The sequence below is a fragment of the Canis aureus genome, chromosome 26, assembly GCF_053574225.1.
Source record: "Canis aureus isolate CA01 chromosome 26, VMU_Caureus_v.1.0, whole genome shotgun sequence".
Lineage (NCBI taxonomy): Eukaryota > Metazoa > Chordata > Mammalia > Carnivora > Canidae > Canis > Canis aureus.
In genome coordinates this window covers 24352914-24475487 of record NC_135636.1, presented here as the reverse complement: position 1 = coordinate 24475487, position 122574 = coordinate 24352914, and the positions used below count along the sequence as shown (strand labels likewise).

The window sequence follows — 122574 nt, the reverse complement described above, 5'->3', positions numbered from 1 at the left end:
CATAGTTAAGAAGTCAGAAACTGGGGAGTTCTCATAGGATCTGGGAAGTAATGAGTTCTTTCTCAGTAGCTGCATTTAAGCAGAGCCTTCAGAGATGTTGTATAAGAGATTCAAGTATTGGATAAGTAATTAGATCAAGTGACCTTCAAGGACCCTTAGAGTTCTGTTCTTTACTTGTAATTTTATATCCGTTACTAAAAAAAAAAAAAATAAGTATCTCATTGCCTCAATTTCCTCATTTGCAGAAGAGGGTATAAAGTAATGATTATTTCAGAGAATCCTTCTACTTTGGTTAACTACAACTATTTTGTCAACAGTCTCCTTGTTGGAAGATCCAAAGGGCCCTTCTCAGTCCTTATCTTGACTGATCCCCCGTAAGTATTTTACATTGCTAATTCCTCTCTATTTCTTGACTCACTCTTTTTCTGGGGCTTCTAAGACAAAGAGCCCTTCCTTTGTCTCTCTGAGTGCTCCTCTCATGCTTTCTCATGGTCTCCTTTTCCTCTACCTATCCCTTAAATGGGTCTCCCTCTTCACTAACACTTGACCCACTCTTATTCCACACTCTCATTCACCACCATGCTTCCACACTCACTAGATGCTTATATATCAGTCAGAACTCTTTACTCAAAAAGAATAGAAAGCCCAATCACACATAATTTAAGAAATATGGCTCACATGATTGATAAGTCCAGAGATTGAGCACAGATTGACCAGAGGCTCAAATAGTATCCCCTGGACCCACTCATTCCCAGCATCCCTCAGCTCTGCTCCCTCTTTTGCTCATGTATTTGCAGATGATTCTTCCTTCAGGGAAGAAAGATGGCAGCAGTATCTTCAGATCTTACTTCCTATCAGAGTAATTTCAACTAGAAACAAAGTGTGTCTCCCTGAGACAATGGGACAGAAATATTGGACCTTATTCTCATTGGTCAAATTTGGTTACAGATCTAACTAGCCCTAAGCCAATCCCCTCCTGTGGCCAGGAGGAATGGGATATGATAATTAGTTGAGTCCACTCAACTCCCACTTCTAGAGTTAAGAGTGGGTTAGTCCCTTTCATGTGGCCAAGAGTTGCAGATGGGATACTAAAGGCCAATAGATGTTAAGTGTCAAGAACAACAGATGCCAACTGCAAATGAGGACTTCCAAATCTCTCCTTCAGCTCAGGACCTTTCTCCTAACTTCAAATCCATGTGATAAATTGCCTTCTGATGGGACACCTGGGTGGCTCAGTCGGGTAAGCATGTGACTCTTGATTTCAGCTCAGGTCATGATCTCAGAGTCCTGGGATAGAGCCCTGCATCAGGCTCCGTGCTCAGTTGGGAGTCAGCCTGGGAATTCTCTCTCTCTCTCTCCTTCTCTCTCTCTCTCTGCTCCTTCCTTCACTCATGTCCTCTCTCTCTAAAATAAATAAATAAGATCTTTTTAAAAAATTGCCTTCTGACATCTCCACTCAATTGATCCACAAGCATCCCAAACTCTGTATGTTCCAAACAAAACTCATTTTCCTGAGATCTGCTCCTCCATTTAAATTTACCTTGGTAGTGGATGACATTACTTTATACTCAGTTCCTGATCCAGAAACTTCAGTGTCATATTTAATCCTTTATTTTTTCCTGTCCTCATATTAAATTAATTACCACATCCTCTTGATTCTAGTAAACTATTAAAAGTCAAGTATATATATTGTATTCCCTACATCAAGCATATATATTATAATACAGCAACCACTAAAAACTGCATACAAAGATATATAGTAAATAAAAAGAGAAAAATGGAATACTAAAAAAATTTTCAAAAAATCCAAAAGAAGTCAGAAAAGGAAAACAAAGCAAAGAAAAAACAGAAGTCAAAAATGAAAAAAGTAAAATAAAATAGGAGACCTAAATTCAAACTTCTCAATAATTACACCAAATGAAAATGGTATAAACATACAATTAAAAGACAGAGATGATCAGATTTGAAGTTAAAAAAGACTCAATTATAAGCTGCATGCAAGAATTCCATCTTAAATTCATGATGTAGGTAGGTTAGAAGTAAAAGTATGAAAAAGAATGTATCATGCAAATACTAAGAAAAAGAAAACTGGGGTGGCTCTATTATTATCAAAGTATGCCTCATAGAAGAGAGAAGTACCACTAAATAATGATACAAGGGTCATTTCACAAAAAAGGTACAACCTTCCTTTTTTGAGAGAGAGGGGGAGAGCCTGCATGTGTGGGGGAGGGGTAGAGAGAGAGAGAGATTGAGAGAGAGAGAGAGAATTGTAATCAGGCTCCACCCTCAGCGAGGAGTCCATTGTGGGGCTCAATCTCACGACCCTGAGAAATCATGACCTGAACCAAAATCAAGAGTTGGACACTTAACTAGCTGAGTCACCCAGGCACCCCAAGACATAATATTCTTTTTTTTTTTTTAAGATTTTATTTATTCATTCATGAGAGACACAGAAGAGAGAAGCAGATATGTAGGCAGAGGGAGAAGCAGGCTCCAGGCAGGAAGCCTGATGTGGGACTCGATCCTGAGACCGCAGGATGACACCCTGAGCTGAAGGCAGGTGCTCAACCGCTGAGCCACCCAGGTGTCCCATATTCTTAGTGCCTGTATCTAACAACAGAGTTTCAAAATTAGTAAAAACTACTGAGCTGGAAAGGAGAAATGAACACATCCATAATTATATTTGGAGATGTGACTATTACTCTGTCAGTAACTGACAGGACAAGCACAGAGAGAGTCAGCAGGATAGAGAAGAACCAACAACAGTTGGTTCCTCATCAAGGAACTGAATTGATTCTACATTTGCAGAATACTTCATTTAAGAACAGCAGAATACATATTCTTTTCAAATGTCCAAAGAACAGTCACCAAAATAGACCATCTTCTGGGTCACGAAATAAGCCTTCACAAGATTGAAAATTTGAAAACATCCAAAAAATACCCCTGAAGATAACAGACTTAAATCAGAAATTCACAAGAAAAAGTGACCTAGAAGGGCAGCCCCGGTGGCGCAGCAGTTTGGCGCCGCCTGCAGCCTGGGGTGTGATCCTGGAGTCCTGGGATCGAGTCCCACATCAGGCTCCCTGCATGGAGCCTGCTTCTCCCTCTGCCTCTCTCTCTGTCTCTATGAATAAATAAATAAAATATTTTTTAAAAAGTGACCTAGAAAAGCCCCCCAATACTTAGAAAATTAAAAAACAAGCAAACAAAAAACCACTTTTAAATAATCCATGCATCAAACAAGAAGTATCAAGGGAAATTAGAACAGTTTGAAATAATGGAAAATGAAAATACCTCTCCACATGTGTAGGATATAGCTAAAGCAGTGTGTAGGGGGAAATGTAGATCATTAAATGCATGTATGTGGGCAGGTGTCATATAGGTATAAAATCCACCATCTAAGATTCCACCTTATGAAATGAGGAAAAGAAGGAACAAAATACACCAGAAACAATCAGAAGGAAGGAAATAAAAAAGATAGATACAATGATAAAGATCAGAAATCGATGATATGGGGATCCCTGAGTGGCGCAGCGGTTTAGCGCCTGCCTTTGGCTCAGGGCACGATCCTGGAGACCCGGGATCGAATCCCACGTCGGGCTCCCGGTGCATGGAGCCTGCTTCTCCCTCTGCCTTTGTCTCTGCCTCTCTCTCTCTCTGTGTGACTATCATAAATAAATAAAAATTTAAAAAAAAATTAAAAAAAAAAAAAGAAATCGATGATATGAAAACAAGTAATAATAGAGAAAATTGATCAAACCAAAACTGCTACTGTGAAACTGTCAATAAAATAGATAAATCTCTAGCCAGACTAACAAAAAGAGAGAAGATGTGAATTATCAGTATCCAGAATGAAATAGAGACTATCACTATAGACTCCATAGACGTAAGTGGATAATAAAGAAAAAAAAACTATGAACAACTCTACCCACTTAAATTTGACAACTTAGTTGAAATGGACTGATTTCTTGAAAGCAGCAAACTACCAAATCTCACCCAAGAAGAAATAGATGACCTTAATATTCCCATGTCTAAGAAATCAAATAAGTAGTTTAAAATATTCTGAACAATATAACTCCAGGCCCCTATGGTTTCAACAAAATATTAGCAAACTACACACGCACATACACACACACACACACACACACGTGTATATATACACACAAGTACATGGTTTCAAAAAGTATTAGCAAAGTATACACACATATATGTACACATACATGCAATGTGTGTGTGTCTGGTATAACGTATGTACATACACATGTACACATAATATATCTTTACCAAGTGAGGGTTATCTGGGGAGTGCAGTCTGGGTCAATGTTTGAATATCAATGTAACCCATCACATTAACACGGTAAAGAAGAAAACCACATGATCATATTATCTAATTCAGAAAAAGCACTTAAACTGCACCCAATATCCATTTGTGATTTTTTTTTTTAGATTTTATTTATTTATTCATGAGAGACACACAGAGAGAGAGGCAGAGACACAGGCAGAGGGAGAAGCAGGCTCCATGCACGGGGAGCCCGACGCGGGACCCGATTCCGGGTCTCCAGGATCACGCCCTGGGCCAAAGGCAGGCGCTAAACTGCTGCGCCACCCAGGGATCCCCCCATTTGTGATTTTTTTAAGGCTCTGAGCACACTAAGATTAGAGGGAATTCTCCCTAACCTGATCAAGGGCCTCTACAAAATACTGACAGTTAACATCACACATAATGGTGAAAGGTTAAATGCTTTCCCTAAGACTGGGAACAAGGCAAGGATGCTCACTCTCACTACTGACTCAACATTGTACTATAAGTCCTGGCCACTGCAGAAAGGCAAGTAAAAAAAATAAAAGCCATGCAGATTGAAAAAAAAAGAACTGTATTCATAAATACTATGATTGTCTATACAGAAAATTCCAAACAATCAACAAAAAGAAAAAACTTCCAGAACTAACAAGGGTGTTTAGCAAGTTCATAAAATAGAAGGTCAGAGTGTAAATTGTTTTTTGTAAATACGATTATTAATTGTATCTATATATACTATCAGTGAACAATTAGGAACTGAAGTTTTAAAAACAGTACCATCTATAATAAGTCCTCAAAAAGTAAAATATGTAAGTATAAATTTAACAAAACATGTATGGGATCTGTATGCTGAAAATTCCCAAATGCTGATGAAAATACTGAAGTTAAATGAAAAGACACACCATGCTCACTGATTGAGAGGCAACAGTTAAGATACCCATTATCCCTAAACTAACTGAAGCAGGAACTTTTCGGTAGATATAATTCTAAATATAGAATTTAGAATATAATTCTAAAATTTATATGGGGATGCAAAAGAACTAGAACAGCCAAAACGACTTTGATGAAAAGAACAATGTTGGAGGGCTCACACTAACCAATTTTAACATCTATTGTAAAGCCACAGTAACAAAGACATTGAGGTGAGGTATTAAACAAAGGACAGACACATAGATCAATGGAACAAAATAGAGAGTACAGACACGGACCCACATAAACACAGTCCATTGTTTTTCAACAAAGTTGTGAAAGCAATTCAATAGAAGAAAGACAGTCTTTTTGACAAATGATGGTGGAACAATTAGACATTCATGTGCAAAAAAAATGAACCTCAACTTATATTCTCACACCTTATACAAAAATTAACACAACAATATCACAGATAAAACATAAAACACTTAAAAGAAAAGATCGAAGCACTCTCCATGACCTTTAGTTAGACAGAGTTCACAGATATGACACCAAAAACATAGTCCATTAAAATTATTGATAAATTGGACTTCATGAAAATTGAAAACTTTTTTCTGCTAAGAGAATGAAAAAACAAGCTATATATGGAGAGAAAATATTTCCAAATCACATAGTCTGTAAGGGACTTTTATTCAGAATATATAAAGAATGCTCCAAATTCAGCAGTAATAAGACCAAAAATGGGTCAAGTATTTCAATAGCCATGTTACCAGAGAAGATATATGAGAGGTACATAAACCACAAATAGATACTCAACCATCATTTGTTTATGTAAATGCAAATTAAAGCATCATCATTATACACCAAATAGGATGGCTACAACTAAGGGGGGAGGGAACCATCTAACTATATTAAGTGCTGATAAAGATTCAGAGCAACTAGAACTCTCATCCACTGTTGGGGGAAGGAGAATGGTATAGCCACTCTGTCCTTCAACAAGGGATAAATGAAGTGTGTACCATCAGCATAATGTAATACTAAATACATTGTAAGAAATAATAAAAACAAAGTATTGATGCATATAACAATATGGATGCAACTCCGAAGCATTAAGCTGAATGAAAGAAGTCAGCATCAAAAGATCACATATTGTGGGGCACCTGGATGGTTCAGTCGATTGAGCTTCCAACTCTTGATTTCAGCTCAGGTCTTCAGCTTCAGACCTTAGGGTCCTGGGATCAAGTCCCTCCCATGCTCAGCGTGGAGTCTGCTTGAGGATTCTCTCCCTCTCCCTCTGTTCCTCCCTCCTTCACGCTCACTCTCTCTCAAATAAATAAATAAATAAATAAATAAATTTTTTAAAAGGTTACATATTACATAATGCCACTATATGACATCTATAGGCCAAAATGATAAGGACAAAGAATAGATCTCTGGTTGTCAGAAGTCAGTGGATGGGGCAAGAGTTGTCAAAAAGGGGCAGCATAAGGAAATTTTGAAGGATAACAGAACTGTTTTGCATTCTGATTCCGGTTGTGGTTATATCAACATTACACGCATTAAACTTCATAAAACAGCATATACCGAAAAGTCAACAGCACTGTATATAAATTGCTTTAAACACCAATGACAGAAAAACAGTAGAGCAATGTCTACAAGTTCCAAACCAAAATCCCATAATTTTATACCCAGTCAAGTTTTCATTTGTATAAATGAAATGGCAGCACATACACATTTTCAAGTACACGTGAACCTAGGAGCAAAGACACATTGTGTGGGGTTTTTCTTCAAATTTTTATTTAAATTCTCAGTAGTTCATGTACAGTGCAATATTGGTTTCAGAAATATTCAGTGACTCATCACATACCACACCCAGTACTCATCACAATTGCCCTCCTTACTACCCCTCCCCCATTTACCCCATCCCTCCCCCCCTCACTCCATCAACCCTCAGTTCTCTATCTTTAAGAGTCAGAGACATTTTTTTTAAAGTATTCATTTATGAAATCCAATAAAGAAATAAACCAAAGTAAAGAATTCAGGAAACAGAGTGGTGAGTGCAGAATTAGTTAAATACATAATTAGGATTAAACAGCTCCAGTAGCAATGAGGAAGCCCACAAACAAGTCAATGATCTAAAATCTTGACAACATAAAAATAATTAACAAAAATTTGGAAGTTTAGGAAGAGAAAATGAAAGGAATTCTAGAAGTGCTCATGCCATCACATTTCACACCAGGGAGTGCTCCATATTCTCTTGAATCAGAACATAATTAGAAACTACTCATCTGGTATGTCAATTGTAATTCAATAAAAAACTTACTCTACTCTTTTGTGTTTTATAAATTTTTTCCTTAAAGTGGTTTTTTAAAAAAACTTTTTATTTTGAAGTAATTTTAGAATTACGGAGAATTTGAAAAAATAATGCAGAGGACTCAATATGCCCTTCACCGGTTTCCCCTAATGTTAACCTTTTATGTGCCCTATACAGTCATTGAAACCATGAAATCAACACTGATATAATACTATCAACAGAACTACAGATCTTATTAAAATATTGCCAGTTTTCCCAATCATGTCCTTTTCCTGGTCCAGAATCCGATCCAATCCCACATTGTACTCAGTTTTCATGTCTCCTTAATAATTTCCTTAGAGAGATCTATTAAGATATAATAACCCTTGTGTGAAGAAAAACTATTTGAAAATCATCAAGCACTTCAATTTTACTTCCGTTTCTTCTTTTTCTTTAAAGTCAGGTAAAGTTAAATTTAATACTCTATTTGAAATGCTATTGCAATAACAGCAGTGTCATATGAGTTGAGTGAGAGATTAATATCTCAATATTCATCAGAAAAAACTCATCAAGGTGCTGAGATGCTTGAAAACCCTTATTTAGCCAGAAAATAACACCATGCCCAGGGACTATTGTAGATGATGAGAAACCTTTGCAAAGTTTTCAGCACCGAAGGGAACTGACTTGTATGCCTCAAAACATACCTGTGGCTGCTACGCAGGGAATGAATTGGGGGGCTCGCCCCAGGGGAGGCAAGCTGGCAAGTTGGGAAGCTGATAACACAACATGCAGACCATGTAGGAATCCATTTATACCCAATAACAGAAACCCCAAATGACAGCGGCTTACACAAAGGAGGGGTTTCCTCTTCTTTCCACACAAAATTTAGAGGTCAGCAGTTAGCTATTTTACCAAAGATCCAGGATCTTTTTGTTGTTGGTGGTGATGGTGGGGTCCTTCCGTTCCAGCTTATTACTTCACAGCTCCAAGATAGCTGCCACAGCTCCAGACATCACATGCATGTTTAAAGAAAGAAAAATTCAGAACAGGTATAAGACAAGGCTCCATGCCGTATCCTTTTTACCTCCACGAGATTTTTCTTTCCCTCTTCTTTGTCACAACTGTCACTCCTAAATGCAAGAGAGGCTGGGAATGTGAGTAACCTGAGATACACAGATATTACAGACACAAACAATGATGTTTTCAGTGTAGAAGAAGACGACGAGAATGTACATTTCAGGTAAGTAATTAATTAACAATGTCTGTCAGACAAGTGTGACATTAAGAGCCCCAAGCTATGTCAATGAAGGGGGCTGGAGATGAGTGGGTACATATGAGATATTTAGAAAACAGGAAGAGCAGAACTTGGTGACGACTGGCTGTCAGGTATGAGGAGGAGAGAGGAATGCAAGATGCCTCTCCGGTTTCTGAATTGGTAGAACAGGTGAGTGGGGGTGCTAGGACTGCAGGGGAATATGCCACCGGCTACCTCCATGGGGGGGGTGGGGTGGCAGTATACTGAGCCATATTAGGAATGTGTTCCTTGATTGACTTTTTAAAATACTAGTTAAAACAGCCACCATCTAATAGTCATAGGCAACGGGCCAGGCATGGTATCTAATGTTTCATTTGCATTATCTCATTTAATCTTTATAACAACACAGTGCTTTAGTCTGTTTTGGTCATTGGAATATTACCAGTGTCCATAAAAGCACCTGGGACATAAGAGGGGCTCTTTAAATATTAAACAAAGGAAGAAAGACCAGCAGAATTATTATTATTATTTATAGGTGTAAAATCGGAGGCTCAGAGAAATTCTTATTTATTTATTTTAGAGGCAGTGGAAGAGAAGAAGGAGAGAGAAAGAGAGAGAGAGAATCCCAAGCAGGCTCCACAGTGAGTGCAGAGCCCTACTTAGGGCTCAATCTCATGACCCTGAGGTCATGACCTGAGCCAAAATTAAGAGTCAGACGTTCAACCGACTGAGCCACCCAGGTGCCCCTGAGGTTCTGAGCTGAGGTTCAGGTTAAAGAGCTTGCCTCACAAGGTCCTACACCTGTAGAACCGTAGAGCCAATTGCTCAGGTTAGCTCTGTGCTTTTCCACCATGGTTTCCTACCTTCCTGTTAAACAAAGCTGTGAAACTCCCACTTCTTCAGAGAAAATGGAACCACAGGGAAACTGGAACGTTTTCAGTCACCAAATCCTTCCAGAGCCTCCAGATCAAGCCTCCCAACACCTCCCCCACCAGTCGTTTGTCATTGTAACGTCCTTAATGCACTCCATTGCCTTTCCTCCATGCTCACTCAGAAGTCCTCTCCGCCCTGAAAGTTCCATTCAGCTCTCAGATAGATGGATGGCTCTTTCTCACCCATCAATTCTCAGAAGCCTTCTCTGACCCCAAGACTAAGTCAACGTCTGTCCACGGGATTGGATCCCTAAATACCACCTACCCCTTTTCTACATTTACTTCCTGGAGCCCATAACTAAAAAAACACAGGCATGATTATCTGCTTATTTTCTGAACTTGTGCTAGAACATAAGCTCGGTGAGGGCAAAATATCTGACTTGTTTACTATATTCCCAGTGTTCAGCACTGTGTCTGGCACATAGCAGATGCTGCACACACATTCGAAGCTTGGAGGGATAGGCTCTGATGGATGGGAGAATATGATGCATGGATGGATTTGTTAATGAATGAATTAACCAATGGCTGGAGGGACACATTTGGATGGATGCTCTAGGTAAATAACAGACAGGACAGCTGTACGAACAGGACAGCTGGCTGGCCTGGCTAGATGAGAAGCTTTTCCTAGACCACCTATCCCAGAGGGGTCTCCATCTCACCTTCCAGGTTCCTGGCAGGATGTCTCAGGCTGTGGCTTTTGATTGCTTCTTCTACCTTTGCCAACAATGACTGCCTGGTTGGATCTCACCTGGGCCCACACTGCTGGGAAAGTAGCCAAGGACTCCAGCAGAAGAATCTGTGTGGGCTGGTGTGGAAATATCCTCTCCCTGGGGAGAAGGTGGGCCCATGGCAATTATGCAGCAGAAAGGGTTCTCAGAGTAAATCTGTCTTGCACAACAGGTTAGAGTTAAATTTGACCTGAGCCATGAATCATGCTGTCAGTCTCCCATTCAACCACATCACTGAGCCAGCAACCTTTGTGAGTGCTACTATTTATATAGATACAAACACACATATTTATACAGACAGAGGTATGTACGCAACTGAAGCATTCTGATTAATTGTATCCTTGGGGACCAAGATTTTTTTTTTTCGTCACTCTTCCTCTTGTGTTCCAGTAGAGGCTGCTGGTTCAAGGATGTAGAGATGGAAGGCTGCGAGGTGTGGGAGATCATCAATTCACTCAGCAAACACTTCCTGGCGCCCACTCTGGGACGAGCCCTTGGGTGTGGAGTAGAGTGGTGGAGGGTATGAAAATAATAGGATATGCTTTTCACCCCCATTGAAGTCTGGGGGTGCTGCTGACTGACAGGAGAAAGGATGGTGGGTGGTTGAAGGTTTAGACTCTTGTAATCAAACAGATGGAGATTCAAATCCCAGCCTGACCTTATACTTGCTGTGTGACCTTGGCAAGGTGTGTCAAGTCTCTGAGCCCAAGCTCTCACCTCTCTGGAAAAAGACAGATATAAATCCTGCCTTCTGGAGTCTGTGTGGGTCTGGAATAAGACAATGAAGGTAAAGGCAGGCACAGAGTAAACACTCAAGAACCCCCATCACCGTTTCCATCATCGTCGTAGCTTTTAAAAGCTTTTTCAGCGTTTAGCATGTGCCGGGTACATGTGCTAGCTCAAGTGTTTCTTACAAAGCGCCCCTAGAGGAGATACTGTTACATTCCCTCCAGTTTTCAGATGAGGAAAGTGGGATACAGAGACATTAAGTGACTTGCTCAAGGTCACACTTCTATTAACCGGCAGGGCCAAGTCTCAAACTCAGAATACAAATGCAGATCCGGGGGGGCACAGACCCACCCCAGGATTTCTTCAGCCCCCTTCGCACACCCTTTTCTTAACTGTGCTGATCCTCCCACTCAACACTGCATGGCAGAGGGGACATTGCTTCTCTGATCACTAATCATTGCTAAGCGCCAGGTGTTTCCTAGGAGCAGTGTTATGTGGTGTTTGTGGTTCGGGTCTGTGCTCTCCTCGCATATTAGAGAAAAGATTCATAACAATAGTGGGGAGATGAACAGTCTAACTGGAAAGGCACTGTACAGGGAGAGGCTTTAACTCAGATCGGGCTCTGACACACCTTACCTGCCATTCGGCTTTGGGCCCCTCCTGTGCCCTTTCAGCTACTTTACTAGCAAACACTTCTCTGGTCACTGTTTTGTTTTTTGGTTTGGTTTTGTGAGTACAGCTGACACACAATGTCCCATTAGTTTCGGGTGTACAACATAGTGACTCAACAAGTTTATATATGACGCGATGCTCATCACAACTACAGCGACCCCCTGTCCCAGTGGATATGTCGCTATTTCAGTAGCATCCGCTATATTCCTTATGCTGTGTCTTTCATTTCCGGGACTTATTCATTCTATAACGGATCATTGTTTTAATATTATAATAATATTAATCTTCCTAACAATCCTCGGAAGGACGAATGATCGTATCTCCATTCTGTGGATGGGAAAACTGAAACAGAGAGAGGTCAGGAGACTTTCCAAGGTCAGACAGCTGGTAACGACACAGCCAGGATTTAAAGCAGGTAATCTGGCTCCCTGGTCGTCAGTCCTCTTAAGCATGGTGCTCTCTGGCTTTATTCGCCTTATTACATTGTATGTATCCTCCCGACAACCCAAAGCAGGTAAACATTTTCATCTCTGCTTTATAGATGAGGACACTGATGCTCAGAGAGGTGAAACCACTTCCTCACTTGTGAGCGGCAAAGCTCCAAGACAGAGGCCAGGTCTGCCACGGGTGGGGTGTTCTCCACACAGCAGCGCTGGGATCTCCTGGGGGGCAGATCTGATCATGAGACTCTCCGATCAGATATAGGCATTGGCTCCTTCTTGCCCTGAGGATGAAGTCCAAGTACTCTAATAGGCTTACCTGACGACCGGTACCCTCTCCTGTCCTGTCACTCACGTCTCTCTCTGGCACCAGACAGTCAAATGAATGACATGCAGCTCCCAAAGATGCCAGACCCTCTATCCCAGCTCAACTGGTATCCTACCCCACTGCTTCCTCAAAGAGCTTGGAACCTTCCACTCCACAGCCCATGGAACCAGAAGTACACCCCCCCCCCCCCCAGTTCCTGTGACTTCCATGGGGCTGTGCCCTCGGTTGATTTTATTGGGAGCCACTGTCTCTGATATCTCGGCAAACCCCACATGCATCCTCCCACCCTGTCACCCTGTGGACTCCACAAGCTGTCCAACCACAGAAAGTGTTCAACAAATCCAGAGGCACGTCCACAGGAAGGTGTCTGGAAGGGCTTTGTGCTGGCTGGGAACAGCCTGACCCTGCTAGGTACTCTGTAAGGAGAGAAGAAGGGAGGGAGGGAGAAAGGAGGGAGAGAAGAAGGGAGAGAGGAAGGGAGAAGGGAGGAGGGGGGAGGGGGGAGAGGGAATGAGAAGGGAGAGAGGGAAGGAACAGGGAGGGAAAGAAGCAGGAGAGGGGGGAACACTTGAATAGCACCCTACGCCATCACCATTCCTAATTTATTTCAGAACCAGAATAGATGCCTCTCCTTGCCTCAGTTCCCACATTAGAGCAATCACCTCTCCATAGTTAAGCAATGGTCTTGAGATCTCATATCCTATCCACCCCATACAGTTTATCCAGCTGTTTATTTTAAACACTGACAGGACTCCCCTAAGGCAAACTATGCCGAGGCCCTACCCCAGACTAACAGAAAACAAATCTTTTGGGGGTAGGACCTAGGCATTGGTAGTTTTCAAATGTTTCCCCTCTTTCCCCCCCACCGTCCCTACATCATTTCCACTCCCTTGTGTGGCAACTCTCACTGGTCCTTTAGGTCTTTCTTCCTGCAGGAAGCCCTCCTATCATCATTCTCAAAACCCAAGTTGGGTGTGTTTCCTCTGGGTTTCCACAGCGTTGTGCATCTACTGTATTCATACTTACTGCCTTAGTAAAACCGCACATTTACTTTATTTTCCCCTCTGAACCTTGAGTGTCACATCCAGATTGTGTCTTATTACTTGCATGTGTCCCCAGAGTCTAGTACAAATGTCTACCCCATTGTAAAAGACCTTAATAACTGAAATAAATGGGTGAATTGGACATTGAGGATGCTTCTAGAATTTTACTCTTGTAAATAACAGTGAGCATCTCCATAAATAAGCCTTTTCTAGTATTTTAGAACATTTCCCCAGAAGTAGGGCTACTGGGACAAGGACATAAAGATTAATGTGCCTCTTGCTACAGAGACATGTGTCTCACTCCATACTTTTCCTTTCCCCTTTCTTCATTAGAACTGGAATATGCCACCCATAGAGTTTAGGTAGGACTGATCAACCCTTAATCCCTTGAGTAAATTTTCGTTTAATCCAATCAGGATGTTCTATCACTCCCCACACCCACCCACCACCACACACGGCGATGGATTTAAGGATAAGTACATGATCAAAGCTAGACCCGTGGGACCAACTAGACTCAGATTCAACACTTCTTTTTTCCACCAACAGGAAAATGCATAGCTATGACCAGAGCCAGAAAGCATATAGCTCCTATGCTGCTAACATCAATTTTGTGGCCGTAAGGGGAGGTCCCATCGCTTAATAAGAATTAGCACACCACCACCGCCCCCTCCTGCGAGGCAGCAAAGGAGAGAAATACACAAAAAGAAATTGACCTGGGTCACATTGCTGCTGGAATAAGCCTCCCCTGAAATTTGTCTATCCCTCAGCTTTTTATTTTTTTTAAGATTTTATTTATTCGTTCATTCATGAGAGACACAGAGAGAGAGAGAGAGAGAGAGAGAGAGAGAGGCAGAAACATAGGCAGAGGGAGAAGCCTGCAGAGAGGGGAGCCTGACGCAAGACTTGATCCCAGGACACCGGGATCACGGCCTGAGCCAAAGGCAGATGCTCAACCACTGAACCACCCAGGTATCCCACCCCCTCAGCTTTTTAGTTACTCAATAAATTCTGTCTCTCTCTGCCTCTCTGTCTCTCTCTGTCTCTGTCTCTCTGTCTCTCTGTCTCTCTCTCTCTCTCTCTCATTTAAACCACATTAAGTTCCTTGTTTGTTTGTTTGTTTTAAAGTAATATCTGCCCCAAAGGTGGGGCTTGAATTCACAACCCCCAGATCAAGAGTCACATGCTCTACTGACTGAGTCAGCCAGGTGCCCCTGAGTTACATTTTATCTTTACTTTCAAACATAAGCATCCTAATGCATATGCTACATGCTGTTAGATTATTTTTCGAGGATTTGTCGACATTTGCAATTAGGCTGAAATTGCTTTAACCTTTTTGATAAGACAGCTGCTTCTAAGAATTCAAATTTAGGATATCAGGGGTCACAAAGACTCTAGGACATTAACTCATTCATGCTGCCCCCACCCCCTCATCCAGCAAGCAGTAGACTATAAAGACAAATGATATCTGTCACCTTGACCTAGAGAAACAGGCAGGTGGGAGACCAACTTTCTCTTTCTTTCTTTCTTTCTTTGAGGGGGGAGACCAATTTCTGTTCCTAGATGGTGCTGTGTTTTTTTGTTTGTTTTTATGTATGCAACTTTTAAGAGTAACATTTCCTATTAGTTTTTCTTTTTAAATTCTTAAATATTAAACAAGTCTTGTTTGTTGCAGAATAATCAGAAAATATCTATGTTTCAACTATCTATTTTTGTGTAACAAACCATTCCAGAATTTAGCAGCTTAAAATAACTTTATTATGCTCCCACATTCTGTGGGTCAACAATTTGGAAAGGACACAGTAGCCATGGCATATTTGCACCAGCATGGACCATCAACTGGGAAGACCAAAGTCTGGGACTGACTTTATTGGTGGGGGGAGAAATGGTCTAGAAGTATCTGAATTTAAATGTTTGGTCATAGATGCTGGGTATTTGCTGGGACTTCAGCTGGGGCTGTCAGCAAGAACACATACACAGGGACTGTCCATATGGCCTGGGCTTCCTCCTAGCAAGGCTGCCTCAGACTTCTTATGTGGAAGCTCCAGGCTCCAAGGCTTGTGTACCAGAAAAACTGGACCAAAGCTTCATGGCATTTTATGACTTAGCATTGTAAGTCACAGAGCATAATTTCCACCACACTCTAGAGGGCATTCAGTCACTCAGGTCCTCCAGATTCAGTGGGAGAGAACAGAGACCCCATCTTCTGTTGGCAGAGGTATCAAAGAATTTGTGGACATATTTGGGCTTGGAGGAGGTTTTTTTGGGGGGAGGGCATGTTTTAAATTTACTACATATTCAAACAAAAAGAAAATAATAAGCAACAACATAGCCTTGGGTACTCAAAGAAAATCACAATAACATCTTGGTGTCTACCTTTATGAATACTTCTTTTTTATGGAGTACTTTCTTGTTACTGATTTTCAAAAAACAGGGCTTATTTTAGCCAAGACTCTTTAAATGGAAAGAAATCCAATTCAAACCAATGTAAGCAATAAAAGAGATGCATTGACTCATAGAGTTGAAAATCCCAGGGGTCTGACTTCAGGAGCAAGTGGATCCAGGAGCTCAATGAATGTCATCTGAATCTGTCTTCCCACATCTCCTTGTTCTACTTTCTGTTGTTTGATTTCATCTCAGGCAGATTCTCCCACATGATGGCAAAAGGGGATACCACAACTCTTGGCAGGCCTTAGGCCTATAGAAGGATAGTTGTTTCTCTTCTGAGGGTTTTAGCATCATCCTAGGGATGGCCTTCAGTGGCTCAGCTTGACTCAGGAGTCCAGGGCAGCCTGTCATGACATGGCCTGCCCTGAACATTCTGGGGAGATGAAAAGCTCACATCCATTCCAGGGATCATACAACACCTGCAGTTTTTTCCCTGGTTTCCTCCAATTAACTTTATATTCACACCAATGACCACACTTCTAAAAACATCATTTAGAATGGCTGCTTAGCCCTATGAGCAGATGCACCTTTATTTAAGAATCTGGTGCTGAACATTATTTTACATTTTGCACTGCAACCATCAGTCTAGCATACCTTTTAATTAAATCTTTGCAAGTATCCACTAAATATTGTATCTGGACGTGGAATTGCTATGTCAAAGGACATGCATGTTTTTAATGCTCTTGATGCCTTTTTTTTTTTTTTTTGGGTCATATTGACTTCATGAAAAGTAGTAGCAATGTCTACTCCCACCTACATGATTTAAGACTGTTGATTTCTCCCCACTCAGACCCATGCTGGATACTAAAACCTTAAAAACAAAATCTTTGCCAAATAGACAAAATATTGTTTTGTGGTTTTCATTTGTATTTTTTGTTCCCATATTGCTAAGGAGGCTCAATGAATTTCACTTCCTTCTATTAATTGCATTTCCCAGGAAGGATACAAAACACCTGTGAGGGTAGCCTAGCTCAAGACCCACAGCTTCCAATCTCTTGAGGGGCAGCAGAGAATGACAAGAGGGCTTTTTGTGGTGATAATTTAAATAATAGTAGCTACAGTTTTAAAGCCTCTGCAATGAGCAAGCCTTGTCCCAACACCGTCCATGTCCATTCATTACAGTGTCTGACCTCCTGGGACATCATACGTAGCCCCATCCATTGGGGTCCCCGCTTGTAGACCAAGAGCTTTGCTCAGACCTCAGTTTCGTAGTTAGGAAGTCCTCCCTCGGGATTTCTGCCAACAGGTTCCTTTACTGTGCCCTCTGCGGGAAAGCCTCCGTGTCATGCCCTCCCTACTCAGCCTTTTCACTTACAGACCTAACAGCAGCAGCAAGACATAAGCAAGTGGCTTACAGCACACATGGTCTGGCCAACTTCACTGCTCCACAGGCTTATTGAGGTATTTATTTCCATACACGGAACAGGAAAAAAGTGGAAAATAACGTGCTCTAGCTTTCAACATCTGTAAGGTAAGGGGCTGATGCTGCCCCGTTTTCTATATAAGAAAACTGAGGCTAAAAGAAATACAATCATTTGTCTGAGGTCCCACACTTACATCTGCTAAGAAACTCTCAGGGATGCACCCCCCACCCCGCCACAAGAAGCACCTACTCATTCTAAACTTATAGCACATCTTCTTGCCTCCTGCGGTTTCTAGTGTTTCTCACTGAGTGTAACACCTCCCGTTATCCCAGTATCTGCTGTGCCAATAGGCTACATCCCTGTCCTGCGGCCGGCAAAACAGAGCTCAGCCCCTAACTGCTGGAGAGATCAGTCACGGACACATGTCCTCATCAGCATGAAAAGTGAGCCAGTTGTGTCCTTGAGACCTTTCTGGCCAGCACCCCACCCCCACCCCTACTCCAGTGCTCAGCCTGAAGAATGAGGAAACCCCGAGCAACTCTTGAGTGGCCCATGGCTCCTCAAGGCAGGTAGATCAGCCTGTACCAGGGCTGGCAACTGACTCATTCACCAGATCCCTTCCCATTTTCTCAGCTCAGGCAGCTCCTGATGCAAAGCTGAGCGTCCTCCTCTGCCTCATTGTGTGCGTGTTCTTGGGGGCGGGGGCTTTGGGTAGATTTCTGAAAAGCAATTATGCTTATTACTGGTTAGGATTTCAGAAACCTTCTCTGTTTGCTGAGTGCCTTAATTGCCAACCCTTTCCATCACTCAGGCTTCCTGACAGCCCCATTTTGCAGGTGGAAAAATGTGCCAATGCAGAGCAGTGGAGAAAGGCTGTAACAGAAAACCAAAGATGGAAAGAGAAAAAGTCCTGACGATGTTTTTGGTGTCCGTGGGGTTCCCATGCCCTCACCCTGGACATCTCAGTTATGTGAACCAGTAAATCATCTCCTTATTTAAACCGGTTTGAGGTGAATTTCTCTCATTTGCAATCAGCAGGCTCCTGACTATTAATGCCTCTTGTATGTGGTGTCTTTAAAATACACATGTATATATTTTTTAAGATTTTATTTATTTATTCATTAGAGACACACAGAGAGAGGCAGAGACACAGGCAGAGGAAGAAGCAGGCTCCCTGTGGGGAGCCTGATGAGGGACTCAATCCCAGGACCCAGGGATCATGACCTTAGCCAAAGGCAGACACTCAACCACTGAGCCACTCAGGTGCCCCTAAAATACACATATATTTTTAAAAGAAAATAAAAAATATATTTTTTATATGTAATATACATTATATAAAAATATATGTGAATTACATATAATTAAACTGAATGATATATATATATATATATATATATATATATATATATTAGTTTATTTTACAAACTAAGGGCTCATGTTAAAAATTGAAACCATACAAACCTAAGAATGGTATGGACTTGGGGTTAAGCATAACCGATGAAGCACGTAGGCATGGCCCCTTGCAAATTCCCATTACAGTGAAAGGAAAGAGATAAAAAAAGTGAGCCACAAAGATGAAGCAAAAGAGAGGACAACAGCAATCAAACACAGAAGTTCTGTAGCAAATGGACAAATGGTGACCGACATAGCAAAGCTAAAAAAGCTGAAACCTGTACAAAGCAGCAGAGAGCGGGCAAGCCATCTAATTTGTGCCTGGATTCCCCAAAAGGCTCAGGAGTGGGAGGTGTCATGTGCCTCCTAAAATAGGGTACAGACAGGGCAGGAAATGGCTGGTGTGTTAGAAGTCCATAAAAAAGAAGCTGTTAGAGGCCTCTGCGTGAGGACCCCTAGCCCTCAGGCAAAAGATTAAAGGGTGTCTTTCTGGGTTGAGGCAAGAGACTCTGGCCTTGGAAGTCTCAATCCAGAAGCCAGGAAAGAGCTGAGTTAAGTAAGAGGTATAATCTGAAGGCTGAGGCCCCATCCTCCTCCCTACTCTGAGAGTCAGGCTTTGTCCTCCTAGACCAACTGGAAGATTCCATCGTGGAAAAATGAGCAGCAAATGAGAAAAGGTGCACAGGTACTCACAGTTTCCCTTATATAAATGGCCCAGCCAGACCAATCTTTTTCCAGGCAACACCCCCCTCCAATGCATTTACTCACAGGTGTAATCACTTACAAAGAAAGGAAGGCTGTAATTACCCACACAATTCTGCTTTTTAAATTTAATAATGTTCCGTGGACACATCCCGTGTCTGTATGTACAAGTCTCTGTGCAGTAGGCTGATTTGTATGAAGAGCAAGGTGTTCATGCAGTCTCAAGTATCACCCCACGGCGTACTTATTTACAGAGTGAGGAGGGTTCTCTTCCAGTGAGAAATCTGATGACCACTGCTTTCATCAAAAGATCAAATTTGGCCTCATTGGTGAGGGATGCACTAGTACCACACGCTTCTTATGTGATGTACTAGCAAGCGCACAATTACTTGCAAGACATTCCCGCCAAAAATGCACATCCTGAATCTAGCTGGGAAGAAACAAACAAATAGAGAATGTGACATAGTCTCCTAGACTCTTCAAAAATGTCAATGTTATGAGAGGGAAAAAGAAAAAAAGCAGAGCGCCTGGGTGACTCGGTTAAGCATCTGCCTTTAGCTCAGGTCATGATCCCAGGGTTCTGGGAACCCACATTGGGCTCCCTACCTGTTGGGGAGTCTGCTTCTCTCCCTGCCATGCCCCTTGCTTGTTCTCTCTCTCTCTCTCTCAATCTCTCTCTCTCTTTCTCTTTCTGTAAAATAAATAATATCTTAAAAAAAAAAGTTGACAACTGTTCTAGATTGAAGGCAACTACCAAATGTAGTGGGATCCGAGATTGGAAAGAAATTAGCTATAAAGGACAGTTGGGGGCCAACTGGAGAAATCTGAATATAGGACATAAATCTGAATACAGAAGGGATAGAATGCACTTGTCAAAGTATTATTATTGTAATTCCTGAGTATGGCACAAATATGGCAAGTCGTTGGCAGTTGGTAAAACCACATAAAGGATATATGGGTGTTCATTGCACGAGGCTTGCAAGTTTTCTGTAAGTTTGAAAATTTTCACAATAAAAAGCTGGAGGATAAGGGACTGTCCTCCAGAGACTGAGCCATGCGATCCATTTGGGAAGGCGACTCAACTTTTCCAAGTGCCTCCTCTGTCAAGAGTGATAATAATAGAACCTGCCTCATGAGCCTGTTAGATTAAATGAGATAATGCCTGCAAAGTGCCTATCAGAGTTCCTGACATAGCAAATGTTAACTGTCACGATCCTCTGCCTCATTCTCTTTAATGGATGCATAATTCCATTGTCTTGAGTTTCTCTGGATTTGGCAGGAAAGTCATCGCCCAGCTAACGAGCTCTGCTATTTTCTTGCTGATGACAGATAAGAGTAGCTACAGTTTGTGCTGTCTGCAAGGGATTGGAGCAGAAAGAGGTCTTGCCCCAACTGATGAATTTGGATGCCTGACCAGTGGACACCTGTCCCTTTCCCCACCTGCTTTGGGTTAAGAACCCCCTTTTCAGAAGAAACCCATCAGTGGTATGATTTGGGTTAATTTTGCTTCTTCTACCGCCCGTGGGGCAGCCACCCACCCAGTCCTGGGTAAAGCCCTTTCCCCCCTTTACCCCTAGATGGGTAAAGCTATACTGGTTACTCATCTCAGATAGTGTCCTTCCTCCCTAGGAGTCATTTGCCAGCACGATATGGAATACCTACAATGAACCAGAAGGACAGAAACAGATATAGCCCAGCCCTGGACAGAGGTGATCCTCAGGTCTAGAAGGGGAGACAGATAACACAAAGATCCAGTTCCCTAGCACCCAAATCCCAAAAAAGATAATTACTTTTCACTTCTCTGTCATTCCTTCAAATGAGGCACCAAAACTGAACTTCTCAGAAACCTACTTTATCTGCAAGGCAGAGATTGAAGGTTGCCTCAAAAAGACCTGCAAGAAGCAATTTCCTCCCAATTACCACTAGTTTCTCAACGCCTTTCCCTTGGGAGGCTTTATTGAGGGGAGACGGTGCCAGATGATAATGTCAGGGGATCTGCACTATGAAATAAGTACTGGAAATCCCCCAGGCTTAATGACAATGCTTTTCCTTTGAACCAACTCCTTTTTTTTTTTTTTTCATTTTTAAAGCATTCTTCAGCTATTTCATTTTATTGTGTTCAGACCATCCTTTGACGCAAGTGGGACAAATATAGTCATATCTATCCCTCCGATAGCAGAGGAGGTGGTGTAGTGTCATGGAGAAGAACACGGGCTCTGGCGTCAGACTGCTGCATTCACTCTTGGCTCTGCCAATTAGCAGCTTTGTAATCCTGGGCCAGTGACTCGGCTTTGTGGCATGGTGGTAAAGCTCAAAGGAAATAACGAATGCAGGGGCAAAATCTGGCACATAGTAAGTGCTCAGTAAGTATTAGCTATTACTATTGTTGTTAATATTGTTGTTGTTATTGTAGGGGGTCCAGGGATGACAAAGCAATCAAGGACAGCCTCCAGGGAGAAGCATGATATCAGACATGGAGGCAGATGCAAGGACTAAGAAAATTGTCCCTGGTCTCAAGGACCTCTCAACTAGGTGGGGAAAGGGGGACAAAATTAGGAGCAAGCAAAAATAATAATGCCAACAATTAGAAATGAGTCTCTTATAAAAGATGTTACAAGGTGGCGTCAACACACAGGTGCACAGTACAGGTGCTGATATGAGCTTCACAGGATAAGATGGGAACTCATCTCTAGCTGGGAATCCGCAGAGAATCAAGCCCCAGGAAAGGCTCAGGTGAACATACACACACATATACATGTTCAAATGTTCAGAACGAGGACATTTACTCTGGTTAGATGCAGTTTGAGAAATGTCCTGCCAAATGCTCACAGGGAAGAAATGTCATGAAGTTAGCCTGGCTTAGAATTCAGGTCTGTCTGATGCCAAAGCTCCTGATCTTTCTGTGATGTCCCACTGCCTTCACTTATTTCTGCCTACATCTCCATGGTTCTGAAGCATACATAGTGGGTGGAGAGGATGGAAGGATGGGTAGATGGCATATGGTGGGTGGATCGAGGAGAGAGGGTAGATGGTGTGTGAATGGGAGATGAAGGATAGAGAGAAGGATGGTGGATAGAAGGGGTAGCTGGTGGCCAGATAGATGTACAGTGGATGGATGGGTGGAAGAATGGTAGGGGGGTGGATGGATGGGGTGGCAAGGGTGGGGGGTGTAGGAATGGAGGGATAGCAGATAGATGGACAAAGACACAGACCTGTTTTATACGAAAAACCCCAAGAGATGTAACCTACAGATTAGGCACTAGCCCAGGGTGAAGCCAGAATGAAAAAGCAACCAAGTATAGCCAGGTACTTAAAGTTACTCCTTGTTAAAATAAAAACTACTTCATGGCACTTAATAAGTACTATAATTGAGTACTTGCTATGTGCCAGAGCCTGTGCTAAGCCCTTTAGAGGGGTCATCTTACAGAAACCCTGAGGTCATTGCTGTCATCCCCCTACAGAAACTGGAGCTTAGGAGGCACATATCCTGTTGCACAGAGAGTAGTTGGCAGGATCAGGACTCAGACTCAGGCTGCTGAAAACTCCAAGCTCCTGTTCTTAACCTCTCTGATTGACCTTCTTCTTCACAGAAGAAGCTTCAGAGCACCAGCTAGGAGTCAAGAAATACGTCCCAGGCAAGGAGACACCATAGCTGAGTCTTCAAAGCTAGGAGAAGAAAGGGCTGTCAAGGCAGAAAGAACAGAGAGCCTGATGCTGAGGAGCCATGACAAATCCTTCCCACCTACATGTGAGAGCGAAGCAGGAAAAGAGATGAGGCTGGAGACGGAGGCTGGGACCAAGTCAAGGAGGGCCTCGAATGTCGTATCTAGAATAATTAATAGTAATCTTAATAGCACTGATTACTATGAGTCGAACTTTCTGCTGGGCACCTTTACTTGTATTAATGCCTCTGAGCCTCTCAAATATATGAGCTTGGTTGATACTATTTGCCCACTTTGCAGCTGAACATCTGAAAGACTGAGTCACTTCCTGAAGATCACACAGCTAATGAGTGGCAGAGCCAAGACTTGAACCCACATCTCTCTGAAACTGTGGTCCATGTCTCCACCACCATGCTGTACTGCCCTGTGTGAGCTTGTACAACTTTGTCCATTCCACAAGGGTTTGGGCTTCTTCCTGTCCAATGGGAAGCCACTGGAAGTTTTTGAAGAGGGGAATGACCTGATAAAATGTGTGTATTCTAAATGTCCCCGGGGCACCTGGGTAGCTCAATTGTTGAGCATCTGCCTTTGGCTCAGGTCGTGATCCCAGGGTCCTGGGATACAGTCCCACATCGGGCTCCCCACAGGGAGCCTGCTTCTCCCTCTGCCTATGTATCTGGCTCTCTCTCTCTGTGTCTCTCATGAATAAATAAATAAAAATCTTACAAAAAAAAAAAAAAAACTCAGAAAGAAATGTCCCCAACTATGCAAGTTGGGCAGAGTATGCTAAAACCAGTCTCTCCTGCAAGCCCACCTTTGATTGGCTTCTTCTGTGTGCATCCCTCTGCCTAGACAACCTGCAGCTCACCTTGCGGCCCCCTGAGCCCACTCACTGCCTCAGAGGCCAAAACAACTGCTTCTCTGTAGGACTCTAAGCAGGACCTGACCCTTGCGGGGTCTCAAATTCCTGATGGGAAGGGAGTGGCTCCTACATCTTTTAGAATCTCTCCAGCTCTGACACTATACTTCCCTCCGATGTTCTCTGGAACTATGCAGCTAAATGTGTCGCTTTTAGCCACTCATAACAGCCTCGGGAAAGTTGACATCTGCATTTTTTTTCCTCCACCGCCATGAAGTTCCGATGGCTTTTCCTCCCAACATAAAGGAGTTATTTTTGGCCGCTGTTCAGTATAAAGCTTTGTTCTCCAAGCCCTCGTGTGTCATCACTAGCTTGTCGCTACAGAATCCCCTTCAAGACACCTTTGCCTTCCGGAGCCACTACCTCCAAGGGGGAAGCTATTTATAAGCCTCTGACAGTGCGTAATTGCTGATTGCGTCTAGCTGAGGAGTTGTCAACAAGTAGCGTTATGCTGGCTACTGGCTTTCTTAATGCCAGCAGATGTGTCAACTGTCACTTTGTTGAGACTCTGGGGAAGGTCTGCATTCCATTTAAATGTAGTCCAAGAACTAAATGGGGTGAGGGGGGGGCGTGGATTGAAAACCAAATGGTGAATATGGCCTCTGGCCTGTGCCCTGAAGTGCATTTGGGTAGGCCTGGCCCCCTTCATCCTTGATGCAAGGGCAGGTACTGATGAGCGGAGAGTACTATAGTGTGGTATTCATAGGTGTGGGCTTGGAACCAGACTGCCTGGGTTCAAAGCTCAGCTCTGGTTCTTATAGGTGCTAAAACCTTGAGCAAGTTACCTAACACCTCTGTGCCTCACTTCCCCCACATGGAAAATGGGGATAGTGTGGGTTTGAGTGAGTTATTGTGTGTGAAGTCATAACAGTATCAAGCACGTAGTAGCAGCTCAACAAAATGTGGGATATTATCATTGTTATTATTATTAGGACCCTAGGGTTAGTGAGAACCCCCACTGGCCTAAAGAAATAAGCAGACCAGAAGGCAAAGGTTGCCCCCTCCCAACCCCCCGACCCCCTCCCCCAGCTTTACCAGAGAACTTGTTAGAAATGCAAATTATCAGACCCTACCCAGACCCATGGAATCAGGCTCTCTGAGGGTGGAGCCATAAATCTGAGTTTTAATAAGCCCTCTGGGTGACATTGATACATAATGACATCTGGATGGGATCCCTTCATTTCTCCTGAAACATTCCTGACTGGTCATCCCCTAAGATGAACGGAAATGGCAGCATTCACTGTGTGACTTAGGGCAGGCCTCTGCCTCTGTCTTCGCCTTTGCCTGGGCCCTTCTCTCCACTGTGAAATGGGTGAAAATACAGGGCTGGTGTGGGGAGCAATGATATGAGGAATATGAGAAACCTGAATAACCCCTCTTGCCTCCATTTTATCTTCCCAGGTGACCTTAGGAAAATGAGACAAAGGGCAAGCCCAGCTGATTCCACAGTTTGGTTCACTGGCTTTGGAAGCATGCAGACCTTTACAGTGAAGAGAAAACCAACAGATATATGAGTGTCTGGGTGACTCTCAGCAGGTGGCTTCCTCCTCCCTGGGATGTAGGGCCTCCCAGCCATCTATAAACATGAGATCAGAGGGCCTTCAGACCAGATGACCTGGGGAAGAGGAATGGCTTCAGAATGACCAAGACTCACTCAAACTTGGTTCCAGCTGAGTGACATGGGCAATTTGCTGCACCTCTCTGAGCCTTTCTGTAAAACAAAAATAATCATCCCTCCGTTTAGGTGGCTGACACAATGAAATGAGATCTCTTACCAAGAGACCCTTCTTTTTTTTTTTTTTTTTTTAATTTATTCAGAGGCAGAGAGAGAGGCAGGCAGAGAGGCAGAGACACAGGCAGAGGGAGAAGCAGGCTCCATGCAGGGAGCCCAATGTGGGACTTGATCCCGGGTCTCCAGGATCACACCCCAGGCTACAGGCAGCGCTAAACCACTGAGCCACCGGGGCTGCCCCCAAGAGGCCCTTCTTAAGCACATACTGTGTGCGGGCTCTGCAGATACAGCAGTGACAAGACGGATGTGCTCCTGCCCTCAGGGAGCAGATGTTCTAATGAGGGGCAGAGATATTCAGCATCCAGTTACACAGCTAATTATCTGCTACAGTTGCGATCAATACATGGTGGTATAAGAGGGCCTCATGCTGATGTGACAGCATCAGGAAATAGTAACAGTTGGTCTCAGAGCAGGCACTCAGCAGGCAAAATTTCAGAATCTTGAAGGCCACTTTGAGAACTTTGAGCAATAAGAAGCAATAAAGGACTTTCAGCCGGAGCCTGAAGCGATCAAATATGATTTTTTAAAAGATCCCTCTTATTGGAAAAAAAAAAAAAAAGGACCATACCAAGTGCTGGTAAGGATGTAGAGGAGTTAGAACTCTCCTATATTGCTGGTGGGGACGTAAAATGGTACCATGACTTTGGAAAACAGTTTGGCAGGTTCATGTAAAGTTAAAAATACCTTTATTACCATCTAATCCAGTAATCCCATTTTAGGTATTTAGCCAGGTAGACTATGTTCACACACACGCACACATTGGAAGCCAATGTCCGTAGCAGCTTTGTACGAAATCACCAAAACCTGGAAACAATCCAGATGCCCACTGACTGGCCAAGAGATAAACAGAATGCCCACTACTAAACAGCAAAAAGAAACAAATCACTACCTGTAGCGACTAAATCTCCTAAGAATTCTGCTGTGTGAAAGAAGACTCAAGAGAGTACCTACTGTTTCATTCTGTGTGTATGCTATTTTAGAAAAGCCGAAACTACAAATAGAAAACAGATCAATCATTGCCGAGGGATGGGGGAGGGAGGGCTTGACTGTAATAGGGCACAGGGAAACTTTTGGGGGTCACAGAACTGTTCTATATATCTTGATTAAGGTGATGGTTCCCTGACTGTGTGTGTGTGTCTATCAAAACTCACAACACTGCACACGAAAAAGAAGGAATTTTACAGTGTGTAAACTATGCTTTTTTTTTTTTTTTTAAAGGCATGTTTGTTGCAGAAAAGAGAATGCATAGTTAGGGCTGGGGGACCATTAGAAGGCTTTTATATGTTAGAGATGAGAGATGACAAGTCTGTGCTGGGGTGGGGCGGTACGGATAGAGAAGCAGGCAGATTTAAGAACTTGTCCAGAGGTGCGTATACACCCAAAATGCCCCACAGCATAAGGCTGGCATCTCACAGCCTCTTCCTGTGTCATTTATATGAGCCATACATATACACAGACAGCTTTCACATATACATCCATAACTCCTGCTAATCACAGCATGCTATGGCCTTGCATAAGGGACAGTGGTCAGGTGAGGGGACAGAGGCATCACTGGGGACAGAGTGGAACAGAGATTCACAGGAGGGCAGCAGGGCAGGTTGGAGTCAAAACACATCAAAGGTGTAAACAGGGTCCTGAGTGATGGTGGCAGAAGCACAACCAGTCCTGTCGATGAATAGAGAGACCAATGTAAGGTCTGTAATACTGACAGGTCTGTCCTGGGCTCCCACGACCCCTCCCTGCACCTGCTTATATATTCCTTCTCTTCTGAGCCTTTGAGCCTCAAAGGAGAGCCATGAATCATAGTTCAAATCTCAGGTCTAATTATTTCCTTGGACGACATTACCCTGTCTCTCAAATCTTGGACATAGAACAAGTCTTGTGTGGTAAGACCTGGGATGGGAGTCATGAGACCTGAATCATCATCCTGGTTCTGACTCTGACTTTGGGTGACTTGCTTTCACTCTCTGGGCTTTGACTTCTACATTTGGAAAATGAACTGGTTGATCTCTAAGGACTGACCCAGCTTTTAAAATAAGTGAGTTCTACTCAAAAAGTTTTTATTTTGCCCATCCTAATTCCAAAATGCATGTTAAAATTAGTTACCGAAATGAATAGAGCAAGATAAAATGAATTGATTAGGAAATTGAGATGAAGGAGGCCAAGGGCAGGATTATAGGCTTGCACTCTGCTAGAGATTAATTTTATCCTTGACCTTGAGATTGAATTTATCTCCAAGATTTCTAGCAGCCAAAGCAAAGAGGCAATCAAGATTCATTAGATCAGGGGCACCTGGGTGGCTCAGTTGGTTAAGCGTCAGACTCTTGGTTTCGGCTCAGGTCATGATCTCAAGGTCCTGAGATGAAGCCTCACATCAGGTTCTGCACTCAGCATGGAGTCTGCTTGTCCCTCTCCCTCTTCTCCTCCCCCTGCTCTCTCCCTCTTGAATAAATCAATCAAATCTTTAAAACGAAAGATACATTAGATCAGAACTGTTTGACAGAAGTTTCTGTGATGATGTCTGTGATAAAATATTCTATATCTGCACTGTTCTAACGTAGTATCCCTTAGCCACACGTGGCTACTGAGAACTTAAAATGTGGCCAGTGTGACAGAGGATTAGAGTTTTAAACCTTTACTTAATTTTAATTATTATAAATAGTAGCCTCTAGCCACATGTGACATGCAGCTATTGTATTGGACAGTGCAGCATTAGATAATTCACAATGTTTTCTCAGTGCACCAATTATAAATTTGCCACCTCTGTTCTACCCCTCATTGCCTGGTCTGCAATACTGAAGGTGTGCCCTGTCATTATTTCTCCTTTGTCAGCTGGTACAATGTCAAGTTTTGTCACTCGCGGCAAGGGACAGATCCTGAAGAAGGAAGGCGTTTCTCTTCTTGTTTCCAGCCCACTCTTCTGGGTAGGCTTCCATGGCGCAGCCTGGTCTATGCAGCACCAGGCTCTGGCAGCACTTGTGGCTTCTGCTGGGCCCAGCTCCTGTAACACACATGGCTTCTCCTGCAGTGTCTATGGCCTCTCCACTGCCTGGCTCCAGCAGCTTGAGTGGCTTCTCCAACACCTGGCCTCTGGAGAGCAGGCGCCAGCAACTACAGTGTACTGCAGCCAGCAGTGCCCAGAGGCAAGCAGCTTTTTCCAGAACCTCTTCAGGTGACTTCAGAGTGGAATGCTACAGACCAAGTACCTCCCGTGAACAGCCTCCCCTAGCACCCCCTTGGGCAATTTTATAGCAAGTACTAAGGCATGGCATCTCTGGGCAGATGGTTCCCTGCTGGGACCCCAGAGGGCAAATGTCCAGCAATTGCTGCAGGTGCAGTACCTCAGAGACTCAATTAGTCCTCCCTAAGGTCTAGATCACAGCTCTAGGGCATTCTCTTGGTCCCAAGGGTAGGACTACCCTCAGAACCTTATAGCCAGTATTCCTGCATTCTTCACAGTTCTTTACTTCTCACTAGCCAATTCTGTTACTCCAATCTTCTCTCATAGTTAATTTTATATTAAACTTTCTCTGTTCAAGTTTCTGTGTAGTTTTTATCTCTTGACTGGACCCTGGCTGCTATAGGAGTTGTCTCCAGAGACAGACCTGTAAAAATGGGATTTGGGTGTTGGTGTGGTCATGCCCTTGGGCTTGAGGGCAATAATGAGCTCCTCACCAATGGGAAATGAGATGCTGGTAATCCATTGCATGCAGTGCTGATTAAATAAGCTATCACTTGTGGTTGGCTGTGATGAAGGGCCAACTGAAACAAGCGCCCAGGGAGCCCACTGAGATGCTTCAGTTGACTCTATGGCCATAATGATGACTCTAATGATTATAGTGTGGGATATATTCCTTGAGCAGACTCGAATGCTTACAGAGAAAAAATGCCAAGTTCAGTTCAAACCATGGTCTGAGAAGTTAAAAGAGGCACTTGGATGGCTCAGTGGGTTGAGCGTCTGACTCTCGATTTCAGCTCAGGTCGTGATCTCAGGGTCTTGGAATTGGGCCCCGCTTGAGATTCTCTCTCTCTCTCCCTCTTCTCTGCCCCTATCCCTCCTTCTAAAAAAAAAAAAAAAAAGGAATAGAAGTTAAAAGAATATTTTATTTCCTAAAGACATAAGGTTGATATGACTGGAAGTACAGAATTTAATTGTGTGAGATGCTGAATTTCAATAACAACTGAATTCACATCTTCATAGAGTTGTTCATGTGAAATTGGGTTGGGAAAGAATGGGATCATAAAATGTGAAAGGAGAACATCTGATTGAATCCAGATTAAACTGACAATCTTGAACCCCTACGTCATTCTGAGCACACATTATTGGTGGCAGTAACTTTCCCTCTGGTGTATTTGGACAATAGCATTTTCTTTCTTTCTTTTCTTTCTTTCTTTCTTTCTTTCTTTCTTTCTTTCTTTCTTTCTTCTTTCTTCTTTCTCTTTCTTTTCTTCTTTTTTGGCATATTTTTTCCCCTGAACCCTGTGATAACTTCATCTAAGGCAATGCCTTAGACCCACCGTAACCACCTCTTGTTGCCACTAAACCCATAACTAAGGTGAAATATTAGTATACTAATTATAAAGTAGGAGGAAGCAGCTTAAATATTCAAGAATTATAAAATTTTGCTAATATATATCAGCACACATCTAGGATCATGTGTAGGTCTGGATTTGAAGACTGTTAGACCAAGGATCTAGTGGGCTAGAACACTACAGTGAGCACATTCATTGATGTAGATGAACCTACTAAAGACTTCAGATTTCATATGTTATCTCATACCCATGGAGGTGTCTCAAACTGCTCACTAAGCAACTGACTGAAACTTGAACTCAACAGTGACCAACAATTAATGAAACTGAGAGTCCGCAAACTGGATTTACATGCCTGGAATTATATGGAAGAAGAAATTCAAAGATAAAGGGACATGAGAAGGTTTGATTGGGTTTATCCTGTACAACTTGCTCACCCACCCACCATGTTCCATGAGAACACCCAGAAGACATTCTCTTGAGAGGCACCTGGGTGGCTCAGTGGTTGAACATCTGCCTTTGACTCAGGTCATCATCCTAGGTTCCTGGGATTGAGTCCTACATCAGGCTCCCTGCAGGGAGCCTGCTTCTCCCTCTGTCTATGTCTCTGCTTCTCTCTTTTTTCTCTCATTAATAAATAAATGGAACCTTTTTTAAAAAAAACATTCTCTTGATTTTAAGGCATTGAGAAATACATTTGAGAGGGGAGTACCTATATTCTTGAAAGCTCTGTGGTTGCTTTTTGAATGATAGGTTCAACTATACGGAATGTCACCATTGATATGGGATACCTGATTTCAATGAAAATCATGGGATCACGAAGTAGCAGAAGACAAATGGCATCACTTAACTGCTAAAGACTAGGTAGGTATATCTATCTTAAATGGCAGCAGGGAAGTACCAGTAACTAGACTGTCCTGGTACACAAAGATCTTTGGTAATGGTTAATTGATCATGGAATCCTAAGGATGAAATAGATGGGCACTCTAGGAGTGAACTGCTTGATTTCTACAACAGGAAAAGATTCAAGGTCTGGTAGCAAAAGCCTGACCAGTGTCCACAGGAAAGAGCCATATCTCTCACCCAATTTCGAAGTCTAGGTCAATTCCCACAATAAGAGCCCTTTGACTGAAGGAGTGGTGGGGTATCCTCGAAGAATGGCTCTGTGCCATTGCCTCAAATATGCACAGTAAAATCTTCCTGAAAGAATTCCCCCAGAAGGACCTGCAGTCATTTGCTAAAGTGACTTTATTAGCAAGAAAAAGAAAATTTTGTAGGTAACTAGACACTGGCTCTGAACTGATGCTTCTTCCTGGAGACCCAAAACACCACCACAGCCCAAAGTGGGGGTTAGTAGTGGTCAGATAATAGAATCTCAGCTCAAGTCAGAGTCACAGCAGAACCAGTTCATCCACAAACCCACCCTGTAGGTCATTTTTTCAGCTTCCAAATTCATCATTTAAATAAACATACTAGACAACTGGCAGAGTCCTCACACAGGCTCTCTGACCAATAGGAGGAGGATCATTATGGTAGGAAAGATTGAGTGGAAACTCTTAGAACTTTCCCCTCTTATTGCAGTGGCAAACCAGAAGTAATACAAAATTGCTGGGGAAATTGCAAAGATTGATGTCACTTCCAAAGATGAGAAAAGTAGGGATAGTGATACCTATCACATACCCCAATTAACTCACCTATGAGTCTGACCTACAAGGAAATCAGACAGATCTTGAAAACTGAGTATGAACTCTTATAAACATAACTAGTGATGCTTCCCACTGCAGTTACTGTTTTGATTTAGTATCTTTACTAGAATACATCAACATGGCCATGAGCACTTAGTATGCAGCTACTGGATTGTCTAATGCTTCACCGCACCCCATATCAATGTGTATGCAAGGTTCATTTGCTTTTACCTAGCAAGGACAACAGTCTACCTTCCCTGTGTTGTGCTCCATAAATACATCAATTCTGTTCTCTGCCACAAATAATACTCCTTAGAGATCTTGATTGTCATGACATTCCAGAAAATATCATACCGGTTCCCAACATTAGTGACATTTTGCTAACTGGATCTCATGAGCTATTTGATTCCTCCCACATTTTTGTTTTATATACAAGTTTTTGAAACTTAATTTTACAATTTGGTCTTCCGATAACAATCTTCAGTGGGACTGGGACAGAACTGGGGGAACCATTAGTATAGCTAGCAGTGGATACAATGTCTGTTGGGATGGTGCTTCTGCTCTTTTGGGAGAGAGGGTGAGAACTTCTTCATGTGTAATAAGGATAACTATATCTTATTAGATGGGAAGTTTAATCCCATGGGAAATTTCTGGGACACAGAGCAGAACCAACACCTCAGGGTTATCCCCTTGAGGGTTAACACAGATAGGCTATTTTTTTTTAATTTTTATTTATTATTTATGATAGTCACAGAGAGAGAGAGAGAGAGAGGCAGAGACATAGGCAGAGGGAGAAGCAGGCTCCATGCACTGGGAGCCCGATGTGGGATTCGATTCCGGGTCTCCAGGATCGCGCCCTGGGCCAAAGGCAGGCGCCAAACCGCTGCGCCACCCAGGGATCCCCAGATAGGCTATTTTTTTAAAAAGATTTTATTTATTTATTCATGAGAGATACACAGAGAGAGGCAGAGAGACATAGGCAGAGGAAGAAGCAGGCTCCCTCTGGGGAGCCTGATGTGGGACTTGATGCAAGACCCACTCCTGGGACCCCAGGATCATGCCCTAAGCCAAAGGTATACGCTCAACCACTGAGCCACTCAGGCGTCTCAACACAGACAGACTATTTATGCACAAACTCCCACCAGTCAGTGGTTGAAAGCTGTTGGTGATTGTTGATGTTCTCGCTTTTCTAGCCTGCCAGGCCAATGGCAACAGGAAATGCCTGCACAAAGAAATGCAGGTGTCCATGGTTGGAATGGGTAGTAAGGGCAGGAGGATGCAAGTGAGGCCCTGAAAGCGTCTGTTCTCCTAAAGTTTCCTTCTCTCTACAGCAGGGAGGACAGGGACACCTGGGTGGTTCAGTCAGTTAAGTGTCTGACTCTTGATTTCGGCTCAAGTCATGATCTCAGGATCACAAGATCGAGCCCCACAATGGGTTCTGCACTTTGCTGGGAGTCTGCTTGAGATTCTCTCTCTCCCTCTCTCTTTCCCTCTGTCCCTCTCCCCCTCTCAAAAAAAAAAAAAAATGTATAACCCAGGGGGGAGAATTCCTAGTTCATAGGGTTGTTTCTGTGCTGCCGACTGCAAGCTCTGGGAGTTACTATTCATGACTTGGAGGCCCTGACCTGCTAGGAGAACTAAGGGAGATGGTGTAGAGAGAGCAGCTGACAAAGAGCCCCTCAATATGAGTCCATTCCCTCTCCCTTTTCATTTTAGTAACTGCTTCACTATATGCAGGACTTACTCTGGACTGGGCTCTATACAGAGTGCTACCCACACCTGCAGTAGAGGTGTGAACCATCCTTTATAGAGGAGGAAACAGAGGCTCAGAGGGTTGAAGTCACTTCCCCTCAGGTCACTGTGTGCATAACCCCGACTGCCTGACTCCAGAGCCCTCTGTGTTGCACGGAACCACCCAGGGCTGATTTCTGACATGCTCTCCAACTATGCTTATTTAGGAGCTCAGGTACCAGATGCCTCAGACAGCATCCACCCTTGCCAGACGCGACCCAGATTAGCTTTGGGAGAAGCTGCTGCCAGGAACTGGCATGTCTTCTGCTTCTCTTCCTTCATAATTGGTGTCCCACCAAGATAGCTCAGGTGGGTGGGAGAAAGTCTTCTTTCCACCTGCCTCAGGCTTTGTCCTCTTCTGCCCACACATGCCCTGGAGCCATCACATAGCCTCACCTTTTTGAGGGCTTTCTTCAGGGAATTAATTTTGAGTCTAGGCCTCCAGGCTCCCATGGCCAGGCCCTTTGTTCTGTCAAGCTGGTTCGTCGGAGCACAGAAGAAATGGATGTTCTGCCTACTTTCTACCTTTCTGCCTTGGAAGGCCCAAGCTGTAGCTGCTACTCTTTTTCTCATTGGGCTCATAGGCTAGCGGAAACAGATGGTGCATGCGCTTAGGGTACCAGCAAAGAAAGTTACTGGAAAGGGATAGTGATCAAGCACAAATGAATGTAGTGAACAGGAAAATGGTTCCTACATTTGGGATGTGTTTCTGACATCAAGGGTTGGCTCGGTCAGCTCCTTACCGCCCTCTGTGCATACTTTACCACATGCTAGAGGCTGGCAAACCCAAGTCTACAGATTGGGTCCTTGAGGAACCCGTCTTCCAAAAATGGCCGTGCTGTTTGGAAGCTAGAAGTGAGGTGGAGAATGTCCTTTCTCTTTCTGCACTAACAACCATGTGTTTTTGGAGCATTATTTTTCCTTGCAGCAGTGACAGTAGAGGTCCATTGACTGGGGCTTCACTTCGTTTTACCGAGAGGAAGGCCATGGGACATCAGTTTTGTTTGCCTTTAATCAAGGCAGAGGCAGTGTGGCCCTGGAACCAAGAGTGGTAGCAGGTTCCTGAGGTATGCATTTCAGCTGATGCAACATGGCCTTTGAGCCAGCAACTGAGCCAGAGACTTCCTGAATCTTCACCTTCCTGCGCATAGAACTCCTTTGGTGGACTAATCCTACTGGCACATTCTGGGAGACATTCTTGGAAGTTCTGCCTACATCTGGGAGGCAGAAATGAGGCAGAAGGCACACTTTGCTCCTCTGCACTCGTGGGCAGACACATGGGCTTCAGCAGATGGCCACAGAGACTTCTGCAGAAGCCTCTAGACATTCTCTTACTATTGTGGGACCTACAGGCAATTGTGGAGCTACAGGTAACAAATCTGATACTGAAAGAGGCTCCAGGAAACACTTACATTACATCATTTGATTTTCACAACAACCCTATGAAGAAGAGGCTATTGGGCAGCCCGGGTGGCTCAGCGGTTTAGCGCTGCCTTCAGCCCAGGGCTGAAGCTCAGGAGACCCGGGATCAAGTCCCACATTGGGCTCCCTGCATGGAGGCTGCTCCTCCCTCTGCCTGTGTCTCTGCTCTCTCTCTCTCTCTCTCTCTCTCTCTCTCTCTGTCTCTCATGAATAAATAAATAAAATCTTTTTTGTTGTTGTTGTTTTTAAAGAAGAGGCTACTTACTCCTAATCCCACTTTACAGACAAGTAGAGATTAAATAATCACCCTAGGCCACAAATCTATGTGACTGCAGAGCTCCTGTTCACTTTCTCCTCTCCCTGACATCCTGCCCTGCTCACTCCCACCCCTCATTTGCAAAGGAGAGGGGGTACAAGGTGCAGGAGAGGGGACAGCTGAGCAGGAAGGACCAAGAGATCCGCCTGGAGCCAGGCAGTGGTCAAAGCACAAAGTATCCTTGGAATGTTAGAAAGTTCTTTTGGAAAGTCTTCCTAAGCCTGAGGCACAATCTTCTAAAGCGCCTTCTTGATCGGAAAAATCCAGTGCTTTGAAGATGGAACTGAACGTGTGGGAACAGCCCAAGGACAGTGGGTACCACAGCTGCAGAGTAAGGAAGCAGATCAAGCTGGAGGACACCGTCAGAGATCAGAGCCAGCCAGGATCACACAGAGACAGACCCAGGGGGCAGTCAACACTGTCAGGACCCTGGCAGTTTCAATGGAGGAACCTGGAGCATGAGCATTCCAAAGGCTTTCAAGAGCTGTGCACCCTCGGGGAAGTCACTCCACCTCTCTGAGACTAAGCCTTCTCATCAGCCCTTGCCTGAGTGGCGGAACAGTGCTTAGGATGGCTGGCTTCCACATCCGACAACTGAGCCCTTGGCTCTGCCACTACGTGCGTGGCTTCTCTGTACCTGTTTCCACATCTGTGAAACAAGGATAAAAGTACATATGAAACAGGGTCATTGGGACAACTAAATGAGTTGGCATAGGAAAAGGATTTTTGAACTGCACTAGGCATATAGCAAGCACTGAATTCATGTTAGCTGTTATTTTTCTTGCCTAAGAGGGAAGTGTGAGGATTAAAGGAGATAGTATGTTTGTAAGGTTTCACATATAAATTTCCTTAGAAGATCAGCTCAGAAAGTGGTGGCACTCTGGTTATCTAATACTGCACAAAAAACCATTCCAAAAACGTAGTGGCTTAAAATAACAATGATCAGTTACTTTGCTCACAAATCTGCAATCTGGGCAGGCCTTGGCAGGGTTGGCTCATCTCTGCTCCATGCAGCATCAGCTGGGGAGATTTGAGGGGGCTGAAGGATTCACCTCCAAGATGGTTCACTCCCATTGGGTAGCCAGTTGGTGCTAGCTGATGGCTAACTGTTCAGCTGGGGCTATACAGACCAATGGCCTATATTATCTCTACGTGGCTTCTCCATGGGGCTGCTTGGGTTTCCTCACAGCATGGCAGCTGGATTGTAAGAGCATGTGTCCCAAGAGATGGCATGTGGAGCTTCTAGTCTCTAAGGGTGTTGGCCTGAATGCAGGCACAACTTCACTTCTACTGTATTCTGTTAGTCAAGCACTCATGGAGCCTGTCCAGTCTCAAGGGGAGAAAGATAGATTCCTCCTCTTGAATGGAAAGAATGTCAAAGAATTTGCAGCCATCTTTAAACTACTACAGGTAATTTGTGTTTTCACTCCAGGTACTGGCCGCAGATCCAAATACACACACATAGGTGGGCAAGCTCTTTGTTCTCAAACCATACCCCAACTGAGAAATAGATGATCAAAGGGGGGAAGAGGGACCCCCTCCAAACTGGAGACATCCTATTTGTTGTTCCAGATTCAGTAGAAGAGAGTCTGTGAGTCTCTTATGGCTCAGGATTCCCAGGCAAGTACATACCCTGCATCCCCAGTATCTCTGCTTCCCTCTCCCAGGAGCTGGTCAGGAAGCCTGTGGTTGTATTCAGGATTGTAAGTCAGAATGGCAAAGCACACAGGTTATGGAGCCTTTGGGTAGCTTCCTAAGCTCCCTCAGCCTTATGTATCTCATTCAACAAATGGGCATGATACACCCTACATCACAAAGTCATTCTGAGGATTAACGGAGTGTCATGAGTAGGTAGGGTGCCAGCAAATTAACAAGTGACCCATCAGGCTCATTTTTTTCTAATGTGGCATAGTTTTCATTTCAAAAACAGATTTCCTCTTTCTCTCTAGCCTCCACTCCCCTGGAGAGTAGGCAGGAGTCAGGAGACCTTAAATAACCAATTAAAAGTAAGCTTTCCTAAGATAGACAACTAGTATAGATATAGACACAAGTACAGATATAGACATATAGTATAGTACATAGAGATAGTATGATCTCAATATGTGAATAGACAGAGACTAGAGGAAATGTGCCAAGATGTTAACAGTTGCTGACCCTGGAAGATGAGACTACAGTTGATTTTTTTTCCTGCTTCTCCTATATAACTTTTTTTGTGTGTGTCCCCACATCTTACCAGTGTATGTGTTACTTTAATAAAAAAGACATATGTATTAAATGAATAAATATATGATAGCAGCCTTCCCACATACTCCCACACATCCTCCTACACAAACTTGTCTTTCTATAGAGCAGGCTTTGTGCAGAATGATGCTATCAGACCGACAAGTCTGGGCCGACAGTCTTCCTGGAGTTGAAGTAGACCATGCATCGCAGGACATTTAGCATCTCTGCCCCTCACCCACGTAACTGGCAGCAGTGCTCCCCACTGTCAGTTAAGAACGCCCCCACATTATGCAGAAAAAAAATGTTCTTGTTTTTCAGAGATGCATTTGGGGTGAAATGTCAGGATATCTGTAATTTAGTTTAAACTGCTTCAAAAAAATAGATAAAACAATTATGTGGAAAAAACAACAAGCAAGAAATCTAGGCAATGAATACATGTGCATTTGTTCAGTTATTCTTCTTACTTTTCTGCTTGAATGTTTTCATAATCAAAAAGTGGGAGGAAATCCCCTGCACCCCATTTTTCAGATGCCAAATGCCCCCCATTGGTGTGGAGGTACTACCCCTTATTGAGAAGCCTATGGCTATGTCTTGTATCGCCTCTTCTTCATAAATGTTATGTCTGGTTATAAGTCAAAAACCCCCTCCAGCACTGCTTTTTTGGTCTTCAGATGTTTCCTCGATGACATTTGGAGGTAGGGGAAATGTCCCTGTGGCAACAGGAAGAAATGGCCCTTGTCTGGTTCTCTAGGGCCTTGCTGGTTCCATGAGGTGCCCTCTGCCCTGTCTGGTCAGTACTGTCCTGATGGCAGGAGCTGAAATTTATGACCTGTTCCCACTGGCATGGATTCAATGCTCCATCTCTTTCCTTGGGCACCTGCATGGTTCAGAGTCTCAACTGTACCCTCCATGCAGCCCTGATTCAGCTTGTCACCTGGCCACTCTCCAGGCTCACGATTTTTCATGCTTCTCCTCCATTCTTCCCTGGGGGCATGCAGGAACCTCTGGGGCTCTCCCATGTCATGCATACCCTGAGATGATTCCTCACACAGGTGACAACGCCAGGACAAAATAAGATGCAGTGACAGGGGAGCCCAACCATCCACCCATACCTTACTTCTACATGGCCTTTTACAGCTTTCACATACACATTCCCTTCAGTCACAAACCTTTTCTGAGCTCTGCACGCCAGGCACGTGCTACGGGTCTGGGTCCCCCTGCCACACACTGTATACACACACCAGGTGTCTATTGATATGTGAAAAGGCAAACGGATCATGCTGCAGCCACACAAGTAAATATCAAGCAGCTGCTACAAAGAAGAAAATGAATTGATATGTACTGATAAGGAAAGATAGCCAAGCAATGGCATTCAAAGGAAAGGCAAGTTTCAATGTAATAGGTGGGGTAGGCCAGGAGCCCTTTTCCATGAAAAAAAAAAAAAAAGTATAATAATGAGAACTGAAAGCAACACTCTTTTTTGTCCCCGCATTAAATAATACTGCGACCAAGTAATACTTTCGTTGCTTGCTCTAGGAAATACCTGCTCTCAGAAGATAAGACAGAACCAACCCAATGCCTCGCTTATAGAAACAAAATTTGCTCATCTAGACTCACTTAAAGTCCTTTGGGCCCACCAGTCTAAAGCTCTCAGGTCCTAAACTTTGCCCAGTCTCATCCAGTTACCTGTGCCCTATGACCCACCTCAAGGAGGCACCATCTTACGTGACCAGCACAGCCTTTAACACCCAGCAGCATTCTTTCTTGATGCTTTCCCTTCCCAGGAGAGAAAATGAGTGGGGAAAATCAGAGAGGGTGACTGAACATGAGAGACTCCTAACTCTGGGAAACGAACAAGGGGTAGTGGAAGGGGAGGTGGGCAGGGGGTTGGGGTGACTGGGTGATGGGCACTGAGGGGGCCACTGACGGGATGAGCACTGGGTGTTATGCTATATGTTGGCAAATCGAACTCCAATAAAAAAATATACATATAAAAATACTTTCCCTTTCCAACACCACTACAACTTTCTCAAGGTGGCCTTCTCCCTTTCTGCAGGAAGCTTAATACCCTTGGCTTTGTTTCATCAGTAAGTTTTCCTAGTAGTCTTTGAGGGAATCAATGATCAAGAATCATAAGAATTACTCTGTGCTGGGAACTGAGTGGATTGTTTCATACACGAACCTCTGTGAGAGGTTTCATGTCGCTGTGCCCATTTTACAGGTGAAGAAAGTAAGAATGGGAATTTGAACAACTCGGCCGAAGTTAGGCAAAGAATAAGTGGCAGAGAAGAACTCAGCCAGTGTGACTCCAGGAGAGCCTGAGAGTTTAACCCCCTGATATGACCTCGGTTCTCGTTATTATGACTACGCGTAACAAGTCACTCAAAATTCCAGTGGCTTAAAACAATTTTATTTTTGCTTATGGATCTTCAATTTGGGCAGGGCTTGGTAAAGATAAGTGCCTCTGCTCCGTGCAGCATCAGCTGAGGTAGCTCAAAATGCTGGAAGCTGGAATCATCTGGAAGCTCATTCTTTCACTTATCTGGCAATTAATGCTGAGTGTCAGCTGGGACCTTAGCTGGGCAATTAGCCACCACACTTACATGAGGTCTCTTCACGTGACTGGGGCTTCTACATAATGTGGTGGCTGGCTTCCCAGAGTGAGCATCCCAGGAAAAAAGAGATTTCCAGGTAAAGCCATCTTGTCTTTCATAATTTGGCCTTAGAAGTCATGCAGCATCACTTCTGCCACATTCTACCTGTCAAGGCAATCACAGAGCCCTCTCCCAATTCCATGGGAGGGGAAATAGACTCGCCTAGTGATGAGGAGTGGCCATGTCTGGAAGAGCAGATGAGACCAGAAATACTGATGTGGTTGTTTTGGGAAACACAATCTTCCACAGACCCACATATTCAGCGTGCCTGCATGTAAAACCTGAAATATTATCTAACAAACAGTTAGCTATGGTTATTCTGGAGCTAATAGAGGCTTTTCGTTTTTATAATTTTCTATGATGTTTGGATTTTTTGTAACAGGTGTATAAAACACTATGGCAACGTATTTTTCAAATACGTGTCCAATCTCAAGAAGCTCATGCTGAAGATGAGTATACTCACCATTAGCTATTTCTTCTCCCAGATCCATTTTCTGCCTCATGCTGCTCTACTTTGAGGCCTGAGAGGATGATCTCTATAGATGGTATCACCCGGACTCCTTCACCCTCTGCCTTCTGGTTGAGTTGATCCTATGGGAGCTGAAGTCAGAGGGTGAGAGGAGAGAGAGGGGTGGGTATTGATTCTCCTCTCCATCCGCCCATGGTTCTCATGATGGCATGTTCCCCTATAGCCCAGAGCATCTGTTGGGCAGCCCCTCTTTCATAGCTACAAGTCTCATTGGGTTCCAGTAATACTTCCTTTATCTCAATTCTTCAGAGATAATGGCTTGCCTCTGTGGCTGGTCCCTGGGACACCTCATCTTCCCTTAGGGGTTTCCTTAATCCTTGCTATTCCTCTATAATTGTCTTTTCATTAAACTCTCTTTAGTTAAGCCCTTTAATTGCACTCTCTGTTCCCTACCAAGTCCCAGTCCCTGACTGATCCAGTAAAGCACTGATGGAGACAAACATGCAAACAATAATATTACATTACATGCTTTTATATGTTTTTAAAGGCATGTATAGGAAAAGAATATCTATTGATTTTTATTTTTATCTTTTTTTAGAGAGAGACAGAGAGCATGAGCAGGGTGGGGGCAGAGAGAGAAAGAGAATCCCAAGCAGGCTCCACACCCAGCAGAGCCTGACATGGATCTTGACCCCCTGACCTCAAGAACATGACCCAAACCAAAATATAGAGTCATATGCTCAACCAACTAAGCCACTCAAGCACCCTGAAAAGAATATCTAGTTTTTTTTCTTTTTTATGAAATATCTAGGTTTTAAATGAAAGAGTCAGAAAAGCCTTCCCAAAGAAAATGATATTGAGACACAAAGGATGAGCCAGTGTTCACTGGTTTGTGAAAAGGAGAAGAACTTTCCAACCTCATGAGGTTTCCATGGATAAGGAAGCAGGCCAAGAGAGGTTAGGTGACTTACTCATGGCTACACAGGATATAGCACAGACTCAAGTCTTCTGCTTAATCCATCACACCACAGGACAAGCTTATGTTAGTTATATTAGTTGAGATGTTTTTGGCTGCAAGTAACCAGGAAAAAAATTACTTAAGCAGTAAGGAAAATATTTATGTAATACATTTATATGATCCTATTATATAATGACAAGAAGACCGAGGTGAGGTAACTCTGGCGCTGATGAAATGAAATCAGATGTTCAACAAGGTCTTCCAGAAGATCTAAATGGAGAAATAGACCATAGATTGGAAGACTGAATATTGTCAAGTCAATCCTCCTTAAATTGACTTATAGATTTAATACAATCACAATGAAATTCCCACACAGTTTATGTGTGGAACTCATCAAGTTAATTCTATAATTTCTATGGAAATACAAAGGAGAAGCCTAGGCTATCTTGAAGAAGAACATACACTACCAGATATCAACACTTAATATCAAGTTACAATAATTAAGGCAGTGCAGTATTGGTACAAGGATAGACAAATAGACGAGTGGAACAGAATTGAGAGTCCAGAAATGGAACCAAATATGTATGTTCATTTTGTTTCCACTGAATTTCAGTGGCACTGGAGAGATGGGATATCCATATAGAAAACAGGCTGTATGGAGGAAAAATGAATCTTTACCTCACACCATATATAAAAATTAATGTGATGTGGATCACAGACCTAAATGTAAAAGTTAAAAAGAATCAAGCCTCTCAAGGAAAATATAGAAAAGTTTCTTCATGAGCTTAGGGATAGGCAAATATCTCTGAAACTGAGCACAAAAAGAAACTCCCTAAAACCCACTATACTGAAAACATTTAGACTTCATTAAATATAAGAACTTAGGTTCACCAAAAGGTATTATTAAGTAAGTGAAGAAGCAATCTACAGACTGGGAGAAGATATTTGCATTCTATATATCTGACCAAGAACTTATATCCAGAATATAAATAACACCTACAAGCCAGTAAGACAAAACGACCCACTTTAGGAAGGGAAAAGGACTTTGACAGACACCTCTTAGAAGAGAAAATGACCAAAATGCACTTGAAAAACTTGTCAGAGGGGTGCCTGGGTGGCTCAGCGGTTGAGTGTCAGCCTTCAGCTCAGGGTGTTATCCTGGGGTCCCCGGATCGAGTCCCATATCATTATCCTGGGGCCTCCGGATCGAGTACCATGTCGGGCTCCCTGCATGGAGCCTGCTTCTCCCTCTGCCTGTGTCTCTGCCTTTCTCTCTCTCTGTAGCTCTCATGAATAAACAAATAAAATCTTAAAAAAAAAAGAAAGAAAAAAGAAAAGAAAAACTAGTCAGAGAAATGCAAATTAAAACTACAAGATATCACAACTCATCACCAGAATGGACAAAACTAAAGACTGGCAATATCAAGTGTTGATAAGTATGTAAAATTGTGGATGCCGAGAAAAATCAAGGCCATTCCACCTCAAGTTTAGCATTAGCACAAGTACAGCCATCTTAGGCCCCTGTGAAGAAGAGCTGAACTTTATAGGAAAAACTGCAGAATGTCCTCGGCAGGTAATCCCATATCAGAAAGACAACAGAGCCGACACCTGTGGTAGAAAGTCCCATATTAAAATGAGAACAGAGCTCAATGCCCTTGAAAGCCCATATCAAAATGTAAACAGAACTTGAGAAATTCCTCCACCCCTTCTGAAAATCCCCTAGACCAGCCTATAAAAAACCCAGCTGTAACACACTTCAGGGGTCCAAGTCCCTGCACCGCTGTGTCGGGTATACTTGGACCCAAGCTCAAGCTTGCTAATAAACCCTCGTGTGCTTGCATCAGTGTCGGCTCCTTGGTGGTTTCTCGGATTCGCAATCTTGGGCACAACAAAACAACAGGAAAAAAAAAAAAAAAACAACTGGAAATCTCACACACTTCTGGCAGGAGTATAGGTTAGTTAAACCACTTTGGAAACTGGCAGTATCAACTAACTAAATAAAGTGTTATCTATCCAATGACTCAGCAATTTCACTCCAAGATGTACATTCAGGAGAAACGAGGACACTCATCCCCCCAAAGATGGATACGTGGAATGTTTATTGCACATTTTTTCGCTCTCAAAATAGCCAAAAACTGGAAATAGCTCAAATGTCCATCAGCAGGAAATGGATAAAACAAAATTGCAGTACCCCTGGAACACAACACAGTGACTTTTAAGATAAATTACTGATGTACATAAAAACATAAAAGAATGTCAAAGAAAACATCCTGAATGAAAGAAGCCAAACACAAAACAGTAAGTATTGTATGAATCCATTTATAGGAAGTTCAGATACAATAATGTATGGAGCTGGGAATCAGAACAGGCTGGATATTGCCTGGGAAGGAGCACAAGAGAACCCTGTGAAGTGCTGGATATGTTCTGCATCTTCATCCGGTAGTGATTACTCGAGTGTATACAGACATAAAAAGTTGCAAAGCTATATACACTTAAGGTTTGCGGACTTTACTGTAATGGAAATTACACTTCCGGTTTAAAAATCTGGGATCCCTGGGTGGCGCAGCGGTTTGGCGCCTGCCTTTGGCCTAGGGTGCGATCCTGGAGACCCGGGATCGAGTCCCACGTGGGGCTCCCGGTGCATGGAGCCTGCTTCTCCCTCTGCCTATGTCTCTGCCTCTCTCTCTCTCTCTCTGTGACTATCATAAATTAAAAAAAAAAAAAAGAAAAAAATCTGCTACCAAGCATTTCCACACTGCCATCCCCACATAATCACAAAACTGTGCCTTCAATATTAAGGCATCACATATACAGAAGAATATGGCTCGGGGAAGAGGAGACCCTCTCTTCCTGTGCCTCTTTGAAAAATAAAGAAACATTCCACAGATGCCTTGTCACATCTTACTGGCCATAATTGCATCATATGTCCTGGTTAACCCAATTGCTGGCAAGGGAAGTGGGTGTTCCTGATCAGAGCTTACCTTCCTCCTGGTCCCTTGGGAAAGAGTGAAACACTTGCTGGATCTGTGATAAATGTTAAGCCTGTAGCAATCAGTTATTGAACAAGGAACTTGGCTCTCCCCACAGAGGTTACCTCCCAGGGATAAAGCAGCATTTCATCCCTCACAACATCTTCTTTTGTCTTTTTTTTTCCCCAAAATGTATGTATCTTCATTGTTTTTCTGTTTAGGTGATTAATGGTCATTGTACAAGTTCAACAAGTAGGTGAAAACCAGCTATAATTAATTCTCCCCTACCCCACACCGTGATAATCATGATTACAAGTTTGATCTATGGTCTTCCAGAATTTTTTCTTGACATATATGTCATTTTATATATTTATATGATGTTTTCACCTAAAGAAACAGGAGCACACCATATTTGTGAAATACTATCATGAGTCCACATAAGGAAGCCTTTCTGTCATTTTCTCAGCTACAACCCTAATTATTCTTCAGGTGTCTGGGGGCCAAGTGCTTCAGGTAAAATGGTCCCTTCAGGGAATGAATTAGGATTAGTGTGAAAGAGTGGTTCTGATTCGTGCTGCCCATCAAAAACACCTAGGGAATTAAAAGATCTAGGTGAAGCCCTAGGTCCCACCCCCCAGAGAGATGCCATACACTGGGTTGCTGTGGCCTCAGGAACCCAGACCTCACAGGTATTGCTGAGAGGCAGTTTAGGCTGAGATCTGCTGGTCAACTCTCGGGGCAGTACCCATTCCCTGTGGGCACTGACTGGTTTAAGAATGAGTCACACAACCCAGTCCTTGCCATGGGCAAAGAGGGGAAATTGATGATTCCTGATGACATCATTGTGCTGCCAAATCTGACTTCTTGAGTGAGATAATATGATTTCATTCACATTTTCACCACTTTGAGTTACATGCAGCCAAAAGCTTCTTAACGAGGGTAACCACTGTTTATAACCTGCTTTTCAACATCTGTTTTTGGGTTTTGACTTTTACTACAGTTGTGCATTTGTTGCTTGCTTGCTCCCAGCCCCCCCAATCTGGTTGCTGAGGAGGATCATCTGTTAGAGGGAAGGACTTGGAACTGGTGAGGCAGTGAGGGGCTCCAGCTTGGAACCTGGAAAGTAGCTACTCTCCCCAGATTGGGGGAACCAGCAAGCTAAAGGGGGAGATGCCAGAATTGGGGAAACCCAGCTCAGGTGCAAGCATGAGGGGTCCAGGGGCTGTGCCAGAGGTGGTCACTCAGGTTCAGGAGCCCTTACAAGGATCAGCAAGGTGGGCAGACCTCAGCCCTGGGGGCTCTGGGGTAGAACTGGAACTGGGGATCAGGGAACCCATGGAGGTAGGAATCAGCCTTAGGGCAGCAGGGTCCCCTCCCAGTCCTGGCATATCCCCTTTCATTTTACTAACTAGGTCCTAAAAAACAGATGTCCTTATAAAAATATCAAAAGGAAACCAATTCCCATTATATTAAGTGGGAAAAATTAAATACAGATTACCTCAAAACCCTCAATAAATTTCCTGAAATTTTACTAAGGTAAAGCTCCGTAAAATGTATGTATGACTTTTCTGTGTGTGTGTATGTATATACATACACACACACACACACACACACGTATAAATGCATATACATATACATACACACACATACACATACATTTATGTTTTTTAAAACTACCATGTTAGGAGCTGGGTCACTTGGTTACTTTTCAACATTTCTCCATGTATTTCTAATCTACCCAATTTTTTTACTAAAGATTTTGTTTATTTATTTATTTTGATACAGAGAGAGAGAGAGCACAAGCAAGGGGAGTGGCACACAGAGGGACAGGGAGAAGCAGGTTCCCCTTTGAGCAGGAAGCCCGATGTGGGGCTCAATCCCAGGACACTGAGATCATGACCTGAGCCAAAGGCAGATGCTTAACCGACTGAACCACGCAGTCGCCCCTCTATCCATTTTTTAATTGGGATATAATGTGAAACTTTTTCTCCCAAATAATTTTGTTAAAATGTTCTAATGAGTTTGGGGGTCTAAATATAAATGGTTTCCTATATAAGCATTTGCCCCAAGAACAGCATTGTTGTTGAGAGACACACCCACACTACCAGTTTGGGTATTATAACTAAGGGTCATTCTAGCGGGAGAACGTGAAGGAGGGAAATACTCTGCAGGATATGCATGAATACCTTGGAGGTTTCTCCTTACTTACAGCTCAAACCCCTCTTTGGCAACAGTCACATAGTAAACACGCCATCGTGGATGCCGTAATTGACATAAACTGTCCTCTATATAGGACATTTAGAATGTTTCCAATTTTTCACAACTGTAAACAAAGCTGCATTAAACATCTTTGTACAAACATCCTTACCCATTTGTCCAATTACCTCTTTGAGATGAATTAAATCCTTGAAATGAAATTGCTGGGCCGAAGGTTCTACAAATTTAAAATTTTGATCCATACTGCCAAATTGCCCTCCAGAAAGGTTGTACCAACTCCGCTACTTCTCCACTGCTGGAACAATGAACATGTATCACTGGGGCACGCTGGCCCACCTGGATGGAGAGGAGAATGGATGGCTTTGTTAACATAGCCTTTGGAAGCAGAGAGCTTCGTAATTCAGGTACCAATTACATTTGGAAATGAGATTAGCACATGGAATCTTCCCATTCATCTCTCTGGGAGTTTCAAGGTTCCGTTCCTGGGCAGATGAAACAATAAAACAAAACTGGTGAAATGAAGTCAATGTGGAGTCAGGACATTTACCCTGATAAATGCTTTCATTTAGGACAGACTTCCAGGGCTTGCTTTGCTCTGACTTGAAGGAACATCCATAGCACACTCAGGCCCCCGGTTGTTCCCCACGGGTGCCCCTTCCTCCCTAAATATACACACTGAGCCCATCGGCCCCCTTCTTAAAGTAAATCATGATGCCCCACCCAAAACATGTTCTTGAGAATGATGCCCGGCCTCCTAACCAAACAATTGCAGTTGTTCACTATGTAATAATAATGATGACATCAACAACAGTATAAAAGTTAGCACTTACATAATGGGAGAGTTACTGTTCAATAAATATGGAGTTTCAGTTTGGGGTGATAAGAAAGTTCTGCAGATGCATGGTGGTGATGGTTGCATAACACCGTGCATGTACTTAATGCCTTGGAACTGCACGCTTAAGGATGGTCCTTAATATAAAATGATAAATTTCATGTTATAGATATTTTACTACAACGTAGAAAAACAAAAACAAAAACCCAACTTACCAGTTTCTGGTCCAGCATGTAAGGAACTCGGAAGTCATCATCACTCTGTCCTAACAAGTGCAGAGCTGAAAGCACTGAAAAATCGACAACTCTTCTTGGATCTGTAAGAGAAATGAGATCCCAGGGCAGACTGCTGCCCCTAAAATTGGACAGACAGGCAGACACAGAGAATCACAACTCACTGAAGCTGAAACCTCCATGGGAACCAGTGTACACATAGGCAGACCTGAGGAGTTGTAGGAGGCTCAGTGTGAATAAGGCTGAGAGATAAAACCTCTAGGGGCCCCCAGTCATGGGGAACCCCCAGAATTTTATGAGTTTTTCCTTCAGGAGCTTGACCAGGTTTTCGCAGTGAATATTGGAATTTCAGTGAAATTGGGAGGAAAATCCCTTTATGCCTCTCTGCCAGGGCAAGAGGAAATATGCCAAAGCACTCTGTCCTTCTTACCAATGCCTACCCTCAGGAGAAACTATTTTACCAGAGTTTAATCTCTTGGGATTTTATCAGAGCCTAACTGACTTAGGGGAAGAAAGTACCCAGCTTCAGCATTCTCCACCCATCTTGTCCTACCTACAGGAGGGAGAAACTGAGAAATGCTTGTGAAGTCCACAGCTCAGACACACAACCTCATGAGAAGACTGAGACCTAATCACAGGACTATAGCATGCTTGTCTCCCTTATTTGCTACCACCATACCACTAAAGGCCCATTTCCCAAAGTTTCTTTGATCCAGCCTGGCTTTCAACAACAATAAAAATCACAAGGCATACTAAAAGGCAAAAACACAGTTTGAAGAGACAGAGAAAACATCAGAACCAGATTTAGAGATAGCAGGATGTTGAAATGATCAGACTGGGAATTTCAAATTAACTATGATTACCATACTAAAGGCGCTCATGGAAAAAAGACCACATGTGAGAACAGACAGGCAATGTGAGCAGAGAGATGGACATTCTTACGAAGATGAAAAAAAATGTTAGAGATTAAAAATCCTGTAACAGAAACAAAGGGTGTCTGCCTTCCATCAAGACATGTAACATGAAGAATTCTTCAGATAGAGCATTGGGGTTCAGGTGCAGGGTGGCTTCCAAATAATAATGTCTGTTCCATATATTGTGGGGGTTAGGGTTGCACCAACTTAGACACTTCACACCCTTCTCCTGGCAGATACTAGCACCTGGTGCTGAATCAGAGCAACACCTTGACCTCACCTTCCCTTTCCCAAGTTCAGGTTCAAGTTCACAGTATCCAGAAGAGCCTCAGTAAACCCAGCCCTGGTAGGTAACCTAAGGATAGAGGCAAAAAGAGTTTTAGTGATTGCCCTGTCTTCCCCTTTTTTTTTTCCAGTCATTTCACTCTGCCTTCCACTAAGCTTTGAAATGTAATTCAGGGGCCTGGGCTTATTTACTCCCAAGCATCTGCCCAGTCCAGCTCTCAGCCCAATTAGCAAGTACTTTATCCTGAGACTGGGCAAGCAGGTGCTGCTGGGAGATTATTACTCAGCTCTCTAACCAGGGCATTGGGAGAAAAGGGGCTTTTGCCTCCAGAGGCAGCAGACGTATCCCTCTTAAGGAGATGAGGGAGGTGTACAGAAGCTTGGGGAAGCACCGAGAGAGTCACCCCACCCCAGACAGGAGGCTGGGGGGGGGGTCAGGGAAGACCCCCCCTAGAAAACCAGTATTTCAAAAGAGTCTGGAAGGAGTGAGAATTCACTCTACTGACAAGGGAAGGATTCTCTAGTCAAAGTACCTGTGTGTACAGAGCTCAAAGGTGTGAGAAGGCAAAAATATACCCAGGAGATAAGCCCAGGGAGAGCTTAGAAATCTAGTCAATGAGTGGCTCATCCTTTAATGCATCTCAGACATTCCCCCTCTCTCTGAGAATCTGATACGTTCATTCTACCCCAGTCATGAGCTCATATGCACACCTACACAGAAACTGGCTCCCACTGTCAAGGACAGCGGGGATCTCAGGTTAAGGATTATTTCCATAAGTCGACTCTTCAGTAGCAGATGTCGAAATATGCCTGGAGAAGGCCAAAGTGGCAATTGCAGCAAAGCATTGCCTTACCCCCTGCATCCTACAAAACCTGGTTCTGCCAATTCTAGAACCTTCCAGGATGCTGGGGTGAATGGGCTGTCCATCAGTATATGCCCCTCCTTAGGCGGGATGGTTGACCCTCCTCCACTCTACCAAACCTTCTGTCATTCCCCAAAACAGATTCTGCCTTTATTTATTGTGTCTCACAGTTAGAGATGTCTCCTGGTCTCAGCAAAGATGGAAAGGGTGTTTGCATGTTCTTATTACTTGAAGTGGATTCAATGACAAGAGAACAAGATAGAAAACCAGGCCAACCTTGAATGTAGTTCATTAACACTACTGAACTGCACACTCACACATGGTAAAGATGGTACACATGTTAGGTGTTTATTTTTTTTTACCACAATTAAAAACAAAAACAAAACCTAGCCATATTATTTTTGTTAAGATTTTATTTATTTATTCATGAGAGACACAGAGAGAGAGGCAGAGACACAGGCAGAGGGAGAAGCAGGCTCCCCACTGGGAGCCTGATGCAAGACTCCATCCCAGAACCCGTGGATCACAACCCAAGCCAAAGACAGATGCTCAACCACTGAGCCGCCCAGACATCCCCAAAACCTAGCTATTCTAAAACCAGAAATCTCCTCATTGAGTTTTTGGGGAATCCCTATGGATGTTGAAAACCATACACGAGAAGCCATTTCCTTGAAAACCTATTTACAGTAGAACATGAATACTTTGATTCCTTCTATACAATTTATTGAGACAATTACTGGGAATACCTATGACAGTGGTTCTCAAAAGTATGTTCTCCAGACCAGCAGCATCAGCATCACCTGGAAGCATGTAAGAAATGCAAATCCTCCCATCTCAATAAAAAGAAATGCAGATCCCCAGGCCTTACCCCAGACCTACTGAATCAGAAGTTCTGTGACGTGTGTTTTAAAGCCCTTCATGCCTAAATATTGAGTATCAGCTTCGTGACAGCTGATACATAAAGTCTGAGAACCACTCATCTAGAGCAATGTGGGGAAAAAAAGAATGAAACCAATATAGGCTGAACATCAAAGGAATGGTCTAACTTCTTAACATAAATAAAACATAAAGGAAATAATGAAACAAGAAGAGAAAGTAATTTATTGGGTGCCTATCCTGTCTCAGGTACCATCCTTGCCAGTTTAGCTACTTATTTAATCCTCACAGTTTCCTTGAAAAGAATTATTCTCTCCATTTTACAGGTAAGAAAACTGAGGCTTAGGAAAAGTAAGTAACTTAGCTAATTAAGAAGGATTTCATTTTTTTTAAGTTTTTATTTATTTATTCATGAGAGACACACAGAGAGAGGCAGAGACACAGGCAGAGGGAGAAGCCAGCTCCTCACAGGGAGCCCGATAGGGACTTCATCCCAGATCCTGGGATCATACCCTGAGCCCAAGGCAGACACTCAACTGCTGAGCCCCTCAGGCATCCCTTAAGAAGCATTTCAACCACGGTCTGCCAAACTCTTTAGGTCCTTTTCTTTGTTGTCTTCATCACTGAGACTATCACTGGCTATGGAAGACAGAGAAAAGAAAAGGTTTCTTCTCTGCTTGGTAAAATCCTATTCATCCTCCAAAGCAGAACTCAAATGTCACCTCCCCTGGAAAGTCTTCAAGAACTGCCTCACTCAAAATTAACCTTTCTACAGCACTTTGCACGTACCTCTCTTGGAGTACCTCATATACCTTACTATAGAAGTTCTCAAATCTTTGGTCCAGGGTCCCTTAGAAATTATTGACATTTAAAGGCAAATGAACCTTGACCTAAACCTCACAGCTTATGCAAAAATTAACTCACAATTTTTCATCAAAAAAAAGATTAGTTGTAAAATGTAATACTACACAATTTTTTTAAAAGATCCATTTATTTGACAGAGAGAGGGGCAGGGGCATGGGGGGTGGGGCTGGAATTCTCAAATAGACTCTCCACTGAGCAGGAGCCTAATGCAGGACTCAATCCCAGGACCCAGAGGTCATGCTCCCAGCCCAAATCAAGAATTGGCTGCTCAACTGACTGACCCAGCCAGGCACCCCAACACTATATAACTTCTGGGGGGAAATTTTTTTAAATCTTTGTGATCTAGGGCTGGGTGAAAAGTTCTTAGTAAAAGCATGATTTATAAAAAAAAATAATAATAAATTGGATAGTGCAAAATGAAAATCTTTTGCTCCAAGAAAGGACCTGTAAAAAGGACAAAACACTGGGAGAAAATATTTGCAAACCACATATCTGACAAAGGACTGGTATCAAGAATACATAAAGAGTGCTCCAAACCCAAAAATGAGAACAAACAATCCAATTAGAAAATGGGCAAAGATCATGAATAGGCATTGCACTGAAAAGGATATAGCAAGTAAGCACATAAAAATATTTTCAACATCATTAGCCATCAGGAAATGTGAATTCAAATCATCATGAGATATTACTACACAACTATCAGAATAGCTAAGATAAAATATAGTGATAACAGCAAATGCTGGTGGAGATGCAGAGAAACTAGATCACTTATAATTTGGAATGTAAAATGATACAGCCACTCAAGAAAAAAAAAGTGATGATTTCTTACAAAATGAAATATGTTTACTGTGCTACCCAGCGATTGTATTTGGGAGCATTTACCCCAGACAAGTAAAAACTTCTGTTCATTCAAAAACCTGTACATGAATGCTCATAGCAACTTTATTTGCAATAGCCAGAAATCAGAAACAGTCCTTCCATAGGGGAACTGTTCAGTAAACTGTGGTACATCTACATCATGGAACACTACTCAGCAATAGCAAGGGGTACATTCTGGATACACACAACACCTTGGATGGATCTCAACGGAATTATGCTGAGTGAGAAAGCCAATCTCAAGAGGTTACATAAGGCATTATTCCATTTATAGAACATTCTTGATAACAAAATTGTAGAGAGGGAGAACAGGGGCCAGAGAGGAGAGAGGGAGGTGGCTGTAGGGACAAGAGGGTAGTAGGAAAGAACCCTGTGATGGAATCGTTAGACATCTTGACTGTGGTGGCGGTCACACAAATCTATGCATGGGATAAAGTGGTGTAAATTAAACACAGACACACATAAAATGGGTAGAATCTGGATAAGGAAGTTGGATTGTATCACTGCCAATCTCCTGGTTGTACTAAAGTTACACTGTACTAAAGTTACACAGGATGTTCACCATCAGGGGAAAGTGGGTTAAGAGTATACAGACTCTGTCATCTTTCTCCCCCCCCGCCCCCCGCCCTTTTGAACCTACAATGATCTCAGAGTGAAAAATTTTTTTAAAAGTATTGAGGGCTGCAGAGAGATTTTGTTTATGTGGGCTATATTCATTGGTATTTTCTATCTCATAAATTAAAATGGAGATTTTTTTTTAGGTATTTGTTATCTTTAAAACCATGATAAGCTCATTTTCGTGTTAATATAGACAAATCATTTTTTATGAAATGAATTTTTTGAAAAATAGTGAGAGGAGTGACACTGTTTCACAAATTTACAAATTCCCTTTAATGTCTGGCTTCACAGACAACCGATTCTCCTGTCTGCTTCTGCATTATAATATGTTGTGATAACAGACATCATGCAGTCTCTGGAAAATTCTACTGTACACACATGAAAAATTAAGAGTGAATAGGGCAAATAATGTCTTAGTGTTATTATGAAATTAGTTTTGGCCTCATGGATCCCCTCAAGGGTCTCAGGGTGCTCTAGATGTCCTGGGACCACACTTTGGAAATTCTTGTATTATTGTGATCATTCTTTCATACATTTGCACCTGCACTTAGTGAGCGAAGACAGGGAGAGCACCTTTTTCATCTTTGTATTCCAAGCACCTTATACAGTGCCTGGCAAAAAGCTGATACCCAATAAATATTTGATGAACCAATGGAATATTAACAACTTGTTAGCCCTTGGAGAGAGCAAGAGAGCACAAGAGAGATCACCAATCTGATTGACAATATATGCTTTAGACTTTTTAGTTCTGAGTCAGAATAAAGGTCAGAGTGTTCTGGCATAGCTTGGTCCGAAAGAACAAACATTGTTCTGAGAAACCAGGAGGCTCCCGGGACATGAAACATAGGTTTGCAATGACTGAGTGGCCTTTTGAAAAAGGTCTCGCTGTGTCACAATTTCTCGCAAGTCTTGACCTTGAGACCTCTCCACACCATTCAGAACAAACATGGGGAGATGGGGGCTTCATGGGTTGTGCAGAAACATAATGAATTCTTTCCCCTGCTCTATTATCTTCCTACACCTAACCCCTGAGGTCATCCCTAAAGCACTTACTGATGGCCAGTCTCAACCTACTTGGTCCACAGTCATTCTGGGAAGGGAAAAACAGTTCTAACCACCGTTCCAGATCACAAATTGGTTCTCATTTCTCATCCAAAGAATTCACCAAAGAACAATTTAGCAGGGAGTACAGAAAAACGCAGAAGCTTAGAGTTGCCACTGAAAAATGTTCATTAGAATCCACTGTACGTCAGACAGTGAGCCAGACCTGTGGAATATTCCACCATGACAAAGCTCATGCCCCCTCTTCACCCCAAGTCAAGGACGGGGTGTGTGTGTGTGTGTGTGTGTGTGTGTGTGTGTGTGACTTGACACTATGCTTGCCAGCAACCAGAGCTCTGAGGTGGAGAGAGAAATCAGGGATCCCTGAGTGGTTTGGCGGTTTAGTGCCTGCCTTCAACCCAGGGCGTGATCCTAGAGTCCCAGGATCGAGTTCCACGTCGGGCTCCCTGCATGGAACCTGCTTCTCCTCTGCCTCTCTCTCTCTCTGTCTCTCATAAATAAATAAAAATTTTAAAAAAGGAAAGAAAGAAAGAGAGAGAAATCATCTCTCCTAGGACCAGGGAAAGGAGGTGCATTTGATTTTGTCCTTAAAAGGAAGGAGAGGGCTGTTGCCAGGCAGATGGAGGATCAGCACACCTGAAGGTAGTGTATTAGGGAAGATAGTTGTTTTACACAGACCTCAAGTGACACTGGGCTAATGGAAGTTTCTTTCTTTTATTACAGTCTAGGCTTAAGTGGTCTAGGGCCCCCCCACCCCTGTGGTAACCCTATAGTGTCAGGGACCCAGGCCCCTTCCCTCCTGATGCTCCACCATACCTGAGGCCTGGCCTTTGTCTATTTGCCTGGTTACAAACCATCATGTCTGTATTCCAGCGTCAGGAGACATGTTCTTTCCTTTTGAGGGCACAAGAGGAAGTTGCATGCTTCACTTCTGCTCAAATCCCATGGGCTAGAACACAGTTGCAAGGGAGGCTACAAAATGGGATTTCAAAAATGGTAGCTTCCATTGCTTTATGGAGGGCAACTAGGGGTTTCTACTCCCCAAGCACAGAGGTGAGAAAGTATAAGGAGGTTTGAGGAGCGAGTAGCTAGGTATGTCTAGAAGTCATGGGAGGGAAAAGTAAAGGTGAGTTAGGAGTATATGATGAAGAGAGGCCACTTCATTCTGTAAGACACTGGTGCCCAAACTGGAGCACCCATCACCATCACTTGGTGGTTGGCTGAAGCCAGAATTCTGAGCCCCACCTCCAGGGAGTCTGATTCAGCCTGTTGATGGTGGGCCCAAAAATGCACATTGCTAATCAGGTCCCAGGTGCTACCGGTGCTGCTGATCTAGGAACTTTGGGAAATGGGGGGGGGGGTGTCATAGAAAGTTTTAAAGAGAAGGATGATATGATGAGGTCTGTATTTCAGAAAACTGATTCTATTCAGCGATCATGAACGAGCTGTACTGAAAGCCTCCCAGAGCACTAGAGCTTCTCACCCTCTTGATCCTTAGTGTTCCTGAGAAATTTCATGCTAGAAAAACAGGGAAGATAAAGAGCCTGCAAAGCAGAATTCGCAGAACTCCATTGCTTAAGGGATGCTCCCTGCTTCCTGGCAGGGCTAAGGGCATCTGTATCAACCTGGACCCACCAGTTCTTTGCATTGTGTGCAGAAGCCTGCATATGGGTGAGGGTAGGCAAGCTCCTTTCCTCCCTGGATCTGGGTTTTTCCACCAATAATAATTATGACAATCATTTACCTATCCAGGTGCCAAGGACTGTCAGATGTCACAGATCAAAAAGTTGGACAACGTCCCGAGGCTATGGGGACTCACTGACCCACTGCGCTGTGGGTTGGAGAGTAAATTGGCACTCCCTGTGAAGAGCAATTGGACAATCAAATCAGAATGTAAGGTGGCCATGGCCTTTCACCCAAGAGCTCCATTTCTAGGAAATAAGCCTAGATATACTCATGTTTATGTGCAAAAGACAAGTTGTTCAATGCCCATTGTTCATACTGGCAAGAGATAGGAAACAACTTAAAAGTCACCCACAGAGGGCTAGTTAAATAAACCATGGGGCATCCACAAATGGAATAATGGGCAGTCCTAAAAAATAACAAGCTAGATCTATATGAGCCTGTTTATCCATCATAGATGGTGAGGATGAGGATAAGGATGAGGATGATGGCTAGAGATAGAGATAGATAGATGTATGTCTGTCTATCTCCCTTTCTCATATAAATATGATACATATATGGCTAGGGGCAAAATCATGTCATACTATGTTGTCATTTAAAAAATATACATGTGTCAAGAAGAAAGATCATATATACACACACACACGCCTCTATACACGGATATATGTTTACATATCTCTGGAAGGATTTGGAGAAATAAGTTGCCTTTCAGAATAGAAATTGGAATCGAGGTCCTGGTTGAGAAGGAAACTTACTTCTCACTCACTGTAGCATTTGTTTGTTTGTTTTCAACTCTTAGTATGCATTATTTATTTAAATAAATATACAAGCAATGCCATGTGCTTTACAAGCTTTATCTCACTACATCTTCAGAATAACCTAGAAGGGAAGTGCTCTTACTATTCCCAAGGCACGGGGAGATTCAATCATTTGGGGGGGGGGGGATGTGGGGTAGGAAGGAGCCTTGATTTGTAAGGTTTGCCAGTTCCTATGGGGTAGCTACTCCCACCGTGGCTAATTTCAAGCTGCCAATGTGATATCACTGAGCAAAGCTGGGAAGAGATGCACATGATCAGCTCTCCTGGGCCCAGAGGAACCAGCTCCAGCACATACCTGTAAAAGACCTTGCACTCCCCAGAAAGGCACTACTGACTTCCCACTTCAAACCTGAAACTGTTGCCTTTCAAGAGCAAAACAAATGCAAGGAAATATATCACTTTAGGACCTAAGAGCAGCAGCTTCCGGGGATCTTTAGACATAGATGCTGGAGCATTTATTTATAACATAAATAACCTGCCTTGTTCTGCAGTGGATTTGAAACAGAAACCCAGAAATTAAAATTAAGCATCTGGGTTTTATATTTGCAAATTGCTCTGCCATTCTCTTTATGAAATACTGCACACAGCTATACAAGCAGAAGGCAATAAAATAATAATAAATTAATCAGTGTTAGCATTCTGTCAACACAGCCCCACAGACCTACCAGGGCCAGCCATCTATATTAGGAAGTTGGTTTAGAAACTTTTCCAGTGCTTTAATGGGAGAGGTGGGGGTGAGAGGACCAGATACACTTGGATTTGAGTTATGTTCTAGCTCTGCCATCTGCTAGGCACTTTGGGTAAGTCACCCTACCTTCTGAGTTTCAATTTACACATGTGTTAAGTGAGGATAGTGGCACCATGTGGATTTGCACAGACAGGTTCACCATGTTTAACAGGTGAGGTTAACAGATGCTATATACCTGGACATAAGACAGAGTGTTTTTCCCTAAAAAAATCACCCCACAGCATAAAGTGAGAGTTGCCTTATATTTAAGTTCTTACAAAAGCTGACAGAATATTACATATTCCCTAGGCTCTCAATTACTTGATTTTAAGCAACAAAGTATTCTTTGAGGAAGACCAGTTTATAGAAGTCACCCCATAGAAGTCGTCTCAGAAAAAAAAAGTAAAAAAATTTTAATATGGACATAGTTATTCTACTGGGGTCTGGCTTCATCCCTGTATAATGAGGCAAGCTTTCTACAGATGACTTTAAAAGCAACAAATTAAATGCTAGGATGTTGTGATCGCAAATATAAACCAATAGGACAAACCAAAAAACAATAGTGTCCTAAGATTAAGTGAATCGGGACTTTGAGGTTAAAATCTTTTAGCGAGAGAATCAATACAGGTTCAAAAAGTGCTGCATCACACACTATTTCAATAGGAGTGAAATTTATGTGATCTAGAAAGTGAGCTGGGTGATTCAGAGACCATCCTCAGTAATAATAACGATCCTGAAATCAAAGACACACGGGAAAAGAAGGAATAAAATTCTTTTGTAAAAATGTGAGAGCAGAAAAAAACCAGTACTTCTCACTGAAGATATTATTCATTAATATATAATACATTTAAATATTATTTAAACAATAGATTAATCTTGAAAGTATATATATGCATACCTAAAATAATAAATATTACACATAGAGACATTTGATTATTTCATCTACAGCCTTAAGAATTTATATATTCGAGTTGGCCCCCCCAAATATTTTCCTTTTTGCAATCTTCTTATTGTGAAAAAAGAGAGGGTCGCCTTATGTTTAGGACTACCAAATAGTGAGATAAGTATGTGCAAGCACTTAAAACTCAACATAGCTCCGTGTGATTTGTGACAGGTACTGTTATGGTTGTTAATATTTTTATTATGATTGTTTCACTGCAGGCTGGGCTCTGGTTGTGCTCCTCAAAGCACTTACCTGGATTGGAAATCCCTGACCTACTTCCTACCTGTGCGATCTTGGGCAAGTTGCCTAACCTCTCTGTGCCTCATCTATAAGATAGAAATAATAGTAGTACCTCTCAATAAATTAGTATACATGAGAAGTGTTTGAACCAGTGCCTAGAAAGTGCTTCTTAAATGTTATTACCATTACATTCACCAACATAGAACTATATTTATAAACATGGCAGTTTTCCTCACAATGCAGTGAGAGTTTATCAGCAGGCAACTTGTCTTGCTCATCCAGATCCCCAACTCACACACAGGGCTAAGTGCCCAATAAATGTTGACTGAACCAATAATGAGTTCTATAGAGTTGTTCTTCCTTTATATATAAAGGAAGCAATGTGTAACGTTCCAGGCCCAGCACAGCACCTGGCTCTCATTAGTTGCAACGCAGAACACTTCGAGATTGATACCTATGGTACAGCCTCATTCCTCACTGGCCAGCTAAAATTGAGAGTAAAATTACAGTACAATAGGGACGCCTGGATGGCTCAGTGGTTGAGCATCTGCCATCGGCTCAGGTTGTGATTCCGGGTTCCTGGGATCAAATCCCACATCAAGCTCCCTACAGGGAGCCTTCTTCTCCTTCTGCCTATGTTTCTGCCTCTCTCATAAATAAACAAACAAACAAACAAACAAAAAATTACAGTGCAACTGACCTGGGCAGAACTGCAGTCTGGAATTGCTGCAACCACTACATAAAACAGTACAAAATTCATCAGTAAATCATCAATAAATTAAATATAGCCTTACCATTGGATACAGCAATTCTACTTCTGTGTAGAAAACTAAAGAAAACTGAAACACCAACTCAAAAAGATATGTGTACCCCCATGTTTATCCACATTATTTACAATGGCCAAGATACAGAAACAACTTAAGTGTCACTGAAATATATATACACACACATATATATGTATATACATATATATACATTGAGATATATATACATATATATGTATATATCTCACACACACATATATATAGGAATATATATATATTTGATAGATAGATAGATAGATAGATAGAAACATTACTCAGCCATAAAAAAGAATGAGATCTTCCCATTTGTGACAACATTGATGAAATTTAAAGGCATTATGCTAAGTGAAATAAGCCAGATAGAGGAAGACAAATGCTGTATGATCTCACTTATATGTGGAGCCTAAATAAGAAGAAAAGCAAAACAAAAACAAAACACCCCAACAACTCAAGCTCACAGATACAGAGAACAAATTAGTGGTTGCCAGAATTAGGGGGTAGGTGAAATGAGTGAAGAGTCAAAGGTACAAATTTTCAGTTATAAAATAAGTAAGTCATGGGGAGGTGATGTATAGCACAGTGACTAGAGTTAATAATACTGTATTATACATTTGAAAGTGGATAAGAGAGTAAATCTTGAAAGTTCTCATCATAAGAAAAATAATTTTGTAACTGTGTGATGACTTATTGTGGAGTTCATTTCATTATACATACAAATACTGACTCCTTATGTTGTACAAGTGAAGCTAATATTAAATGTCAATTATACCTCAATTTTAAAATAAAAGGCTATAGATTGGATATTTCTTTGTGTCTCCCCAATGAGTTCCTTCCTGACGGGAATTGTATGTTACTCATCTCAGTGCCCTATCTGGCAAACTGGAGTTCATCAGTATTTGTTGAGCAAATGAGCAATGAGGTGTAGTCAACATTATTGCACATTATTTTTTAACTGAATTTTATTGTTTTTTCATCTCTATAAAAAGGTACTTAAAAATTAATAACCAAAAGACACATATTAAAAGGTCAAACTATAAAAATATGTTGAAAGTAAAAGAAGCACCTGAAGGGAATTCTTGGCATCTAGAGTATTATTTATCTAAATGTCTCCTTTATATATGCATGAAACAAAAATATAAGTACACAGGTCATGTGATGTGATGGTTTAAGACCATGAGCTTTTAAAAAAATAATAATAAACAATTTTTTTTAAAAAAGACCATGAGCTTTATTTTTTTTAAATATTTTATTTATTTATTCATGAGAGACAGAGAGAGAGAGAGAGAGAGGCAGAGGCAGAAGCAGGCTCCATGCAGGGAGCCCGATGTGGGACTCGATCCCAGGTCTCCAAGATCACACCCTGTGCTGAAGGCGGTGCCAAACCGCTGAGCCACCTGGGCTGTCTGACCCTTAGCTTTCAAATCAGATATGCCCAGGTTTAAAATCAAGCTCCATCTTCTTAGTGACACGGCCTTGAGAAAATCACATAACCTCTCTGTGCCTCAGTTTCTTTCTTTCCTTACTTTTTTCTTTTTCCTTTCTTTCTTTCTTTCTTTTTCTTTCTTTCTTTCTTTCTTTCTTTCTTTCTTTCTTTCTTTCTTTCTTTCTTTCTTTCTTTCTTTCTTTCTCTTTCTTCTTTCTTTCCTTTCAGAGAGAGCAGCAGAGGGAGAGAAGCAGACTCCCCACTGAACAGGGAGCCCCACATGGGACTCAATCCCAGGACCCCCAGGATCATGATCCAAGCCAAAGGCAGATGCTTAACCAACTGAGCCACAAAGGCACCCCTGTGCCTCAGTTTCTATGGAAAAGGGAAATGATGAAGCCTACCCTCTATGCTTTTCGGAATAATAAGTCTAAGTAGAGCACTTAGGACAGCAACAAATACAGAGAAATCACTCAGTGAAGATTAGCAATGATGAATTTATGTATATTGAAACAAAATATGAAGTCACACTAGAGATCCTAGTTTATATTTGCTTTTTTTAATATAATAATATGTTGTGACTAGTTCCATGGTAGTATATACAGAGCTAATTCCTTCTTTTTGATGGCTACTTTATATTCAAATGTTTATGTAACTAATCCTTGTTTCTGCCACCAGAGTATTTCTAATATTTTACTATTTCAAATAACCACAATAAAAATCCTCATTGTACATATATTGCTCCACCCTTGGGTAAGTATTTCTATAGGGGAAGTTGTAGAAATGGAATCTCTAGATCCAGTGTATGAATTTTCAACTATATTAATAAACAATGAGATCTCAAATTGCCTTCCTAAAAGGCTGAATTCTTTACACTTTGATCAGCGAGTGTACTTTGTCGCCTTGTGGCTATATACATTTCAACCAGATTCCCCAACCATTTATTTTGAATGTCCCAGTAGTTAACAGAATCAGGGAGTTTGCTCTGCTAGCTCTGCATTGTATTCCCTTATCTTTCCAAAAATCATAAACAACTCCTAAGAACCTAGCAACCAATTTTCTGCAGCAAATGTTCAGATACATAGACTGACACAGAGAATTTTTATGCAATCCCCAGACAGAAGAGGAAGAAAGATTGGAATTTCAGAGCCTTTCGGTGGCCAATAGGAAGAACATGAAATTAGAACAATCTATTAAGTTTGGGAAACAAGGTACCTGTATCTGCTTCCATCTTTGTTTTCTGTGACTTAAAGAGACAAGAGGCCACCCTTGTTGAGTCTTGCTGGGGACGGGATGTCTCTAGTGCAGTATCCACAGGGTATGATTTGAGAGCTTAACTTGACTTGCAGCTCTTCTGATGCCTTTAGGTGATACAGGACAACAGGTGGGCATCACAGCCAGAAGCTGAACAGCGCCACCAAGCTGACAGGCTGCTTCAGTGGTAGCTAAATCCCATGCCCACTTTTATTTTTAATGTCAATTAAAAATTTCAAAATCATTAAATTGACATTAAAAATGTCAATTTATTTCAATCCAAGTAATAAATACACACAATGTTTAAGAGTTAGTGGGCAATTCAGGCCCAATAAGGAGAGACACTGAAACCCAAGGTCAAGGTCTCATTTAGAAGAGGGCATAAGGAAGTCTGATTAAAGTTTGGTCAATGATATCTATCCATCTATTTGGATGGTTTTACAAGTAAAGTTTTAATATCTGGTAAAACTAATTTCCATGAGGCATTCTTATTTTCATTGATTTCTTAAATATTCTCAGATATTAATTCTTCCATTTGAACTGAAACAATTTCATCTGGTTTCAATAAAATAAAACATTTGAAAAAAAAAAGAGTTAGTTACTATTACAAACTAGATCCTATGGCAAGGCTTATAAGAAATATCCCCTGTGGGACGCCTGGGTGGCTCAGAGGTTGAGCATTGGCCTTCGGCTCAGGGCATGATCCCGCGGTGCCAGGATCGAGTCCCACATTTCGATCTGCTTCTCCCTCTGCCTATGTCTCTGCCTCTCTGTCTCTCATTAATAAATAAATAGAATCTTTAAAAAAAAAAAAAAGAAAGAAAGAAATATCCCCTGTGCCACCCACAAGCCTTGCCCATGAAGCAATAACTCATTCTGTGGTTGTCTCTTCAAACCCAATTATGGTGCCACTTCCAAGATTTTTTAATTGTAGACTTTTCTATTAACTTACAGCTAGGGAGAATAAGAATTTAGTTTTCCTCTCTCTTCTTTCTCTCTACACACACACATACACACACAACACACACTTTCTTGCTCCAATTTTCCCCAAATAATTATAGCATAATTTTTGGTTAAATCAATGCGCTGTTTTTACATTATAATGACAATGTAATATTATTTCCAGCTAAATGTTGTAGTTTATGATGATTACAATGTTTTTCTTATAAATCGTTTTTGTTTTCTTTGCTTTAATAATCACTGTGTGTCTTATTTGCTTAGTTTTCTTTGTAATAGCTCCAATCCATCTCCAAATTCTTTGCCAGAATGCCAATCCTTTATAATGGCTTCAGCTTTGTGCTCAGTCTAGGGACAGCATAGCGTAATGTTGTGGTTCTCAAAGTGTGGTCATTCCCTGGACCAGCAACAGCAAGAGCATCACCCGGGACCTAGCTAGAGCTGCAAATGATCAAGCCCTACCCAAGGCTTCCTGATTAGCAGCCACTCTGGGGCTGGAGTCAACCACCTGGTTTTTTGACCACCCCTCCAGGGGATCCCTGTGTGTACTCAAGCTTGAAAACACCTGTATAAGGGGTCAAGAGCTTGGATATCCAAACCCAAGGCTGCTGGGGCAGACCCCCGCTGTTGCACTTATTTGGTTGGAACAGCTTCCAGGACCCAATCTTCCCACTCACTAAATGAAGACAAACCGTCTCTCCTACATGGTTGTCTGAGCTCCTTGGTGTTGGGGTAGCATAACACACTCCAGTTTTCCTCAGGGATGCCCCTCCTGGCACCCAGTAAAACCAGTTCCCATATGGGAGGGGAATGCAAGATGGCTGCAGAGCCTCCTCTGGGCCTTCCTGAGTCTCCTGCTCAGAATGTACCCTCCTTTGAGGTACCCGCCTGGAGCCTCTCTGTCTTTCAGCACCTCCATAGGCCTCCAAAGTGAAGTCTCATCCTCTACCCCTGTAAGAACCTCACCTCCCTCTGGTACAACCACCATTTCACAGCATTCTCTGCCATGGCGCCCTGCCACCCAGTGCCACCCTCCCACCCCATCCCCCCACTCACTGGCCCTGGTCCACTAGAGCCATCTCACACCCCTCCCAGCTTCCATTCCATCCACACTCCTCTGCTCCACCCAGCCTTCCCCTCCTGGGCTACAGTTCCCCACTTTCCCATAGGAACCACCCCCACAGCTGCCCCTGGGGCGTCCTCTTCCCCCTGAAATCCTGGGATGGGCAGGGAGCATCACCACTCTGCCTTTTCCCTCTGGGCAGTTCTCAGAGTAACAGCGTCTGCAAGCCTCAGCTCTCCTGCTCCTTTGCTTTCTGTGGTGCTCGCTAGATCACAAATGCTGAGTAAATCCCAAGTCCTCATCATGGCCCACAAGTCTCTGCCTCGCCACATCTCTCCCTTGTTTCCTGCTTCTCCTCCCCCATTCGCGGCACTCGGCCACACTGGCCTCTTTTGTACCTGCTCTTCCCTCTAACACAAATGCTCTTCCAGTAGATCGGCATTTGGCTGATTCTTTTACTTCTATTAGGTCTCTCTGCAAATGGTCACCTCCTTATAAAGGTTTTCCCAAAGCACTCTTCTAAAACGGCACCTGCTCTGTGCCTTGCTACCTCTTCACAAATGGCTTTAGTGTCCTGGGTAGGACTAATGTTATTTGGAACCACATAATTCCACTGCATCTCATGTTCTATGTCAGTCCCTCCAAGGCAAGGGCCCTAGTGGAAGGGCCTACGCCTCACTGCTGCCCCCTCTTTCTTCCTACATTTCTTCCATTACTAAATATTGGGCTCCAGTCATGTCTGGCACCATCTGACGTTCCAGGGACTTGGAGTTAGGCACGTGTGCCAACAGAGAACAGCGTGGAAGAAGGCTTGCCATAATTTTCATATAATTGCTTACCCTGGGCAGAGCTGAGCCAGAAATGTAAAGTGAAGAGTCTGGGGTCTCAGTTCCAATCCTAGCTGGGCAACCTCCTCCCTCTTCAGTCTCTTCGTCTCTAAAATGGGGCCAATGATAATAACCATCTCACAGGATTGGCATGAGAATACTTTGCCAATTCTTGTGGCTGTCAATTTTCATGGCCATTGGCTATTGGTTATAATAAGAAGTATAAGGTTCCTTCTGTCATTTAATAAAAGCTGGAGTAAAGGGGGAAAAATTAGTCAAGCCATCAACAATGTCTCAAGCATCCTGGCCCTTCTCACACACACAAAAAGACTGAAGTCTTCTTGTGGTTCTCCCAGAACTTCAGATCCAATCTCTCTTTTAAGACTCAGGTGGGAGAACTCGCTGGGAGAAAAGACTCCATTGGCCTTGCTCAACCTCTGGGGCCCAGAATGGCAGAAATGGGGACAGCCCTGCCTTGGCACCATGCAGCCCCTGTCCTTAGAAGCTCTGAGTAAAGGGGTATCTGAGTGGCTTAGCGGTTGAGCATCTGCCTTTGGCTCAGGTCATGATCCCGGGGTCCTGGGATCGAGTCCCGCTTGAGGCTCCCTGCAGGGAGCCTGCTTCTCCCTCCACCTAGGTCTCCGCTTCTGTGTGTCTCTTGCGAATAAATAAATAAAATCTTTAAAACAATTTTTAAAAAGCAGCAGCAGCTCTGAATAAAGATACATGTGTTCACAGCATGGCAGGACCTGGGTTGTTTTTTCACCTTTTAAATCAATTTTATTGCGGTATAATCTCCATACAATAAAATTCCATCACCCAGAAAATTCTCTTGTGCCCCACAGCAGTCAATTCCCACCCCAGAGCTAACCACTGATATGTTTTCTACCACCACAGATCAATGTTGCTTGACGTTATATTAATGGACCCATGCAGCATGTACTCTTTTTAATCCATCTTTTTACAGCTCTAATGAGGTAAAGCTGCAAAACTGATATACATAAACTGCACCTATTTAAAGTGTACAATTTGAAGTGACTTTAACATAAACCCCCGTGAAACTATCACAAGATAATAAACATAGCTATCAGCCCAAAAAGTTTTCCTCTGTTGTACCTCCCTCCCCACCTCACCTACTACTCTAACTTTTGTCACTATAAATTAGTTTGCATTTTCAAGAACTGTACCCAGAATCGTGTAGTATGTACTCTTCTGTGCCTGGCTTCTTTCATTGGGCATCATTATTTTAATTCATCCTTGTTATGTTCCTCCCTGTCCCTGCCCCCCACCCCCACCCCCAGCAGCACCTCAAGGTATAGGAAGACCACAGCTCAGATATCCATTCACTTATTGAGGAACATTAGAGTGTTTCCCGGTTTGGGACTCTTATGGGAAAAGCCACTAGAAGCATTCTTATAAAAGTGTATTTGTGAAGGGACACCTGGGTGGCTCAGTGGTTGAGCGTCTGTCTGCCTTTGGCTCAGGGTGTGGTCCCAGGGTCCTGGGGTGGAGTCCCACATTCGGCTCCCCACATACGTCTCCCTCTGCCTACGTCTCTGCCTCTCTCTCTGTGTCTCTCATGTATAAATAAAACCTTTAAAAAATATATATATTTGTAAAGATAAATTTTCATGTATCTTGGGTAAATACCTAGGCATGGAGGTGCTGGGCCATAGGGTAGATGTATATTTAATTTCATAAGAAACTGCCAAACTTTTTTTTTTTTCCAAAGTGGCTGTACCACTTAACACACTCATCAACTGGCTAAAGTTTAACATCAAGCTTATTGCTGTCTCACAGCTTCTATATACTTCTTCCTTCTTTCTTAAATGACTTACTACCAGTTTTAGCATGGTTGGCTTCAGGTTCCCTCCCACCTAAATTCATGTTTAATTCATAAGCCTCATTACCTTAGAATGTAACACATTTGGAAATAGGTCTTTTTTTTTAAATTTTTATTTATTTATGATAGTCACACAGAGAGAGAGGCAGAGACACAGGCAGAGGGAGAAGCAGGCTCCATGCACCAGGAGCCCGATGTGGGATTTGATCCCGGGTCTCCAGGATCGCACCCTGGGCCAAAGGCAAGCGCTAAACCGCTGCGCCACCCAGGGATCCCGGAAATTAGGGTGGAGCCCTAATCCAATATGACTTGTGTCCTTATAAGAAAAGGAAAAGATGCTCACACAGAGGAACCATCTTGTGGGGAAAAAGAAGGCAACTAAAATCAGGCCAAGAGGAGAGGTCTCAGAAGAAAAATTAAACACTTTGATCTTGGACTTCTAGCCTCCAGAACTGTGAGGAAATGAGATTTTTAAAAATATTTTATTTATTCATGAGAGACAGAGAGAGAGAGAGAGGCAGAGACATAGTTAGAGGGAGAAGCAGGCTCCCCTCAGGGAACCCGATGTGGGACTCCATCCCTGAACTCTAGGAGCATGCCCTGATCATGAAAGCAGAGCTTAACTGCTGAGCCATCGGGTACCCCAAGGAAATGAATTTCTGTTAAGCCACCCAGTCTAATATTTTGTTATGGTGGCTCTTGCAAACCAATCACCATCTTGTAACCATTATAATAATAACCGATTCAGGTAAGAATCATCAATGAATGCTAAAACAAGTGGGCAGAGAGTAAGATGAAAAATAGGATCTCAGGTCACCTGGGTGGAGCAGTAGTTGAGCGGCTACCTTCAGCTCAGGGCATGATCCTGGGTCCAGGATGGAGTCCCACACAAGGCTCCCTGCAAGGAGCCTGGTTCTCCCTCTATCTAGGTCTCTGCCTCTCTCTCATCAATAAATAAATAAAATCTTAAAAAAAATAGGATAGCCTCAAAATATCTTCCCACAAGATACTTATTAATTACAAAAGGGAAATAGTAACTTTTCAGCTGAGTACCTTGGGGGACATCATCTTAACCAAATGATCAAAGTTAATACCACTAATATTGAGACAAACCAATGTCATGTGCCTTCTGATGTGATACACTCAGGACACAACTTTCTTTCAGTGGCATTCCTGCCAAAAATGTATAACCTGAACCTAATCACAAGGAAATAACAGACAGCTACAAATTAAGGACATCTACAAAATAATTTACCAGTATTCTTCAAAAATGTCAAGGTCATGAAAGGCAAAGGTTGAGTAACTAACTGCTTCTCCAGATTAAAGGAAACTAAAAAGAGGACAGCCAAATGAAACCTGAATTGGATCCTGAGGAATGGCTACATTATTGGCACAATTAGCAAAATTTAAATATTAAAGGTGTATTAAAAGAATCATATCATTGTTAAAATTCCTGATTTTGATCATTACTACTGAGATTCTGCAAGAGAATGTCCACATTCTTAGGAAATGTGTATATATATATATGTATATATATATACATATATATATATACACACACACACATACACAAGTGTATTGGATAAAGAGGCATAATGTCTGAAAACCCACTCTAAAATGACTTAGGGGGAAAAAAGTATATGTATATATTACGTACACATACACAAGAGAGTCTATGATAATGCAAACATAGCAAAACATAACAATTTGTTATTTTGGTTAAAAGTATATCAGAGGAAAAAACCAGGAAAAAAAAACAGAAAAAAAAAAGTATATCAGAATTCTTGTGTTCACTTCAGCAGCACATACACTAAAAATTCAAATACACAGAAATTAGCATGGCCCCTGCGCAAGGATGACACACAAATTCATTAAGGTTCTATATAAAAAAAAAAAAAAGTACATGAGAATTCCTTACTATCCTTGTAACTTACATGTAAATTTTAAATTTTACCCCCCCAAAGTTACCACCTTTCAATGAATGACCTTCATACTATCAGAAGTGACCTGTCCCAAACCCAAAGCACTTTTTCATTCTTTTTCTCCATCATACTTATCCATGTCAAAAATTATTCTATGTGCTTAGTTAATAGTATCTAACACTTAGTGTGTGCAAGACCTTGTCCTGTTCTCAGTGTTTTAACTGTATAAGCACAGGGCCTCCAACACTGTTCTTCACCATCTTACAGATGGAAAGTAAAGACACATGAAAGTTAATTAACTTGCACAAGGTCACCATATCACTGGTCTCCTTCAGGGGTATAGACCCTCATTGAAGGTAAAGATTGTCTGGTTCATGGCTCTTTCCCCAGCGACTTAGAACAGTGCCTAGCACATTATAGAAAGCCAATAAATACTCAACAGATTCAGTTTAAAAATCACAGGCACCTACTAGGCCACTGGAGTACAAAGCAGTGAACAAAACAGCACTTTCAGCCTCGCACCCAATTAGCCACTTACTATGTGTACTCATATATACTTAGTCACTCTTAATATATGTATTTACACACAAATTACATGTATTTCATTTGGCTCTATCAGCGCTGGGAGGTTAAGGTCCAATCACCCATTTTGCAGAACAGAAAACCGAGGCACAGAACCTGACGATGATTTGCCCCGAATCAACGGGCTCCTGGGCGGCAGCGTGTGGACTCCAATCCAGTCCGGGAGGTTCCCAGGCACTGCCTATGAATCAATCAAACCGCCAAGCCAATCAACAATGAGTATTTATTAGGAGCCTACTGCGCGCAGCCCCTCTTCAAGCAGCGAAGGCGGAGAGGGAGGAGGCTGCAGGGGGCAGGCGGCCGCAGAGCCTCGGAGGGGGGCGCAGCGGGTCCCGGGAGTTTGGCGCCTATTTTTCGTGGGCTGGGTGTTCTCGCCTGTGATTGGGCCCCGGCGCGGCGTGCCCGGTGCGCCCGGCTGCGGCTGCTCCGTCGACCTTGGCAGGACCCAGGCGGCGCGGCGCGCGGCCGGCCTCCCGGGGGATGGGCCACCAGGAGCCCCCGCTGGCCCGAGTGCGGGCGGGAGGCGCAGCTTATATAAACAGGTTATGTAAAGGGCTCAGCCGGCGCGAGCACGTGGAGAGCCGCGGGAGCCCGGACACCCGCTTCTCCCCCGCGGGCGCCGCCGCCGCCACCCGCGCCGCCGCGGGCTCCCAGGCACACCCGGCCCGGGCCGCCGCCTCCCGCGCCGCTCCGTACGCGAGGCAGCCCTGGCCTGGAGCGGACCATCCCCGGCCCAGGGCGCCAGGGGGGAAGCGGGCCGCCCGGAAGTGGAGGGGCGCCGGCCAGGTAAGGGCGCAGTCTGCGGAGTCCGAGCCAGCGCCGAGGCTGCACCCACCTCCGTCCCCGCGGGCGCTGGGGGAGGGCCGCTGGGTCCCCAGGTTGGCGGGTTCAGGGACGCGGAACTTCTGAGCCAACCTCCTCCACCCGCCGCCCTCGGGGACTTGGGTCGTTCCGCCGGGCTCCGCTCCGGCTTAATTCAATGGACTGTTTACACCCGGGAGAACCCAAGGCGGGATGCGGGGAGGGTGATCCCGGAGGGGACGAGGCGGGGAAAAAGAGTTCCGCAGTCAGAACGGCTCTTAAGGCAATTTTCTTAAGTCGTAAAAACTGCTGGTCCTAGTTTTTCCTAGTCTCAGGCGACAAACTGGCTGAGAAGGCGGGGCGGGGGTTGCTATTCTTTCCTGTTCCCCCTCTGAGCCACAGCCTAGTGGTGTCGCCCTTCCCGCTTTCCCCTCCCTTCCCCCCGTTCAGTCAGCGGCGGCGGCTTCCGTCTTAAAGGGGCCGCGGCGGCCGGAGGAGGCGGAGGTGGGACGCCCTGCGGCCTACGCTCCTTGCCTTCCCGCTTCGGCCTAGTTGGTTAACCGACTCTTTCGCCCGCAGGTCACAATCCAAGGTCCCGCTCCTCCGCGTCCAGTGGCCGGACGGAGGGATGAGGCAGGGGGGACCCGGGCAGCGCCGTTGCTGCTCCCCCCGCCGCCCGCAGCCATGGAAACGGGGGAGGAGGACGGCGCCCGCAGAGGTACACAAAGCCCCGAGCGGAAAAGGCGAAGCCCAGTGCCGCGGGCGCCCAGCGCGAAGCTGAGGCCGGCGGCGGCCCAGGCCATGGATCCGGCGGCGGCCGAGGCCCCGGGCGAGGCCTACCTGGCGCGGCGGCGGCCAGAGAGCGGCGGCGGGTCGGCGCGGCCGCGGTACAGCCTGTTGGCGGAGATCGGGCGCGGCAGCTACGGCGTGGTTTACGAGGCAGTGGCCGGGCGCAGCGGGGCCCGGGTGGCGGTCAAGAAGATCCGCTGCGACGCCCCCGAGAACGTGGAGCTGGCGCTGGCCGAGTTCTGGGCCCTGACCAGCCTCAAGCGGCGCCACCAGAACGTCGTGCAGTTTGAGGAGTGCGTCCTGCAGCGCAACGGGCTCGCCCAGCGCATGAGCCACGGCAACAAGAGCTCGCAGCTTTACCTGCGCCTGGTGGAGACCTCGCTCAAAGGTAGGAGGCGGCCGGCCCGCCCTCACGGGGCCTGGACCCGCCGCTCTGGATGCCGGGGCCGGCCCGGGTCTTGTCAGCCTGGGCCCAGACACGCCCTCCTCCCCGGGGCCCAGGCGCTTAGGCTCCCCTTGCACCTCAGCACCCCGGATGAGCCCCTGGCACTGACTGGAGGTGCTATTCTCGTTAAAAAAAAAAAAAAAAAAAAAAATCTCATGGAAGTGCTCACCGTGCTTTTAGTTAAGCGCTCAGTAAACTTAAACCTATTAAACTTGCAGCACTTTGAGATTCCACAGGGGGAGTGAAGAGGACGGGGCTGAGTTGGTGGGAAGAACTTCAGAGCCCCCCTCTCTAGGGCCTCTTCTCTTTCCCTCCCAAAGCAAACAAAAAAGAACTTTACCGAACCCACCCACACCCCCTCCGTGTCTGGTCCCAAATGTCCTGACACCCTTCAGCTCCACCTCCAAACTCTTGCTTCCTACTCTTCTGTTTTCCTCTGAGACACACACCCCCACCCCCAACGGCCCATTCCATCCCAAGGCAGTCAACCAAACTGGCGGGTTTCCTGGCTAAATCCTCTGGGTCCTGCTGAATAATAATCCCCCAGGTGGGCCTATAGCTGTCACATAACATGTAACATCTTTTTCATCTTTTTCTTCTTTTCCTCTGCCTTACATACTTAATCTTTTTCTAACACCGCCCCCCCCCCCCCCCAGGCTGCCTGGCTTGCATGTTTATAGGGAAGATGGGGCTCAGGGAAGCAAGGTAGCTTTGCAGTCATGGGAGGGCTAATCCTAATTTCTGAGTTTTCGCTGCGTTTAGGGCACGAGTTCATCTTGAGTGCTCAGTGTTGACCTGTTTTGTTCAGACTTGTAAGTAGCCAAAGGTTCTCTAAAGAGAGGAGAAGGCCAGTGGGCTAGAAAGGTCTTAGAAGACTTCCTCAGCAGAAAGGTTACTAATCTGAGACCCAGCTATGTCCTAGATGTCTTACAGAGTGACTTTAGGTAATAACTTTAAAAGTAAATCCTCTCCTCTTTCTATAAACGGAGAAACTAAGGATTAGAGGTTAAACAGATAGAAGTTGACGAGGTTAATCAGCTTGTAAGGGAAGTGGAGTTTGCTTAGCAATTTTTCAGAGCTTAAGTGACATAACACCCAGATCTGTCTTGATTTAAGGTCTAGATCCTTTCAAGATGGGTAATAATGCCCTCACCTCCCCAAGAATAAACTGGAACTGATCTTTAAGAATGAGTAGGATTGAGGGGGTAGGGTTGGATAGGGCATTTTGTTTTGCCCAGTTTTAAACTCCTGCACCCCATCCCAGGAGAGCTCTGTCCCATTTCAAGTCTGTTGCTTCGACGGTGGGTTGAAGGTATTAGCAGTATCACCTGGAGTCCTTTTTCAAAAACAGGTTTCACTTTTTATGCCCAGCCCTGCCTCATCCATTCTGAAAAGCCCACCCTCTCCCCATAGTGATTGAATGCAGACTTTCCGGGAGATTCTGGAGCTTACCTGTATCCTACAAGCTATTCACTTACATTCTCCCTGTCTTCTCCAAGGTGATTAGCCAATATTCTGGACTTCCATAATACTCAACTGCTTTGGGATGTGAGAATTCACTTTCCTAGTGAATTCTCTACTCTTCTACTCTCAGTTCATTGATGCCAATCTTGAAACTTCACCTGGGTGTGAAGGCTTGGCTTCCTCTCCTTACCTATAAATACTGTTTAGATTCTCTCACACGTAGAATTTGACAGAACTACACAGTAAAGGTGGCCGGATAGTCTAGTGATTAATACCATCAGCTTTACAGTTAGGCTCACTTTAAGTCATGGCTTGTCTCAACAGACTTACATGAGACTTGGGATAAGAAGTTTAAAACCTGTGGGGAGCATTCCTTTATCCATAAGATAAGGGTGCCTGTGTCCTCGAGCTGCTGTGCAGCCTGGGAATGTCCCTAAGTGCTCAGATAAGGAGGAAACTCAGCAAGTCCACATTTTGAGTCCTCTTTCATCATCCCCTTTGAGATTAGTTCTGTCCTTGTTCAAGTTTCCCAAACTCTTTTGACCATGGAACACATCCTATTGTCTGGGTAACACCGGGTTGAGAGAAACTGTGGTGTGCACAGTTTCCTCCCTTTGTGATTTAAAACAGGTCTAGCGAAACAGTATGTTGCTTTAGGCCACACACTTCAATTGTCCCACTCAGTTGTAAGCAGTTTTGAAAATATTTGAGCCTCTTCTGTGGGTCAGGTAATGCTCTGAGCTCAGAGACAGAGCAATAAAGGAAATGTACACAACCTGGCTGATGAAACTGACATTGAAATTTACATGTCAAATGTTAATTTAGCTAGCAGCTAAATGGGCATTGTTTTCTCTTTAATATTAAAAGTGAAGGACGAAAAGACCCACATTGCTGTAGGTGAAGTTTTCCTGCCTTCAGCTTTCAGAATTTAGCAGTCTTAATCAGCCCTGGGGCGCTGGATTTACAGTGTGCTGCTATCACTCAGAAATGTCAGAGCTGGAAGGAATCTTAAAGATAATCTGGTTCAACCCTGTCATTAAACAAACTCCTTTGCAGTCACCTTTTGCCCAGTGTCCTGCAATTTAGAATAATTTTGAAATAGAACAAAAAAGTGTTAATCTACCTTAAAGTCTCAATTGAACTAAATCTACATAATTTTACTGAGTCCCCATGGTAGCTTTTCACTGGGGGAGAGATGGGGGGAGGGGCAGGGCAGTCTGCCCCAAAGGAATTTAATTTTGAAAGTTTGAGGACCTGTAGAAGACTTAGGTGCTAATCAGGGTCACAGGAGGAAAAGGCAAGTTGTCTGGTTAACAAGAGCTTTCTACAGAGTGTTGCACAGGATTAACAGGAAGATAATCTAGAGTTAGCTACGAGTTGGCGGAGAAGATAGCTTGAAAGAAGAGTGCCCAGGTCTGTATAGATAGAGAAGAAGTGGGATTTATTTCACAATTGGCCCAAATAGGGAACAGTTGGGGGGGGAGGTTTCCCCTTTCTTCAGTATCAGGGCTCCAGAGAATAAGCAAGGCATTTCGGTAGCTTAAATTATTTGACCTGTAAATCCAGTATCAAAAAGAAATGAGAAACTTCTTAATGCAATTCTTGGTTTTATTCAACTTTGTTTAATAAGCTTCTAGGTCTCCTTCTTTCTCTCTGAACGTAGACCAAACACCTAGAGCATTATGTAGTGAGCAGAAGTTCCAGAGTCAGTGGTAGTCTTAGGCAGCCTCATCTGGTCTTCTGTTTCACAGGGAAGGAAATAAGTCTAAAAAAGACAGGACTTGCCCCACATGAGTTAGTGGCAGCATTCAAACCAGCCTCCTAGGCTTTTTAAAACCAGATTAACAATCTTGTAAATTATTTGGTTGATGTGTTTAGCTTTTAAGTACTTGTCACAAAAAACAGGAGTTAAAGCATCAACAGTTTGCTTTTATCCCCTTATTTCCATTGCCAAAGGACCCTCTACTGAATGCATCTAAAACTAAATTCAAGATTGCTGCCACTTAGACTGCAGGCAAGGCTGAACTCCTTGTCAGACTACAGTCAAATTCCTGCATGCTCTCTAACGCACACACTGACTCTTCTGACACATAGCGACTAATAAGCTTATATTATATGATACATCCTCTCCAGGATGAACCCAAGGCTCATAAAACCAAAAAGAAGTTTGGAAAATCCAAGGATCTAACTTATCCCATCTTGGTAACATATTAGTTCTGCTTTATCAACTATTTCATGTTTTCTGTGCTCAAGAGCTCCTCAGGCAGCTTCACAGTGGTGGGAATCTAGGTCTTTGGTAAGTCTTCTCTGTGCATTTGTGCCAGGTACTCTGTAAGAAGAGGATGTGCAAAGTTTCCTCTGCGAGGTATACAGAAGACTCAGGCCCAGATGACCACAATTCAAGGTCCTGAATGTTACCTAGAAAGCTAGCAGCAGAGGTTCCCTGGGGAATATACAGGCATGGGAAGCAGAGAAGGTGGACTTGAGTAAGCTGAAGGGGGGACTGAGTGTGGGGAGGGAAACCAGGGCCTTAGCAGTAGATTGGCTGTCAGCCTGCACATTGCCCTTCCCCCGCCACCCCCATCCTGTTGAGTGCCTAGGGAAAGGGAGGCTCAGAGCTGGCCGCTACCCCCCTCCCCCCTCCCCCCCCCCTCAGAAAGCAGCTCTGAATTCTCTACTATGGCTTGGCCTGAGTTTAGAGAACCCTCTGAAAGGCAAGGGATCCCAATTAGGTGTGGTGTTTGGCTACTCCAAAATAGATCAGAGGTGTCAAGGGCCTTGGAAATTAACGGGATACAACGAGGTAGTAGTAACTGGGAGTTTGAAGGTTTGGGTTCCACTTTTACCCTATTAATAGTTACAGCGTACTTTCTGTTGTGGGCCAGGTGCTATTCTAGACTTTATACCCATTAACTGATTCAGTCCTCACAACCCCCTTTTGAAGTCAGTGTTATAATTACCCCTATTTTACAGGTGAGGAAACCAAGTTAGTGAAATTGCCCCATGTGAAACAGCTAAGCAAATAACCACTCGGGTCCAAGCCTAAGCATTCAAGCTTGAGTCCATTCTTCTAACAGCTGTGCTACACTCTTGGGACAGGTGGCTTAAGTTCTGGGTTCTTCTGTTTTTCTTAGTAGTTAAATGCATAATCACATTTTACTCAGAAACTAATGCCTACTGTTTGTTTTTTAATTATGTGCTAATCAGTACTTGGCACTGCCAATTTTTTCGGCACTGCCTCCCATGTGTCTCAGCTGCCGAGTACCCTGTTCCTCCTTCCTGATCTGCTCTTGAATGTCTTGAGACAGCCACACAGACCTCTCCTCCTGCCTGCCTGCCTTCTCTGTGCACTGGGAATTTTAGATACCAGCCTCAGGAGACAGAAACAACAACTGGCTTAATTGAGAGTTTGGGCTAATTGGGTTGCACCAGGTAGGCTTTTTATAGTGTAAACTTCCAAGAATTAGGTCCTTAGTGACTCAAATTGTAGATTCTTACCTGGTTGTCTTTAACATAGACATTCAAAACACCTACTACTAGAACTTTCCCTGTTTCGTTTTTAAGCCTCTAGCTCACAGTTCTCATCTCCTTTCGTTTCACGCAATTATTGAACGCCTGTTATGTGTGAGGCGCATAGAGACTTGGTTTCCTTCCGCTGTGAGTGCGCGATCTCATGGAGGAGAACAACAGATGTTACCTCACTGCAACCTCTCAGAGGTGCTCTTATGGGAACAGCTGCCAGGAATGTGGACTAAGTTTAGGGGAGGGCAGGATAAGTTGTAAAAGGGTAAAAACAGAAGCAATCCTGGCCAGAGATGAGACCTAGATAAGTGGTAAGGCAGTCACATGTGGAGAGAAAAATGGGTCCGGGCCACCAGAGGTTATTTCCGACTCTGCCTAGCTGGCAGAGTTTGCATTTTAACAAGACCCCTGTAACATTCAAGTACTAATAGCTAGGCTTGGTATTTTCATGCTTGCTCCCTCATCTAATCCTCCCACTTGAAGTTGGTGTTTTTGTAACCTGGTCTTATATAGGAGAAAATCCAGATCCATCAAGGTCCAGTAAGTTGTACAGTACCACCAGTGAGGGATTATTTGGCTCTACATCTATATCCAGAAGCTCTTTCCAATTTCCACGTGCTTGATAGTGCTGCCTTATGACTACCCAAGGGCAGTGTCCGCACACATTAACCATTCACACCCAGTAGTTGTATCCTCTGATGTCCAGGTGCCATCCACAATGCTTCCTATATCATAGTGACGCCTTATGATAGCCCAGTTAGGTAGGTGTCTCCCAATTTATGGATAATGAAACAGATTCATAGGGTCTTAAGACATTTGCCCAGGGTCACATAGCCATGTAAATGAAGGGTTGTGGTGTCGACCCTGGGCCTGGCTGGCTCTGTAGCCCTTGTTCCATCCTTTCTATTAGGCCTGCAGGTTCTTGGCCCCTTGGCCTCTATAGGACACTGTATCTATCTTGGCAGCCATCCTAAGGGGTTGATTGTCTAGTGCACAATGACATTTGACTACTCTTGTGAAGTACTTCGAACGCGCCCTGGGTGTTGATACTGGACCCAGCCTCTTTATAGTGACAGGACACAGCCCAAGGTCATTGAGCCCAGGGCTTGGTCTCTGTGCTCATCTTTCTTTGGGAAGAAGAGCTTGTCTTGCGAAGGGTCCTTGTCTTCAGCTTTTCAGGACTGATTTTCAACTGAGCCACTTCTTTAAAATATTAATGTACAGTTTTTAACTAAATCAAAACCAGGGATGACTAATCCCAATGAATTCAGAGTTCATTTATCTAGGTTTTTTTTTTTCTAACCTTTTATCTTAAAATTATAATTTTATATTCTATTTTTCCATTTCACATTAAACTTCCTTCTGACCTTTTATGTGACCTTCTCTTTTGACTTTTAAGTAAATTAGAAGTACAATATGGCCCTTTAAAGCATTCAGCTAAGTGGCAGTACCTTAATTAGCCACTAACTATCCTTGGACCCTTCTTTTCAATCCCTTGCCTTTACTTTGTCATATAGGAAACCAGCCCTGGGTGCTTGGGGTGCTTAGTGTGTACCCTTTTTGTTGCTGTCTGTGATAGGAGTTTCGTTTGTTGTATTCTGTTATCTTTTGATACTCTTAGAATAAATTCCTCATGAGTGTTTTTTTTTTGTTTTTTTTTTTTTTTTTTTTTTTTGTCAAATGGGTTGAGCATTAATAAAACTTGTGACACACACTGCTGAACTATCTTAGCATTGGTGCTCTATTGAAAAATGAATCTGCAGGTGGTGTGGTTGCACTATCAACATGAGGGACTTGGTGAACAGGAAAGTCCTTGGAGGAATACCGTGAACTTGACAAAGAACCTGTGTCACAGTGGGGCAGTAGAACATATAGGCATTCAGTTTTGCTTCTGGCACAAAGGCAGTAATAGAAGAACATCATGGTTAGGAATCCAGACTGCAGAGCCTGGGTACTCCATCCCCTACTGGCTGTGAGACCACAGCCAAGTAATTGATCTTGAGCCTTCATTTCCTCCCTGTAGAAAGGAATAAGATTATGGTCTCAGTAGGTAGGGGTTTGGAGTAAGAAGAGAGGATTGGCTACTCTCTGTGCTTCTTTCTTGTCACATAGGACATGTGATATTAGTTACTAAGTTCATTTGACTTTTAAACCTCCCAAGGCCTCTCCCCCTACCCTTGGCTTAGCCCCAACCCCTTTTTACCTCCCTTTCCAGTCCTCACTTCTCTTTGGGTTTCAGAAACTCCTGATGCACCTCTCAGCTGCCAATCCATCTTTATCTCTTAACTCCTCATGCCTTCAGAGGGAACTTGTAGTAGTGATTCTGAGACCTGCTCTCCAACGTGTCTGCATCTTGACAACCAGAACTAAGCCTAAGCAGGGGTGTGTAGTAGTGTTGTTAGCAGCCTGATATCTTAAATGATAGGACTTAAAATTGGTGACTTAAGACTCAGCAAGCAGGATATTGTTCTAAAACATGTCAAGAACTTTTAGTTCCCATTTCTTGGTGCCTAAATTCAAAGCCTTTGGTCTGCCAGACCCCGTTCCTTCGGACCCAACTCCAGAGCAGCTTCACCTCAGCCTCCTCCGATAACTTGGGTCCCTCGCTGTGAGCTCATACCCTGCTGTGTGGTGTGCACACACTCCATCCTGGGAGACACTGCTCAAGGGCCACCCTTGAGTGATCCACAGCCTGCCTGCCCTCTCCTAACCACCTTGCCCACTGCTCGCACAGAATTGCTCCCTAGTCTGTTGTCATGGCTGTGGGTGCTGTGGCTGGTCATTAATGACCAGAAACCTCTACAAGGTCAGGGATTACTGCTAATCTCCTCCAGGGTCTGACAAGCAGTGTATGCCTAGGAAGTGTTTAAATGGAATGAACGAGCGCAAGGAAGTCCCATATTCTGGAGGCAGCTTGGGAATAGGCTCATAAACCCCTGGGTATATTGTATCCCTTTCTAGGAGTTGCCTGCTGTCCCAGGGCTTGCGCTGACATCCTTAAGCCTCAGATTTTTGAACAAAGCAGGCCACATTTGTTAGGAGACACCTGTTTGACTTGTTTTCCCCCATTTTCTCTGTCTCCCCGTAAACTGTGTCATAGAATAGGTTTCAAAATCGAGTTTATTCTGTAGTCTTCTGGCTGTTGGATTTGAGGGCAGTCAAACTGTGCTGAAGGTGGGCCTGTCTCTAATCAAGTGTGTTTCTTAGCCTCCCAGACCCCAGGCAGCATCATCGTGCGATAGAAGGGCTTAGCAGTGGAGGCTCACATCTTACCCAAGCAGCCACAGCAGTGATCTGGGGCAAGTTACTTAACCTTCCTCCTGGTTTCCCCACCTGTAAAAGCATGTCCAGGAGAAGGGACTGCTCACGCAGTGAGCCTTTAAATGGTGCCTGGAAGCCAATGGCCTCTCCCAGGTTAATTTACCTCAAATCCCTAACACTTCAATCTTTTCTCATGATCTGGGAAGCTAAATTTTTCACTCTTACCCTACAGGACCATCAGGCTGTACCAAACAAGGAAATTACAAAATTTAATTTTGTTTCTCTCTCCTCAAACTATAAGCTTCACGTGGGGATTCTACATAGTTGATGCTTGTGCATTCCAGTTCTATGTCCTGAAACTGGGGGCAGCCACAGGGTGGGCTTGATGACCACTGGGCCTGCTGTGAGCTGGGCGGGCACTGAAGCTCCCTTGGATCACCTGACCTTCACGAGCCCCTATACACTGGCGGACCCCAGTGATGTGTCTCCAGGAATTGGTGTCATTTCAGGACCATGGTTTGGTGATCCCTAAAAGTTGGAGCACTTTCCCTTCCTCGATGTGCAGTTGCCTTGGTAAATTATAACACTGGGGCTGTGGTCCATCAGAAGAGGGAAGTTCCCTGGGAAATCAGGCAAGCATCAGGTAGATTGACATTCAGGCAGGGTACAAAGAAACATATTTGGATGCACCAGCAGAGATTTGGGGAGAGGGAAGGCTTCTAGAGAGAGAACACCTCAAAAACCGCTTGCTTGGGGATCCCTGGGTGGCTCAGCAGTTTAGCGCCTGCCTTTGCCCCAGGGCGCAATCCTGGAGTCCTGGGATCAAGTCCCTGTCGGGCTCCCGGCATGGAGCCTGCTTCTCCCTCTGCCTATGTCTCTGCCTCTCTCTATCATAAATAAATAAATCTTAAAAAAATAAAAAAATAAAAAAACCCGCTTGCTCTGGCTAGAAAACATGGTTTTGGCTATTTACAGCCTGAGCAATAGGATACAATTCTCCACTTTTATTTTCTGATTTTTTTTTTTTTTTAAGTTCAATTTGCCAATGTATAGCGTATCATCACCCAGTGCTCATCCCCTCAAGTGCCCCCTCAGTGCTCCTTTTCTGATTTCAACGTCCTCGGTTTCCTAGCATGTGAGAGCTTCAATTCTGTGGCCTACAGCACTGGGGTTATTGGAGTCCATGGCTTCCTTGGACTTGGCTGAGGCCCTCTGGAGAGGTCATTGATGGTCAGGATGTCATTCCCTCCAAAGTAACGGAGGCTCTGCAAAATCTGTTTGTCCGTCATCTGAGTCCCAGGAGTATATGGTGTCAGTGCCCCCTCAATGTTGGTGGATGTGACAGAGGCTCACAAAGCTGTAGCCATCTTCCCCGACCTTTGCCCCAGGTTCTTTGCGTGGTGTCTGTCTCTTTGTGTTTTCCTTTGAGCTAAGAGACCACCCAGTTAACCGGAGGGCAGAGCTGGCATCTAACCCCAGACTTGTCACCTTCTAGCCTGAACCCTTCCTGTGACTTCACCCTGGCTGGCTTCTCAACAGAAATACATCAGGCCCCATGCACCCTCCCTCCATCCTGCCCTGAGGTAGGCAGGGGCCCAGGTGGGCAATCTGCCCAAAGGAAAAGACTGGAATTCTCACACCTCTCTCTGGTTTGTGAGGGGAGTGGGGGCAGCGGGGGGATTCCTGCCTGAAAACACATGCTATGGTTTCTGCTGAAGTGAGCCCACGGCCTGGGCCCATGCAAGGAAGAAGTGCTTCTTGCCTCTGGGACAAGTGGCCGCTTTCCATGGTTTTCCATTCTGTCACGCTCCCTGAAGCTGCTCTGATTTGGAGCCCGCTGCTTCCTCCAGTGCCTTTCTCTCCACAAACCCCCTCCTGTAGCATCTCCTGAGCTCAGCTCGCTCCCCTAGAGCCAGCTCTTCAGTCACGCGCACCCCCCTACCCCCCAGGGCACTTGCTTACCCTCCTTTTCTTTCCCTGGGTTCTCATAACCTGGACTTACAATGTAGTCTGTTTTGCAGACTTGTTTTCTTTTTACTTGAGTTGCCCTGGTTACCAACTTTGTATATAAAGTAATCACCATTCCCCACCCTTTATTTCCCCACTGTTTCAGTGAAAAAGTTGTACTGTTTTCTGATGGTGGCCCTCACAGAAGGAATTTGATGGCATTTTAATCGCTTCCTTTCTGGCTCTACCACCAGCAGACCTTTCTTGCCCTCCTTTTTATGGATCTTTACTCTGGAGTCAGGTTTGATTTGGGCTTTGGATCACTGCATCATTTTACAGTGTTTTCAGATAAAGAGTGTCAGCCCACCAGAGCCAGTGACCTAGAAAGAGGATTATGAGATAGGAAAGAGCTAATTTAAAAAGCAAACACCCCATCTGCCCTAAACTGGTTCTACCTGTATTGCTTTGATTGTAATATAAACAAACAAATTATATAATTACAGGGGAAGTGAGGTCTGTCAGATTGTGGTCAAAAACCCAAAGGTTTTGCCTTGTCCATCTCTTCATCCTGCCTCAACCTAGAACTCCGAAGGCAGTGGTTTCCATAGACTCTGCTTTGGCAGTGGCTGTTTAAGGAGGTGTAGCTCTTGTTTTCTGGTGGAATGGAGACCCTGTGCTCGGGGTCAGAGGACTGGTGTTCAGGCTCAGTCATGAGTGATCCATATGACCACCCACCACAGGCCCTGCCTTTTCATCAGCAAGATCAGACCTCTGCCTATTTAGACTTTGGGGCAGTTACAGTCCTCAAATAACTTCCACAGAAGGACTCAGTGTACCGTTAATTACCTTATAAAGAACGTTGGGGTTTGTTTGGAGATGTCAGTCACCAGCTTTCCTGGAGTTGGTGTGGTTCAAAAAGGAAAGGCTTCTGGAAAGGCAGAGCTGGAGTTTCATGCCAGAACAACTTGATTCTACTAACTTTTGTGTCTACTTTGGACTCCTGTTCCCACCAGATTTCCTTCCTGTTTATGCCTCTCCTGTGTTCCATTATCCGTCCCATCTCTCAGCCTAGAATTCTTTTTTTGCTTCTCTCAACTGATCTACTGCCTGTCTTTAAGGTGTAACTCAGGTCTTGCGCCTTCTGACTCCCAGATCTGGCAACTCCTGTCCACCTTCACTGTTCCTAGTACAAGTTGACTTTGATGCAGATACTTAAAATGCTTGCTGTCTTAGATACATAGCCTGTTATCTCCTTGAAACTAAGGAGATTGGTCTGTAACAGCCCCTCATCTCTAAAAAGAAACTAACTTGTGCTAAGCAGATACAGTGGGCAAGCAGGAAACACTGCTGGGAGTATGCCTCTAAAATAAACAATTGTGGTACCATTCTAGGTGCATTGCTGAGTCTTAAAAGTTAGGAGCGAGGGGAGGAGAGGTCCTTTTTGCCTGTTGTGGATTAACAGACCTTTTATGACCTTCTTGCACACCTGACCTTGCCTCATCAGCAGTCCCACGGGACATGGAGTAGTCTGTCCGGACATACTATAGTGAAACACAGTGGCTTCCCGGTCACATGTATTGGAGTCCCTGGACTCCTCCATCTCTGTGAGCATCAGGTTTTTCATCTTTGAAGATGGGGCTATTTCATCCTGCCTCCCAGGGGGTGGGGGTGGTAAATATTAGCTTAATGTCAAGGGCCCGTGTAGGTATTCTGTGACTGATTACGTGCAGGCGTTTGCAGGTGAGGCAGCAGAGGCAGAAACCTGGAAAGGTGAACTAAGTGCCGGTGCCTCCTGGTTACCCATTGAACCGGTTGGCACAGTTAACCAGTTCCTTACCTAGGCACCGATACTGCCAGAGCCGGGTGCTCGACCTCAGTGTCTGCCACCCGTGTCCTTTATCCCGGCAGACCTCACCTCACCCCAAGTGAGTAGAGATGGGCCCACTCTGCACGGTGCTGGCTCCCTGCCAGGTTTGCTGGTCCTCCTGGCTTGGAGCCTCGTCAGCATTGTCCAGCTAAACCTGGCTGTGCTGCCTGCATGTGATCTGAGCGTGTTGGGGATGTGTCTGTGGCACTCAAGCTCTTTCCGGTCTTCTTCAATTTAGGAGAAAGGATCCTGGGTTATGCTGAGGAGCCCTGCTATCTCTGGTTTGTCATGGAGTTCTGTGAAGGTGGAGACCTGAATCAGTACGTCCTGTCCCGGAGGCCGGACCCCGCCACCAACAAAAGCTTCATGCTACAGCTCACAAGCGCCATTGCCTTCCTGCACAAAAACCACATCGTGCACAGGGACCTAAAGCCAGACAACATCCTCATCACGGAGCGGTCTGGCACCCCCATCCTCAAGGTGGCAGACTTTGGACTCAGCAAGGTGTGTGCTGGGTTAGCCCCCCGAGGGAAAGAGGGCCATCCAGACAATAAAAATGTGAATGTGAATAAATACTGGCTGTCCTCAGCCTGCGGCTCAGACTTCTATATGGCCCCTGAAGTCTGGGAGGGACACTACACAGCCAAGGCCGACATCTTTGCCCTGGGCATTATCATCTGGGCAATGATAGAAAGAATCACTTTTATTGACTCTGAGACCAAGAAGGAGCTCCTGGGGACCTATATCAAACAGGGGACCGAAATCGTCCCTGTTGGTGAGGCGCTGCTAGAAAACCCAAAGATGGAGTTGCATATCCCCCAGAAACGCAGGACTTCCATGTCCGAGGGGATCAAGCAGCTCTTGAAAGATATGTTAGCTGCTAACCCACAGGACCGGCCTGATGCCTTTGAACTTGAAACCAGAATGGACCAGGTCACATGTGCTGCTTAAAATTCAGGGCAAAGCATCTTGAGTGTTTTTAAACTAGGTGAGTGTACTCTTTTTGTTCTGCATGCCCACTTCCTGGACTGGATTCTTCATCTCGGGGCCCCACGGTGGGCCCTGTGGAGCTGGGGGGAGATGCAGGGTTGAAGACCACGAAGTGCTTGTTATGAGAGACCCACACAAGTCTTGAGATCTGTGGGGTGGAATAAGAGCTGGAAAGTCTAGAGAAGTTTTCTGAGTGGACATGGCATTTGAGCGGAGTCTCAAGTGTTGTAGAAATACTTCTTCTCATCAATTAATAAATGTTTACTGGAGAAAATGTGCAAAAGGTACAGACAATTTTTTTCAGAGAATAAACCGTATCCTTAATGTATTCCTCCTTTTCACCTATCCAATTCTGCACGGTTTAGCTCGTGCTATATTTAGATACAGTTTGGTTTTCTACTCTTTCAGCACTAATCTGAGCATCTCCCCATGTGATACCTTGGAAGTGCAGTTTTCAGTGATTGACATTCTGTTATATGTACCATGATGTCTCCTACTAGTTTAGACATATGATGGGTTTCCTCCATTTGAGATAGTGTAAAGGATGTGTGAGTGAATATTCCTACATGGAAGTCTGCTTATTTAAGAGATGGATCGTAGGCTTTCATTTGTCAAGTGCTGTGCTAGGCTCTGGGCTAACAAGTGGGAAGCAAATTCAGAATACAGCCCCATCCTCATGAATTCTGCAGCTTAGTTGAATTAGTTAAGGAGAAAAACATTGGTCAAAATTTGCCATAGGTGCTCTAGGCCAAAGGAGAAATGGTATTAAGGGACATTTAGTCTTTTAAGGTTGGTGCCCAGAGGCAGGAGTAGGGAATTGGGGGAGGGGGGAGGCATTCCAGGAAAAAGGACCAACCCTCTGCAAAGGACTCAAAACCAGAGGGAGCCTAGCACATTTGAGTGCCTCCAGTGGTAAGGGGTGGTGGAGAGGGCAGATCTTTAGTAATCAGTGACCTGCCAGGAGAGTAGTAGGCAGAGCCAAGGCAGAACATCCAAAAAGTGTATACCAGAAAGGGCAGTGGTTGTGCGGTTGGACCTGACCCTGAGGTGTAAGCAAGGGAAACAAGGTGAAACGGGAACCCTGGAATGCGACCTTGGTGTAGGCATTTGGGAGCCACCTAAGGACCAGAGCAGAACAGTCAGTGTTAAGAACTTCAGCCCATGGAAGCCTGAGTTGGGCTGGAGCATGGGAGACCAGTTGGACCAACCCTTTTGGTCACACTACCAGCAAGGAGATGTGGTTGAACGTGAAACTGAGAAGCATTGAGGGTAGAGGAGTGCCTGGATCATCAGGGCAGCTGGCCGGGTGTGGAAGTAGAAAGAAAGTAATAAATTTGGGGAGGTTAATGGCAGTAGACACAAATGCTGGCTGGCTTAGTGGTCAGATTTGACTTACTTTCAAATAATCCAGCCTACTTTTGTGGGAAAGGAAAAAAATGTTGACTACCATATACACCAGGTGGGCAGTAGCATTTTGTTTCACCTTTGCCACCCCACAAGGGGTGAAGCATTTATCTGCTATCCTTCAAATTTAGGTATAGGTGTATCTTACTCATGACCCTCCCTCCCTCCTACCTTTTTTCTGAATTATGGTGAGCTGGAAATAAGTTACCCTTATACTTGGTGAAACATTGAGAGGAGGTGGTGAGGGGTGGTGCCACTCCCAGGAGCCACACTGGGCACAGAGCCATCCGTCACCTGAGTGGGTTCTTGGTCCCTTCCTTTCCCTTCCTAGCTCTCAGAGAGTGCTAGTGCTGTGGGTGAGTGTGGTGTGGAGTCTGGTCACATCTGTAGTGTTCTCAGTGAACTTACTCCTGGAATGACTCTAGGTTTCATTCCTTCCCACAAACATTGAGCACTTTCCAGATGTCTGGTCAATTTGTCCTGCAGCCCACTGAGTAAGGATTTTCTCTAGAGCTTGGTTTGGGGTAGTGCCATGTTAGAGCCCAGAAAGGGTTGGCTAGACCACATTGTAGTTGTATCTCATGCTACCACCTCTCATTTCCATCTCATCCCTTCCACTTAAAAAAAAAAAAAAAAAAATTCCTAGAGGGACACCTGAATGGTGTAGTTGGTTAAGCACCTGACTCTTGGTTTCAACTCAGGTCCTGATCTCGGGAGATCTGAGCCTTGCTCAGCATGGAGTCTGCTTGAGATTCTCTCCCTCTTCCTTAGGCCCTCCCCCACCCAACATGCTTACTCTTTTTAGCTCTCCAAAATAAATAAATCTTAAAAAAAAAAAAAAAAAAAAAAAACCTGTTAGCATTCAAGTTTGTCATGGGGTAGGATGAAGGTCGTCATTGGAAGAAAAACCTGAATTTGGGTTAGGATTGTGGGGTTGTCACATCTAATTGATATCAGGTCTCCATTTGGACAGCCACACTTGGGATTTGTGCTGTTTGGAAGGGCAAAGTTTTAGCTAAAAGAAGGTTGATTCCTTCAGGTAGGAGAAATTAAGTGACCTTGGCATAAGAAAAGATGAGGCACATAGCTCTGCTGAGTGTCCCAGGTTCTGACCTCTGGTGGTGATAATGCTTGGTCAGTTGGTGCCTATTTGATTGTAGCCTAGCCTAGCCTGTCCCAGCAGGGCACTTGGACTTGTGAGCCTGGGCCCAGGTCTAATCACAAGGAGCTGGCCCTTGTGATGCCAGAAGCTTCATATCATTTGTGATGACAATGAGCTGTATCTGGCCAGTTAAGGAATGAGAGACTTGAGTTGGAAAGAACTATTGTCTCCAGACTCTTCCCCTGCCCTGCGCTACCCACTTAAACTTTATAGAGAGGCTAATTCCACGTATTTAGCATATTTATTGACAGACTATTTGCCAGTGATTATTTTAGTAACAGAAGATGTTAGTGGATAAAATAGACAAAAATTCTTGCAGTTGTCGCACTTACATTCTGGTGGGGAAATAATAAATACAAGGAGTATGTTCGAGAATGCTAAGTATGGGGGGTGTGTACCACAGGATAAGAGAGATCAGAATGCTGGGAGGTGGAGGGTGGAGGTGTACTTTTAAATCAAGAGATCAGGGTGGGTCTCTTGAGACAGCAACATTTGAGTAAAGGTTAGGAGTTGAGGAAGGGAGTCAGGAGGATTTCTGGAAAAAAAGCTTCCCAGACAGAAGGAACAGCCAGTATAAAGACTTGAAGGCTGGATAGATACCCAGGGAGGGGAATGTCATAAGAAAAGCAAGAAAGAAAGGTAACTGGGAGTCAACTAGAGTAGGCCTGTAGGCCATTGTAAGAATTTTGTGTTTTGTGCCTGGGTAAGACAGAAAGTCTTGAACACATGTTCATTCAGCCATGGAATAACTGATCTTGGAGAGGATTATCCTGGCTGCTGTGATAAAAGTAAACTACAGGAGAACAGGTGGGAGACTACTGTAGCAAGCCGGGTAAGAGAGAATGGAAGCTTAGAACAATGGAGCCAGGGAGGTGAGATAAATTTTGGGTGAATTTTGAAGTCAGCCAGCCACTTCCTGCTGAATTGAATATAAGATCTGAAAGAAAGGAATCAAAGATGACTTGGAAGTTTTGGCCTTGGAAGTCTTTGGAAGGATAGAGTTGCCACCACGTGAGATGAGAAGGACATGGAGAGCAACAGGTTGGGCTGGAGAAGGTTAGGCTTTGCTGTCATGGGAAAGTTTGGAATGCCTATTTAAAAATCCAAGTACAGAGGTGAGGTGTGGGTAGTTGGATGAGCCTGGAGTTCGGGGGAGAGATCTGGTCTAGAGATGGAAATTCAGAGATGGCCAAGGCGCCAGAGTAGGCCTAGAAATCTCAAAGAATGACTGGGCTCTGGGCCATCCCATAGTGGAGTTGGGGAGAGGGAAAGGAGCCAGATAGGAGACCTGGAGTATGGTGTCCTGGAAGCGGGTGAAGACAAGACAGGAGGAGGGGGGAGCAATTGGCCATGGCCCATATGATGCTGGTGGGTTGAGGGAGATGGGGACTGACGATTGACCTTTGACTTTTAGCAACTGGAAAGTCACTGGCACTCCTGAGCAATTTTGGTGGCATATAAGGAAGATAACTGCTCTTGAACCAGAGCAGGTTTGAGAGGGAATGAGAGGAAGGGAATTGCAGACAGAATTGACCAGTGATTCTCCAGGTTTTGTTTAATTTAAAGGCCCAGTTATACTTTAGAAATTGAAGACTCTACAAAGCTTGTTTTGGGTTATATCTAAGGACACTGGTAGTATTAAAAATTAAAGTTGAGAAACTTTTAAAGGTTTTCAAATGAATAACTCAGATTATGATACTTATGTTAACATCTATGAGAAATATTTTCAAAATTTAACGAGTAGAGTGGCATTGTTTTAATATTCTTACAAATCATTTTCCTGTCTGCCTTTATAATCAGCTGGTTTCTCCTATTTGCTTCTGATTTTACCCTGGTGCTGTGTCACTCAGCATGTAACCTCCGGAAAACTCCACTGTACACTTGAGAGGATGAAAGTGAAAAAGACCAACACGTCTTCGTATTACCTTGAACAGGTTTGGCTTTGTGGAGTCCTGCACTCCAGACCACACCTCTGAGAACCAATGGGATAGAGGACTCTTGGAATGTTCTTTGAAAGAGAGCTGCTGAGGAGTAGGGGGCCTCTGGAGACCTAGAAAGCAGGAGTTATTCAAGGCCCTAAATAAAGGGACGGAATTTTTGTGTGCTTATTACTTGTCAGCTTTCCCATTAAACCTTGTGGCTTGAGCTCCACCTGAGTTTAGGAAGCACTCTTGCCCCCATGATGAAGAAAGGCCTCCGTAATCTGGGATTGTAGAGGTCAGAGTAATGTTCAGATCAGGACTCACTGGTTTTAGTTTTTCTTGCAACGGTGAACAAATGCACTTTGGATTGGAAACATAGGATTCCTCTGAAAGGAGTGTTGCCTAGTGGACTGTCCAGGACTAAGTGGTCCCATTTTTGTGGCTTACTGGCCCCCATGTGACCTCAGACAAGTTATTTTACCTCTCTGGGTCTTATCATCCATTAAATGAGGGTAGATCATATTTATCTTACTGAGGTTTTATTATCCATAAAATGGGATACCTCTTTTTGAGGTTGTTGGAATCACAGGAGGTTGTGAAAGTGCCCTCTATATAAACTGCCTAAACGAAGTGCTAAATTTTAGATACATACTTTGGCTTGAGGTGAAAGTATTGTCTTGCCTTCTGTTCATCTCTGAAGATAGTGGTCCTTAGTAGTCTTGCCTTGGAAGATTACCAATAGCTTTTCTTTCTTTCTTTCTTTTTTTTTTTTAAACAAAGCTGGACTCCAGGCAATTCTGGCCAATTTCTTGTTCCAGAAAACTTAACTATTTTTAAAGATTACTCAGTGGTGGATTCTAGCTCTCCCTTATTTGTCATTTTTTTTGAAGATGTTTAATAATTCCTAATGTCTCCTCCCAGCCGGCCACAGACCTTACCCAAAGTGGGTAAAGCTAAACTGGTGTTTTAGGGACCACCGCCCATGGTACCCAGGGTGGGTGCTGTGAGATGAGGGAGTTTGCATTCACTGCCAAGTTTGCTGGCTCATAGCTAAGCCTCGGTTACCAGGGCCTTTAGAAGTTGTGGCACTTGGATGACACTTAATTTGGAGCAGACATCTCAGGACTCCAGAAGGAAATTAGATGTGGATGTGGCCTGGAGAACCATAGAAAATATTCTTCCTTCCATACATGAGCTCTTGATGGCCGTCTACCATCAGAGACAAAAAAATCCAGCCCAATTTATTGTTGAAGTAATAGAGGATATATTTATCCAGCCCAGAGCTGGGTCTTTGGACATCAGGCCAAGGATAAATATATCCTCTATTACTTCAACAATAAATTGGGCTGGATTTTTTTGTCTCTGATGGTAGACGGCCATCAAGAGCTCATGTATGGAAGGAAGAATATTTTCTATGGTTCTCCAGGCCACATCCACAGCTCTGGGCTCACATGCTGGAGGATCTGAGTTGTGATCCCTTAACCTGGGCTTCACATTCCTGTCTTCTGAGATTGGAGGTGGAGGTCTGCAACCCACTGGTTGGGTCCCTGATGGTCTTCTGAGTATTCACAAGCTGCTTCAGCTCCTCTAACAGGCAACAACAGCATGATTGCTCACATGGAAGTTGTAGAAAACAATTCAGATGGTTTCTGTACTTTTGGCAGAATTACACCAGAATCGTGTCACATTATCAAGTGTTGAGTTCATCAGAGTGATCCCAGAAACTTAAAAAAAAAAAAAAAAAAAGAAAAGAAAAATTCCAATTGTTAGTTCATTTTAAACAGCAGTTTTCAAAACAGAGTCCCTGGAGGGTGAGTTAAAACCAAGTTTTCGGTGAGAAGTTGGGAACTAGGACAAATAGGTTTTCGGGCCCCTCACTCAATTGAGTGTGACTTCCCTTGCCCAGCCGTGAGGACAGACATGAACAAGTCCAGGAGCTTCTAAGACATGGCCTTCATTCCTGCATGGAGCCTGCTTCTCCCTCTGCCTGTGTCTCTGCACCCCCCACCCCCCCCCCGTCCCGCCATCTCTCATGAATAAATAAAGACATGACCTTCACCCACAAGACTACAGGCCCTTGTGGGAGGTAGCTGCATGAAACTGAGCTGTGGGGGCCTGACCCCCCCACCTATGTCAGGGGTGGGGGTGCTGAGGGGTTAGGTTTTAAAAGAAGGGCAACAGTGCTGAAGGTGGCCGAAGGTGCTCCTAATCACTGGTCATCCCTGGGGCCAAGTGCATTTTGACCCATCATTTCATCTTCCCAAAGGTCACAGCAATAAGGAGCAAAGCATAGACTTGAACCCAGGTCTAAGGCCCTGGTGTCCACTGATAGGGGATGTTGCCTCATTGCATCATCTGTAGGAATCACATGTCTTTGTAATTCAACAAAGCACACGGAGTGGCATGTGAGATGAATGATGCGGGCACAAGGCACGGGGCAGTTAGTAGCCTTCTATTTAGTTGGGAGATGGTTTCTTGTACTTAAAAAAAAAAAAAAAAAAATATGCAATGTGCTCATGGTGAACAGCCAGGTAGCCCAACAAGAGGGATAAGCCAGGACGACCCCTTCTCCATGCAGCCTTAACCGCTGAAGAGACCAGCATCAATTTGATTCCTACACCCCAGAGGCTCATCCCACTTAGTCTCTGGTGGAGCCTTGAACTTTCCAAAGGAAGTATGGAAGGAGGGAAATGCCATCCTTACCCTGAAGTAGGTGATTAGATCCTTAGAGAATAAGGGTTTTATTTCAAGTTGAGTGATAATTGGGAGGGGAATGTATGTAGCCGGTGATCATCAATCCTTTGACCCAAGCAGATCTCCGGTTTCTGAGCCTCCTTTAAGTCCCTGCCTGTAAAGTGGACTTCTTAGCCTTGCCTTGCCTGTCTCGCTAGCACTCCACAGGGCTACGAGCAGAGAGATGGGGGTGAAGCTCCAGAAGGTTTACTTCTCTTCTCCCTGGGAGCTCTGCCTCTACTGTGAGGACTTGGTGGCCTTAGGTACTGGCATATAGAGAGACTATGAGGCCTGGTCTGTCTGCTCATGTTTTCTGGGGGTTCCCCTAGGTCAGGAAGGCTGATGTTTTTAAGGCCAGGCGACTCCCTGGGGGCCAGCTTTTGCCCTTGGAGTTGTCATCCCCTGACAGCTCCAGCTGTATCAACGGTAGGAAGCTGAGCTGTCTGAGCTGTGGGTTATGTAATGGGGCTGGTGGCCCCCAGGGATAGTCTGTCCCTTGGAGCTCTGCAGGACATCAAAGCATCTGTGAGGGGACAGGTCTGCCCCAGGGCTGTTGTTGCTCACATTCTACTCCTCCCTGGCATCCTTGGCTCCTCCCAGCCCAGACGGCGGCCCTTTGGGCAAAGCAAAATCACTTTGTAATCGGCCAGCTGTAAGCAAGGTTGCCTGATGGTTGGGGTCCGTCCAAGTCCCATTTCCTCTTCCCCTGGGACACGGACACTCCTACCAACAATAACAGCTTCTGGTTATAAAAACCTGCTTCAAGGGGCCCCTGACTTGTGCTGAGCAGAGAGGCCTTGTTCTTTCTCTTCAGCTCTGAATTAAATACTTTCCACACTTTCTTTGATCGTTGACACCACATATGTAATTATCACATAGCATCTGCGTAACCACCACCGGCCATCCATCCTGCTGCGGATGAGGATGTGGAGAATCCCTTTGCTGAGTTCTGAGAGCCAGGATTCCAAATGAGGTAGCTGACTGGAAATTTTCACTGTTCGGTTCTGCTTCCTGCAGCCACTTTAAAAGCAGCTTTTGATGGACTTCTAATTTCAGGTGGATGGTGGACTCCCTCCTCAGAGGAGCACCATTTAGGTGGCCCCCTAGCTATTGGTGTATGGTGCTGCCCATGGGCATCTCTCAGGGTCTAAGGATGTATACCATCCCCTCCTTCAGGTGAGGTCAGCTCTGTGGATTCCTCTTGGGGTACACTGAGACAATCTCAGATGTGGGCAGCTGAGGTACCCACCTAACCCCTGGGGGGCAGGCAGTAGTAGGCAGAAGGCACGTAGCAGGCAGAAGTCAAAACTACCCAAAGGTTGGAAGGTGGGAGACTGGAAGCATGCTTCTGGGAAAGCACTGGCACAGAGAGAGTGCTGACGGGGCAGCCTGTGGCACCAGTGAGGAAGGGACTCCAATGGGACCCATTGGCAGCCTGTTGTCTCTCTTCCTTCCCTCTGCCAGGACAGATCCTGGCAGAAGCCCGTCCCAAGTGGACTTAGCCTGGGCATTTGATACTGAGAACCCAAAGCAAGATGGCAGTAGTCGTCATTGGGAGTCTCTATCATTGATATGGCTGCCCTCAGCCCTGTGGTTGCAAGATGCTGGAGCCAAGCTGCATTTAATGAACAAGAGCCCTCCTGATATATGGCAGGCACTTGGCTGGTGGTGGTGGTGACAGTGTAGACTACGAGTGTTATCCTCCAGGGGTTCACGATGTAGCAGTGGGAGAAAGACCTGGATACTTAGTTGTAGAAGCTGTGGCCTAGGAGAGGTAACAGGAAGCCTCAGAGGGTGGAGGGAAAGCTTCCCTGGAGGAGGTGGCACCCTGGGCTGGTTTTTGAAGGTAAGTTGAGAGGCACTTTGTAAGCCAGGTGACAAGTGAGCAGGTCATAGCTCAGACCTCACCAGAAGCTCACCTTAGTCCCTGAGGGTGTGTCGGGTACAGGATCCAGCTGGCCAGGGGAAAGGGTACTACTGTTCTGGTAAGTGAGATCCCGACCAGAGATGCCGTCTAGACCCTGGACCTGGGGAGAAAACCCAGGGTTCCATCTTGATAAACCAGGGCAGTGACACACAAGCTCCCAGCCCCTCCTTTCATTGCCACTGGTGAGTCCTCTGCAGTATTACACAATCAAAGGAAATGGAGACCTCTTCCAGCATTTCTAGGATTCAGAAGCATGGCAGGCCTTAAAACTGCCAACCAAGTTTAAAATAAATCAATATCATAAAATACTGCAATGAATTTCCCAACTTTAAAGGAATTTCACTTTCAGTTAGAGGTGCCAAGGGAAAGCTATAACTCAGCCTGCATCATACACAGGTCAGATTTCTGTGTTTTGTTTCTTTGTAAAAGAAAATGATGTCTAGGGACTCGGGAGGAATGGATTAGAGCCACCTAGGCACACCACAGGGCATACTGAGGAAGATGAAAAGGCGTCTGTTTTTCTAGGCTGCAAAAAGGAGCTGGATGTGGAGCCTGGGCGGTAATCTCACAGAGGGTAACCTGGGCTTTACGTCATCCTACGCCAGTATTGTGGCAATGATGGAAGGCAGGTGGGCTTTGGTATATGATGTTGGATTTTAGTATTAGCCAGCTGTTCCAGGCAGAGTCAGAGATGGTGTGAGCCCATTGATTCATTGTGCATTTACTCCCATCCCTTTAGAAGGAAACCCTTACATATATCAGGGACAGCACCCTTCTATTTTTTGCCTTTCTGCTTTTTTCAGACATGTCTAAGACATGTCCTTCTAGAAGGCTCTGGTCTGGGGCACATCTGAGGCATGGGCTGGAAGTACAGTGCAGTCAGATCTTGGCAGAGTGCGTGGACCTTACCGGCCCAGCCCAGCCTTGTACAGACATAAGGAGAACTGGAAGTCGCAAGTAAAGACTCATTTGTTGTTAGTAACCAGATTGCATACTAGGATTTAATGAATGTTTGGAAGGAACCCCTGGTTTGCATGGGGCAGCAGAAATGAGTGTGAGTATACCACACCCCAGACAACACAGTGATTCGTACCTTCTAGAAAAAATTATTTAGTAGTTTAGGCCAGATTGCCTAAACTGAAATCCAGATGTCACCACGGATGTGACCCAGAGATCCTCTTCCCTTCCCCGCCCTCAAATGCTCAGGGCAGGACACTGTGCTACCGGGTGTAGCACAGAAAGCCTTTGGAGAGCATATCACTGCGGCCCAGGGTTTTGGAAGTCCTAGAGCAGTGAGATAGCTGTTCTGGAACTTTGGTTTCCTGCCTACTCTGGGTGTCCTTGGGTGTTGGGTGTAAGCTCGTGGTGCTATAGGCGGAACCAGATGTGAGTCTTTAGGATCTGCAGCCTGGTTATGTGGCCTGGGTAAAGTTTGATGAGCGTTCAGAAGATTGCTTCCATTTTATCAGTGGAAGGAACTGAGGAAGTCACAAGTAAGGAGTTTCCTACTTAATAGATCAGGATTCTATTCCTGTGAACTTGAAGAGGTTGACAAGCTACTGCCATACTCCTCCCTATGCCTACTCCCTGGCTCCCGTCCCCTAACACAGTGTCAGTGAGCAACTTTCTCAGTGTGGTCCCCAGACTGGCAGCATCACCTGGGAACTGTCCGAGTGCATACTTCTGGTCCCCCTTCAGTCCTGCAGAGTTGAAAACCGGGGAGGGGGCTGTTCAGCAAGCCATCTGAGTGATGCTGATGCACACTTAGGATTGAGAGCTGCTCTGGCAAAAGAGGGTAAAGGCACAATCTGCCACATTACTGTCTGTTAAACACACAACCACATACCTTACCTCTTAACCATTTGCCCTCAAAAAGCTTAGATCTAGGTATAAGAGCTGAGAAGAGGGGACTGCCAGGTCCTGATCGTGTCTCTGCCTTCCATAACTACCTAACTTTGGGACTCTGGGCAAGTTACTTCTCTGTGGGCCGTGGTTTCCTTGTCCAGAAAACCAGGGTACCTAAGGGACCACTCCCCCGCCCCTCTCTCCCTGTTCCCTCAGCCCTGTTATGTTTGTGAATCCCACAGAGGGTGAGTTTCCGGGACTCGGGATTCCTGATCTTGCTTGGTTTCTCCCTCAGCTCATGTATCCTTAGGATGAGGTGAGGTCCTGCAGCCACCTGTTCCTGGGAGGAGGAAGAAAATTAAATTTCTCCATGGGCTTCCCTGGCCCTGGGAGAGCAGACTTCTGAGCCAAATAACAATGAGCATCTCCGGATGATCTCCAGCAAAGTACCACCAGGGGAATATGGGGCCCTGTGTGGTCTTTGTGGTAGAATGGGAGATCACCCTTCCAGAAAGGGGAACTTGAGAGGCAGCTGCACATAGGGAATGGAAGCAATAGGATGCACAGGTCTGGCTTAGGTCTCTAAGTGGAGTCTCAGACATAGGCTTTGAATCACAACGAGAAATCTTCACTTGTTCATTCCCCAGACATGTATTGAGCACCTGCTCTGTGCCCAGCTTGGGCCATGGAGATGAGAGTAATCCCTGACCTCAGTCTGGCTAACCTACTTAAGCATCTCTCTGAGCCTTGAAGTCCTCATTTATACAACTGATTACTGATAGTACTAACCCCATAGGATTTTCAGGTGGATTAAATGGAAAGTTGATGTAAAGCTAGCCTTGGGATGCCAGGCACGAATAGGCCCTCCATAGCTCTTGGGTTCTGTTGTCTTTTCCAACTAGTTCTCAGCCACACTGTGACAGCTGGAAGTAGTCTCAGAACATGTGCAGGTTCGCATGCTTCCCACCCACCCCTGCCAATAAAGAAAACACACACACCCCATAGGGGCCCATTAATTTTTTGGGTAGCCTAAGTATGGTGCAGGCACTGGTAGGTTCTTGCAGCACATCGGGGGCAGCTCAGACCTGGTCCCCACCCTCCAAACACTTAGACCTCATTTTGAGAGACCCATCCTAAGGGACAACTACAGGTTTGACCAGGCATGGATGGATGGAGGAAATAGAATAGCAGGGAGCTCCCCAAGGGGGTCTGATAAAGTCTTTCATAGGAGGTGCCATTGAAACTCAGACCTGAGGAATGAGGTGTGTCTGCCAGGCAGAGGGGCAGTGAACTGGCAGGGGCAAAGTGGGAAAGGCTGGGAGGAGACAGGAACCTGATGAGCCTGGCTGGGGAGGTGTTGATAAGTCACAGCAGCTTGCCCCCTCAGTTTCCGTGTCTACAGAAGCACTCGGCCAGGATCGGAGAGGGCAAGCATGGATGTGGGAGCCCAGCTAGGAAGTCGAGTCCCCCAGGTTAGGGTGGATGGTACACGGGATGGGGCAGAGTGAATTTAAAGTGCCTTTGGAGATTGCTGGGGGCTTGCAAGTGAGCTGAATGAGGGAGATGAAGGAAGGGTGCCCCCATGAATCACTGGGTGGGGAGGAGAGCCATTTACGAGACTGTGGACACTGCAGGAGAGGGAGGGGATTTGGGGAGTGAGAAATACAAGGTGGGTCTTGGACATAGGGCCACAAACCCATCCTCTCCTCTGGATGGGTAAGGGATTATCTGCATCTTCTTGGGGAGCTGCTGGATCCCAAATTTGGGGCTAAGCATAGGACACCTTCCTGAGCCCCAGGTGCCCTCCTGAGTCCCAGGGCTGACTTCACAGCCTTCATGCAATGACTGTATCTTGCTGTGTTTTGTTGTTTCCATTGTAATCAGCTTCTCATTAGGTGACTGATGTGTCTGGCTCTTCTCTGTCTTTATTCGCATATGCACTCTGCTATAATTGTGTCCCAAGAACATAGCGATTAGTTGTGTTTTTTTGTGTTTACTTTTGCTTTTCCAAGCCGAAAACCTGTGCAGTGTCCTGTCACGTGGGCAGGCTGGTGGTTCTGCCAAAGAGCAGCTTTGAAGCGCCTGCATCTCATTCTCAGGGTTTTGTGGTGGGGGAGGGGGGGTTGTTGGTTTTTTTGTTGTTGTTGTTTTTCCCCATGGTTATGTAACATCAGGATCATGATCGCTGGCTATAAAATAGACTTTGAGGGCCACTTCTATTTGTGCATTGGAAATAACTTTTTATTTTGGGTTAAGGAGAGGAGAAGGGGGAAGGAGAAGGGGGAAGCCCCTTAGCAGAGTGCAGGGCGCTCTGTTCTCAGTTGCCCTCAGGCACGTCAGTGCGAAGAACTGAGGGGCGGGCGACCCCGTGGCCTGAACTTGACATCAAGCTGATGGAAAGGGATTTCAGAGTCAGTCCTTCAGCTGTCCTCAGACCCCTTGTTTTGAACTATGTGTAGGGTGTGGGGTAGAAGCTTGCTCTACCTGTTAACCTCCTCTCCTTCCCTGGAGAATGGATCCAAGTTTTATACTTACTTACAAATGCTTATTTATTCATAAGAGACACAGAGAGGCAGAGATATAGGCAGAGGAAGAAGCAGGCTTCCTGCAGGGAGCCCCATGCGGGACTCCATCCCTGGACAGTGGGATCACGCCCTGAGACGAGGACAGACGCTCAACCTCTGAGCCGCCCATGTGTGTCCCACCCCACTGTTTCTTACCTCTTGAAATCCTCATGCAGGTCCTGGGTAGGATGTCCTTCCCACTCCAAAGACAGTAAGTGATTTATCCCACTGGCCACATGGCTAGCAAGTACCAGCTCCAGGGCTGGAGCCCTGGAGACCATGCTCTTTTTCCATAGGCTTCTGAAGGTAGGTCACATTCGTACGTCTGCAGTGGTTCAGTCCTCCATGCTCCCAGGAACTCAGTGGAGGGAACGCTGGCTTTTGGTTGAAGAAGTAATGGCACCCTGTAGGACCTGTGACTTAAGATAACCCCTGAAGAAAGGAGGGCCGGCAAGGGTGGTGCAAGCAAGGAACACGGCATGAGAACATTGAGAATTTGTGTCAAGAGCAGATCTTTGGGTTGGGTCATGCAGAGATAAAGTGGGAGAACGAAATAGCACTAAGTTGTCCAGAGCTTTGAATGTCAGCCTAAGGAGGGTAACCTTCACCCTGGAAAGAAAGCGGTAGCAGGTGGTGGTGATGGTGTATGTACAAGGCCGTGGTTTTCTGGCAGATGAGCAGGTCACAGTGAGGCAAGAGCTATTGGCTCCCTGTGGGAGGGAAGAGATGCTACACCTGACAGGGCCAGCCTTCTTCAGAAGGTGTGAGATGGCACCCTCCTGAGCACACAAAGGGAGACGGCAACGGCCCATATGGGAGCCCTGTGCTTCCATGTTAGTGTCTGTAAGAGACTGGTTTTGGGACCTGGTATGTTGATAAATCTGGGTTTAAATTGCCACTCTCTTACTTCCCAGCTGGGTGACTTTGGGCAAGTCCCCTAACTTCTCTGGGTCCCCATTTCCTGTCTGCTAAATGATACTCATTTATCACTGACGTTCACTGTCTGCTGGTGTGAAGACTAAATGCACAAGAAATAGGAAGTCCCCAGTGCTTTTCCTCGTGCACCGCGAGAGCTCACTGACGGACAGCTCTGTGTGTTGCCTTCATTCGGTCTGTTTGTTTTTGCCAAATCCTTACAAGCTAATCATTCCCTTTCACTAGCAATCTGCAGTGCTCTTCTTTTCCCTAAGAGAGCTCCAAGCCCCTTAGCAGGTGCCCCCAGTGAGTTCTCCTCAGCTCACTGTGCTTCAGTCTGGTTGCTATAACCAGAAGTCCATATGGTCTCCCTTTGCCCAGACCACTCTGGGCATGACCTTGTTTGAGTCTTTCCTTTTCCAACCACAGACTGTCCTGTCGCCATATGGAAGAGCGACCTCTCCTTCAGTTGGGACAGCACCTTAGACACGCTCCTGGCAAAGGGCCGGTGAGGAGGGTTCTCCCAGGAGCCCAGCCTCTCCCTGGAGCCCTTTGTCTGCTAATCACAGCAGCCACAGCTGAACCTCAGTCTCTTTGGGGACTGTTGAGGCAGTTGGCAGCTTTCATTTCATCCCTATACTTAATAAGTTGAGGGAGGGAATTAGTGAGGATGTCCCTGTAGCCGACTGCCAATTACCAGGGCTGTTTCTGCAGACAGTCTGGAGTGCCAGCTAGTACCTGTTTACCAGCTCAGGTGCTTCCCAGCTCCCTGAGGAGCTCCAGATGTGACGTCCCAAGGCCAGAAAGACCAGGTTTAAATAGGTCTGCATCCTCAACCCCCCATGGGATGACTTAGAGTACAGTCCTATGGATCACTCACTGGTCACTAGAGAGCCCTCCAGATCTCAGACTCTTAGGTCTTGCCTTTAATTCTTCCTTTGATTTCAAGTTTTGGTGTTTGGGGTTTTGGGGGGTTGTTTTTTTTTTAAGATTTTACACCCACCATAGGGCTCGAATTCACAACCCGGAGATCAGGAGTCACATGCTTCACCAACTGAGCCAGCAGGCGCCCCAGCCATTCTTCCTTTTGTGCATTTGGCAAGCTTTTGAATCCAGCATTTGGGGCAGCTCACTTTGAGAAATCAAAAAGGTTTAAAACAATATGAAGCAAGTCCACAATGGTGACAACATGAGCACTGCTATAATATGACCGAGTCTCCAAGTCTGTAAGCTCCTGTGGTAACTGCCTGCTGCAATTTATGTAGGAGCATTCACTGCCCCAGCCAAACTTTCTGACACGCTGGAGATAAGGCTGGCGTCTGTTTGCAGCACACCATCTTGGCTTGAGCTCCGCTCGCCTCCCTTCTCTCAGTAAACCGTGTCCTGCCGTACATTGGGCCTGCCAGCGATTGCTGCAAGAGAGTGCGTGTCCTCACTGTGGTAAGTGGGCCACCGACTGAGCTCAGCTGACTCGGCATAGAGCCTGTCTCCTCTCCATGGCCTTTATCTGCTTTGAGTCTCAAGTTTGCCTGGAGAATCTGTAAGGAGAGGGACCTCCCCTGTCCCACTGGTAGGCAGGACTATGGTACAGGAGGCTGAAGCTTGCCTCCCCCGCAGAACGCCCCTTAGCCCTCAGCCCCCATGCAGCTTGCCCTGCTCACCTGTGCCCTGGGGAACCCCTTTTAGCACTCCTGTGCTGCTTTCTGGTAAGCGTTCTGCCTTGATAGATAAGAGCCTTGGCGAGGTGCTTTTAGATCTAGATTCCTTGTGCGTGGGCCCTTCTCAGAATCCAAGCATCAGGGGTGTCCCTCCAGAAAAAGGGGACTGACCTGCACTGTGATACTTCATATGCCCTCTGGCATTTGCAGACCCTATGCCTCCTCACAATTCTAAGGACCCCGGATTGAGAACCCCTGTCCTGGTCCCAAGCCCCTTAGCTGCATAGGAAGAAACGAGGTCAGGGGCACCTGGGTGGCTGAGTGGTTAAGCATCTGCCTTCGGCTCAGATCGTGATCCCAGGGTCCTGGGATTGAGTCCCGCATCGGGCTCCCCACCAGGAGCCTGCTTCTCTCTCTGCCTGTGTCTCTGCCTCTGTCTCTTGTGAATGAATAAATAAAATAAAATCTTCAAAAAACGTTCGAAAGAAACAAGATCCCCAGCAGGGAGCATGGAGAGAGCTAGATGAGACTGGAAACGGGGGTTCCTACCACCACACGGGGTCCTTCATTGTTTTTTCTACATTCTGCTTCAGTGTCTCTTAGTAGGTGGCCACATGGGAGTCCATTCCTGTGGTTGCATCTGTGCTGTTACAGCCTGGGCAACAGGCTGCTTTTCAGAATTCACAGGGCTGCCCCCTCTGGACATGCGGAAGTGGGTGAAAAGGATGTGGAAGCTGGGAGGGAGGGCCCCTGGCTGCTTGAGAGCTGGTGTTCAGTTTCTCAGGGCAGGGGGTGGGGGGCCTGCCCTGCTGCTGCCCCATACCACCATCACTACCTATTTAAGCAACCCATGTGCTTCGAATGTGGGGTGCAGTTCAACCTACCTGACAGCACCCCCAGCTGGAACGCCACCACCACCTCTTGAGCCACTGGCCTGCTGAGGAGCAGTGTTGGGCATCATTGCATTTTATAGGTGGTCAGACCTGAAGGATAGGCCATGTGGTCTTGAAGATCTGGGGAAGACCACAGCATTGAGGCCAAAGCCAAGGCTCCTAGTCTGCAAGGCCAGCCTTCTCGTTTGCCTCTTTCTGTGGCTGGCTTGCCCTGGGGGACTTACTGAAGCCAGGCTGGTCCTGCTGGCCACCCCTGGATTTCAGGCTTCCCTCTCCAGATTGAACAGAAGACCTTACTTTCTTTCCCTTTGCAAGGTGGCCTCCTGCGGGAAGGCAGTCATGGAAGGAGTGGCAGAGAGCTGACATTGGCAGCAGAGCCTCCTGGTTCTGTAGCAGGTGGACTGTGTCCTGTCAGGGAGACCCTTGGTCCCCATGTGCCTCATTTTCCCCACAGGGCTCTGGAGGTGTGTTGGGGGGAGGTGGCGCGGTGCGGCCAGATAGGAAATGAGCACTGAGGACATCCCAGCTCTTCCCTTGCCACCTGCTGGAGCCTGGACAAGTGGCCCGGTTTTCTGAGGTGACGGTGAGCATCTCTCTCTTCACCTAGCATGGCGGGATGTTCCGTGGGAACTCAGCTATAGGCAGGGATTTTATAACCATATTTTTGTGTTAAGATCCTGCCATGCTGAATGACTCTGTGGGACTTGTAAATTAATTCTTTTGTTGCCCTGCACTAGCTCCCAGTTCCTGTCAGTCAGCCAGCGTTTGATTCATTGGTCTGGCAAACCTGAGATGCTCGAGAAGCACAGGACTGTCCTGTCCTTAGGGTAGATGGGGAGCGCACAGGGCATGGCCCGTGGAGGTCTGTGGTCACTCCCTGAGTGCTCGCCGGGGCACAGGGCCCAGCGTCCCTGGGGGAAGGCATGTGGAGGGGGCCAGCTGACAGCAACGGGGCGGGTCAAGGGACCGGCGCTTACAAGCCGACCAGCACTTGCCGAGGCCCAGAGCAGAAAGGGGGCTGGCATGATGCCAAGTTGTCTCGCCCAGGCCAGTAAGCTGGTGAGGTTTGGGGTTGGGGTGGGACATAAGGCTGCTGTCCCCATATGTTAATTGCCTCCTGTGTACCTCACTGTGCCCAGTACAGACGCTGTCACTGGATGTCACACCCTGCACGGCAGACATGACTACAATGTTGATAAAGTTTTGGCTTGGGGACCTCACCTAGTAGTGGGGAGAGCCAAGCTACCTGTTTTAGATCTCCTACCTCAAAGCCCAGGCCCTTGACGGAGCATCAGCTCTTTGCCACTCTTGGAACATGATGCTCTTTGAATGACATTTACCCCACATTCAGTACCTACCCCTAAACTTCTGCCTTCTTTTGGCCTCCTGGTCAGGGCTCAGAGTCCAGAGCGGATGGCATCCCTGACATCATGCCCTCTGTAGATCCGAAGATGGACAGCATGGCTACCCCATCTGTCACGTCCACCTCTGTTTTTTTTTTACCCCTGTGCTGTGCTGTGGGCCACTTGTAGCACGGTTGACCCTAGTCTTGCCCCTCTCTGAGCCCCGCTGTGGCTAGCAAAGCCTTAGATAAATGGTGTATCAGAAAGCTTGGCTCCCTGGCCTCTGTCCCTCTGACAGATGGGAATGGACAGTAGTGCCAGGGCCACTGACACGCCCCCACCCCCCCCGGCCCAGAGCTGGCATGTTAATATGTGAGTATGAAAATCCAGCTGCTTTGGTGTATTAAACAAGTGAGGAATGACTCATTTTGAAGCTAATCCTACTTAGGAGAGGCCTGCTGTCTGTGACTGTGACATCCATCGCCTTGCCTCTGTACCTCCACAGATGATACACAGAAAATGGATACCTGAGCCTTGGTTTGCCCATCTGTAAAATGGAGATAATTCCTACACAGTCCTTTGTTTGGACAAAGGAAGCTTTGCTTATGAAGCCTGGCATACATGATGTCTAGCATGTCAAAGATAGCCTTAAGTACAGTAATAATATCAGCTTGCAGGACTGCACGGGGAGCTTTGGTTAAGAATGAGTTCTTGGGGGACACCTGGGTGGCTCAGTGGTTGAGCATCTGCCTTTGGCTCGGGTTGTGATCTTAAGGTCCTGGAATCAAGTCCTGCATCAGGCTCCCTGCATGGAGCCTGCTTCTCCCTCTGCCTGTGTCTCTGCCTCTCTCTCTCATTCTGTGTCTCTAATGAATAAAGAAATAAAATCTTTTTTAAAAAATAGATGAGAGGGACAGAGAAAACCAGACTTTAGGTTGGAATCCCAGTTAAGCATGCACTAATCATTTAACCTTTTTATTTTGCTGAGTGGCACGAGTGTATGTAGTGACTGGCACCTGACATCACACATGCTTATGGTTGCTTCACACCTTCACAGCAGGTGGCATGAGCTTCAGTGCTCTGTGCCACCTCAGAACCTGTAGACTGCTATGTGAGTCCTCCTTCTGACATGTGCTGTACCTGGGCTACCGGCCCATCCTTTCAACGTAGTTATGACATTTTTGTATAATACCACAGAGGATAGGTCCTCGCAGACAGCTAGGTTGTATTTCAGATTTTGAGGTTCCTGGGCTTTAAAAATCTATCTTTAGGCCTGAGCAGGTTGAAAGGTGCTGAGGATACCTTTGCCACCATCTGGCTGTCCTGGGGGAGTTACAACAATGGTGTGGCAGAGACTCATTTCAGATAGGGTATTTGGAGAGCTCCCCTTCCCTCTACTACCACCTCCGCTGCCTTCCCCTTACGTCTCCATATTGCAGATGTAGGACAGAAAGTTCCTGAATTAAGCCTCATCTCTAGATAAGTTGCACAGCTCTGGTCTAAGAACCAGAGTGACCATTAACACAGTGAACAACAGGATAGATCATACAGAGTATCCGACTCCGTACCAGGTGCTGGAATAGGCAGCTTACTTGAATCCTCACTGCAGACCCTAGAAGGGTAAAGAGCAGCATCCCCACTTGCTAGTATGGAAAAGGAGACTCAGATGATATAAATGGTTGGTAAGTGGCAGAGACCAGATTTGAACCCAGGACCGTCACCACAGCTTGTACTGTTTCCCCCGAGAGAGCACTTGAGGAAAGACGCTCAACTGAAACGTAGCTGAATCTCTAGGCTCCTAGAGATTCTTATACCCTGCCGCTGCCAGACTTAAACATTTGGAAGGATGGTACAGACAGGGAACCACCGCCATTTAGTTTCATCTAAAAATGACATTTTGACATCAACAAAGTAGGAGGACCACGCTTCTAGAGTACAGGATAGCCTTCTCTTTCCCTAGATGATCATGTCTGTGGGCCGAGAGGTAGGGGAGGTGGTGGGTGGGGGAACCCATGAATCCCATCCTCTCCCCACTTCTTGTTCTCCAAACTGCTGGTGGCGTTAATGGGAGCCCAAACAACTGCTTAGCTGGCAGAGGAACTTGCTAGAAGTCTGCTCATAGCCTGGTGGCTCCACATCCTCCAATGTGCTCTAGACACCAGACTTGTGCAGAAATACCTACAAGCCCTCCATGAACCCTTTTCTGAGTGAATGTGTTTATAAATGAAGGGATTAAGTGGGTTTTAAACTCCACTTAACCTCTTGTCTCTCCAGGAAGGGATTTTCCAGGACAGTTAATGCTAAAAGTAGGAGCCGTGGGCAGACCCTGTCCTCTCCCACCCATTAGCTGTGCAGCCCTTCTCTCTGGGCATCGGTGCAACTGGGCAACCGGAGCGCCTACCTCATAGGGTTGTGGAGGTGAGATGGGGCAGTAGCCATAACACGGAGGCTCCGTGTGGGAACATGGTTAGTGGGAAGCAGCATGGAAGAGCTGAAAGTTGCCCTAATAGGGTTGTTCCCTACAAAGCCCTTGGAATGTTCGATGCTGGGTGAGCAATTGCTGTGACTATAATTACAGAGAAATAAGGTCAGAAGTGCTGAGGGAGCTGCAGGGACCACGGGCAGAGTCCGAGCAGGAAGCCCGGGCGGTGAGTGGCGCTGGGCCTGCGGGGACGAATCGCTGGTTCTGTGGCTCAGCAGCTCTGTGCATGGGCCCAGCTGCTCCACCTCTCTGGGCCCATCCCCTTGTTAAAATGGGGCAGTCATCCTCACAAAATGAGATGATCAGAAAGGCGAAAGAGGGGGGTGTGCTGCTGACATCACGCAGAGGTTAATCACACAAGGCAGGCCCAGGTCGGAGCTGGTCACTGGGAGTCAGGGATCCGAGGGGTGACATCTGCTCAGGTGAAGTCGGAAGCTCCTCCAGCCCTCGAGCCCTCCCTTCCCCGGGCTGGGCCCTTAAACCATCTACTGCCCCAGCATGTGCCTGGGAGGGGCTGCTGCTATAACCCAGGACCATGCAGTCTGAGCCCTTCTCATGGCTGTAGAGCCTCTCTCCCTGGTGATACAGCTGCCACCACTGGCTCCCTGAGGCAGGTGGCAGGTGGGCCGTCTATAAAAGGACCAACCCCGAAGGCCCGGCCCTCTCCCTGAGAGAGAGAAAGAGAGCCCTCTTTCTTGGCCCTGTCCCTGGGAGAGAAGCAGACCCAGACCTGTAGGCTGTCCTGAGGCATACTACAGGAGGATGGGACCCAGTGCCAAAGTCAGGGGAGGGTGGAGGAGCCTGTGGGAAATGTCAGCCTGGCTTCCTGGCAAGGGACCCAGTGATTACAGCGGTCATTACACGCTGGTGTCTCAGGAGTTCTTGCAGAGAGCTCTGCTGTTGGTTTGACCTTCCATGGGCACACTCTGTTCTGCTGGTTTATTATGTAAAAGGAGACTTCTGGCCTCTGAATCTCTCTGCCTCCCTGACCACTGCTTTTCTGCTGCTATGGGCCACCTTCCTGCTGATGGGCATCCCTTTGAGTAGGTTGTCCTTAGCTTGGGTGCTGCAAGGGATGGAGGAAAGCAGTGCTGAAAATGTCCTAACTGGTCCAAGAGATTATCTTAGCAGATAACACGTTAGCATACAGTTTCCTGGGCTTTTCTTGTTGTATTTCACAAGGACTTGGATGGTGAGGTTCCCCTCGAGCCTCCCCCCGGCTCCTGGTTGCTCTGCTTTGTCCTGAAAGCATAAGAAGGCCTAGGCATGCTGAATAAGCCAGAGCTCGAGATAGCTTCTAGGTCAGCCCGGGATGTGCTTCTGGTAATTTTATTTTGCCAAGTCAGAAACTGGGATACAAGACCCACCAATGGATTTTGTTGTTGTTGTTGATTGAGGAGACTTAACAGACAGGGAAACAAGCAGCAGAGGTGGAGGCTGAGAAAACCACGGTTTTCTTCCAGATGAAATACTTTTCCGGCACCTTTATAATTCATCCCCACTTTACTCCTTGCCTTGCGCTGGAGGAAGAAACTGTACAATCTGACCTCACCTGACAGCTACAGAAAATTCTCCACTGCCCACTGTGTGTGGAAGAGCCCAGAAGAGAGCCTGGGTCTAGGCTCTTGGCCTGCTATTCCAGGGACCTTTCTTTGGGGCTGCCAGCTCTTCTCATCCCTTAGAGTGCTCTGTTTTTGCCATTGCAAAGTAAAGCATGGCAATGTGATATGTACTCAATATGCACCAGGGGAAGGAGAAAATACACATGTGACAAGTACAACATTTTGATGCATTTCTTGACAGATATTCCTACACATGGAGGTTTTTTGTTTATTACATAGTTCTGCCCATACTGTACGCCGCAGGAAGGCGTAGCCTGCTTGTTCCTTCCCCTTAAGCCGGGGAAGTGCTTCTGCCGTAATGTCAGAATGCCACCTGCCTTCTCATTTCCTCTGTAATACATCACTGAGTGGATAGATTGTTTGCTTCAGTCTTTTCTTTTTGGATTTGTGGGTTGTTGCCTCGTACTTTAGATCACCCTTCAATGAACGTCTTTATTTGTGAAGTCCTTTTCACATGTAAGGTGACCAGTCAAGCTGGGTCTCCGGAAGTGGAATTTTAGGGTCTAGAGGTCGAAAATTACCTGAGGCTCTGAAAATACCTGGCCAGATGGCTTTCCAGAAGGCACTGGTACACTTCTCTGGCAGGCCTTGCATCCCTTCCATGCCACCCTCACCCACCTAGGAGCAGTTTGGGTGGTCCAGTGACTGCGGACTACATCCTGTCCAAACCTAACACATCCATCATTTCCAGTTGGGGACGAGGACAGGATGGGCTCATGGAGTGAGTCAATTCCTGCTGTGGACCAGGTACTTGATAGTTGTTACTCTAGTCAGACTTCAAAGAAGAGCCATTTCTCACAGAGGCACAGGTTGAGGGTAGGAAGCAAACATTCACAGACAAGTGAGGCTCAGCATTGCCGGACCCCACTGCCTCCCATGAGGACTAGCCGAGTGTCTCCCTGAGAGCTGAGGACAACAGGCCCATGTGGTCAGACTGCACAGGTGCCAAGTGATGGTGAGGAGGATGCAGGGTTGGGAGGGCACACCTTTTCGGGCTGCGTGGAGTTTACACAAGAGTGAAGCCAGGGGACACCTGGATGGTTCAGGACCCTGAGTGTCTGCCTTTGGCTCAGATTGTGATCCCGGGGTCCTGGGATCAAGTCCTGCATCGGACTCCCTCCTCTGCCTGTGTCTCTGCCTCTCCTTCTATCTCATGAATAAATAAATACCCCCCCCCCAAAAAAAAATGAAGCCAGAGCAGGGGGGGATTTGGAGGGATTTCCAGCATGCCATGGAAGACTGCTCTGATTCCATTGTTCAGGGTGAGAGCAGGCACTCTGAAAGCCCAAGATGAGTCCATGTGCCGCGTAGATGAAGCATTGTTGCCCTGGGTGCCTGCCTAGAATGGGGTTCTACGTAGCCCTGATTGAGCAGCTCGGGCTGCGACAGCAGGCTGGTGGCAGTCGCTGGCTCGAGGCTGATCTCCGTAGGCTCTTGTGTTCTAGGCCTGCACTAAGACGGGTCCCTGAAAGGCTGGTAGCTAGTCTTGTTCATGAGGCTGGCACCCAGCAATTCCCAAAGAATAGCTAATCATAATAGGACCAGGCACTGCATCAAGTTCTGTGTATTCATTTGGCCCTCATAATAACCTGTGATTCGGTACAGGAAACAAGACCAAGGAGCAAAGGGCTTAAATTTGCCACAGTCAAGTGGCAGAACCTGTTAATGGCCACAGGTTCTGGCTCTAGGACCTCGTTCTTTTTTTTTTTTTTTTTTTTTTTTTCTTTTTTAAGGATTTTATTTGACAGAGCAGAAGGGCAGGGATGGTGAGCAAGCAGAGGGAGAAGCAGGTTTCCTGCTGAGCAAGAGCAAGGAGCCCAACGTGGGGCTCGATCCCAGGACCCTGAGATCAATGACCTGAGCCGAAGGCAGGCACTTAACCAACTGAGCCACCCAGAGCCCCCAGAACCTCATTCTTAACCCAACTCCCAAATCACCCCTGCCCCTGGCTGTGGGATTCTGGCCCCTTTTGAGACCTAAGAGCTTTGGTTAACTCAGACAGGTTCTTAGGGGGCTGAGTCTCACTTGTCTGTGAAATAGGATAAACTCAACCGTGCGCATGAAGCTTCAGTACAGCACAATTAGGGCAAGGAGGGAAGGGGACTGAAGCCTGGAAAGACTGATGGCTAGGGTCCCATGGCATCTTTTCCTAGTAGTGCAGGGATGGGGTTCGTGATAGGATTTTGTAGCCACAGCCAGCAGGCCTGGGTTCCCAGCCAGGGTCTGCTTCTCTGTCAGTGTGATGTTTAATCATGTGACTTAACCCGTGCCTCAGTTTCCCTGGGAGAATAATGTGTGTCAATGGCAGGACGGTTGTAGGGAATCTAGAGTCACTCCCTGTAAGGTATTTAGAAACCTCCCCAGCCCATCACAGCTCCTGCCGTCTCTGGGATGGGTGCTGGCCTCTAGTCTGATCTCTAGACTCTAGTCTGGCATCTGGAGCTTGGAGGTACCCCGAGCCCACCAGCCTAGTGTCCATTTATCCCCTGCCTTCTGTCTTCTGTCTTCCAGGTTGATCCTCGGGACCCACAGTCTCATCGTGTCTCACACAGAGGACGGCAGAGGGTGCAGGCAGTGGCTTGGTCAGTTGGTGATCTCCCAACAGCTGGATCTCCGGCAATGTGAAGCTTTTGTTTGGGTTTCCCTCCCACTCCTTTTAGTTTTGCTTAATTTTTTAAAATCTTATTTTATTTTTTGTCCTTTTTTTTTTCTCCTTTTTTAATTTAAACGATTAAGACTTCAGAAGAGCAGGAAACTATGCTACAGAGAAACAACATGGACAAAGCATATGTATAAATTTCATTGTTAATTTTTATAAGGGGTTAGGGAGCTATGTTGTTTTGTTCCTTTATTTTCCCTCTATCTCCTTTGTTTCACCCACCCCTTGGTTCTGCTTAGAACACCTCACTTCCCCAGAGAAGGCCTGCCTTTCTGTGGAGAACCAGGCCGGGTCCCAGAACATGAGTGAGACTTGAAGACAGGAGGCAGCCGGACCCCCCGGGGGCTGCTCCTGGCCAGCCCTCGGGCCTTACAAATGGTCCGAGGCGAAGAACCACCTGAAAGAGGAAGAAGACAGGGTTTGGCCAGGAGGACGCAGAAAAGAAAGTCTAAACTGCGGGTTTGTTCTCCTTCAGCTGCTGGAAGACCTGGGCCACACCAGGACTCGCAGTAGTGGGAGTCCATTCCCTCTTCTGCCCTTTATAACCAGGAGTACTGGGGGGGAGGGGAGGGAAAGGCGATGGGGGGCCTACAGAGGTGACTATTCCCCACTTCCCAGTGGTCAAGCGCCAGCCCAGCCTAGCTCTACAAGCCTACCTTTCTGTTAGTGGTTTCCCTCCCAGAGGAAGACCCCCAGGAAAAAACTGTCGTGCCAAACCTCTGCCTGGGACATGGCTGGGTCTTCGGTGGGCATCTGTCACTCCTGTGAGGACAGCACCCATCACCTCCTGCCTCTTGGATCATCTCCTTCCCATGTGTGCCCGCCAAACATTCTGGTTGTCACAGAGACCACCTAAGTCCCAGAGATCTGGTTGTGACCTGGCCATAAGAACAGGGTGTCCTGAACTGGCTGCCACTGTCATCTCCTTGCAGTGAAGGGTGTGTCCCCTGCACGTGGGCCCGTGGAGTCAGAGTCGGCGACAGTGTCAAGCGCCATCTCCCTCACCCCCAGGGACTCACTGTTAGATGCCCTCCCTCAGCATAAACGTGTCTGGTGGGAAAAGAATAGACCTGCCAAGAGCAGGGAGGGGATGAGTTAGGAACACCACTACCCCCACCCTCCACCCCCCGCAGCTGTCAGGTGTCCATTTGTGGCCTGCCACCACCTTAGAGCTTCCCCAGCGTGGCCCTATTGACCTCAGCACCAGCGTCTGTGTGGCCACAGTCTGTGTGGCCATCTGGCCCTCTGCGGCTCTCACACTGCTCCCTCCTCTCGGGCTTCTGAACCGGAGTGTTTGTCCCTCAAAGGGGCAAGTGGCTGGGCCTATGTTGTCCCTTTCACCCACAAGCTACTGGGACATCTCCAAAGGCTTTCCCCCCCTTTACAGTCAAGCAAGACAGGGTCTCAGGGGGAAGGGGAAAGGAATTCTTTTATGTTCATTTTTTGTTTTATCTAAACCAGCATAGGATTGATAGGGGAGGCAGTCAGAAATTGTTCGGGTTGGTGTGTGACCAAGGAGGGGGGCTTTTCCCCCAAAGCGGCAATCCTTTGGCCCTGGGCATTTGGGACAGACTAAGGCAACACCAGCCCAAACTTGCAAACTCACCACGTGTTTGCTGGCATCCTCTCACCCTTTCTCAAGCCCCTTAAATACCAAGGCAGCCGGTTGGCCACAGTTAGGGCAGCGGGTGGGAGCCATGCCTTTCCCTTCCTTGTGAAATCCTTTGTGCCCGCCTGCACCCTGGCTCCCTTCTGGCTTCTGGGGCCTCCAGGAGTGTGCCCTGAACTCCCCCTGAAAGGGTAGGGAGCACAGCTTCCCTGCCTGCAGCTCACTCCCCTTCTCTGCTTGTGCCCCCCACCCCCGCCCTCCCTGGCTGCAGCCCCTTCTGCAGCCCCGTCTGCAGGTCCCAGGTAAAGGCTCAGGCCTAACAAGGTATTCCCTTTCCTTTGACTTTTCCTCTGCCCTCCCAGGGCTCTATCCTCCATCTGGATCAGGTCTCAGAGCTGGGGTAGTCCCCCTGTTATTTCTCTTGGCATCAGAGTAACCCGTGTAGGTCATAGGATGTCTCTCTGCCTTCAGGGCAAGACAGGCAGCCTGGGAGGGGTGGCAGGCTTCTACACACCCTGGTCTTGCAGGACTCGGCCTACCCTTGCTTGGTGGCAGGGCCTCCCTCCCTGGCTCACCACGGCCAACTCCTTAGCCCCGAGTGCCTGTCTCTCCCTCCTGTCTGCACCCCCCCCCATCCCTGCTCCCTGCTCCCTGCTTTGCCCAGCTTAGGTGCCCAGGTGGTCAGGTGGACGGCAGCCCAAAGTAAACACCGGCTCTGCCCACAGCCAGTGGACTAGCCGTGATTAGACCCGGTTAGTTCCCATCCACTTCTCAGCCACCCCACCCCCAGCAGTCCCGCTGTGGCCCAGCCTCCTGCCTCTTCCTGCCCTTCATTCCCTCCACCTGCATCTGCCACCTCACCTCAGCATCACCACATCCGTAAGGCCTGTCCAAGTTCTAGGAGTTTCCAAACCTTAAAATAGTGGTCATTCTCTTCTCCTTGGATCTGTGAACCAGTTAGTCCGTAGTGGGGAGGTTCTGGGCCTGAGACCCAGTGGGTCTTAAGCTCAGTTTCCCCACCGGCAAGAGGACTCAGCAAGACAGATCATAGTGCCTTATCCCATGCCCTCCCTTGACCAGACCTGCTGGCTCAGCTGGAGGTCTGCAGTGTCCTCCCTACCTGTCCTCCTGGCACTTAAACTTCACTCCCACCCACAGAGAGCCATGAGGAAAGGGTCCCCTCCCACCCCAGTCGTTGCCCAATCCTTCCCCGAGGCTGCAGCCAGGCACAGGGCTCCCTGCCACCACCAGGGTACTAGCAGCAGCTTTAGCTGGGGACAGAAAAACCACGCTTCCACCAGGTGTTCTCTCTCTGCCTCTCACAACCCAGCAGGTCCCCTGCCTCTTACCTCTAGCCAGGAGGATGCCATAGTCTGTGCGTTCAAGCCTGGCTCTGGCTGACCCCTTTCTGGGCACCAGGGACTAAGGCTTCAGGCCTTAGCCCCTCCACTCATCCCAGAGGCATTGGGACAGGAGAGTGAGAACTCTGGCCTCCCACCTTGCTGTGGTTTGGCCCCCTGTCGGCTGCCTTTAGGAGGGAGCTATTCATTGTTTACTTAAGAAATACCCTGTTTACAGCTGGAGGAGAAATGTACCCAACACTGGCGGAGAGCTGACTCCTGGCCTGGCCTCCTGTCCAGCACTGCCAGTGGTCGTCCCAGAGCGAATGAAGGTGGAGACGGGAGGGGCGCGCGCCCAGCACTCCCTCTGCTCCCGACCCTGCGGTGCTAAGACCACTCACCACCTTCCTCGCAGCCTTCTCACCCCCCCGGACATTCCCTGCCTCAACCATTCCCTTCCTCCAAGGTTCTCTGCACCTTGACATATCAGCTGTCTCCTAGAAAACCAGTGTTTGGAGCAATAACATTATTTTTGCTTGAGTCATTTTTTCTAAGAAAAGGTTAAAAAGCTGGCACTGTAGGAACATTCTATGTTCTATGTTTCTGTGTTGCAGCTTACCTTTTTAGAAGACAGATCTTGATGGATGCCTGGGTTTCAGCCTCAGAGTATCTTTTGGAAACTCGGAACAACAGAAGTTGGGCATCCACCCCCTATGAAGGGAACCCCAAACTCTGTGCCCTCACCTTGCTCCATGCTGCCTGGGCCCCTGGCCCTACCCAACAAGAGCGCCTCTCACCTTTGATCCTCCTTGCACCCCTGCCCCACGATACACACACATCTGGGGGCACTGGTGGCTCTTGGGCTGTTGCTTCCCCCCAATTCCTTTCCCCTTCTTTAGCCTGTGTTGGCCCCCAGACAGGCATGGTGTGACTGGAGGACCCCCTGACAATAGACAAGCTTGGGGCTGAGGCTGTCCTCCCACACTGGGCTGAGGCACAGCCTTTGGGACACCAGGCTGGCCCTGATCCTGCCTGCCAGGCTCGGAGGATGGGGATTCCTGTCCAGGGAGATGCTCCTCAGTGGGGAGCTAGGAGGTGGGACACGAGGGTTGGCAAATGTCAGCTTCCAATGGCCACCATCAAGAGGTGAACCCACTGCCATCGGTCGCCCGGAGGTCCCCACATCTTTTTCCAAGAGAGGCCACAAGTGGAAGGGAGTTTGTTCAGGAACACTTTAAAGAAATCTTTTGTGCCCAAGGGGGCCTCTCCCATCAGAGCCGGGGAGTATGTTGCAAGGATTCAGCACTCACCATGGGGCTGACTTGGGTGTGAGGGAGGCACAGAGTAACCCAGGCACAGAGTTAGCTTCAAATACTAGTTAATAAATCTATTTTTCTTTATTTTCTTTTTTTGCACAGAAGCTGGTAATCTAGGACCTTCGTGTGAACAACTTTATATGAATATTTTTTGTACTTGGTTTACTTGGGTTGGTATGATACATTATATTTAAGTTCCTTGAACACTGTGGATTCCCCCTAATGTGTATGAATGACTGAGGCTTTGTAAATTAAGGGACGTTTGTGTGAATAAAGTTACTTGATGGGGTCAGAGAAGCCATATGTGATTTGAAAATGAGTGCTTTGTGTTTTTGTTGCCGCCCGTCCTTGGGGGGAGGGAGAAGCCAGCCCCCCAGCTCCCAGTCCTCGTGGCTGAGCAGCACCAGAGCAAGGGACACCTGGCTGCTGGCAGAGAAAACTGCCTGGTGGCCTTGGACTAGCCTTCCCACCCCACCCTGGGAGCAGGCCCTCAGAAGGAGGAACCCGCCCAGGGCACAGGAATCCACACCAGCCTGGGCAGCTGTCACAGGGATTCCCCTCCAGCCCCAGCACTGCTTCTGCAACTTTTGCCCTCAGGATTTTTATCCTAGAGATAAGAGAAGTCCCCAGACTACAGCAGCGGGGGAAGGGAACAGGGCCATCCCTGAAAAGCTCAGGGGGAGCGGTGGGCTCTGGGAGGAGCAGGAGAGAGCACCTTTGAGGGCTCAGGGGGTAACACCCACATCCAGAGAGCAGAGGGCTCTAACTGGGTGAAGCCGCAGTGATGACCTTGGTGGAAGAAAGACCGTCTAGCCCATCTCCCCTGGCCTGGCCAGCGGCAGCCACAGCCCATGAGGAATGAGGCCTGGCACTCATTAAAAGCCAGGTGCTTCTGTTAATAGCTACCAGGCCACATGGGAGGTGGGGTAGATGTGTGTCCCTCTGCTGATGAGACAGCTAAAGCCCAGAGTCCTGTGGAGTGCCGGGTGAGTGCTTGGTGCCCCAGGAAAAGGGAACTTCTACCCTTTGCTGGTGAGGACAAGGCATTTAGTCTCACTGCACATCTCTTTTTCTCGAGCAAGATGGCAGTGACAGTGCTCCCTCTAGAACCGTTGAGGCCAAATGGGAACCTCCTGTTGGGCCCAGCACTTAGTAGGCTTTAAACAGATGCTCCTAGAGTTCCCTTCTCCCAGAAAGGCAGGTTTGGGATGTTCCCAGAGTCTGCAAGCCGCTAAGCCCAGGCTCCCGGGCCTGCACAGCCTTCTGGAAAGCTGCTCAGTCTGTAAGGTAAGTGGTGGGCCCCAGTGTTTTACTTGGGGCCCACCACTCGGGCTGCTCGGGGATTGGACCTGTGGACCCAGGAATCATAAAACTGGAGGCCGAGTCAGGCCTCTGGAATGTGTGCCAGAGGAACAGATAAGTCTGCCTTCCTCCCTGATCTGAGAGTGAACACGCCACATTCCAGGCACAGGCTTTGGTGTCTGGGGACGAAGCTTCTTGCAAAGGATCCTTCTGGGCTTAGCCTGGAGCCTGGAGAAGGACGACCCACAAGTTTGCTTTAATAATTTGGCTGAAATAATTCACCCTTTTGAAGCGTACGGGTCAGGCGTTTTTCATATATTCAAAGTTAGTTGTGTAACCATTGCACCGTCCGATTCCAGAACATTCTTCCCACCTCAGAAAAGAAATCACACCCGTTAGCAATCGCTTCTCATCCCCTCCCAAATGCTCACTCCCAGCCCGAGGCAACCGCTAATCTATCTTTTGTAAATGGATTTGCCTATTCTGGACATTCCATGTAAATGGAATCACACACTAAGTGGCCTTTGGTGTCTGGCTCCTCTCACTTCACAGTAGTCTCCAGGCCCATCCATGTCCTCCCGTGTGTCAGTGCTTTGTCCCTGTTTATTGTTGACTCGTACTCCATCGTGTGGAAACACCGTGTTCCCTGTCTCCATGCATCGTTGGTGGACGTTGGATTATTCCTGTTTGGGGCCTCTTAGAAATAATGCTGCTGTGAACTTTTGTGCACAAGTTTCTGCACTGACCTGTGTTTCTGATTGCCTTGGACACCTAACATACGTCGCAGAATTGCTGGTCATACGGTAACTACAGTGGTTGAGGAACCGCCAGATTGCTTTCCAAAGACGCTGCACAATTTCACGTTCCCACCAACAAGGTGCAAAGGTTCTCCTTTTTTCACATCCTCACCAACACTTGCTACTGTCTTTTTTATTGCAGTCATCCTGGTGGGTGTTAGAGAGAGATGTCGACACCATTGTACTACTTATTAATGGCAGATGAGGGGAGAATCGCAAATAGGGACTTTAGAGTTAGATGCAGTCACTGATCCAGCAAGTATTAGGTACCTAGCAGACTGACTCTGCTATGTACTGGCTCCCTTGACCTTGAGACAGATCACCTTTCTGACTTCATTTTCAAATCCAGAAAGTAGTAAATACCCACTTCATGGAAGGGTGGCTGGCGAGACTAAAGGTTTGTCATGCAAACTACGTGGTGGGCACTGCTCAGAGCATTTCCTTGTCCCTGTGTCCTAGGCATGGGGGCTAAGTAGGGCAGGCCTCCGAAATGAGGCTCTCAGGGCTCCCAACATGTTGGGTTCGGCATGGGTGATGAGGAACAGGTCACCGTAACGCAGGGTCCTCCGTTGAGGACGCAGGGTCCGAGCACGCCGAGACACACGAGACACACGCCGAGCAGAGAGGTCTGTGTCAACGTAAAGACTGCTAACTCTGGGAAACAAACTAGGGGTGGTAGAAGGGGAGGAGGGCGGGGGGTGGGAGTGAATGGGTGACGGGCACTGGGTGTTATTCTGTATGTTAGTAAATTGAACACCAATAAAAAATAAATTAAAAAAAAATAATAAAGCCCCCACTTGAAAGGAGAAAAAATGAGTGGGAAATATCAGAGAGGGAGACAGAACATGAGAGACTCCTAACTCTGGGAAACGAACAAGGGGTGGTGGAAAGGGAGGTGGGCGGGGGGTGGGGATGACTGGGTAACAGGCACTGAGGGGGGCACTTGATGGGATGAGCATTGGGTGTTATTCTATATGTTGGCAAATTGAACACCAATAATAAATAAATAAATAAATAAATAAATAAATAAATAAATAAATAAATAAATAAATAAAAAAAGAGAGAGAGGTCTGTGTCACCCAGGCCCTGGGAGGGAGGGCTCTAGGTGTCTGGAGCTCGCTCCCATGGAAGGAGCAGGCAGGCATCTGGGCCCTCACTGACCTCTACTAAACCTGCTCCCGAAGCCTCCCAGGCCCTGCTAGCAAGGAGCCCTGGGTCCAGAGAAAGGAGCCTCAGGACAGGCAGGGCATCCTGGTGGGCCGGGCCAAGCAGGAGGGAAGCTCCAGGGGCTCTGGAGCAAAGACCTGGAGACCTGCTGGAGGTGGGAGGCCTGAGGCCACACTCATCCGTCCGAGCTCCGTGTGGACCCAGCCCTCTCCCACCCCATTGCGGCCCCTGAGCCAGCAGCACCCAGACAGACAGCCCGCAGCGGACGCAGCACCGTCCCTCGCCCTGCGCTGGCCTCTCCACTTGAAGCGTCCCTGGCTCCTGGGAGGTGTATGCCTCACCATATCCCACCCTGAGGAGCTAAACGAGGGTTGATGGCATTTGAGACCCAGCTCTCCATCCAGCCCACACACAGCAGAGCAGGCCAAGGTGCAAGAGCCTCAGTAGATCTTCATTGCACAGAGAATATTACCCAGACCCTCTCCTTGGCCTGTAGAAGGCACTTCTCCACCTGCCGCCTCTCCCCACACTTAATGCTCAGGCCTGCTTGCAGCATTAAGCACCTCCAGGCTCTACCCTCTGGCCTGTTGGGCCTTATTGCTGTCCCTCCCTTCCTTCCTTCCTTCCTTCCTTCCTTCCTTCCTTCCTTCCTTCCTTCCTTCCTTCCTTCCTTCCTTCCTTCCTTGTTGTGAGAGAGAGAGCAAAGAGGGGCAGAGGGAGAGGGAAAGAGAATCTTAAGCAGACTCCCCACCCAGTGTGGAGTCCAGTGTAGGGCTTGATCCCATACCCCAAGATCATGACTTGAGCCAAAATCAAGAGTCAGATGCTCAACCGACTGAGCCACCCAGGCACCCCTGTTGCTGACCTTGAAGCACACACAGGACATTTCCATCTTGGGACCCTCGTGCTTGCTGCTCCCTCTGCCTGGAGCACATAATTTCTTGCTTCATCTCGGTCTCCACTCACACACCTGAGAGCCCTTCCCTGGCCCCCTCATTTAAAGAAATGCCTCCTCACCATCACTCTCTCTTTAACATTAGCAATTTTAGCACTGTCACTAGCAGAAAGTCGTTTTCTGTATAACATACCTATATAAATACCTGCACAAGTGTGTGTATAGATGTAAAAGTCTCTCCTATCCTTAAACAGCCCCTGACAGGGCCCATAGGAGGCATTCCATACATATCGAGTAAGTAGATAGATGAGAGCTGATTATATCAGTAGGAACACAGCCCCAGCGAAAGGAACTTGCTGGGGAGCCCACAGGGCGGAGGGCAGCATTCGTGAGCAGGGCCTGTGGTGGACAGCATGGCCCACAATGGACGGATCCAGTTCAGGGCTGTGTCCCTGTGTCATGTGTCAGACTCATAAAGGTAAATGAGGGGGCCATGCAGCATGCTGGCGATGAGGCAAGAACCAGGCCCCGGATTCCTGCTTCATCTCCAGCTGGTCTCTTAGCCACTGCCACTCTGGGTGCGTGGAGGGAAGTGCTGGATAGGGAGATGGACATCACTCACCATCTGACATACGTTCAAATCTAGAAGCGGCAAAGTAGGAAAACCCGATTGGAACAAGAATCAAAAAACCTGGATCCTGATCCAGCCTGGCCTCCTGCCAGCTGTGTGGGATGTGGCAATCTCTCTCCTCTTGGGGCCTAATCGTATGGTGGATTCCGGAATCAGACAGAAGGGTTTGGATTACTGCTTTACCACGTACAGTCTCATGATCTTGGCATGTTCCTCTCTGAGCCTGTCCTCTTAGCTATATAACATAGCAACAATACCAGTATCCACCTCATAGGTTTTTCTGAGAATTAATGAGATCGTTCGTGTGTCATCCATAGCACAGTGCCTGATGTGAAGTAAATCCATAAATGGTATCTATTGATAATATTTTTAAAGGGAGGGATCCCTGGGTGGCGCAGTGGTTTGGCGCCTGCCTTTGGCCCAGGGCGCGATCCTGGAGACCCGGGATCGAATCCCACGTCGGGCTCCCGGTGCATGGAGCCTGCTTCTCCCTCTGCCTGTGTCTCTGCCTCTCTCTCTCTCTCTCTCTCTGTGACTATCATAAATAAATAAAAATTAAAAAAAAAATATTTTTAAAGGGAAAAAAAATTCTTTAAGAGTTTCTCTAGAAAAAATGCTTGGACTGTTAAGGAATTCTGTGTGTCTCATTCTCGTCCTGCTCATGTCCCAGTGCATGATAAAGGCCCTGAGAAGGTCTGCATGAGCCCAGTTTTTCAAGCTTCTGTGACCAGTAATGTTTCCACATTGAACACCTATTAACGTCTCCTGACATTGGGCTTCTGGGGAAATGCTTTGAGGCCTACCTCAGGAGAAGCTAAACAAGACCATTGTTGCAGCTCTCAGATCCTGACTCCCCATCAGGGGATGTTAGCCACTCCATCCTGTTTCACATGGAGCTGGAATGACTTCCCTCTTGCAAAGGCCTCCAGTAATTGCCTCCGCTTGGTCTACCGGTTCCTTGAGGGCAGATCAGAATATGAGGAATTTAATAACCGCAGTCTGAATCCCCTGCCAAAATGCTGTAGGGCCCTGGCCCAGACAACTTGAATGTGGTGAGAACACAGAGAACAGCTCCTCCAGCCAGCAGACCAGGCCTCTGCCAAAATCCTCACACTCCCGGTGCCCGTCTGGCAGAGACCAGCTACTCTGCAGCTAGCGCTGACCCAGCACTCTGAGCAGTTAGCCTTCTGCTGGGGGCGCCCGAGTGTGGTGGATGCATCTCGCAGGCCCTTCTGCAAGACTGCCAGGGGTCAAGTTGCTCTAGCTCTTTAGGACTTGATTTTATCCGATGAAAAAAATGGGCATCATAACCGCACCCTTGTCTGTGAGGATTAGTTCTGGTTGCCTGAACGGAGATCCCAGATAGCAGCAGGTGAAGCAAGAGATAAGCTGAGCTCTCTTACATAAAAAAAATATGAGGGGTGCCTGAGGGGGCTCAGTAGGTTAAGTGTCTACCTTCTGCTTGGGTCATGATCTCGGAGTCCTGGGATCAAACCTTGCCTCTGGCTTCCTGCTCAGCGGGGAGTCTGCTTCTCCCTCTACCTATCCCTCCACTCATTCACTCTCTCTCAAATAAATAAAATAAAATCTTAAAAAAAAAATAAAGGAAATGAGAGGCTATTAATACAGGGCAATCCACAGCTTCATACATGGGGAGATCCTATCTCCTTCTGTCTTCCTGTTCTGACCTCTTCAGCAAGTGGCTGAAACAAGGTCACTTCCCAGTCCAGGATGGCTAGTGGAGCTTCAGGCACGTTCTCCTCATCCCAGGCAACATCAAGGAGGGACATGGAAGAGAGCCAGCCCCCTCCTTCCGTGGAAGCTTCCCTGAAGTCCCACACCACCTTTCCACTTACATCACGTCAGTTAGAGCTTAGCATGGCCATGTCTGGTGCCAAGGAGGCTGGGAAGCAGAGGGGGCAGCAGTCCTGTTACCAAGGTTGACGGAATCTGGGTGTCAGGGAGGCAAGTGGCCATCTGTGCCATGTGCGTGCCTCTCTAGATCACCCCAATAAAGGTTAGGCATTATCATTAATAAAAGTCCTGCAGGCCTGGGTTCAAAAGAAAAGAAAGAACCACATTGGCTAGGGGGCCTCTAAGGAAGCTTATTCAGAGCTGGGATAACAGCCACATGGTGCAACCAGCAGAACCACCTGATGCAGAGAGTTGGCTTGGGATCATTGTCTGTTAATATGTCATTTCTTCAGTTACTACGTATGGAGTGCCATTTTCTAGTGCTGGGGATACAGCAGAGACTGGTGAAGAGACAGTATTTTGTTGTGATTAAGAGTGGTGTCTGAAATCCAGTGCCTGGGTTAAAGTACCAGGCCTGCCACTTCCTGTGTGACCTTGGGCAGTTTACAACCTCTCTAGGCTTTGTTGTTTCTTCTAAGATGGAGAAAAGATGATAAACACCATCACAGGATTATTCTGAGGGTCAAAGGAATTAATACAAATAAAGTGCTTTGAACACTGAAAAACCCCCCTCTGATCTCTCCAGTGGACTCACGATCTTCTCTACCCCGACTCTGCTTTCTTCCTGCCCATGCTGAGCATTCACTGAGCGTGTTCCCTGCCGCCGCTCACTGGAAATTCAAAGATGAAGTACACCTAGACCTACATTCCTTCATCATCAGGATGTTCCCTGAGCCCCTACTGTGTGCTTGTGTCACAAGCGGAGAGTCCTGAAGGCAACTAGGCAGAGGCGTGGAGTCAGAGGCGGGACACACAGAGGACACGCTCTGAGAACCCTGGCTCAGACGTGGACCTAGGGGGAGGACACTTGGGGTCTGGCCCCAGTTCTGTGGGCGGCATGCAGCCTGCAGACATCAGTGATTCTGGACAGGCAGCCTGGCCAGGCCTGTGGACGGGGCCTGGGAGAGGAGGCCACCAACTCCAGCACAGAAAAGTAGCCCTTTATTTCCCTGGGTCATCAAATGAACAGTAATCTGGGAACAAAGGTGATTAGCTGCGGGTGCCTGCAGAGCTGAGCCAGTTGCCCTCCCACTGGAGCCTGCCAGTTCTCTGCTCTCAGGGCCCCAAGCTCTCTTCCTCTGACAGTTCCTTTGACCCCTTCCCCAACCCTACCTATTTTTGAGACCCTCCTGGCCCTCCCCTACCAGCTTCAGAGAGTGGTTGAAATCTGGGGTTCAGCCCACCCCTGTCAGTAACTAATTCATTGCCCCTTTGTTTCAAACGCTCCTTCTATAAATACTCCATGATGAGCAGCAGAAGCCTTTAGGCATTTCTCCTGTAAAGTGAGCACAATTTTAAGACCTCAGTAGAAGACTCTGGGGGGACATTGCAGAAGGAAAAAGCTTCCTGCAATTTCCAGCTTGGGAGGTAGCCTGGTAGGGGGCGGTGGGGGAAAAGAAAAAGAAACCACGGTGGTTTCTTACCCCTGCCAGGGGCCCAGAATTTGATCCACCCATGACCTTGCAGCCTCCGCCAGGTGAAAATCTGTCTACAGCCCTCCTGAATCCAAAACCCCTCCATGGCCTGCACACAATTGCCCATAGCCTGGTGCGACTCACAGATGCAACAATGCTCCCTCTGCGAGTCCTTGTGCAGTCCAGGTAGTCTGAAGGCCACCTATCCCTCGGGGACCCAGTCTTCCCCTTCTGCTCCCCATGATGGTTGGCTGAAGGCCTGCTGC

At 45.9% G+C, this 122574-nt stretch overlaps 1 protein-coding gene, 1 long non-coding RNA gene and 1 other non-coding gene across 6 annotated transcripts; 2 read left to right on the top strand and 1 right to left on the bottom strand.

Moving 5' to 3' along the window:
* Positions 1-5880: 5880 nt before the first annotated feature.
* Positions 5881-72044, bottom strand: LOC144298067 (uncharacterized). 3 transcript variants are annotated; one of them, XR_013365043.1, is made up of 6 exons: positions 71852-72044; positions 49399-49473; positions 48187-48287; positions 47307-47475; positions 40990-41126; positions 5881-8505 (listed from the first exon to the last, which is right to left on the bottom strand). It is a non-coding gene; the product is annotated as an uncharacterized LOC144298067 (long non-coding RNA). The 3 variants fall into 3 exon arrangements; XR_013365042.1 differs by lacking the exon at positions 71852-72044 and adding an exon at positions 71289-71749; XR_013365044.1 differs by lacking the exons at positions 49399-49473; positions 71852-72044 and adding an exon at positions 71289-71743.
* On the top strand, positions 68930-69034 carry LOC144298947 (U6 spliceosomal RNA). The gene has a single exon (XR_013365781.1). It is a non-coding gene; the product is annotated as a U6 spliceosomal RNA (small nuclear RNA).
* STK35 (serine/threonine kinase 35) lies at positions 69997-114443 on the top strand. 2 transcript variants are annotated; one of them, XM_077872457.1, is made up of 4 exons: positions 69997-70433; positions 71028-71625; positions 83982-84731; positions 109715-114443. In XM_077872457.1, exons 1-3 carry the CDS (start codon positions 70128-70130, stop codon positions 84692-84694), a joined length of 1617 nt encoding a protein of 538 aa, XP_077728583.1. In that variant the 5' UTR covers positions 69997-70127; the 3' UTR covers positions 84695-84731; positions 109715-114443. The 2 variants fall into 2 exon arrangements, with proteins under 2 accessions (XP_077728583.1, XP_077728584.1); XM_077872458.1 differs by lacking the exon at positions 69997-70433 and adding an exon at positions 70935-70952.
* The last annotated feature ends 8131 nt before the right edge of the window (positions 114444-122574 follow it).

Coding starts and splice junctions, on each gene's coding strand:
- STK35 (XM_077872457.1), top strand. CDS start 70,128: ATGGGCCACCAGGAGCCCCCGCTGGCCCGAGTGCGGGCGGGAGGCGCA. Junction 70,434..71,027: donor AGTGGAGGGGCGCCGGCCAG/GTAAGGGCGCAG, acceptor TTTCGCCCGCAG/GTCACAATCCAAGGTCCCGC. Junction 71,626..83,981: donor GGTGGAGACCTCGCTCAAAG/GTAGGAGGCGGC, acceptor TCTTCAATTTAG/GAGAAAGGATCCTGGGTTAT.